Here is a 120,802-nt window from a genome sequence, read left to right as displayed (position 1 = left end):
CTATATAACTATATAGCCGAAGCTACGTAACTCCTCCCTATCGATTATCTCCTAGGAAACTATACTAACCTACTATAGGAGAGGGTAGGAAGTATTTCCTTTATTCGTATAGTAGATAGATTTTCTCTTTTCTTTTCTCTCCTTAGCTTTAGAATCCTCGTTATACGATAGTTAGACGAATTATTCTAAATTCCTAGCTAAACCCTTATATATAACTTCTACTACTTCTTAGTAGATATCGTCTACTAGTTTTATCGCTACTTAAAGTTAATTTATTACTATTATTAATTTTCTATTAAATAAATATCTACTAGAAAATATTAGTATCGCGTATAGTACTTTCTTTCTTTCTTCTACTATTTCTAGCTTTAAGAATTAAGTTATACGATACTAGAGTCGATCGTTATCCTCGTCCTTTAGTAAGTTCTATTCGCGTCGGAAAAGAATATCTACTCGCTCGTTATTCGTCTCTTTAACGTACGAGATCTTAAAGTTATATCGAGAAAGAATAAGTAACTATTATATCTATTATTTCGTTAGCTTTCGTATAATTATAAAGTATTCGAGATTCTTATAGTTAGATCGAATTTCGAATTTCTTTACGCTTTATAGTTTAGTATTCTATTTTTCTAGATATTATATAATTATTAGTATTTTCTTATTATAGATCTCGTAGTTATATTCCGCGGATAAGTTCTTCTTCGAGAAGAAGGCGTAGAGTTATACGACTCCTTCGTCGTTAACTTAGTATAGTATATCGTTAATATACTACTTTAATATATCTACTTCTACTATTATTTCTCTTTTAGTATCGAATAATACGAGTATTAATACTATCGTAAATATCTTCTTTAGTTATATAAAGGCTAGGTTAGCCTCTTCGTTCTATTAAAAAGTAATATCCTTTCGTATAAGCTTTATAATTAGTAAGATAATTATCGAGAACTCTTTTATAAACTTCTAATAGAAATTCGCGAAGCTAATAAAACTTTATACTTCTTTAACTATACGAAGAGCTTTCTATTCTAGAATTACCGATATCTTTATAAAGTCTATTTATACGTCTATTTCTACTTCGATAATAAACTTAAAATACTTAGTAGACTTTACTTTAAACTCGTATTTTAAAATATTAATTTAGAGACTCGCTTCTCGTAATTATTAAAGGATTTACTATATATAATTTCGATATTCTTCTTAAGATCCGAAAGAATAGATAAAAATATCGTTTACGTATATTAAATAGAAGATATCTAGATAGTCGCGAAGAACCTAGTTAATATACTTCTAGAACGTACTAGATATATTCGCGAGCCTAAAAGAAGTAACTATTTATTCGAAGAGGTCGTATTTCGTACGAAATATCGTTATTTATTCGTCGCCTTTCGTAATTCGAATCTTATAAAAAGTCGCTATAACGTCGAGTTTCGTATACTATTTTACGCGTTTAATATTCTATAAAGTCTCGTAGATTAATAGTAGAGAATAATAATTTTTTTTCGTAATCTTATTAAGATCGCGATAGTTAATATAAAATCTTAAACTATCTCTCGATTTTCGTACGAAGAGTATAGAAACTATTGTAGACGACGAACTTACCTTAATAAAGCTTTTATTAAGTAGTTTCGTAAGAGTCTTTTATAGGACGAGTAGCTCGTCTCGGAATATACTATATAGAGGCTCCTAAGGAACTTCGAGCGTCTTTTTATTTTCTATTACTAGTTCGATACTATAGTTAATTAAATACGTTAAGATATTTATAGAAGTATTTAGGTAACTTTATACGAGGATTAATCGAGACTTTTATCGTTAATACTTTCTTAATATTCGCTAGACTAGTAGCGAATACTTTAATTTCTTTCTACTTTCGTTTTCGTTAGTATTATATTAGTATAGCGAAGGCTAGTACCGAAATCGATATAAAGTCTAGCTTAATACGTTATTCTTATTATATATTTAGGATTTAAATACTAGAACGATCGATATAGAGATATTCCTTTCGTAGACTAATCTAAATATTATTCTTCTTTATTTAAGGAAGACCGAGAATTATATCGTATAATATATCGAGAATTATATAAAGAAAGATATCCTCTTTATAATCGTTAAGATTAATTTCTAACTTAATAACGTTCGTAATTTCTAACTTTATATTCGTACTAAAACTAATAATTAGGCGAAGAATAATTAAGATATACTAAAGATTATTATAGAAGACGAAACGAATAAAATAAATAATTTATATCTATTAATACTAATATAAAAACTTCTTAATTTATTCGTATAGATACTAAAAACGATAGACTATCTATTAACTTCTTAAAGTCGCTCTACTTCTACTTCGTCTTCTTCGTATACTTCTAACGACGATTTTTATTAGAAGCTATTCTTTTAACTACTCCGTCTCGTCTAACGCTAATTCTATATTTCTAGTAGTAGTTATCGTCGTTATCGTTATCTACTTTCGTAGTCGCTAGGCCGACCTAAGCTTATACTTCTAGATAAAGTAGCCTAGTCGATCGTAGCGTAGATACTATCCTTTTTTTCGACGTTAGTCGAGAGTCGCTTAGACTACCTAGGCCGCTCGTTAACGAAGTCTTATAGCCGCTACTTAAGTTATTATCTACGATTCTTAGTCTATTATATCCTCCGCCGAGAAGGATCCTTTTATTTCGTATATAGATATTATAGCTCGCGTCTTCCTTCTATAGAGAACTTCTAGATTCGTACTAATACTATAGAGAAGCGTATAGTATTCTCGATACGACGCCGAAGTTAACGCCGCTATAATCGCGTTTTATAGCTCGTACGAGATATAGTTCGCGAGGAATATCTTCTTAACTTAATCTATCTAGTTAAGACCTTCTACGTCGAGGAGCGTACGATCGAATTTAGCGAGGAAGGTACTAAAAGCTTTCGATCCTTATCGTAGTATTAAGAGTTTCCTCGATACTCTCTCTATAGACTTATTATTATTATATATAGCCTTTAGTTAGCTAATAAGGCTCTTAATAGTTATCTATAGCGTTAACTATACGAAGTTAATCTATAATAATAGTTAAGAGAGTACGTCTTCCCTTAATCGACTATAAAGGTACTAAAACTATACGACTTTATTCTTATCTACTCGATTAACTACGAGCTTTACTCGCGCTTACGTTAACTATAGGCGGAATATCGTCCTCGTTCTATTAAATTCGAATAGCTTCGGAAGCTTATTCTTTCGTCGTACGACTACGATTTCCGTAATAATATCCGCTACGACTATCGATAGTATTATCGCCCTTAATAGAATAGTAATATTCTAACTATTATTTCGCTACTAGAGCTACTACTCTAGTACTACTATACGTTAATTCTATATATTAAGACTAAGCGATACCCTATTAACGCCTAGTTACGTAATTAGGCTTATATAAGCTAGGATTACGTAGTATCCATTAGGTAAGGCTATACTTAAGCCTTACGGAAGATTCTATAAAACGCTATTCTATTCTATAGGATTAGAAATTACTCAACTTAATATTACGAGCTAGGTCACTTGAAAGGTTGCCAAGGGAATCAAGGCACCTACCTAAGGAAGGAGGTTAGCCGATGGAGAACGAAGCTAAGTTAGGTGACTAGGCTAGGCTGGATCCCCTAGATCCCTTCGATCTTATAGGATCTCGAGAGATCCGGGGGGAGCCATAAGATCTAGGAGAGCCACTAGCATTATATATATACGCTTATTACCCTAGATAGGACTATTATAGTTAACTTCGTTAGTAATCCTATACCTATATTTTAGGATATAGTCCGACGAATAAGTATTTCCTTTATTATCCTAGTCAGCACTCTAATACCTATTCTATTAAGGAACCCTACCTTAGTTAGAACTACTTATAGCTCGGATTATAATACTTTAACTACTACTTAATTAATATTAGATATCTAACGTAGGATTATCTCGACTTAGATCCCTACTACCTAGCGTACGTCCACTCGTAGCCTTAAATAATTCTTTAAAGACTAATATCGTTTAAGATAGTAGTTCCGACGAAGACTCCGACGTAGATATAGTTAACGTACTAGGACTTACTAATATATCTCGGGATAGTATTAAGGTAGAGCTATTCTATAGGAATAGGGAGAAGCTAGGATACTTCCTTATATAACTTAAGACTACCTTTAAGCTTAATCTAGCTAAGTATACTAGGGTAGAGGATAAGGTTATATTCGCGATAATACATCTTAAAGGGGTAGCGTTCTATTAGTTTAAACTAGTATAGAACGACTACCTCGAGTCCTCCGACCCCGACAATAAGACTAAGGTATACTTTAGGAACTTTACGTAGTTCGAAGTAATAATTAAATAGATCTATAGTACGGTTAACGAGGCTATAGTAGCCTCTCGTACTATCTATACCCTTAAATAAATAGGATCTATAGCTAACTACTACTCGGAATTTAAGAAATTAGTAAAGAAACTAGAGTATATAGACGATAATGTCTTTAAAGATACGTTTTATAATAGATTAAAGAAGGAAGTTAGGAAGGAAATAATAGAGCGCCCGGAAACCTATAAAGATATAGTAGATAAGGCTATTAAACTTAATAATCGACTATACGAATTATATATAGAAGATAATTAAGGAAGGGGCTTAGGAAAACGAGGGTATCGGAGATATCGATATTCTCCTCGAGCTAATACGGAACGCCTACGAGACTACGGAGACCCTATAGACCTAGACGCTATAGAACGTTATAACGCCCGACGAATAGGCCTAGGTAGAGGCCGGAATATAGGGCGAAAGGTTATAGGAGGACGAGATCGAGAGAAGAAAAGATAAAGAAAGGAAAACCTATACTACGAATATAGTAAGCCCGGATACTATATACGCGATTACCTAGAAAAGAAAAGCGCTCGAGGACTATATATAATAAATATATAGAGCGATAGTATAGACGGCTTAATAGCGAAAAAGGCCGATACTATTAAAGAAGCCTAAAGATCTACCGAGGGTAAGGGTAAAATAGTATAGAAGGACTACCGAGAATCGGATAACCCCCGAGGGTTAGGTAAGTTAAATACTAAGTAATTAGAAGAAGAATTCTAGTTAAAATATTAGACTAAGAAACCTAAAGGACCTAAGTATAAGACTTAGAAGAGAGAAAAGTTCGACGAACTCCTAAAGGAAGAATAGTAGAGCGAAGTAATATATAATACGAGGAGAAATACCGTAAGATACGCTTAAGAATTATAGTATTTCTACTACGAGAATAACTACTAACTCTATTTAGCTTTAAAGACCGAAAAATAGTAGTTTCTATATAAGGATAGAGGAAGTATAAAGCCTCGAAAATAGAAATAGAGGGTCTAGGAAACCCTAGCTATAATAATAGCCGATTTCGAAAAAGAAACGGTACTTATAAATATAGATAATTACACGATAATTAGAATAAGATTCTAGAAGATAGTTAACGAAGTTATAGTATTAGATAGAAGAGTAACGTAGAAAACGTTTAGGACGGCGTTAATCTATAAGTACCGAACCCGAGAATACTAATAATATAGATATATCTATACGTATACGGAGGATAGAGAACTATATTAACTAAAAATTTAGCGAGAAGAAGACGAATAGGTACCGATAGACGAGATATTACGATAATATAAGAACTCTATAGAATTCTATATATATTTCTAGGATAGAAGGGAAGGAGAAACCCTATACCGTTATAACCTAGGCGCTATTCCTAGAAGAGAATAAAAATATATATAGATCTAGAAATACGACGACTAGAAATACCTCTTACTAGCCGAATATACGTACGATACGTATAACGGGAAAGCTTACTTTACGACCTTTAAAGGACTAGGTAAAGGAGTAACCTATACGGAAGGATAGTTAGTCCAGCTTAAGTAAGGACTATTTAGTTTTAGGACGGTAACGCTACTACCGCCTTATTATAATATATCTATAATGGAAAAAGGACCCGCGGATAAGATTATACTAAATAAGCCCGACCTAGTAATTATCCGAATCTACTACTAGGTAGTAGGGCCAGCGGAAAACCCCGGGATATAGTATAATCCCCGGGGATAACCGAAAAAAGAAAGAATCTATATAATAATCTATAAATATACCTAGGATAAATACGAGGATAAAGAAAATAGCTATACGTACGATTACGTAGACTACGTATTTCCTTTCCTATTTAGAGAAGGAGAAAACGATAACTAATTAGAAGAATTATAATGGTAGTTAAATAAATACGAAAGGACGAGACTATAGAGGATAACGTATACTTATCCCGACGATATAGTACTAATAGAGGAAAAGAATAAGGTAATAGTATCGGAATATTATCTTATAGTATTTATTACTAACTACTACTAGGTAAGTATTAAAGACGGTATTAAAAAATTAATATTCTACCCTAGTAGACTAAGATAATTAACTCGAAGGATAGTTAACCTAAATAGATACTACGACCTAGAATGCCTAGCGGTAGCTTCTTACTATTTATATAATATAGTAGGGGGCTAAGTAGTACGATACGATCTACTAGTATAAATAATTAAAGGAGTATAAGTACGATTAGTATACCTAGATAATAGAGAAGAAGAATAGAAGGAAGTAAACGCTAAAGAATTAGATAAAGACTCCGAAACATCGTTAGAAGAAGAGGAAAAATATTATATAGCTAAGGTTATAAGGAACTAGATTAAGATTATAATAAAATACTAGAAATATAGCGAATATACGGAATATAATAGCGAGGCTAGAAGATACCTCTACGTCTATTATAATCCTAGAATAAAACTATAAGAATAATAGAACGAAATTAATATATTATTCTACTAGGATTACGGATGTAATTAAGCGCTAATAGTATATACCTACGTATAGGGACTAACCTACGAACGGATTATAGTTAACCTCGAATAGAAAGATATAAAGAAAATCTAGGGAACGGAAGCTCTAACGATACGGAATTTATATATAACATAGAAAGATAAGAAAGAGGATATACCTTATATTAATAGACGAGTAAACCCGACGTACCTATTCGGTTACTTTAGCTACGCGGGAAGAAGCTACTAGTAGTATTTTAAGCTATATTAATACCTATAGAATATAAGCCCGGACCGACTCCGGATCCCGATTAATAAGATAGTATATCGATCGATAAACGAATACGACGAACGTACTTATATAGTAGAACTAAGACTATATATATATTTAAAAAACGAGGAAGGAATAACCTACTAAGGCTAGGTCACCTACGGTAATAGCCTTAGACTCTATATAAGCTAGATAGGGAAAAAATAGAATATATAGTCCTTACGGCCGTTCTATAAAATCTTCCTATACGACTTATAATAGACTCCGGAGTAAACGGAAATTACGTCTTATACTACGTAGTATAAAGGTTAAAAGACTACGTAAAGGTAAAGATAGAACTATACCGACTTATAATAGTAGACGAGTCGCTAATAGAATTTAAGAACGAATAGATAAGAAGAGAACTACGATAAGTCGAACTAATAATAGAAACTTATTAAGAAAGAATAACCCTAGATATAATAGCGATAAAATATAACGCTATACTAGAAATAGAGTAGCTAGAAAAATATAACCCCTAAATAAACTAGAAAATAAGAGAACTCGAATTTCCGGATTATAGTTACGGAATAAAAATAAAAGACCGATTATCTTTAAAGGTTTCCGTCGTAAAGGCGATATAGGTACGACCGAGAGGTAGGATATTAGCTTAGACTAATATCGAAGAGCTATTCCCGGAATATATAAAATATAAAGAACTATTTATAGAAAAGGAAGATAAGGTAGCGCTTCTAGAATATTAGCCTTAGGATTATCGGATACCTATAAAAGAAGGGGAGGTACTTAACTATAAGGAATAGTTAAAATTATTCTTAAAGAAAGAAGAAGACTTCCTAAAAGATTATATCGAGAAACTAGAAGTAAAGGGCTCCGTTAGAAGAAGCTAACTAAAGGTAGGAAAGTATAGATCTATATCCTATAGTATACTCTTCGTAATAAAGAAGGATAGATTACTACGACTATATATTAACTATAGACTACTTAATAATAAAACTATTAAGGACTATTATCCTATTCTCCGATAGAATAAACTATAGGATCGCCTCTTAAGCGTAGTATAGTTTACCGCGTTAGATACTAGGGACGCCTATTACCTAATTAGAATAGCTAACGGAGAAGAATAGAAAACGGTATTCCGAATAAGATAGGGGGTCTACGAATTCCTAGTTATACTTTTTAGACTTACTAATATACTATTAACGTTCTAAGAATTTATAAATAACGCTCTAAGAGAATATTTAGATACATTCGTTATTATCTACCTCGACGATATCCTAATCTTCTTAAAGACTTACGAGGAATACGTAGAGTATATAAGGAAAGTAATGGAAAAGCTAAAGGAAAATAAAATCCTACTTAAGCTATCTAAATACGAATTCTATAAGAATAGTATTAGATTCCTAGGCTATATTATATCTTCGGAAGAACTCGTACCGAACTAGGAAAAGGTCCGAGCTATTAATAAATAGCTAGAACTAACGATAGTTAAGAAAGTATAGGCGTTTTATAGATTAATTAACTATTACCGAAAGTTTATTAAGGATTTCTTAAAAATCGTAGTACTAGTTACTAACTTAACTAAGAAGGAAATAATCTTTAATTTTAGGGGAAGATATAAGAGTACCTTTAAAGAGCTAAAGCGACGAATAACGTCCGCGCTAATCTTATATATTTTCGACTTAGAAAAGGAAGTAACCGTAGAAATAGACGCCTTAGATAAAGCAATAGGAGGCTACCTTAAATAAAGAGACGAATAAGGGAAGCTCTATCTAGTAGTATATTATTTAAGGAAGCTAAGCGGACCCGAGGTAAATTACGATATCTACGACAAAGAACTACTCGTAGTAGTAGAATACCTAAAAATATAGAGAGTATACCTAGAGGGAGCTAAATACCTAGTATAGATATACTTAGACTATAAGAATCTAACGTATTAAACGAATTAAACGATAGAATAGTATTTACGATGCTATATAGATTACTAGTAAAGGAATTAGGTCGAGCTATTACTAATAGCTTAATTCGCTTTCAACAATAATACATCGGTAACCGGGATATTACTATTCTTTACGAATTACGGGAGATACCTAGACTTTAAGAAAGAACCATTAGGCGATAGACCTATAGTAGAAAAGGTAAGGATAAAAGTCGAAGACTTATATAAGTTATACTTTCTACTAAAGATAAAATTAGATAAAATATTAAAAATAACTATAAAAGTAGTAAATAAGAAAAGATCTAAGGAACTAGACTTCCGAGAGGAGGAGATAGTTTACGTTAATATAAAAAATATAAAAATATAGAGACTAAGTAAGAAACTAGATTATACTAAAATTAGACTATATATAATTAGGAAGATATTAGAACTAGTCTCTTATAAACTATACTTACTAGGAGGACTAAATATATACTCGGTATTCTATAAATCGCTATTAGAAAAGGTACTAGACGGAGCTAGACTAGAACTAGTATATATCGACGAAGAAACCTAAGAACTCTATTACGATATAGAAACTATACTCTAGTATAGGCAAGAGAATAATTAAATAAAATATCTAATTAAATAGTTAGGATACCTAGAGGAGGAAAATACGTAGGAACTAGAGATAAACCTTAACCCGAGACTTATAGTCTAGTATTATCGGACTATTAGATAATCTAAGGGGATGGGACCTAAGAAGTAGGCTAGGGAACCCGGCGATAAATTAAAGATATCTTTAAGCTAGGCGTTATCTATACCTACTAGAACGGTAGAGGAAGCTTAGGGTAGGGGATCGACGTAATCTAGTATATCTAGGGCGTAGGCCTCCTAGATGACTATTTTCTTTTATTTCTTAAGTAGCTACTCGGCTTCCTTTTCGAGGCGCTTACGCTTAATATTAGCCTAAGTAATAGAAGAAAGTAGACGCTATATCTCTTCACTTTTTTAACGGATTTCTTCGCCTTTCTAGCGAGCGGCCTCGGCTAAACGGCTACGCTTAGCTAATAGAGCCTCGAACTTAGTATTAGAAAACACTCTATTATAATCTTTTCGGTTATTACGTATATAGTTATTACATCGCGTATAACTATCTAACATAAAATAGACGATATTTACATTCTAGTAAGGAGTACAGCGACCTATACTTTCGTATTTTCTTCCGAGAGTTTTAATTTTAAGCGCGGTGCGCTAACGACGAACAGTAGAGGATTTAGAACGCTTAATAACACCTATAAGTAATATAGTTAGCTATAGGAAGAGGAGAAAACGAAAGTATAGGAGGGACTCACCTTAAGTACGTTAGGGATAACGACTAGAAGGAGGGGAGGATAGTATTACGAGCTAGGTTACTTAAAAGGTTGCTAAGGGAATTAAGGCACCTACCTAAGGAAGGAGGTTAGCCGATGGAGAACGAAGCTAAGTTAGGTGACTAGGCTAGGCTGGATCCCCTGGATCCCTTAGATCTTATGGGATCTCGAGAGATCCGGGGGGAGCTATAAGATCCAGGAGAGCTACTAGCATTATATATACACGCTTATTACCCTAGATAGGACTATTATAGTTAACTTCGTTAGTAATCCTATACCTACATTTTAGGATACAGTCCGACGAATAAGTATTCCCTTTATTATCCTAGTCAGTACTCTAATACCCATTCTATTAAGGAACCCTACCTTGGTTAGAACTACTTGTAGCTCGGATTATAACACTTAATTTCTAAGTATTCTAGGAGTTAACTCGTATTTACGAATACTCGGCAATTACTCTCGTACTTACGAGATATTATAACGGAGCCTACGCCTATATAAAATAGGCCTATACTCCTTTACTTAGATAGATCTTAAGTTATTTAATAAGATAGAAAGCGACTATAGATTCTACTCTTTCTTTCTACGGTCTTCGGCTACTTCCACTATAGATCCTAAAACTTATCCCCCGGATACTATATAACTATCTATTCGTTCTATATTTAAATTATTTAAAATAATTATACTACCTACTATAAGAGAGCTTTCGTTAGTACTATCGATATATCTATCTTATACGATAAAAACTCTTTTTCTTAACTATATAATAGAAAGCTTAACGTAATATAAGAGTTTTAATAGGAGCTTATTTAACTACTATAGGACCTATTTAATAAGGACGTTAAGCTCAAGGAAAGAAAGAAAGAAGTCCTACCGCTATCTATAGAAAAATATAATCTCCTAGGGTAGGTCGCCCGGTATCCTAGGTAACTATTAGTATTATATAATATCGTCCGGCTATATAACTATACGATCGAATCTAGGTATCGCTAGTTTAGTCTTAGCGTCGCTCGCTAAGATATCCATTAATATTACGTAATATCGTTCGGCTATATAACTATACGGTCGAATCTAGACGTCGCTAGTTCTTACTAAGATATCCTACGGGTTTAACCCGTAATACTTATATACTAGAATCTCGGCGTTCGCTTAGCGGCGCTTATCCGTTCCTAATACTATTGATTTTAATATTTCTATCTTTATAACTATAGTAAGTCTATATACCTTACACTAGTCGTATACTAACTATTTCTTAAAATAATCTTTCTATCTTTCGCTAGACTAAAGAGCGATTTTCTTCGAAAGAGAATAATAATAATAATTTCGGTAGTAAGTAGCGTATTACTCGTATATAACCTATATATAGATAGTTAGTTAAGATATAGATTAGTATTATCGCTAAGTCGCTTATATTTCGCTTACGTCGATTTCGATCCATTCTTAGTTAGTTAGTTAAGAAGAAAGAATAGCTTAAAGCTAGTCTCTATTTACTCGCGCGCTAGTTATAGCTAAGTCGTAGTCGATTCTTATATCGTACTTATAGTTCGGAGTCTAATACTATATTATAGTTAAATCGATATATATTCTCGCCTATCCTATAGGTTAGATAAAGGGGTAGGGCTACGTTCCTAGGAGTTCTCTTTCTTCTAGGATCGTAGAATAAGAACTAACCGATACTAAAACGAATACTATAGTAGCTATAACTAGAATAATACTCTTTACTTACCTATATTAGCGAGGGAATAGTAACGCTAAAGATCTCTATAGTCTTAAGCTCGCTAAAGGACTATACTTTTAAGACTTCTCGTAATAGATATATATAAAGCTATAATAGCCTTATTCGTAAAGGTTACTACTACTAAAACTTAGGCTATATAGTTATATAGCCGAACTCGTAGAAGGAAAATACTCTTATTTCTATAAACTATACTCTTATGACTACTATTTAATACTTAACGTACGCTCTCGTACGTAACGTTGCTTATCTCCTTGTCCTCGTCGCTTAGATTCTCTACTTTTTTCCTTACTTACTTGTTCTTCCATACTAAGGCTCCTTCTCTCTTCTTTCATGACTAAGCGCCTCGAGCCCTAATATAATAGTATAGTATAATATAGACTTAGTTATTATTATATCCTCTAATAGCGATAATAGCTATTAGTATAATAGAGCTACTTAGCTATCTAGTTTTCTAGCTTCTAATCTCTAGAGTACCTAGGTCCTTAATCTAAAGACTTTAACCTTCGTATCGTATATTATTATTCGTAATAGTAACTATAGGCGGGTTCTAAGAATATAGGCCCTAGCCTAGATGTAGGCAAGATTAATCCGTTGCTTAGGCCGAACTATACTATGCTTAGTTACGTACAGGAGCATCTTAGGTTAAAGCGGCGAGGCTTAGGGCCACGCTCAGGTCTAAAGATGGAAATGGAAAGTACCTACGTCGAGATTCCGACGTCGAACTCTGTATTTCACGAACCAGACATTCTCCGTTTCCAGTTCCTTGCCAGGACTGGTGAGCTTGAAGTCGAACCTTCGAACGAACTCGGCCACCAGCTTTGAAATTCCAGGAGGCGATGCAAGTTCGAGAACCAAACCTGAACTATACTAGTCTCAGCCCGCACGTCCGAGGTATTCCGGCAGAAGAAGAAATGTTCGTAACCGTCATAAATTACTTCTCCATTTTAGAAGCCCGTTTGGCACTTTCAAGCCAGCGCTCTGGACGGTAGGTGTCCGCGTCCGCTCCGAACACATCCTTATTGCGGTGAGCTACCCAAGAGTTTACTCCAACTATCGCCTACAAGAAGAACTTACCATCTTTGATCCATCGTGTGGCAGATGTTGGACGGTATACTCACCCCTTCCAGGAAGTATCTACCACAGAGATACACGCCTCCTTTAGGTACAACGCGGGCAAGCGGCAGCCTTGTGACAGGCTGCATTCTTAGACCTTCTTTAATGCATACCTGCAGATACGGCATACTTTGGGCCTCCGTAAATGAAATGATGGCGTTTGGAGAGGCTTTGTCTGATATTTATGTCGATTTCCGCTCGTAACTAGCAATGTTATGTCAAGACGGGAAACACGGGGTCAGAAGTGGGACTTCGATGTCATGACGGCTAGACCAAGTACTCAGCTTCTTATATACCTCCGCATTCTTCATCAAGTGATACATAACGGCAGCCATACTGATGGAGGTGGTATCTGAGACGGCGCCAATATTGGTGAAACACGACATCAAGACGTGATAGATGGTGAACTTGACGGGATCCCCAGAATGCAGTGTGAGAAGCTTGGCTAAGAAATCATCATCTTGTCTTGTTACTCTAGTCTCAAATTTCGTGGCGTCAAGCCTCTCTGTGATGTGCTTCTGGCAGAAATCGACCATATACTGCATCATGGGTATTCCGAGCAGAACCTTGATGTATGAGATGATCGGGTGCCATTCGCTGTAGATGCCGACGTTGGCGGAGTGCACAAGGTAGATATGAATGGCCCTCATCAACCCCATCTAATCGCAGCTGGAGTCGAGGAAGCCAAATCTCTTCCCAACTTTAAAGTGTGTTAGAAACACGATAGCAGTGAGGAAGGCTTATAACTCAGACCTACCGTGATTAAACCAATAGTATCAAATGCCCAATATTGGCACTATTCTTGCAGGTTGATATCGCACTTGGTTTGAGAGAACTCCTCGAACTTTATGATCATCCTCCGAGCGCAGCCGTTGACGTCCTCTTCCATCTGGACCAGCGATGTCATGGAGTACAAGTTTGCCACTCTTCGGTCTCCACGTGCCGTTTAGGGTCAGGGTGACTGCTGGCGTAATAACAAGGTGCCTAAAGATCAAAAATTACATTTTCAAGTCGGTCTGATGCGATGAACAGCACACCTTAACGAACCGAGAGCCGTGTCCGTATATTACTTTGACAGCATTCGCATCATCGAGACTGTACTCATTTGGAGCAATCCGGACGACGGGGCCTTTAGACATCTGTTATAAGGCTGCTTCGTCTGGCTTGAAAGTCCTTTTCCCTACCGAATTGTTCGTGTAATCTGCTGTTGACTTTCTCGAAGTTGCCCCGCCAGACGTCTCGGAGATACCACAGCCGAGAGAATCTGGCGAAAAAGGGTCCCGGTGTTCCTCTCAGGGGCGTCCCGTACGCCCTCCATAGTCGATGGAAACCAAATCCGAAGAGCAAAATTAGCACGATCGAAGCAAAACCATACCGTTTGAGCTCGGAGTCGAACGTGCTCATCTTGAGGATATGTGGGTCCGTGGCCACTCAGGAGGAGGGGAGAGGAAAACACCGACACTTGACGAGGATATCAATAAAAGGATGGATAGAATTGCCTGAGAAGAATTTCCCGGTTGCTCAGCCGCTCTGCATACCTTCCTTTCCCTTATGCGGCTCCATCTCGCAAGTTCTGAAATCTGCGAGGATGCTTGCTTAACAACTCAAGGTGGGGATGAGGCGAGCGGGATCGAGAAAATCCAAGGAGTGTTTCCCCACACGCCTCTCCGTCTCTGCAGAGCTCCAGTACCCTCCCACATAATTTCCCCACCAAATTAGGGGTACATCCCGTGCTGGTTGTGTTAATTAACACCGCATCGCCGTTGCAGCAGCTGGAGGAGTTCGCGAACATTGATGGAGGGTGGTGAGCAGACTGAGAAATAACCAAAGGAGCGCTGCTTGACACATGACCCGTTCAGGCTTTGCCAGCTCTTCGAAATGACGGCTGCATCTCCCAATGTACCCAATGCATTTCGGGAAAGATGCCATTTAGCAAACCTCCATCCTCAGCCCTTTGCTCTACGAGTGTCTCGTGCAGCAGCCTCTCCCGTTTTGCCTGCGTGTAACCTGGAAAGTAGGACCAAAACCTGCTGGACAATTGAGCTTTCCGCAAGTGGTTCAAGGTGTGGGGATGTCAAGATAGGGCGCGTACGAAAGCGTCGAAACCACCCAGTATCGCAGGACAAACAAATTTTTGATATGGATAGTCATGAGGATTCAATTCGCCCACAGAGGGGCAATTTGTGCATTGGTACTTCTTCTATAATTTTCGGTCCATCTCCTTCGTTCGCCCGCTTCTAAACTTAAGACGCCGCCACAGCTCATGAAGAACAACAAGGAGAAAGAAATCGAAAAACGAGTCTTCCTGGTATCTCGTGAGCCATAGAAGGAATAGATATGATGGTGGACATGTATGCTTTTCCAAACAATGGGGCAAAAAGCGCAAACAGGACAGCCTATCTATGCACTCAACCAATCGAGGAACTCGGGCGTGAAGTAGCTGATGACAATTCCCGCACCGGCTCGCAAGATGCCTTCGGTGCTCTCGAAGGCCATTTGCTTCAAATCAAAGACTCCTGCCTTGGCACCGGCATGGAGCATTGCGTATTCACCTGACACCTGGTATGCGGCAATGGGCATGTCTTTGGCGATTTCTTTCGCGTCGGAGATGATGTCCAGGTAGGAGCTCGCGGGCTTGACCATGATAATGTCGGCGCCTTCTTGGATGTCTCGGGCTATGGCTCTTCGAGCCAACCCTCGTCCTCCCGGTGGCAGTTGGTAACACTTCCGGTCGCCGAAACTGGGGCACGAGCCCGCCGCATCGCGGAATGGGCCGTACAGGCACCCAGAGAACTTGGCGGCGTAACTCATCAGGTTGACTTGATGGGAAAGGCCGGCCTCAATAAGTTTTAATTTTATGGCCCGGATTCGTCCGTCGTTCATGTCTGAGGGAGCTACACAGTGGGCTCCGGCCTGGGCGTACGCCATGGCCACGTCAGAGATCCTCTCAACGGACATAGCATTATTGAGACTCCCATCATCGCGCAGGATACCACAGTGGCCGTGCGACGTGTACTCGCAGAGACACACGTCAGCGACGATGAAGAGCTGGGGGAAGTTTCGGCGAAGCAGCTGGATGGCTTGGATGACCGGACCTTCTGGATCGTCCGCCGCAGTGCCTAGTGCATCTTTGGCAGTGGGAGCCAAGGGCACGCCAAAAAGGATGACAGACCGTAAGCCCTTTTGCACCAGTGGTGTGATGAAAGAGATTAATTTATTGAGGCCCAGGCGATTCTGGTTCGGTAGAGAGGGGATGGGGGTGAATTCATCAGGATTATCGGTAATGAAAAGGGGGTAAATGAGCATCGACTGGAGTCCTGTCAGCATTACAGAGTATAGCTTGAATAGCTTTGTCTTATTGTACCTTCGTCAATTGTCTTTCAGCTTGCCATGCTCTTGACAGAGGATGGCTGTACCCCGCATGCAGTTGACTAGAGATATCGCCTGCGATGCTCACACTGGTAGCAGCAGTGGATGCATACGAACGAGCTTGCGACCTGCGCGAGATGGTGGATTGATCATCAATATTGCTATTAATCGTACTGCCACTAGCACGAGGATTCTGTAGCGAGGGGTCGCGGAATGCGATGTCTTGTACAAGAGATGAAAACGACATGTTTAGAGTGAGGATAGGTGGAGTGTGATTTCAAGTTAAGGGCAACGGTCAGTTCAGACGATGTGCTGTCGTGGAGACAATGAACGGTGTGGATGAGGAACTGCGAGGGAACAAAGACGAAGAAGCGGCGAAGTTCCACAGTCGCCTTTTGCTTCCAATTGCAGCGAAAAAGTCGCAGCATACGAAAGAAAATGGGGTAATCGTTATTGGCCAACCAAGAAACGATGACCCTTCCGAAACACGCTATTCGGGGGAAGTTTGAGGGGGCGCGGCGGATAAACGATGTTCCAGCATTCCAGTATCTAATCTGATCTCCGTGGAGAAGTCGTCCCCCTCAGAGGGGTTCCCGCATGCCTCCGTCCTCATGTTCCGAGTACTCTGTACATGGAGTCCTTCCTGCAATTCTAGCGATAACCACAGTAGTATTCAATGCGTGATGTTCCCGTGATCCAGTGAATATTTGCCCCTCAACGCCGTCGCCATGCATTGCCAGACAACCAAAGATTTACAATTGAATGTCATTGTTCAAGAGGCGCACCTCCTCGCCAGGCTTGAAAGCTGGGAGCCCGATATATGGACATCCGTCGCAGCGGAAGGCATCTAGTACGCGAAGCGTTAATATAGAGCATGTTCTGTGGGACTGAAACACTTACCCCCTAGACTGCAGTTTCCACAACTGCCGACCTTGCCTTGGACTGTGAAATCAACCTCGGCAAGATCATCCGCTTGTAGTTTCAACGCGTTGAGTGTTTTGTCTGCGTTCTCCCTTTTCGCGCGATCCTCGGCCTCTAACTTTTCTGCCAGTCCACATGAGCAATCTTTGCACGCTCGTCGCCTCTTGGCCTTGGGTTGACACTCGGTTGCTGGTAGGGGTTAGCTTTTTCAGTGTTGAAGTTGTGCATCAAACTCACGAATCTTGATCGGTCGTTGGAAGTCCTCGTCTTCCATCAACTCATCTTCATCGATTAGCTCATCATCTGAGCCGTTGTTTCCGTCGTCGAAGCCCACACCCGCTGGAACTTCTTCTTCAACCTTCCGCTTTCCACTCAAGGGCAGAGAGACATGGTCCACATTTCCATTGCGAAGTCCACCTGCTGCTTGAGAGGCATTCTTCCTTCCAAATTTCAATGGGACAGTCTCCTGCGCGCAAGCCTTGGGCTTGACGAATCCCACTCCAGATTCGAAGGACAGTCCAGCAAGAATGCCTTCATTTTTCTCAGCAATATCATATTCCCCAAGTTGCCCATCCTGGCTGCGGAGTTGTCCACCGTCCTTCAATGCTGCAACCAGCAGAGAAAACACCGCCCGACCGAGGAGAGGTTGGCTTTCGCGGCGAGATCCATCCGCATCGGAAAGGATCAGAATGAGGTCATAGGTTGAGGAAGGGAGCGAAACCAGCCCCACTGACAGCCTATCCAGCATCTGCAAGTCCGTGACTGATCTATCATAGCTTTGTAAGACGCTGGTCAATTTCTCTTGGTGGGATGATATTGAAGGTGGCGAAAGCAGCAGTGTTCGTTTGAGGGTTTGAGGGACTTTGGATGTGGGCATGACGAAGTCGTCGGAAGTGTCCATGAGGATAGAGGGCGACATGATGGTGGATTTGTCCTACAGGCTCGTGGTAGTAGTGCTATGGTGAATGATTGTGATCGACCTTTGCTGGGGAGAAGGGGAAAAAGAATCAGGGCGCACGGCCTAGATTAGAAATCGGAAAAGAACGCTAAGATAAAGCGGCCGGATTGATACTGAAGTCTGTACCGGGCTCGAATTATGACGCGCCCCTGCATGTCCCACTGGCTTTTATTGCCTGGAAAGGGTTAAGCAAACCACGCAGGATTTTGATCTACCACGTGAACAGCAGTGAGCTGCTTGGGGCCATATAAATCAAGATGATCAACATAGTTGATATTCTGAAGCTCGCAGCCCGGGGACAAAGTTGAGGTTCATCACGTGAGGTGTTTGTTCGGGAGAAGCCGTGGTCACACCACCTGACGGGTGATCAGTGACCACCACCGAGCCGCCGACCGCATCGCCGCCATTCCATAAAGGCAGTCGGTCGGTGAGAGACTTTCAAGCAGTACTCCATTTTATTGCTGCAAACACCCACTGTGAGATGGACTCACTTTTGCGACATTTGCATCCGCAGCTTGTCAGTTCACAATTCCCCCTCGGATTGACAGCATCCGTGTGGCCTTTCCAGCACAGGAGGCCAAGAGGAAGAGGAATCTTGTTCCTGCATGACAACCGAGCCATACGCTGGCATGCGATATACTATGTTTGTGTTGTGACAGTGTTGGGAGCTATGGAGCTGTGGAGCTATGGATGTTGCTGGAAACAGACACCTTTCCTTTCCATTCTACAGCTATCCGTACCTGGATTGCGTGTTGGTGTGCCGGAGGCGTGGATTCGCGCTTCTGAGGGAGTGGAGACGTTAGTGCCCAGCCAAGCGTTGAAAACCCCGCGCTAGTTGCGTTAGTACGGCAGGTTGAATCCGGGGAAGGTGTCACTTGAGCATCGATCACGATGGAAGGCAGGCGCCCCCCATCGGTATCGGGAGTGCCATCAGTGATCACCCATCGCTGGCAGCCATGATGCCTCATGCCTCATGCCTCATGCCTCGCCCGTCCACCGCGTCGCCATCCCAATTAGAAGGTCATGCGAGCAAATGGCCTCAATCTTATCCCTGACTAACGAAAGTAGCCACCCCGTTTAAACTCACTGGTATCCCTCCCACCAAACACTCATCTGCCTTCACTTCCGGTCCCCATCCTCTTAAGCGTCTCCAATCACCAACCCAGTCTCGTAGAACGAACCCCAAAACTCAAGCATCACTTCATTCACTCTCATCTTCCTTCTCTTTGTCCTCGTCTTCAGCTACTGTGTCAATAACATCAATCTGCATCTCGAAAACGTGAGTTACTTCACTGAATCCCGAGTGGTCTTGCACCTCGTTGCCAGTTGGCCCAAGCTTCGTCCCTCCCTTCCTCTTTCTGCAGGGTCGCGTGTCTGCCCATCTCAGGTCCAACCTCCGCTCATCCCCTTCTGACTCTTTCTTTCAGCAACAATCAACCACAATAGAGACTTGTGAACCACCAAAACACTTTCACTTGTCCTCAGCCAACCCCTTCGACACTCTCACCCAATCAGTAAGTCATCCCGGCCTCTTCCATCAACATGCGCTGACCCAAATGCAGTGACTCGCACCAACAAGGGCAACGACCGCAACCACAGTGCCTTGGCTGATGGCACAGCTCTTCCTGAAGACCGCCTTCCACGCTACTTCGCCAAACATGGTCACGTTGATGCTGATCCAAAGGGTGTCAAGAAGCAAGGAGGCGGCAAAGGCAACTGGTAAGACATCCTCGCTGCTCATGAGATTGGAGCTGACATGGTGCAAGGGGCCGTGATGGCGAAGAAGCCCAAGACTATGGCTACTCCTTCAACAATCAACGCCGTCGCTCCAACAGTTCCACTCAAGTCCTAGGTGACTTTAAGACCAAGTTCGAAGCCATGGATGCCGACCCGGTCTTCGAGGAGAGCCTTCATGGTCCCACCGACGATGACATGGAGGAAGCAAGTAATCTCTCCAAGGAAGAATCCACAGACAGCAGCACTTTGGGAGGCAGTATTGATGATGATGACAAGAAATTGTAATACTACACACAAGCATGTATCGAGATTGACTGCTCTACAATCAGGGTCAGATCAATTCTCTCATATGGCGCCAGGATGGTGCTTCACAATATGTATACTGTGACATCAGCAGTATTTGTTTCACAACCAAATATGTCCGATGGTGCTGGAGCGAGTCGAGGAGCGACAGAGTTAGCCATAGTGTACTAGCAGAAGACGATTCCAGTCGCTCTGTCCCACCCAAGACATTGCAGCTGTTTTCTATAATCATTCTCAATTGCTAGTTGTCGTAACGTGAAATCCTGCAGGAGATGCCTGTACTGTAGTAGCAGCGGACGATGCGACGGAAGAATAGTTATCCAAACCCGAGAAAGCCTGGCAATTCGACACCTCAGCTAGGCCATCGAGTGCCACCAAAACCTGAGGCCTGAGGCACACTTGCTTCACGTTACCCGCACCGAATAAAGCTTGGCAATTCCCGGTACGCTATATACTATTTCTTAATAATCATAGTCATGTAGTGACTCCCAGATTCCCATCAACTTGATTCTTTCGTAAGAGAAAATATCAGCGGATAGGTCTGACCTCTGTATCAGCACCTACAGGTAGGATTGCTATGGGAATTTGCCACTCAGGGCGATGATTATTAGTTCTCCTTCCCTTTTCAGATATTGCTTGACACACTTGGATTTATCTCCTCGAGCGTTTCAACAAACTCTCTCCATAATCTTTTCTGGACCTCATGGCCGCCACTGCTTGTCACGAAGTCCGATGGGCTATGTTGTACAGATCAGCTCAGCTAAGCTGAAAGATGGAAGGACAGATGTCCGCATAGACTTACGCTGCGATTGCACAAGCGTCCAAGTATTGTCCATGCGTCTCCTTCCCGCCAGCTGCACCGTGCAAGAGGGTCCTTGACCCCTTTTCAGCCGACCGACCAATGAGGGCCCTCCAGGGCGGAAACAGTATTTTGAGCACGATTCCGGCGTTTCTCATGATAGATGTCTTTACGAACCCTGGGTTCACAACTGACACTGTGATGTCACCCGGCGACGAGGATTCAGTGATTTGGGCAGCTAATTCTCGAACCACGAGGAGCTACACCAGTTTCGAAACGTAGTATCTGTTGTGGAATCAATAGATGCTCTATCTTCTTGGAAAAGGTAGGTAATGATACTGACCTATTGGCCATGTCTGCATTCTCCTGAATGGCCAAATCTTTAAGAATATTCTCCTTCTGCTCTGGGAAATCCGTCATGAAGTGAGTGAAGGACCCGGTGAATGTGAGAACTACCTCTTTTTGGAACTGGACCGAAGTTTCCCGCAGCTTGGGAAGCAGCAATAGACTCAATAGCATTGCGCTCAGCACATTGACCGTGATGGTGGACTCATTATCTTCAACAAGTTTAAAGTCACGGGTCAGAATACCTGCATTGTTGATGACAATATCAAGGCGCTCGAGAGTTGAAGCGCGTTGTGCAAACGCCTTGACGCTTGAATGTGGGCTAAGATCCAGTTCCCAGACCTCAGCGACACCCCCTCGACCCGTTGATTCATGGATGGATTTGGCCGCTGCCTCTCCTTTACTCCTGCTTCGAACCGCGACAATGACCTTCTGCGCACCCAGTCGGACAAAATGGCGGGCTGCCTCCAAGCGCAGACCCACGTTGGCGCCGGTGACAACAACGGTCTGTCCGCTGTACGATTTCGTTAGATATGGCAGTGCTACGAACTGAGCGCCAAGCCAGCCATAAACCATCAAGGCCGACCGCCATAATGTGCAATACAATCTGAAGCTAGATCTAGGCTCGGAGGCTGTGCTGAGGACAAGTCGAGCCTGCGCAGCTTGATAAGGATTCTGCTGCTATGATGGCCGCTGGGTAATGGCAAAGCGGATGGGGCGGATGCTCGGTGGGGAAATGTCTTGCGTGGAAACTGTCTGCTGCCATTTTGTGGCAGACTGCTCTCCTTTTATTGTTTTCGTACGTCCTCATGTTCAAACGCTCTCCAGGCAAAGCAGGGGCCATCATCAAGAACTAGCGACCAAGTAGCTCAGAACTAACTACGTAGTCTATATGTCTCAATCGTCGATGAACGAATTCGGCCCCTCTACCTGTAGTAACTGGTAAGTGATCTTTGAAGGCCCTCGGGTAGTAGAGATGTTCTCGTTGTCTCATTGGATGGCATGCTAGGCGGTATTTGAATGCACTAACTTTCTTGAGTTAAGCGATGAAAGCAGGTTGCATATTTTAGTGTGGATGCAGGTTAACGACAGGATCGAATTGGATACACTTGATCTATCACTGACCACAACCCTTGCCTTGGACGAAGGCAACCCTTTCATTATACCTTTGGAGCGGCATGAAAGCATATTGCAGATTATAAGGGATTTCAGTTTCCTCAAGTCGGAGCTCGGAAAGAGTTGACCTGATCAACTTGCTTATCACAACGAAGTCCACAAAACACAATGGAGACCCCTGGACGTCTGCGGCTGGGGTATATGGACCAATTAGCCGAAGCGCATTGTGATGATGACAACTGGACTGGATTGAAGGATCCAAAAGAGAGACGAAAACGCCAAGTCCGGTTAAGTTTAAGGGCACATCGTGCGTTTCCCCTGCTTCTTTGTTGAGTCATTGCAGAATGAAAACAGTCTTCGAGGTATTCTGGTAGACGTGGTAGATTAATGCTGACTCAGAGCTAGGCAAGCGGAAAGCAGCACAACTTGCGGAACGGGAAATGCCTTTGCACCCAAATATTGAGGCAGAATCCGGTACTCGACATGTTATCTACCCTCCAAGCGACAACCAGGCTGTTCGCACAACGCCTAATCTCTTCATCCCTGCTGCTCTCGACCAGAGGGGCTCCTTTGTTCCCATGCGAAATCTATATCCAATGTCGCGCGATCATTTATTACCGCTGGTTCAGTACAACGCATGGAGAGCAACCTTGACCAATGTCCTCATCTTAGGCCACCTCCACCTCATAAGCCAACAAACCTGCCGCTTCGGCAGTTGCACTACTATCTTTCCCAATCCCTATCAACGCAAAAGTTTACCAGAATCTCTAAAGCCGACTGAACTTCAGCGAAGTACTTCATACCCGGATTGGATCGATATCATGCCTTCCCCAAGGATGCGAGACAACGCAACCAGAACTCAGCGCCTGATCTCGAATGCCGAGCTATGCGCTGATCTTATGGGCGGAATCTCCGGTAAGCAGCATAATATTGAGTCCGCGATTATCGTATGGTCGGACCCTTGGGAACCTCGTGGTTGGGAACTCAGTCAAGGTTTCATCCGCAGGTGGTGGTTTTTGGTTGAGGGCTGCAATGATTTGTTCGAAGCTACCAATCGCTGGCGAGATCTGCGAGGAGATGATCCTTTAGTCTTTGAGCGACCATGAGGGAGTGCGAGCGTAGCTATTTGGACAGACAGCTGGCATGGTTGAGTGAATCCAAAATTTAGCAGTGTTAATAATTTTGACCTTGCAAGTAGGCCTTTTTAGACCCGTTCTCGCAGAAATACCACCTCCTATTACAACGACGACTTTTTGTCAAATCTGATTGATCGTTGGTGAAGCGCAAGGCTAGAGTACAGCCTTATCACGTAGTAGCTTCGGAGAAACAAGGCAGCGTCACTTCCCATCTCTTTTCGGACTAGGTTGCCCTGCTGGGAACGACGCGTCAGGAACGGGGATTGTCAAATTCCTAGCTTTATTTGCGACTGCTCCCAAACATTCCATTCATCCACACTGCTGCACCCTCTTCTGCTGCCCGAGGCATCTTCAGCATGTTTTCTCCAGATGCCTCCAGAGCCCAGTCATTAAGACCCAAGAGAAACCGACAGACGGTAGGCACGGATGACACAATAAAACTACCCCAGGCGAAGCGAAAACGATCAGCTCTACGTCGAGATACCTTCGAGCCCTTGGCTGAAGCGAGCCTGAATGAGGTTGCCGGGCGAGAAACTACTGAAGAGAAAAGCAATGGACACGCAACAGCCCCTCCCGAGTCTCGAGAAGTTACCATCCGAGGAAAGAAGCCTGAGAAACGATCTGAACGTGCGACAGGTTCGGCGGCATTAACTCTTTCCAACAATGATTTCTATACAATCGTCCAACTGCCAGCCCTACCTGAGCAAATCCGAAATCATCCAGACATCCCATATTCATGCGTGATATCCCCTGAATATGGTTACGCACTCGCCTTGACACATTCTGATGCTTTGACCTGGCCTTTCAATTCCAGTGCGTCTACACCTTCGTCCAGAGACGTCATAAACTTCAAACTGCCATTCCCTCCTTCATCTGCCGAAGATCCTCTGCCCCTGGCCACCTTCACAGCCAGATCTGCAAGTGGTGAACCTGGGCTTCTCGTGGTTTCATCAAGATGGGGGAAAGTCGTCTTTTGGGAGACCATCTCGAGTGCATCATCATTTCTCCCGGGTCAGACATCAAGCGGGGTGCAAGGTTCAATTGTAGGACTGATGAGCGGCGAATTTGTTGAGGAGTTGGTCAATGCAGAGCCTTCTGGCTTCATGCTAGCTTTCAAATATGGCCGAGTCGCTCATTTGACCATTCGTGACCAGATGGGCAGACCTAATATTGGGGTGCAACATCTTCGAAAATATACGAATGCATCCGGTATCTTTGGCAGCATTCGTAACGTATTCAACGGAGATAAACGAAAAGGAACACCTATTATCAAGGCTGGAGGGTCCAGGAAGGGCCAACGTGATGTTGTTGTCGCGACTGAGGATGCAGAGCTTGAATTTTGGAATACCAATCTCAGCGTCGGAAACTCGCTGGAGACATCCTTTAGTTTCAAAGAAGCTATCTTGGACGCACTCAAACCAACCGTCTCTGAGACAACACTCCAATTCAAAATCCTAGATGTCGAGCTTTCCGCTGGTCCAAGCACCGCGTTGTCTCGACGGGACAGTCATGGCGCGCCCATGATGGTACTGGCCTCACTGTCTACCGACATTGAAACAAGTTACCACATCGTCGAAATGGTGGTGGATCAAGATGCAAAGGTCAAGGTGGTCCATCCGATCAAATGTTATACGACACCGCTCAAAGAGCAACATTCCTGGAGACCGCGTTTGTGTATGTCCAAATCCCAGCCCATGGTATTTATTCTGTTTGAGACTGCAGTCGTTCTCTTTTCACTGGCGAAAGTGTCAGAATCTCCATCGTCACAATTGTTAATGGAACGGCACGCACTTCCCGAACCATTTCAGGACTGCATTCGATTTCAAGAGGGTACTATCTTCAAAGTTATTGGTCACGCTTTGGAAATGTCTGACAAACAATCCTCTATTGTGTTCGGGGTGCAAGGCTTTGGGATAGTCAAAGCTACCTCACACTTACGAGAACAACAAGAATTCGATGTGGAAGCGGATGACTTGCAAAATCAAATTTCCGCAAAGACCAAGATTGAACAAGCAGTTTTCTTTGGTACCATCAAGCAAAATCCTTTCGATCTCCAAAGTACTACCAATTTGTTCTCTGCAGCGGAGGTCCAATCAGCGGCACTTGAGATCAGCTCAGAGATCCTCTCTTCATCTTCCAAGCACCTTCCAAAAACCGCTCCACAGATTGATACTCAAATGCGACTCCGAGCAAAAGCGTTGAATGACTTGGCACAACATTTGATTGAACATTATTCTGCACAAGTTTCTCGACAGGTTCGGTTTGAGTTACTGTTGAATGCTGAAAAACTAGCTGCTGCGCAGGCTATCTGGAAGGTGCAAGAAGAAATCCAACGAAACTATCCACAGAGCGACCGGGAAATGACGTATCTTGAATTCACATTGCGTGCACTACACGAGAGTCGCCAGAAATATCCCGACCCTGAGAAGGGAGAAAAAGATCGCGTTAGACACTGGCTTGCCAACAGTCCTGGTCAGGTCAATCATCTCCTGAGCGAACTCGTCAGTTGTATCCGAGAGTTTGAAAAAATGGATGTAACAGATCCGGTCGTTATCGCCGACTATCTGAAGGAGGCTGTTGATCTTTGGGTTGCAACATATACGGCAGCGCTCAAATTTCGAGAAGATAATGCGCCGCTCCACGGTCTTGGAGATGAGGTTTTCGAAGATGGAATTCTGAAAGCCGGTTTCCCGACAGATATCCCCCATCCTTGGACTTCAGTTTATGAAACATTCGGTTTCAGTCAAACGTTGATTTACGACGTTTGTAAATTCCTTGTGGAGTGGTGGCAGGTCAATCAAACTGACAAAAAGGAGAAGAAAATGCCCACCAATATTGATGGAAAGCCTCATGAAGCCCCCAAAATGGCGGCTCTCAAGGAATTAGCAGCACGTTTGCCGACAGAGGTGGAGCTATTCTCACGCCTTGTCAAGGAAGAGGCCATTCAGACAGAATTACTTCATAAGGAACGACAAAAGGACCCAGATGCGTTGAGGGATGAAATCCGCAATCTTGCAATTGAAAGACTACGCCGCCTAAGGAAAATTTTGCTTCTTATCTCCAAGTTCAACATGCTGGGTGCAATTCACCTCGCAGAAAAGCTCCAAGATTTTGCCTTATTGGTACAACTAACCTATATGTATGACAAACAAATCCGGGAGGAGGCTCTTGCTAATCCTTCACTTGTCGAGATCAACGAAAGAAAGCTAGGAGAATTACAAGCGCGCGTCGAAACATATTTCGAGCGATTCGGCAAAGGCTGGGCGTACGCTAACTTCAGTCAATTGATTATTGACGGAGAATTGGGAACCTTGCTTTCAAAAGGGCAAGAGGACGACAACAAACGAAAGGCAATCCAATGGTTTTTCAGAAAAGCTCAAGACTATGGCCAGCAACTTGGAAAGCTCAGCTGGATTACGGATGTGCTCATCTCCGAAAACTTTTCTCGTGCCGAAAAAGCTCTCGCCCAAGTATCTACAGAAGAAACTGTGGATATTTGGAACAAGAAGACTGAGCTCGCGCTTGCTAAATTGACACATCTGGCCGCCGGAGGAGAGGACACAGCAAAATACAACACAGACATAGCGTTGATCGAGATTCAAGAAATGGTACATCTGCACGTTACGACAGCTGTAGGTCCAACTGTTGATGACAAAGCCGCCAACGACCTCGCTGCAGAGATCTTCGCCACCAGAGTTGTTACAAAAGCTCCAGCTTTGAAGAGACTGTTGAAAAATGGACTGAAATCGTTACTCAGTCGGTCTCCACTATCACCTGAAGAATTGATCGATGTTTTGACGTTGATGGATCCTACCGCTTGGATAGGAGACGAGCAAGATGATCCTCATATCCTCGGAAATGAGTTCAACTTAGCTTTACGGGCTGTAAGAATCTCAGCTGCGCTGTCTACGACATTCAAGGATGACCTGCGAGCCGTTATCTGGAGGCGAGCAATGATCAGAGATGATTGGCTTGCTCTCAACGACACAGCTGGGAAGGATGACACAAAGGTCGAACATGAACAGACCTCGACAAGTCTATTCAAAACTCTGTATGCCTCCTTTATCGCGGACCAAGCGGACGGCGAAGAACTTCAACTTTTAGCCCCATCTGAAATCCTTGCTCGAGAAGTTGTCTCTGGTGCCATTCGCCATAGATTTGTTGAGAACGAATTAGAAGGAATTCGCAAGGACTTGGACAAGGAACAAGCCAAGCTGAAGTCATTCGTGGATAAAGGCAGGCTTGAGGATCATTATGCCGGATTGCTTTCTTACGCCGAGCGCGTTGCCCGAGATCAGGCTGATCAGCAAGGGGAGATGATGGCGCAGGAAGTTAGCACCAACAACGATCACGATGACGACGACGACGACGACGACGACAACAACAACAACAACAACAACAACAACAACAACAACGAGGCTTGACTGTAACATCACTTAGGATTGATTTTGTGTGTGTATGCGTGCAATGCTTAGGCCTCACGCAGCTAAGGTGATGGGACCAGGAAAGGGAAAGTGAGGTTCTAGAGTAAAAGTACCCTGAATCAAGGAGTCTTACTGGATAAACAATCCATTATCATATTTAATTCATTATGTCTTCACATTCAGTTCTATGGCCTATCCCTCATTCTTTTGACGATTAACGCTACTTGGTGACTCAAAATCTCGATTCTTAAACCAGATAGCTGCCGCTTCTTCTTTCAGCCACTCCTTCTGTTAAACACCGTCTTCTCGTCTTTACTGGATATTTCACTTCTACAAGTCTAAGACCAAATCAAGACGGCGATTATCAATCATTTTGAGGCCCACGTCATAATCGACGGGAAAGTAGCTGAAGAGTACGATGACGACGAGGTTGACGAACTCGTCAACTCTCGATCTCCTTGCAGTGTCTCGAAATACGTCGAAGGTGTCTCCGGCGCTTTCGTTGAGTCCCGTGTCCGCGTCAAAGAACGCAACATCGCTAAAGAGGACGAGGACTTTATAGAAGCCATCCTTTGGGTAGATGGGGGATGTTGCAGGCACAAAATTCATTTCTATTAAGAAGCGTCCAGGACCAGCTTCCCAGGGGATCCGTTTCGAAGCCAAGGAAACCATTTTAGAGGTTAAAACCCCGGATAATCACAAGCGCGCTACGTTGAAGATGTAATTTGCTGACCTGGAATTGAGTTCGCTATCCTACAATCGCTGGCCAGAGCATGAATCGAATAGTCAGCTAGAAGGAGAGGGAATGGATCGGCCCACACAGCCGCTCGGACAGCCCGAAGACCTCCGGACGTTCGATCAAGCAATGTGCCTGTACTGAATACGAGGACGACCGGGCTAGTATTGTCCAAACAGTGCCAGAAAACGCTTTGAGAGGGTCTCTGCCTGATCTTACTATACGGTGAGCACTCATGCCGTGCTTCACTCAAAAGAAATGACTGCTGATTCTTATAGATTTATCCCAGATCCAAAGACTAAGTAACTGGGCCCCTCGGACTATGAAGAGATGATCCTGATCCGATTGCGATTTTCCGCTTCAAGTATAGAGGTCATCGTACGTCGCAGAAAGTCTCCAGTCTGTAGATATCCCACTAATTCTTGACCAATGTGGCAGGAGTGCTACAAAAGCTCTTCTTGATCCCGATGCCGCTCGAAGACGAACCACTCGAGGATCTCTCCCAGGACGAGACGCTCGAACTCCTCAGACGGTATCATCAACGGTTACAGGTCAGACATGAGGAGTCAACACCAACGATTTCCACACGAAAGCGAGAACACAGCCCTCAGAAGATATCCTCGCTCAGGTTCAGCAAGGGTGTTTATGGAGAGCAGATTCACCACGTGGGTTCAGATTCGGAGGCGGAGGGCTAGATCAAGCCATAGGCCGAGATTATTAGATGTAGGAGGGAAAGGGAAAGGCGTGTCCAGCAGGCGACATTAATGCACTGGAGGACCAGGCTCATGGAGTCATATTTGATAGAAAGCAGGCTACTATCGCTTTGACGAAGGGAATTAAGGGGTTTGACGGTTGGCTTTGGCCACTATTTTAGCATCTGTGGGATATCAAGTCCAGAGAGGCTCGAAGACTGAAAATCAGCCAACTTGTTCATCATATCATGGCTTTGCATGCCAAAGAGCTCGAGTCGTAACTACGCAAACCTCCCAATTCCCGGTTTCCTTCATAGCTGAGTGTGCAAACCAAGAGCGTCTGTAGTCATACCATTGATCCACGCCGCTAATCTCCTGCCCGCCTTTCCAACCAAGTCATCTATAATCGTGACGGCGCCATCGTAATATGTCCCATTCAGATCCTGGTCCTTGTACCCATCAGCCATGACATACGAACAAATGAAAGAATTCGCCTCCCGCGCCCACTCGAGTGCACACCGGGAAGCATCACCCAGATACTCCTCTTTGACTGCCATGCCCTTGTCCTTACTATACAAGCGCGTAGCCCAGGCCCAAGCAAAGGCCATTTCAACCTCAGCACCACCAGCCGCTCCACCGGCATGCTTCTTGGGAATCAGCGTATCCCATGCACTATGTAAATTCGTATGTACGCCATCAAATACCACGGGAATATCATTGCCACCCCGGCCCTCCGCCTCCGTGTGCAGCGGCTGATGGACATCACCAAAAAAGTGCATCATGAAGCGCAGACTCTGTCCCCGGTAGAACCTGGGCAGGTCCGCGTCTGCCACGCGCGCCGTGTGGTTCGCGATCGCGCTGACCACGCATCCGCCCTCGTCCATGATGCAGTCGCGTGTCATGTTGATGCCGCACGTCTTGGGCGGGGAGTCCCGGGCGTCGATGAAGTGCCATCCGGCCGAGTACGAGAACTGTGGCATGTGCCGTACTTTGTCCGGGAAGAGCGCTGCCTCTGAGATGTCTTGCCCGTTGAGCAGCGTGTTGGTGAATATGTTGGACTGCGTGCTGAAGTGCATGCTGGCGAGATACGCTACTGTGCGGTGGCCCAAGCTGCCCCATGCCGTGGCCAGGGGAATGAGGAATGGTATGGTGAGAAGTATGGTGGTTGTCGTGATATGCATTTTCATTTATTGTAGATAATGGATGATGATAATTGATGGGGCTGATAGAAGGGGGAAAGGATGATGAGGCGAGAGATGGGACAGAAGAGTAAAGAGTGTTGTCTGTGGTGTATGTTTTATTTACATGGTCGCGGATGCGGTCAACTGACGTCGTTGCTGGCGGTGGAGGTGCCCAGCTCGCCTCCATTGCGAGGCTGGGAAACAAGGGTCTTAACGGGAGCCCATCGATCAGCCTCCTGACCTGAAACGCCAAACGCGTGCGGATCGGCGTCCCTCTGCCCAAGCGCAGCTGCGGAGGACGCGGCACCTCGGAGTGGTGATTAACTAACCATCAGAGATAAATACCACTATCCTCAAGCGGCGAATATTGGTACTTGACCTCTTTAAATCCCGTATCTATGCCCACGCATGAGCACCTTGCCGCTTTTCCTGAGCTCTGACAAAGCAATATTGAGCTGTGGCTGTACAATCCTGAGCGCTGCTTGCCGGGTCCCAAAGTGTGCCTCTAGCAGCCTGAGCAAGGCCCCCCGTGACATGTGTGAATGTCTCCATAATGTCGTTAACGAACAGCAGCTTGCCGCCGGCAATGTAATTCTTATTCTTGGTCTTCTCGACACCGAGAGCGAAGATCCCTGGGCATGTGTCAGCTCCATTCCAAGCCAGTGCCGCAATGGATGCTCACTGGCAACGAATAGTCCGGTATCGCGGCCACCGTCGAGCCACTGCGTTCTCTTGTCTGCTCCGATGGGGTCACATAATCGCACCGAGCCGTCCGCTAGGAGACTTCATTAGTCGCAAGCGCCAGTCTGCCAGTTGGGAAAAGGAGAGCTCACGCTGAAGCCGAGTGTACATAGGCCAGTGTAAATTGGTGAAGAAGTTACCTTCCAAAGTCAGAGCCGTGTCAATGCCTCTGTGGAGTTCTCCTACCAGGAATGATGCCAGTATAGCCATCAAGCTCCCTCCGCGCAAGTTTCTCAATCTCCACTTTGTTGTTCATGATTATCGCACCCTTGAACTTGTTGTTGCTGCCCTTGATGATATCGGGCAGGCTGCTGAACACAAAGTGCTTCACTCCATTCTTCTTGGCGGCATTGATCATGTTCTTGCCAGCCACAATATCGTGCTTCATATCCTCCTCGGTCATGAGCAGCTCGCCAGGCTCTTTCTGGTTGGCAGTCATGCCAAACACTGCATGTGCGCCAGCAAAAGTTGCGTCCAAGCTGCCGGTATCGTGAACGTTGGCGACAGCCAGCTCAGACGGTTGTCGCAAGTCTGGAGTTGAGACAGCAGCTCTTTTGACTTGGGAGAGCTCGTGTCTCGGGTGAGCGCTCGCACAGCCCTGCTGTTATCCTTGTCGGCAAGCAGCTGCTCGACGACGCCACGGCCCTGAACATCGGTAGCTCCGACAACAACGATAAGGCGCTGTTCTGACATTGTGAAACGAGTTTGGTGCATATTTTGCACGAGCGACAGCGATAAGGCAAAGGCTTTTGACCAGGACAAAGTGTTTAATCCATCAAGCAGCCGACGGTGGATTGTCCAGGCATTAAATACGCACTGCAGTCAATAACATCCGAAGACTACCCGGCTGCGAGCAGCGAGCTTACGAATACATTTTTCCATAGACTGCTCTACAGTCCAACATCGATGGGAACTGCACAATTTCAACTCGCAATATTCTGCTGACGAATTGAGTCCAGAACTCCAATTGCCACGCAAAGCGCAGTCGAGGATTAGGACCAAATTCCTCAGGCTGAACCTCGCAAAACCGCGCTTCCCCGATGCACATTCTTTTTGCGGAGCTTCTGTTGTATGTGTGGGGCCGACGGATCTGGGGTCGTCGCTCTCCACCAGCCTGTATTGGTATTTGGAGCGTGACGAGAAGGTTGCTTTCGCGTCTTCGGGCTCTTCTCCCGTTATCGTCTTCTAAATCATTGACGCTATCAATGCGGCTTCAACGCCCAACTTGGGTTCTTTGTAGTATGGACATTGGTATTTCTTCAAATCTTACGACGCAAAGGGTGTTCTTTGAAGATCGGGTACGTTCATTCCTCCTGATATCTTCTCATGTCCACTCAGTTTATCGGAGCTACTGCTCATTGTAGGCAGATATTACGTTTGGCATACCTCTAACCAAATATTTGCCATACACGAGGTCTTTTCACCTTCCGCTGCGAGATACCTGAAGATGTCAGAACTGCACATCCTCATCGAAAACACTCATGAGCTGGTTACCGTAGTACCAATCGACGGCACCAAACAAGTCTGCAACATCAAGTCCTTCTCCTCCCAGAATACCAATGTCAAAGTCGAGAGATTGTGATTGACTGAAGTCATTCAGCCCCAGGCTGGAGTCAATGTACATCCTGGCAGACTGACATAGGAGTTCGTACAACCGTGAGTGGGTGTCTGTGCCCGCTGAAGCCTTCAAAGATGCAGCGCATTCGTCAAGTCGGAAAAGATCTTCGCGAGCAAGTAGCTGGACTGCGCGCGTATACAGAATTGTGAATGGCACAAATGGTGTGAAAAATTATGGACCTGATAGTGATCAGGCTCCAGGCCACTAGTTCCAGGTCGGCAGCTTAACTCACCAAGTGATATATTTAATCATCAGGAAGGGATTATTACAGTCTTGGACACAGTCCATGCAATCTCGGTGCAGTTCTAGAGTATCTCGAGCGGCCGTTGTGCAGTCGTCATTACCGGCACCGGAGACTACGGGAAAAGCCCGCAGAATGAGGACTAAGAGAGAGGAGTGGCACACCATGTCAGCACGAAGGTAAAGAGTCCTCAGAGGGTCAGTTTCCGCGTGTTCTAGGCTTGGAGACTCCTACACTGGTTAGCTCAACCTTCATTGAAGGCAGGACGGGACGTACAGAAATCTCGGCGCGAGTTTTGTTGATCAGTTCCCAAAGCTCCTCCGACAATTCCTAAGCCCAGCGAATGCGGTCCTCGGTCGGCTCACTGATGCTTGCTGCGCTGTACAGATGTTCGTAAGCTTTCCGCTGTATCCTTGAGACCTTGACGGACCGTGGCTCGGCCGGGTCAGCCAACAGAGTAATTTCAGAATCGCAGATGCCAGATCGCCTTCCAAATCTCAGAGACAGTCCACTCTCGTAGCTGAAGACGGTCCAGGACAGGCGCTCCTGAGCCTCTCGAATCGGGTATCTCCACGGACCGGATGAGACTCTTCAAAGAAGCTGTCACCTCATTTGACTCAGATGGGTTGGGGTCTCCATCGACAACAGCCTTGACAAATTCAATGACATGAGCCGAATGATCTCGCTGGCGAATGGTTCTGTGGCCTGGACGCTTGGCCTCAGGGATCACCTCTCGTCCTGAGGATTGGGCAATGGACTGGAACTCTTTCCCAGGCGGGTCGATCTTTGCAGAAGGTGCTTGATGTCGTCAATGTCACGTGCAACATCGTCGAGTTTTTGTTCACTAAGAAACGGTAAGTTAGAAGATGAATTGAAGCCTGAACGTACTATTGTGTCCAGATGAGCAGCCTCGGCTTGGGCGCTGCGCGCGGAGCGACTGTACTATGAGTGCAGTCCATCCTTGCCGATACACAATTTGAACAAAGAGAAGCACTATCACGGTCTATCTGCGCAATGTCAGCCACAGATTCGAGCTCATGATAGAATGGGTCACCTTGCGGCTGCAACACTGGTCACACGGCTGTCTGCCTTGTCACCAAATGGGACTCATCCGTACCGATCGACGGGCGATGGGAGGGCGACCGAGTGGCACATTTCCCTGATTCCCACGAACTTCCATCCTGCGGTCTGCCTGATTGTCAAGTGATGAAAGTGAAATTCAACGGGCGAGACGTTGAATGCGATGGGTCGTCGCAGGAAACGCGCAGAATTCTGAGCACTAGCTAATTCTGGCATTGGGCTTTTGCATGTTTCGTTAATCGGAGTGTAGGTGGGTCATCCTGTCAGGTATCTGACTCCCTGTCAATGGGGCACAGTGGGTGATAGGCCAAGCGTATCAGCTCTTGACGAGTCAGCCCCATCTGTGGCCTGCCGTGTGAAGCTCGATAGACAGCTCGGCCGAGTTATTTGTCAGAAATCGACACCGAGCAACGTCCGGGTTTTTGGGGTCCTTGGTGAAGTGTTGTTGCATAAATGTTAGTCCATATGAAAGGGCATAGCCTCTGCTGGCAGCTTACAAACGTGTCGACTGGAATGGAAGGGGCGTGCTATCTGTGCGGCGTCTTTGTCAAACGTTCGCGTTGTGCATATTTTGCCGCAAATAGAATTCGAGTGCTGACTTGAAAATGAGGGCCGCGGCGTAGTTCATCGCTCTGACAGTCATGTACAAAGGGACAATAGACGGGGGGTGTTAACAGTCGCTTCAACCTCGGTATTCACAGTTTCATCCAACCATCGCTTGAAGTCATGTCTCCCGCCATCCTCATAGCTGGTTCTACCAGCAATACCGGCACAACTGTCGTCGAGACGCTCTCACAGCTTGTGGACACCAACAAGGCCTTCGCTGGTTATAAGATCCTCGCACTGACTCGCAATAAGAATGGCGCTACGCCGCGACGCTTTGCCAAGCTTCTACACGTCCAAGTCGTGGAGAAAAGCTACACAGAGGTCACGGCGGACTGGCTTCGTCAACACGAGGTCAAGAGGTCCTTTATCGCATCACAAGCCCCCCCACATCAGTTCAGCGAGGAGTCCGAGTTCAATGTTGCCCTCCTCAAGGCCGGCGTGGAATACCACGTGCAAATTGCGACGGCACCGATGAATATGCGCAGAGACAACTCGGCCTACTACGCACGGTCGCATTGGGCTGTCGAGCAGCAGCTCAACGCCCCTGAGTTCGAGAAGCTGAAATGGACCTCAATCCGCCCGAATCTGTTCATGACTGATTATCTAAAGAACGCAGTTGAGTTTGTCAAGAAGTTCCGCGAGACCGGGGAGCAGGGCATGCTGAGACTGGCGATTGCCGAAGACATGCTGTTCCCCGTCATCCACCCCGGTGACGTCGGCGTGGTTGCGGCGCATCTCCTGATGACCGAAAACCCTGCCTTTTACAACAGGGGCCAGTACACGCTGAATGGACCGGAGAACACTAATGGGGCGGAGACATTGGAACTGGTCGGGCAGGCTATTGGCACCAAAGTGAAAGATGTCCGCTATAAGGATATCTCCTCCCTGTTTCATTCCACTATTGAATCGGCAGTCTCGTTTGGTTTCCCGAGGAAGCTCATGTCCACTATATACACGAGCTTTGATGGAGCATGGCAAGGAGAATGGAATGACTGGCCTACCAGCGAACCGCTTGTCGAGCTGGGCATACCTCTGTAAAAAGTCGCAGACGTCTTCGGCGTTCTCATCAATTTCTAGAGAACTACCCTTGCTGAAATATCTGCTTGGTTGGATCCATCTGTGTAGCTTTTCATAGCACAGCTACCAAGAAAAAAAAGATCCTGTTCTTTCAGAAGTATGCACCATAAACTCCCAGGGGCGTTAAAAATAACCGCTAAGTGATTATCTAGACATAAAGTTAGCCATACACCGAGACTGGAGGTACTCCGCAATATTCTGCACCCCTGAAACTGCCATCTAAGCTTCGGCAGACTGCTCCCCAGCTACTGGGAGACTTCACTTAAAGAGAGTATCGTTGTAGGTGGTCCTTGCCCCTTAGTCTCCTTGGCCACGATCTGAGCCCCTGCAACCGTCTCTCGTCCTACGAGTACAACTTTGCCTCAAGGATCAACGTTGAAGGTAAAGGCTCCACGTAGACTTTGGTGCCTCGGAGTGTGTTGACATCGAGGTGAGAAATTCCGCCGAGCCGCTTGCTGCTTGCATATATGTTATGGCGAATATTGAAGAGATTAGGAGAAATAGTGGAGAAATAGTGGAAACATGTTGGCAAGGAAGATGAATATTGGAGATCTGTGCCCTTAAAATACATTGTTTCTAAGAGATGAAACGCCAGACACTAGACGATAACTTTGTGGGAATAGATCCATGTGTGCTGTAACATTAAAGGTCAGAAGGAGCATGACCATCGCAGTCCAGTTATATAGAGCAAGAGGCTAATGACCGTGTAGCCAACTATAGCTGTGCACATTATGAACATCCGTGACGTGAGAGTATTACTCTTCTGTTTCAGCCTCATCAGGCGTCCACACTTTATCGTTTATGTTCCATGTTGATTGGCTCTCTGCTTCGGGGACTTTCATATCCCACGCTGCGTAAGGCCTGGAGGGATATATGCGTCTAGGAGGAATTGTGGTGAAAAGCGTGGATATAGTAAGCATCTTGTCGTTCATTCGGGCCTGGGATTGGGTCGTCGTTTGGACTCCCATAAATGTGTGGATGTGAGCGTCGATCTGCTCTTCGCACTAGCCCAGGTAGATACTCTATTGATGTATATAATCTGTGGCTGTTCCTGTTGCACAATAGAGAGGCGGTATTGACATCAAACGTCTTCACATTTACTGCTAATTAAAAAGAGCGACTATCGCGCCCGCCACCGAATAATCGCCCCTCACTACTCACAACAATGTCTACAAGCAGAACTAACGGCAACGCCTTCCACCCGAAGAAATACACCCCCAACACACCTGAGGTTCTCTGCGAGCTTTGCCATCCTGCCACCGCCGAAGTCGCGAAACACTTCCTGCCCACGATCACAGAGACTCAAACAACACCCGCCGAGTCCTGGATCGTCCACGACAATGCCTGCGGCTACGGCGAGGTCAGTCGCATGATTCTAGAAATGGACCCGGCGCCAGCGAAGAAGATCGATATCGTCGGTACTGACAGTAGTGACGCGATGATCCAGACTTATCTGAAGCTCAAGGATAAATTTGCGTCGAGGCTGGACGGTCAGGGTGTCTCGATCCGTGCGGAGGTGCAGAGAGCGGAGAACCTTGCGGCGTTGTCTGACGAGTCCTTCTCGCATTCAATTACGAATTTCTTGGTCAACTCTGGTCCAAACCCGGACCTAAATGTCCCCATTGTCAAAGAGGTATACCGTACGCTGAAGCCTGGAGGCACGGCGGTGATTACAAACTGGAACCAAATCGCGCATGCAGATGCGGTAATCGCTGCACACGAAGGCACCAGAGGCAAGGATGCCAGCCCATTGCTATATGGGATGGGAAAAGAGCTCCTAAACCCAGACCATCTCATCTCGTCGGTTGTGGGAGGTGGATTTGATAAGGCGAAGCTGAAGATCCTCTCGAAGCCGGTGGCGGCTGGCGCTTCGTGGAAAACCCGTGAATCGAGGAGGCGTTATTGCGGCTTGATGTGGAGTGTGTTGGGACCGACGCTCAAAGGGTGGCAGCTGGAGGACGAAGAGAAGTGGGAGCAGGCCTTGGATATCCTGGAAGACATGCTGCCGAAACTGCCCGGTGTGACAGTTTCAGACGAGGGTCTGTTGAGTATTACGCTGACGGCGACGATTGCTATAGTGCAGAAGTAGGCCTTTCATCTACTACATGGTGAAAATGTGGATTTCTCGTTGCGAGCCCGAGCGTCTGAGAGAGCCTGCACCATCCAGGTGGTGTTTTTATTGAGCTGTTCGTAAAGAGGCGTAATGTATTCGTGGATGAATTTCCGGCTGATGGCATATGGCTGGCTATTGCATGGTGGTGACTTTTCGCGGTAATGTTTCAACAGTCTGTTTCCACCATCTAGATGTCCCAGAAATGCATGCAGTCTTAGACGACAGACTTCGATTATGATTAAACATAGGGCGCTGCAGATGACTATTGTGATGTCGACACTAGTGTCTTGAGACGATAGAAATCGTAGGGTCCTCCCATAGTGTTCGAGGAAGAACGTCTCGTTATCGTCCGGAGTATTAGGTAAGGGCACGAAAGCTGACGCGTCTGGATTGCCAACGTTATGAGCAGCTGAGACTGCCAGAAGCAAGTGCTTGAATACTGGTTGATGATGCATCAGAGGAAGATACAGATCGGTCCAGACATTACGGCACAGCCCATAGGGTTCGCCACACGGCGCATTATTATACCAACAAAGGTGATTGTCCTCGAAAAGTCGGAAGAAACGCCATTCACTCTGTTGAGAGAATGGTGTGATGGCACTTAGATGTAACCCTGGAGGTGACGGTGTGAATGTGTGACTCTGGACAACGAAAATATCCAAGTAGACACAATTATAGTCTAGTCGGACGCATCTTTTGCAATAGGGGCGTTGCTCGTCGCATTTGACTCGCCTCTCTCTAGAATGAACATAGTATCAGCATGAAGCCTCCCTCCTAAGTCTGGAATTTATGATAGCCTGACTCACCTACACGTCCGGCATCCGGTTCTTGTTTTGTGGTGAAATGATCTCTTGCGAGGTGGAACATTTCTTGCATAGTGACTGTAAGTATGGTTTGCCATGTTCAACTTTCCGAAACGTTGTAGTAGTGGTTAGAAGATGAAAACAGCCGGGCTAGCATCATTTAGGGAGGGTGAAAACTGAGACTGGTTGCCTCAGGACGCCTGAATCCAGGTTTAAGATCAGGCCTTCAAGGCAACCTCTTGTATTGTAGACTCGTTCGTCCCTACATCAGGTAGAATCAAATTTGCCTCCAGAAGAGCTACAGTAGAAACCGGCAGACCTTCAGAGCAGAGAGAAGAGATCACCGCTGAGTAGGTCGTGCAAGAGGCACATCAGTGTTTCGATGGAAGATGGGGTCTACGGTCAAGTGAAGCATCACGCGAGAATCAAAATGGCTTGGCAACAAAGGACAAGTAAACGTGTACATATCGCTGTTGGCCTTTGGCGCTGTGAGGACTAGGGTCGGAAGTGTATATGTGTGCATGTAGCTAACTAGGAGTTGTAGAGCCGGAGCTCGGCTAAGAACAGGAGCAACAACTCTCTACTTCCTACGTAGATACCATACCGCATACCACTACGCCACACTCACTCTTCTTTTCCTGCATAAGGCCTCTATTTTCTCTTTCCTTACGAACGGACACACATCGCTCATATACGACTTATCCAAGCTAAGCCCCTTTCAACACCACCTTGAACCACTTGAACTTCTCCCCCACGTACGGCGCTAACCAGAGGATCTAAACCTACCAACTGTTCCTTTTTTCATATATCACTACTAGAGTACAATTGTTGTGCAATGGGCCCGCTTTCTAACGACATCGACCGTCCTCTCTGTTGAGTCCTCTGCACTTGTGGCTTGAAACCCCCAGCCACAGACATCGCCTTGCCATGCCCCCAAAGTCCCTCAAAGCCCCTTCCCTTCCAGCCCTTGTTGCTGAGCCCGATCAGTTAAACTAGCCTTTCATGGTGACTTTGCCTATAACTCTAACAGCGATGGCATTACCTAGCTCGGGGGCTTCCTCACGCAAAACAGGTTGATGTCAGGATAGATGCAATTACTTTATTTCTCATTCAACTTTATATAGCACATCTTTCTTGAACTGCCTAGTACTCCCGACAAGAATCCCCGAAGTTGAAAGTCAAAGAGTGATCGAGGCAAAAATTCCGTTCTCGTACCTTAAGGCGTGCTCTTGCTGTCTTAAACGGACGCGATCCTCAACGCTCTGAACACTCGTACCGAGGGGCTAGGAAGCGAGTTCGGTACGCCAGTATAGAGACATTTACCTAGCATATATCTATATAGACTAGAACAGACACCATAGTTGTGACAGAAAACAGAGACCTCATACATCCTGAACTACCCCCCAAGGTTGCCTCAAAAAGGGCCTAGCTCAGTTCGCCCACAATCTCTCCCTCGTGGGTTTCGACATATGGAAGGAGGTTCGGTGGCCTAGTAAGCTCTGAACCTTCCTTTGCCTCCTGTCTCCTCTACCTCGGATAAATAATCTGCTTCCTCTGATCGGGTGGAGAATTGACGAACTGTGACGCACGACGAATTTTCAGAGATTTGCGACCACTTTGCTTTGCTAGTGTCCTTGCCCTTCTCTCCCTTCTATAAGAGGCGACTATGGCGACCGTTATGCTAGAAGTTGAAAGCTTACGGACTCTGGTGATGATTTTTTTGAGAAGGGCGCGGTCTTTAGTATTGGTCATGTTCCGAAGGCTATCGGTCTTGGGGGTTTTATGGTGATTAATATAATGGTTGACAATTTTCACAGTATCAGGCAAATCCGATAAAATGGTAACTTTTCACGGCTGAAGTGCTCTCGGGTATCTCTTGATCGTCCGAGAAGCCAAACCCAGAGCATGTATTATGGCGAGCATGTGAGCTCTTGTTTTGGTCTTGATGTTATTCACCACAAGATGATGGTGTGGGTAGCTATGTTTCCTGCTCTTGGCTAGGGATTCGATCGTTTCGGATAGCACCCGTTGATGGGCACTCGGCTCGCTGTACCGCGCCCATACCGCCGCCACGCAGAGCTATAGTCCACGGAGGTATGTATGACCAGGTCAAGCTGTATATATGGTGAATTTACCTTAGCCATTGCTGACGAGTCGCACGGATGAGGATTTGTTGGTTTTGGCTCACGCGGGGGGAATGCAAGCTGTAAAGTACGCTTGCCGCAATTTTTCTACGAAGTAATTACAGTCGCCGCGCTCCAAGGAAGCCTAGAAGGGGCTAGACTCTCAGCTATGTTCTACACAGCCCGAACGTTAGGGATCTGGATGGGCTTCCCGTTCGTTCAACCGTACTTAAGTTACATGCCGGTCAGTCAGGACTAAAGTTGATGACTATTTGGGAATCCTGGCTGTTGATTGTTTTTGTCTTTTCTTAATCTGCCATGAAGAGCCCATTCGAGCCAAGAAACTGAATGCTCATGGCTAGTATCTGTTTTGATCCTGGTTGGCAAACGAGTCTGTTTATGTGTATTCACTGGCGATATGGGACTATGGATGATATATTAATGGTAGCGACAACTGAGTTGTTAAGAGTAATAATGTCGAGATCTTGTGTTTTTGCTGTCACGAGAGTATTGATACTATATTTCCATTCAATATTCCGAACTCTTTTTGTTGTTGCCAGGGGACCTTCCACTCTGTTTGGCTCCACAATTTCCTGCTTAACTCGGATTCTCTTTTAATCTGGCTGGAGAGACGGAATCTTTAATGATTCATAAGTAGAGCATGTAAAGGCTCAATGATTAAGACACTACCGCTATATAGGACAGATACAAGTTCTCACTTCTTGCAATTTAGGGCTATTCCTGCTCATGATCGTGCAGCAAGCAATTTTTACCCTGCTCTATCCAAGTGCCTTAGCAACACGTTCCTTCAAATATTCCTCAGTCAACTCCTTTATGCCAAGAAGTTGATTGTCATTCTCGTCATAGGCAGTCCCGTAAGCTTCGCCACCGAAGGCTGTTGAGTAAATTAGCTTCATAACGGTCGGCTGGCTGAAATTGCCAGCCTTAATTTCTTCCAAACTCTGCTGCAGCAAAACACTTGTTTGGACCTCACTGATTTCCCACTTCACAGTCGGTTTCAGCTCCTGCGCGATTTTCAATAACCCGTTCTGTGTGAGAATCACTTGTGATACCCGCAAAATCTTGTTTTTGGTCTCCTCATAAATTCGGAAAATTCCAACAATGGCCTTGCCAATGTCGTCCATGGAGGTCGAACTGATCCTATTGTCACCTTTGTCATATAAAGTGACCTTGTGGTTGGCGAAATCCAGCAGTACAGGATATGCGAAGACCATATCTATGAATGCACCACATGCAAGCACAGTCCAAGTCAGCTTTCCTGCGGTAGCTTGTTCTTCTAGGTAGCGTTTGATCTTGAACATCGAGGAATACATTGGCAAGTCTGCGACTTTAGGGCTGATCGTACAGGATCCGAATTCAGAGGGGATAACACGTTTCACTCCAGCGGCAATAGCAGCATCGATCAGAATGGTCTGGTTCTCGATGGCTGTAGCTGTCACAGTGGACACAAGTCCGTCGATACCTTGAAGTGCCGCAGTCAATGACTCCACGGATGTGAAGTCCACTTCGACAGCTTTAACGCTGGAGTCGTAAGTGCCTGGTTTCTTGGACCGTGTGAGAACAGTGACTTGCAATCCTGCAGTAACAAGTGCTTTGACGATATGAGGGCCAAGGTTGCCAGAGGCCTAGTGAAGCTGTCAGCAATTGCCCCTCCAGCAGCTTTAGAAATTTCACCCCTGCGACTGCGACTGATTTCACTACAGACATACTGGAGAAATTGGGGCAGTTTGGGTACTCGTTTAGTGATCTTTCTTAGCACTGAGGGGATAATATGGGCAGGCCACAGATGACAATTTTAAGGCTGTTTTTCTCAACAGAAAGACCTCGTTGTTTTATATTCGCCCAGATGTCTGTACATCAATGCCATTACTTGATTGTGAACAGGGGTCCTCGCAGACAATACTTCAAGTAAGTTATCTCCATTGCCCAGGTTGTCCAGGCCTGGACCGCATGTACCAATCGTGTTTCCGCATATCCCGCACCTGCATATGCTCGGTGCGGGACCCACCCCGATCTTGACATTCGTCACGACGATTTAAAATCCCGAGAGAGTCCGCACCCTCGTTCCACTAACACTACCTCAGATATTACCTTCTCGCTGTGTACCAATGGCTAAAAAGGCCTGTACTCGATGCAGCACCCAGAAAAGGCGATGCGACAAAGTCACACCTGTCTGCGGACTTTGCGCAAGGTACCTTCACGAGCCTCTAGCGCATAACGTTAGTGACACAAATATTTAGGCTTCACCAAAAATGCGAGTACGGCATCCCTCGCGTTTCATCCTTGAGCTCCAGTGCCTCATTATCACCGTGCACTGAAGTATTTCTCGGGCCAGGTGTTTGTAATCCAGACAGTCTCAAGGATGCTATCATACAGAAATTCGGGCCCCACATAGTCGAAGACAGCCTTTCCACCTACCGCCGAGAGGTCGAGCCATGGTTCCCTATTATTTCGGTCCCTCGGCTACAGAGCCAACTCGCACAAACGGGGCAGGATCTCTCTTTAGAAGTTGCAATACTCTGCCTCTCGATCACCCTTCTCACGACGCGTCCCCCACCATTTCCAGGGAATGAAAGTGATCTCAGCGATTGTAAATCCCTTTACTTTTATGTAAAATGCTTGCTATCCTCAAGCGAGGCGTTTGGTCTCAATTCTTTTCACATCATCCAATCAAGGATTCTGGTAACTCTCTACGAAGTTGCGCACGGACTCTATCCGACAGCTTATATATCGATTGGAACTGCCATCAGCGCGGTAGATGCACTTGAACTTCACCCATCAGGACGCACTCACTCTCCTCATATCATAGGCGCCGAGACCACGGGAGAAGATACTGTGTTGATCTGGTGTGGAATTCTAGTCTTGGATAGGTACACCATTCCTGTTTTGACTGCCCACGTTCGACCATTCCAACATAATCTAGTATACTGATTTTCTCCTAGGTACATGGCTGTAGAGTCAGGACCTCATCCATCTCTGACTCGTTCAAGAACTTTGATACTCCAGGATCTCCTCAAGCCAGCTTTGTGTCCAACACACTTTCATCAGGATCCAACAAATCCTATCTTCCCCCTCGCTCGTCTCGTCGAAGCCTCTAATCTTCTCGACAAAATCCATACCACTATTAATAGCCCCACTGCAGAGAGCACATTCAACATAGAAGAATATATTCTGACCATTCAAACGATCATAAACCTCCAAACCATTTTGAACACGGAGATCGAGAACAGAATCCACCTCTATTCGGGTGGACTAGGTCTGTGTAATCTGTGAGTTGCCGACATTTACAAATTCAGGTTTGGAATGGCTGCACCCTTGCTGACAATCACGTAGTGCCCTCCTAATAGCATTCGAAAACGGTGCTGATGCCCCGCCCATCGCCACTGTCAACAAGAACTGCAAATACAGTGCCACAGAATCTCTGAACTCGGTCCTTTCCACGATCATGAGTACGGTTGAACTCTCCACGTCAGGGGCGAGATCCATTGATTTCAACCTGCTTCCGCCATTCACCACATTTTTGGTATACAAAGCAGCGGCGATTTTGACGAAGGGACTCCTGATGGATCCTAGAAGTAGAGATTGGAGTGAGAGACTGAATAATTTGAGACTTTCAAGAAACTTCCTAAGGATCGTGTCAGCGCGGTGGTTGGCTTGCGGTGAGTTGCGCAGAATGTTCGCAACTCAGCTAGACTAACCGACCACTGACTTAGAGCGTTACCTCAATCTTCTTGATGAAGACACAACACCACGCATCCTCAAGGCTCTAGAGGAAGGAGGATAGAAATTCTTACAGTATGGGACTTTGTAAATCGTTGGCCCAGGCTGATAGCAGGCCCAGTTCGTCCTTGGCTTAAAAGAGGACTATGCCGGCTAGTTAGGGTCAATACTGAGATTACTCAAGCCAACCTCACTTGCAGCCCGATACTAGTTCAAGCCGGGCCCAGGCATAGCGGTAGGCTAACGAACTGTCGTGGGACATATTAGTAGTAGCTACCTAGAGAGGGAGTGAGTATTGCCTGGGATCATTGACAAGATCAGAGCAAGACGTGGGCTCTGGGTCAGAAGTTTCAAGTAGTGATATATTACTTGGTATCACACTATGTATAGATTGTGATTCAGGCTGTAGAATCACAGCATTTCCTTACTAGTGGTATCCCCCCGAGCTCGTATTCGCGGGCCGTATATGTATTAAGCGATGGGAACAGGGACCATTAGAGCGGCTGGGCAGCCTAAAAGGGTACTGGTCCATTGCACGCCAATACCGTTGTACTGTTGATTTGAATGAGCGGGAACGCTATCGTGGTAATTAGAGCGATGCGGTTGAGCTTACTATGTAAGAAGCAAAAAGCGGAAAGACACTCGCAAGCAAGGAGCTTAAGAAGGTGTGGGCGGCTACGGCGGAAGCCGGTCTATTTCCAAGGCTTGTTAATCTCTAGCATGCGCGGAAGAGACGGAATGAGTAAGGGGTTTACTCACCTTTCAGACCGAGCCTGGACGAGATAAGAAATAGAAGGAATGAACGTGGCCAAAAGGCCGAAGCCCGTCAACACTCCTGACAAAGTCGGCACGATCCAGTGGATGTCTCGCCTGTAGCCAGTCCACCCGTACCAGAAAAGTCCCGCAGAGAAGGCCACGGCACCAGGTACAGCAACTGGAAGTTGCCATTCAGGCATCATGACACCTCTGTTTTGCTTGGCTTTGTTCATGATCCAAGGTTGTGTTAAAAGAATCGCCAACACGGCGAAGACATCCCCCACAATCAAGCCGAGGTATGGTAAGCCACCGTCGCCCGGTTTCATTCCGTGAATCTTTTGAAAGACCACAGGATAGCCGACCAAGAACAAGTATAGCAGACCACAGACGAATGAATCAAAAAGACTCATCAGGAGAACTATAGGATCTGATACCAGCATCTTCAGTGGAAGCGCAGTATAGTCGATAAGAATTATTCGCAGAGAAAGAGAGATCTCAGTATGTTGAGAGGTAATTGAGTCGTTACCAGTTTCCTGGAGCATCCTGGAGGCCTTCTTTGAAAGAATAACAGGTGCGTAGGTCTCCTGCAAGACGAAGATCAAAGGAATCAAGGCTGCGGCGCCGAGAATGCCACAGGTATATTGAGTCCATTCCCAGCCTAGGTCGTGGTTTTCAACAATGAATCCTCCAGTAGGCTGGGCAATGATAGGCCCCATGACACAGTGAATGAAAAGAACACCATTGATGTACCAAGGGATTTCCCAACAAACATATCAGCATTCAGAGGCCCGGCTAGAGTCAAAGGCCCGGCGCCGAAGAATCCCCAAAACCATCGACAAACGAGGATCGATGTGAGATTTTTTGGTATGGCGGTGCCGAATGAAAAGACCACGAAGCCAACCATCGAGAGAATGAAAGGAGGATAGCGACCTTTCAGTTCGGAGAACGATGCCCGAACGACCGGCCCTATGGCAAAGCCCAGCACGTAGAGAGACACGCCGAGCGTAACCACTTCTCGATCGACGCCGTGGATGCGGACAAGTGAGGGGATAATCGTCGCGAATATGGCACTGGCAAACGTGACTACCATCATGGAGAAAGCAGTTAGTGCACATATCCAGACCCTAATAAAGTGTTAGTTAGTGTATGGGTCAGGAAATATGTCACCTGGAATTGGGACTCAGACCTCTTGCTTAACGGCCACTGGCGTGGATTCAGTGAATCCTCAGCCGTGAATTCGTCATATTGCTTTGAGATTGACCGTAGTGATATTGCATCGGGAGAGATTCCAGCCACGGCGGCTGCCTCCTCTAACTTTTTCTGCCTTTCCATTTTTCGGTCCCTCTAGACTGCTTGGCCTTTCACAATCGGAGTTGGACTTGGAGAAAATTGGAATAACTCGATCGGACTTTCAACTTAGGAACGAAGTAGTGGAATAGGCGAATATGTGCGGTGCGTCCATCTCTTCTCTACAGGGTGGCAATCTTAAGTAAATGGTCCACAACATATGAGGGCAAAAGATGTCTCTGGGCTAGGGTGCTATCGTCACTAATGGACATCGCCTGCCATGACTAAGCGCTGCAGCTTGGTAGATGCTCCGAATGGGAGGTCAGGTCGCAGCGAGAATATGAAAGATTAACTATGGAGTTGTGTTGCAGTGCTGGTAAACAGTATCGTGATTAAAGTGAAACGTGAGGCAGAAGACATAGCACTACGGGCATAACTCGCCGAGAATACGATATTTGCACTTCTCGGCCGCAGTTGACCCGCCAAGTCGCCAGAGGGGCCCCAAATAGCTCGCAGGGCGGCCGGCTAAGACGACCAAATTCTTGAATAAAACTGCCTAGCCAGGCATTGGAACAAGGTAAACCCCTTTTCAGCAAAGTAAACAAATAGGTTGGGCGTTTTCTCCGCGATCACTAGAAGGAAGACTATTATAATCAGATTCGAGCCTTTCGCCCGTATCCATAGCGCTGCATAGATTGATTCTGGGGTGCCTGCTCCGGAGTTGTTTGCTATTTAGGCTCCCCCATGAGCAGTTTGCTGGAGTTGCTCTGAGCGTAGGACCAGGTTAGTGGTTCTAAGTCCACCGAACCATCATCGCCAGCAACAAAAAGAACGCGTGCGTATTCAGCGCTGCCTAGCTGCTTAGAAATACATGAACCCTGTTTTCATTGTGTTTGTTTATTGGGCAGAGTTCAAATTTTGATTCAAGTCTTTGCTCGAAATAGGCAACCATCGTAGCTGGGGCTTTTGCAGCACGATCATGCTCTGATTTCGAAGCTTTTGTTGGCGAGTCGATGTGGGAACCGCGGGAGTCAGGGGAACTCCTTGTATATATCTGACTGCTCCCCCAGAGACTATTTCACTCATGGTGTCGTTTCATAATGTACGTTAGGTAAATTGCAACTTGTTAGTTATTGATTCTTAAAGCATTAATCCGGTAGATATGAGGTCTTTCTTCAAAAGTTTCTCGGCTGGGACCAAGTCAGGGAACACTCCTTAAGACATCCCTTCACACGTAACCCGAACTCGAATTACGATTCAGGTCTGACTGGATTCTCCCTGTTAAGGATAAGAATCGGGCTCGGAACGGATGACTTTTGAGCTAGTAGCACTGGCGTTGTTGACCGTTGCTTGTAGAGAACGGCATCTCCGTCGAACCGATATGAAGGTGCTGCTGCTGCGCTTGCAGGTAAAGAAACATTAGCTAGAGCCGCGAGAAACGAAAAAGTCAGACCTAGCCTCGTCTGCACAGCGTGAATGACGGTGGTTCGCGGAACGATGAACGCGAGGGCGGCTGGAAGCAAGGCCAGGGAAACTTCTTTTAAGCCCTGCGAACGGCTGCTCATGAGACTCATTTCCGTCTCAGATGGGTACTCCAACCAGATTGTTGTGGACAGAGCTGTTGATATGCCAGAACACGTGCACTAATAGGAACCCACGCAGGCCCAGGCCCAGATCGCACACAACAGCCTCCCCCCAAAACTTGCAACGGCGCGCCGTATGCTCATCAGTCGTGTTCTTGTTATGCCTTGAAACTACCGCCAGGACAGTCCAGACAGGCTTGATAGTTTCCCCATCTGAAATGTGACCCGACACAAGATGAGGCTCTAGGGATTGATGCAATCATATGACCGTTTTGTCGACCTAGCATAGAAACATTTGTTCTCATTGGTGTTTTGTCTTCTAAGCCCCATCATATCAGCAGGACTTGTAGATCGGGGTGACTGAAGATCTTCGGTAAGAGGTACTTCTGTCCTTCCATGCCACCGGCCCACCGGCTGTCCCAAATAGTCGTCAGCTCTGGCGGTGCAGTCGATCCGTGCAGCCCTTCTATGGCTGAAGGTGTTCGATGGTGCGGACGCCCGATGTCATAGTTTTCTCCAGGCGGCTGACAGAGCCCCGCTGTGGGACTGGAACAAGAAGTAGTAAGACTGAATTAGTCAGACTTGGGCTAGATATAATTATTGCACTGAGTACAGTACGGAGCTGTATGACTTTGGCATATGGAGAAGACTCTGATGGGTGGCTGTGGACAGTGTTCAGGTCTCGCGCCAAGTCCAATTCCGCTATGCGCCACGTATTCCACCGGCACGCCGTCAGCTTTCATCTTAGGCAATCTAACCAAGGTCAGGGCCTATGTGCCGCTGAGCCCCTCGTGTTCGTATCGCTACCTAAAGAAATATAGTGCACGGCCTTGGGCCGGAGAACCTTGACATACGAACGTTCCGCGAGCAATCGCCTCAGGACTGCACATGGCTCATTTATCAAGGGAGGCCTAAGATTTGTCGATCCATTATCTTCCACTTTCGGGATGATTTCTATGGAGGTCGGGCAAAAACAAGGTCCCAGAATGTTTGATGAATTGCAACCTTCCTCATCTCTTCGCTCCCACTTGCCGCCTTGGCAGCTTCAGACAGACTGATGATGAGGTTGCTTGCTGGGGGAGATCTCTCCCTTTCCCTTCCTATCTCTTGATAATCAATGAAAGAATGACGCAAACTTTGCCGTCAACGCTCCGAAGAACGCTCCGAATGGGCCTTGGAAGAAATCTGCCATGGTGTTGACAACGTCAAGAGCAGGTGGATACAATCCACCAAGTACACTTGATGATGCTCTCAAAACCAGCGGTCACTCCCATAATTTTGATACAGGCACAAAAGGTAGTACTCGAGTACGTTGTTGAGCGCAAAACTCTCCCAGTCTGCTTCTATTATTAATTCAGCATGCGCTCTCTATGGATAGCTGTCGCGCTTCAGCTGGCGTTGTTCCTGTCGCCTGCGATATCCCAGAACTCCTCTAGCCTGTCCGTCACTATCGATTCTGGTCCCATCGTGGGCAGAAGAACTCAACATCTTGATTCCACAACCACAGTGAAGCAATTCCTAGGCATTCCGTTCGCCCAGCCGCCCATAGATGACCTGCGCTTTTTGCCTCCCGACCCGCCACACTCCTGGACTGAAGTCTACAATGCGACTTCACAGCCGATGGCATGCATCCAATATTCGGGCCCTGCGGGCCCTGCTAGGGACTTGGGAAAGCTCCTTTTCAACACACCGGGCCCACCTGGGGAAAGCGAGGATTGTCTCTACTTGAACGTCTATGTCCCCGAGGGCGGAGTGGAGGACAAAGCTGTCTTGTTCTGGATATATGGCGGTTCAAACAGGGCCGGCGCTGCGTCGGAGCCTCTCTATGACGGAACTAGCCTTGCAGCGAACCATGATATCATTGTTGTGGCAATAAATTATCGGTTGAATGGTAGGTTAGTCTTTAGATCTCGTGTGACTACTGCTAATTTCACCTCGCAGTCTTTGGTTTCCCCAGAGCCCCTCAACTCCCTCCTGCAGAGCGAAACTTGGGGACTCTAGACCAGAGGCTAGCTCTTGATTGGGTTCAGCGGAATATTCACGCCTTTGGAGGCGATCCAACCAAGGGTGAGTTTATGTCATCCACGAGGAACATCAGATTCGGGTCGTGCTAACGCACTCTATAGTGACGGTTATGGGAGAATCAGCCGGCGCTATGGCTGTAGGGAACTTCATTAATACATATCCTGATGACCCACCATTCCGGGCAGGAGTACTTCAGTCTGGAAGTAGCGTGGTCAAAGTCCCTCCTGGAACACCGAACAACGATACCACATTCTGGACAAACCTGATTGAGTACCTCAACTGCGCCGGTACTTCGGAAAGTGGAATCCTTGACTGCGCGCGTGCAGTGCCCGCCGATACACTTAGGACAATAATAGACAATAATGCAATGGCATTTGGCGATCCGTTCATGGACAACGTCACTGTTCTTGAATACCCAGCCACAGTCTGGGCAACGGGTGACGTTGCAAAGGTCCCTATCCTCATCGGCTCGACTGCGGACGATGGTAGTGTTTTCACCTTAGGGATTGGCGACAACAACGTCACCGCGTTCATTGAAGCAAGCTTTGGGGTTGGCAGTACCCTAAGTCAAATAATCAACCAACTCTATACCACCGACCCGACAACGACAGTTGGTCTCACCACTGGTCAGCAAATAATCTCCCAGATCGCGACTGACGCCACGTTTCGATGTACCAGCGGCTTCGTCGCCAATCTCACCTCGACGCTGCTTGACGTGCCGGTTTGGCAATATGTATTCGACGCTTTGGTTCCTAGCAATACGTGGGAGGCATATCCTGAACTTGGGGTCTACCACGCGTCAGAGATAGCGCTTATTTTCGGCACCTACCCGAGGGAGAACTCTACCGAGACGGAAGCTAGATTGAGCCGATCCATGCAGAAGCAGTTTGCTGACTTTGTGAAGGACCCCGTACAGGGCCCAGGCTGGAACCAGTGGCCTGATGTGGCCGTGCTAAGCGTGAGTGAGGATGATGCTGTAACAACGGTCGAGAACGTGCGTGAATTGGACGAGGTTTGTATAGCATGGGACAGCCTGTACACCGCGGCATTGTCATCCACATCTGGGACCACCACCAACTCTGCCACTTCCTCCGGTTCTACTGGCACGGACTCAATTGGCACCAACAACGCTGGACCTACACTGACAGGTAGTCTCGGTACGGTTGGTGTGGCTCTCCTTGGTCTTGCAGCCCTGCTGTGAGGCAATGAGATCAGCGGCTACCGCTAATGCGTTGCCATAAGCACATGCCCACATAAGCAGATTAGGCGGATAGGCTTTCAGAAAGCATCTTTCTCTGTAGACACATATCCAATGAAGAACCATTCACTAGACCTTACAAATGCAAGCAAGAGAATCCCTTTTCCGCAGTAGGTTCCAATCGCAGTAGAGCATTTAACCGACTCTACAGTACAACGCGATACCACAACTTGGATGTCGGTAACCAAGATGCGGCCCTGTGACCCAGTGCCGTGTGGGGCTAGCATATAAATCGTCCATAGGCCGGAATACTCCGTCCGCGTTACCGAACAGGCGACTGTCATCCGAGCGAATCAACAGATCCACGAAAGGTGACGATCCCTCGTCAGGGTGAGCCCAACCATGTGGAAACCATCTATTCACTAGGCGGTCTGGATGTCTTGGGAATAGATTCCCTCGCTTCAAAAGCCGAGACCAGATTGAGTTTTGTATAGAATAGTGAGTATTTGGTGATAGGCGTTGGAGGGAGTCCAGGAACAAAGACAAACATGATTGACATCGTAGATGAACAGTTCTTTGTTCAATATGCATATGGACTACAGCTCCATGTCAGTGGACCAGATCACTACAGTTATGTGTCAACATATTGCCTCTCTTCAGGACAGGCAGATCAAAACACCACAACAACGAATGCTCGTTGCGCTGGCGGGGGTTCCGGCGCCAGGGAAATCTACAATCTTCTCTGCTCTGATGCAGAAAATTTCTGGACATGACGTAAAGTACATCACTGTTGTACCTATGGTACGTACCAATGCTTGGCTGTAGTCAGAGTAAAGCACAGACTCAGATCTCCTGGATGGCTTCGACTCTCCAAGGCTACCTTGGCGACATCTCCTTATCCTGGTCTGGCCCCTCGTCGAAGAGTCACGTTCGATGCGGCTGCCTTCGTGCAACTTGTGGTGAGACTCAAGAAGGAGACCGTCACCCTCGCCCACGACCATGAAAGTTGGATAGGCGCACCTAGCTTGAACCACGAGATGCAGGACCCGGTTGCAGATGATATTAAGATCTCTTTCAAGAGGTAAACTTGTCATCATTGAAGATGATTATAATCTTGAAGAACCACCATGGGATCGGGTCGGACAACTAGTGAACGAAAGGTGCGTTTCCAGTGATCTTGAGCGGGTTACAGGCTAAGTGTTCTTGAACGGTGGTTCGTCGATGTCTCAACTGAGGTGGAGAAAGAGCGCCTGATAAATCGACATCTTCGGGGTGGGATCGAGACATTTCGAAGATTGGCCCTGATTCGAGTCGAAGATAACGACCTGGCTAATGCAGATTATATTAGAAGTCATCTGAGTCAGCCGGAGTTGACCATTGTCGTTTGTTGAGCAGGTTCAGGGGCTCAGGAGGCAAATGGATTCAAAAGTCCGTGCTCACATCGTCCCACCCAAATGATGTGAAGAATATGTCTGGATCCATTGGAAAGTCAGAGGTTCCTCCCATCCAAGCTGTGGGAATATCCTCAAGGTTGAGAGGTCTGTCCAAAGTATTACCAGGCTGCAAGCGATCAATGATATCTGCACATTGAGCGGCCAGAGGGTTGCCAGCGAGGACTTGCTGAAAGAGGTTGCGGGCTGTGTGAATGTCTGCCATCCGAGCATCGATTTCTTGGGAATCAGTACCTGCCAACACCGGTATCAAAGCGGCCAATGCAGCGTGGAAGAGAAAGTACCTAGAACAGATAAGCATGAAACCTTCCTCAGAGTGTACTTTTTGGGGTTGTTTACGTTGAGTACCAGAGTACCAGCTTACTCAATTCTGAGTGGCGGAGATAACTGTCGATGGAAGTGATGGTGAGGTGCGCTGCATCTATACAAATGCGACTGCACCGTTCCGCTTCCGAGTTTGCTGCAGGGAGCAAAGCCTCTCTGTGACCTATCCTAACTTGACGCATCAGGATTTGACGAAGCAAAATGATCTTGAAGTTCCACAATCGCCAATAAAGACGAGCCCGAGAAAAGAGGTACCAATACTCGGCATGTTGAGGATCTTGACTGAGCTGAAAATATCCAGGTAAGCTGTTAGCCCAATTGTCTAGGATGTCATTCATTAGCAGAGCGTCTCCCGCAGGAACAAAGCCGTGCAACAGCAGGCGATTTGAGATATGATTTGAATCCATATGAAATGCTGCTTGTGCCTTCATGCTAGAATAGATTGTTGGATTTGGCGACTCCAATGGCCGGTTAGGGGTTTTCGGAGTAAGGTCCTTCAAAATATTAGTAATATTTCATTATTTGAGATGGTGCAGAATTACTTCGTCGTCAATGTTCAGGATATGGCACGTATCCATAGAATTCTGATCGGGAAGCAGGATCGGACGACCGAATGTCGTCGATGCACCGCTATCAAATAAGAAGAGACCCCACCAGACTCTCCGGCGCATTTCCTGGTGCAAGATACCGACGTTCCAGCTAGGATGTTCACGGTGTAAACCTAAACTCAGAGCCATGCGAGTAGCGAGCCCTAGCATATTCCATCCAGTATTCGGCCTATTCCTTTTCTGGGCAAGGTTGCTCAACAGAACGAGTGCTTGGATTGTAGTGAGATTGGCCACCTCGAAGATTGACTCATCTTCGCCCAATGAGATTGAGCGGCGGTAAAGCTGTTCATCAAGCTCTGTTTGAGTTTGTCCAGATGACCAAGATCCTAGTGCAAGGACAGTAGAAAGGAGGAGCTTCCACGACGCGCTTACCGGTCTTGGGAGGATTTCATGATATTGTGCTCTGAATGTTGGCTCATGGACAAAGGGGTAGACGGGATGATAGTTTTCAAAGTAGGCGTCAATGAGCTTGGTCTCAATCTGGCGTGAAAGCGCAGTAGCAGGATATCTCGAGGAGGGGGTCAGCGTCGCTGGCGATTCGTCCACCAAATCAGCAGCTCGGAAGTGGCTTTCACTCAGAAGTCTAGGGTTTCCCAACCACAATAGTAGTGACCGCAGGAAAGCAACCCCGGACGTCGAACCTGGACACGGGCTTCAGATTTGACACGTAGCTTATTGCTCAGGAACGCACCAAGGTAGCCAGCACCAGTTGGCTCGACACGCAACGCAGCCATTCCATCAGCTAGCAGATCCAGTGTTGTGTCTTCGGTCCAGTCATAGCCCTGTGCACCGCTTGGAGCTGTGTCGGGCATTGTTTCTAAACCACTCTCAGCCTCGGAGGACGGATTTGGAAGCACTTCAAAGAGTGGTTGAGAAATTATTGAGGGCGCAGTGGCAGATGCATCATATGCTGAGGACAAAGCTGTTTCAATGTCGACATTAGGTAGTAATATAGCGAAGAGAGATTCGAGATCACGAACGCGTCGCTCAACCTTTGAGAGATACCTGGCACTTTGAGCAGATAGTACATCGGGGGATATCCAGAGCAACACACACGCGAGTCAGCGGTGACCGGACAGTTTTACCGCTATAGTGGCATTCTGATCCACTCTGAACGCATGCATAGCAGACCGGTCGTTCTCGTGAACACTGATGTTGGTCAGGTTCGATCCTGGGGCGGCACAACACCAAGCACTAACCTTTGTCTTTTTGAATCGGCAGGCATCACACTGGAAAAGCACGATCAGTCTCACCAAAACTCACAGAGGAGGGAAAACTTGCTGCTGCATTGACGGTCAGTTGTTGCCGACGGGCATCCATAGGGACATTGAGGCGCCCGTTGGTGATGTTGGAAGTCTTGGATCAACAATCCCCTAGTTTGGCAACACGTTGTAACGTCATGTGGGGTCTCAGACCTTGGCACTAGTGCGTGAGGCTAAACTCGATAAAGGCATGTGCAAACATAGCAAACATCTGCCTTCCACTTGCCGAGGCATAAACCAGGAGTTCACCTACCCGAACGCCCTGGATATCGGTTCCATCTTTTTCCCCCATACACCGGCGATAGTGAGCGGGAAGTATTCTTCCAGGTCGATCATTTTGTTTGATTGCACACCGTGATTTCATTTCTTTTGATTTTAAAGTACAGTCGGCACAGAAGGCCAGAAGGCCACACTTGCTCCCAGACGGGCAACCAGAAATCACTCGGCTTGAGGTAAAACCCATTCCTCACAAACACGGACCAATAACGACGATATATCAATCCACAACACCTCCCACCGCTGCCATGGAGAATCACCAAGACTTCAACGTCCCATGGTGTCAAAATTTACTCGCTTCGGATATTTCCATTGTCGAAATTCCGACTGAGCCTTCCTTTACAAGTAATGATGCTGACGGCGCCACAAAGGATGAAGCCGTCTCTAACAGCATGTTCAAGCAAACCCTCTACACGCCAGATGCTATTCGTGCTCAGCTATGCTTCAAACGGCCGACCTCCGAGGCTGACTCCATCATCCCCTGGGAATACTGCTATGTACTGTCGCTCGGCTCTGGAATCGACGGCAAGGCAGGTCGGGCGCACGGCGGCTTCAACGCTTTGATTTTAGACCAGATGACAGGCACTGTGGCATCGATGGTGTCAGGGAGTGCTGCGCCAGCTACAGCGACGATGACTGTGGACTACAAAGCACCAATTGAGACGCCTGGCGTCGTCCTGTGTCGTGGATGGGCGGTGGAGCGACAGGGGAGGAAAACATGGGTGAAAGCCACAGTTGAGGACGGCCAAGGGAAGTTGCTGGCCAGCGCTAAGGCTCTGTTCATCGACCCAAGACCGACGAAGATATAAGCTCACCTTTTTTGCAAAATCTCAGGGACATCACTTTTGCCTCGGAGACCGCGTAGTAGGGGACTTCTGCACCAATCTTTGTGAATGCCATGTATCATCACCTAAGACAAAGATAGACCTTGATGAGAGGGTCACCACAAGATAGAAATATTGGCTGTAATCGATACTTTGTTCCCATTTGAATTTCTCAAGTGAGAGGATTCGAGACGATGCGAGACTTCTTTGAGTTGCAAGAGGCTCGCTCAGTCAGGGGTAGGTACTTCAGCAAAGGGCGGCATGATATCAGCGCCCGAAAAGTGTGATATTACTTGCCTTTTGACGACCTTGGCAACTCAGACAGGGAAGGTATGCAAGGTGGAAAGGTCGCAGGTGCACATGCGATTCACGACCTCGGCCCTTCAACCATCACGACCTCATAACTTCTACATGCTCGTTTACAAGGAATACTTAGCTTCGATATTCGAATATCTGAAAACACGGCGGATTTACAGACTTACCTCTTCATAGCCGTCTTTTGGTCTCGTCGTTTCCCCCGGTTCCCGCGCATCGGTGGCAGCAGGCGTTTCTCACTAGAGATGGAGGTTAGTGCTTCTGCTACATTCAACTCAATATAGAATCGCTCTCCAGTGCACCTCCCATGTTCTAATCCCCATATAACTGATGCAAAGTATAGTCACCCGTACGCTCTCTATCCCGCTCTTCATCCTTTGCTCCGGGCCCGCACCGTCGGTCACACCCCAACCTGCACCACTTGTCCCTCGCACCGTTGACACCCAAGTATCCCATTGATCCAGCGGACTACGACGCGTACTTTGACCCGTCAACGTCTGAGCTCCACACCTCCGCCTCTATAAGCCAGATCTCCGGCCTGCCATCGCCGGGCGGGATATTAACAAGCCATTCCGCAGCACACTCCCGGGCCAGCTCACGCACTAGATTGAAGAGGAAGACGAAGTCGAGTGTTTCCGTGCACGGATCCGCGGCTACTGCAGGCTCACAGCCGCACCAAGCTCACCTTGAAGCTCCTTCGGGTGCCTTGACAAGCGAAGGGTTCGGACACAGGAAGGCGAATCGCGTCAGCTCTGGTCTCCGCATCCACATGTCCGACTCCTCATGGCTGATCCAAACAGGCCTCGCGTTGACTGAAGGATCTCGCGAAAGTAAGGGCCAGTCATGGATTGTCAAGCGAGACTCTTCGACATCACTCGCCTCGCCTTCGTACGTCCCGACCGAAGAACGTGCGACCCACAGTTCAACGCACCCGAGTAGATCAGCCCGTGCCACTCCCAGCATCAGCCGTAGGAGCAGCTTCAAACGCGGTAGCCGACGCTCCCTTGCAATAACCCCAGCATTGCACACTCCACTGTCACTTGGCCTCGACGAGCCAGACTCAAACTCAATGCCCGACTGGGCGGATGATCGCACCCAGGCAGAAATCGCCGCTCAAGTTGGGAACGACTTGGCCGAGGAGTTCGACTACGACGGAGATCCGTACGGTGTTCTAGATTTCGAAGGTCAATTTGACAGTGATGAAGATAATGATAGTGACGAAGAGGAAGTACGCCGGGAAATTCTGGCTTCTGGGTTTCATATGGGAAGCTGGGTGGATGGAATTGTGGATGTATTCTTGCGACTGGAAGATCCACCCGATTCTTCCTCGGAACAAAACCTGGATCTGGAGACTGGGAGTCGATTTCCGTCTAGAGAGATGCCCGCAAATATTGATGCAGCTCAACTACCATCTAGCGGGGCGGAAAATGGAGAACCCAAACCAACCCACTTCGAATCTGATAACTCTGTGGAACCTCCACCTGTCCAGCAACAAGGAGGGCTATGGAATGATGTCGCTTGGTTCGGACGCCTCGTGGCAAGAACAGTCAGGTCTTAAAGCAGCCTTTAAGTCGTAATCCGAGAGATTCTGCTCTGCAATGTCTCTAGCCCGCTGGGTCCTTTTCTTTCCAACGCAAATGTATCAAGCTTCTCTTCATATCATCTCTTCTCGAGTATCGATTCTGATGTGGATAGAATGCCGCCCAAAGAGCTCCATCGCCTTCTTCCAATGCACGCATGTGTTCACTTGCTCGCAATTCTTCCCTGACGTGAAGCCTGCATTATGGGGGAGAAATGGTCAGCATCTAGGTGCCTGCTTTTGGAAGAAGGCCATGCTTGTTTCTGACCAAGGAGACTGTTAAAAGGGGGTAGTGGGACGCAAACCTGAAAGCGGCGGGCCAGTTCCAGAAGCTCGTCGCGGGATAGACCTCGTGGGTCCCGCTCCTCTAAGGGAATGGGAATGATACCGATGGTCTTGAGGGCATCTAATATGATGGTCAGTACATTTGCACAAAGCATATCCTGAGCGCTGGGGAAGTCAGTGCTCCGTTGTGCATATCGCTTACTTTCCGAGCGATACTTGAAGATGAATTCAGTGATTGGGGAAGCGTCCACTCGTCTCGAAGCCCATGGGTTTGGTGGCTTGCTCATTACGTGGTGTTGTCCAGCCCTATCCAACATCAGCGTTCATTCGTTCGCCCCTGCAAATACAGATGGTCAAGTGGTGGTGGATCCTTACTGAGTAACGATATCAATTCTCTGCCCTTTGATCGCTCTCTCGGGGATGGGACGTGTAGCAGGCATGTCTTCCAGAGCCCTCGCGGCAGGAATGTTCCCATCACGGTATTCAATCTCACGCCAGACCTCAACTCGGACGATGCCGACCTCCCCATATCGTCGCTTCAACTCGGCCTCGTTCAAGCCCTTGGACTCCTCAGCTAACGGACGGTCAGTATCAAAAGGTATTCTGCAAGATTCAGCCAGCCGTGTAGTATCTCACTTGTCACCAGATTCTCCACGAAAAGGCGAGTCTGCGCCAGCCAACGTCCGATGAGACTTGCATGCCCTTGATGACATGATGGAATCCAGAGCGCCTCTCGCTAACGGCCTTCGAGATATGTTTTCTGCGCACTCTATCGCCGTCAATGTAGACACAGAAGCTCAAGCAGTTCGCCCGCGGGCCGAAGTCGAAGCCTTTGCGTACGGCAACGCGGATAAAGTACTCTTTGAGTGGTTTGGCTTGGAGGCATCGCGTCACGGTCTTGGTGGCATCGCTTGTTAGGTCGAGGCGGTTGTCTGGGCCAGTGCCGGTGGCTAGGTCGTCGTATTCTTTGAGTTTGTGTCCATTGCATAGGACGTTGACGCGGACTTTGTCGAGCACGACCATTGTAAAGTGAAGAGTTGGCAAACGCCAGATGCCAGAATGGAAAGGATGGGGGCTATAATGAAAATTGTCTAGAGGAGGAAGTGATGTAGAGAAGAGGAGCAGCAGCAATGTTTGATCCGTATATTCACTTCGCTCCTTCCCTAACATCACTTCACTGTCCCTGACCCCCTGCAACAGGGCGCCTCCCCAGGGTCCAAATATCACCTGCTGCACTACTACTAGCATATATACTCGTCTGCTGCCATGTTTCGCGCGCTCTTCAGTCTTCTCAAGCAAGCAGATCTCCCTGACACTCATAATGAAACTCGAAGCTAACATGTCATGGGCGGCATCCGGGTTACGTGATGTAGTCTCGTTCTCCATCAGCCATCCAAGTGTCCCTAGTACAACCAGCCAATAGACCGTAGCCAATTCTTAGCGACTCTTCAAGTGACCTGGCTCGCAAGGAAACATCTCAGTTAGACACATGGTAACTTTGCAGTCTGGAGTATCATACAGTTCCAATGTTGAGATATTAGTAGTTTCACTGTTTATAGGTGTCAAGGCTCGAGACGAAAGGAACATCCACTGGTACCCATCCACCAGCCGGGATACCTGAGAGGCTACGTTGTCTTATACACGATTTTGTCGGGCGCCTCGATCACAATCCTAAAATAGTACTTTACCGCGAGTATATCAATTTTCTGAAGACTTTCAGTACCCAAGTAGAAGGACATGATCGGGATGGACCTCCTAGAGATTATTGCAGCCATGAAAGAAAAGTAATGTTTAATATAAGCAGCTTTTCTTCCCTTCCAGGAGGCGAATCGACCGCACTTATCAGAGTCGGACTAGTACTAATTAAAACACACGTCGAGCCCTAATTTGTGCGAGCAGCATGAGTTCAACAGCAAGAAGATGGACGTAGTCACAGTGAACATAACACCGCAGCAGAACTCTCGCCACGATACGGTTGATCATAGCAAACTGCAATGGACATGGATGAGGATGTGGACGATAATATTCTCGGCCCTAGTCCTGAGTTTGGCTCCAGTTGCCCTTCTGTATTGCGGTACTCGAATTCGCGCAAGAAGCAAGTTTCTCAGGAAAGGAGCTCTGTATACTGCTGGTATACCTAGTAATCTAGATAGAAGCGAACAATAATTTCTTCATGGACTTAGCCTGTACTGTAATACTTTTTATAGCATCTGAGAAATGACTCATCCTATAAGGAGGACTGATCTATTCCGTAGCCAGTTCTGTGATGATAGAGGATAATTTGGCCGCTCTTCTGCATCTACTTTAGCCCAGGATAGAATTAGATCCCTACTAAAGGCGCTGTAATGGTCAAAATACAGAGTCTGATGTAGTGAATCCAATTTAGAAAGTAGGAAGGCTCGGTTTGATGAACTCCTAAGCTCAGGGCCAATAATCCCTAAAGGCAGAAGTAGTGCGGTGTTATAGCGAGTGTTTTCAGCTAGCGTTCGGAGAAGGTCCATTGCATGTGATGCGAGGGTATCAATCTGGTTTTGGGCAGCTCGAGGTGGAACCCCAACAGTCGTTGAAGCGTAAGGACCTGACCAGCGATCTCTGACTTGTTGGAGATAGTAAATTCTTCCAGCTGCACGATAGATTTCTTGAATAGTAAAATCTTCATCCAGGTCAGGATATTCGTTCATAGGTTGCGGGAGAGGCGATGAGTCTGACCGGCCGGAATTCATACTATAGCTAGGAATGAAGTCGAGATTTCCGTCCCACTCATCGAATTCCGCAAAAGAGACTTCCTCAACCATCTCGATAGTCCGCGAGAGCAAGGTGAGGAATGTTTTCTGCGGACGTGTGGATTGATCGGAAGATGGCTGGACGCGTAGCGGCATTTTTCCTGTCTCTAATAAAGGCTTCCTCATCACCAAGCGCACCAGCATTTCATTATAGCTGACGAGACTATGCAGAAACACATACAGCGGCGTCTGTGATATCGACTTAAGGTCCGATCCAAACGTTTCTTCGAAGACAAAGTACTCCCGCGCGAAATCCATATGAGATCTAATCGACTCGTAGGGTGCGCCTGAAAGCTTAGCAAAGAGAATCATAAGAGCTGCAATGGTAACTAAAAACAGCTTTTCACTCCTGCCTAGCAACAGCATAGCCCCAGAAAACCCGAAATGCGTGTTTGTATTTGGGAACTGAGTATCACCGGCCAACAACTGTGATCCACTTGCACTCTGCGAAACGTTCTGGCAAGCTTCAAGAGCATTCCGTCGCAGTCGATGCATCTCCTGTTCGATCGTTCCGTAAAATACATGTTTGGCTTGTAGTGCAGCCAAGGCAAGTAATATTTGACGGACTGGGGGATATTGGAATGCAATAGGAATGAGGCAGGAGAGGAAAGGATTGTTGGCGTCTGAGCAGGTGGGATACGACCTTGAAAAGACATTGACATAGTAGTCCCAAAGCAAATGTTCCACCGGAGACAACACGTTGTTATTGGGTGACTTGAACAACTTCGGAGGGGCGACCACCACAGGCAGGTCAGTCGTGCAGGAGGTCTCTATGCGAGATGGGACTGATATCGTGAATGATTCAAAGGTATCTGGACTCGAGACCGAATACGGTAAATCTGTCTCAAGGGTATCGAACAATGTGTGAAAGTCCTCATGTTGTGGTTCCGTGGTTAGAGTGCGGGCAAGATAATTACGATCGCATGTTGAGCCCTCGACAGAGGCATAAATTTCGTCAATGCACGACTTGTGGGCATGGCTGATAGCGCTAGTGAACTCTGACCGCCGTTGCTGTGACTTTCGTGGTCCCCGTCGCTTGATGCCGTGTCTCACCGGATCGTCCTCCCACAGAACGCGTTGTTTATACCCTGCGCATTCAAGTCCCAGATGGCTGCAATTGTCACATTTTGGCTTTCGTAGATCGCACTTCTTCTTCCTATTAGTTGTCTACCCTTAGTCAAAGCCCTTTACAGATGAAAGTTCTCTATAAAGACAAGCTTACCTCTTCTTGCATGTTAAGCAGCCATCTCTGCTTCGTTGGAAGGCGCACATCGATTGTGGATGTACGCCTTGAAGGCGTAGCGACAGGTCACCGTACTATCGGTAGTAGGAATTGCGATGCCCACATGCAAGTAAGAGCTTACACTGGCCCTCTCATTATCGGCTGACACGACCTCCCAGTGCCGAGTAAAGTCTTATATAAGTTATCACAGCCCTCGAGGAGCGAAAACCCTTCCTAACTAGTCTCTGATACTTTGGGACACGATTGACACAGGCAGTCTAATCTGCGATTTGTAGGCCTAATCAACGAATGCTCACAACGCTTTTCAGGAGATTAGTATGTTAGGGAATGATAAGGATAGGTTGCTTCACAGGTTGAGGAATGAATGATAGGGACGGCTGATGATATGGAGATATACTTGGCGCCAAGGCTAGAATGCGCCACTCAAACTCAGCGGCAAGTATAGCACGAATGGGGCAATTTTATCCATATCCCTGGTTATCGTCATCGAGCTACCATGCCGTGGGCGCAAGTTGTTCAAGGATTAGGGATAATTTGTATATCTTCAAAACCATCGATTGACTACGGTTCCATGTTCACGCATCCAAGACACCCAAGGACTACTTAGGGCCTAGAAGAGGAGTTATTGGCCTGCAAATACATACAAGTCTGCGTAAATGCAGTTGTTCGTGCACGTAGAATCAACCTTGAAGGCTCTCGAAATCAACCAACATACCTGACTCTCTCAATACCAGCCGCCGAGACATTGCGCTTTAAGAGTACCTCGACACCATGAATTGTCTGGCCCACCTATGGTACCTGGATTATTCGTACTGTTACCAGATCTTATGCAAGCTTTACGAGCAGGCCGTCACAACCTTTGGCAGCCTTGATGTCGACCGCAACTGGAAGATATCCTTCATGGTTTGTGATGTTAATGTGGGATGAAATCTGGCCAACTGGATAGACAAGGTCAGGCACCTCTGCATATATGCTCAGATAACCTCCCAGATACGCTCCTGCTCCTCCTGCGGATCGGTAAATGGTCTCCGACCATCGCGGACACGTATTATATGTTAGTCACTTGTAGCTTCCATATAACTGGTCTGATGTGCATACGTGCGTAGTCTGCAAAAAAATGGGTCTCTGACAAGTTCTGCTTGCTGCTTCGCAATTAGGACGGGGTAAGTAGTGTTGATAAACTCGGACAAGGTCGTGTTTCTCTGATCAGATGGGCCACTCAAATCCCACATACTTGTTAAGTTTACAGTGCTTTTACTTGCCGAGAGAAACGATGCTTATTTCTTGGTAACGGTCTCATCTAGAGCACCAAATTGGCCGTCCTGAAATTCGCAAGTCAGGATCTTGTTTGGATACAGCGTCATATTCGAGGCCGAAAAGGACATGTAATTTGACTCGTAAATGACCGAACATTTTCATCCCAAAGAAAGGGACCCCTTGTCACAAAACCAAGCGTATCGAGTACGGGAGATAGAGGTATAACATGATCGAGGCTCACGAGGTTGTAGGTGGGTCGATTACCAAACACCCCTTGCGCTCCAGCAGGTCCCCGTATAGAACCACCGGTGTCGCTCCCAACAGCAATATCAACCCAGGAATACGATCCAATAGAGGATCCCGCTCCAGCAGAAGAAGAAGAAGATGGATTCTGGTATCCGTCACCACGCCGATTGAATGGTGCGTGGTGGTCAACGCAGTCAGCTGTAGCTTCTTCCCCGTTAGCGAATTGAGAAAGCTATTGGTGGCCGACGATGACCGCACCAGCATCGATTAGACGCTGCACCGCGGTACCAGTCACATTAGCTGGCGGGTAAAGGTTATACCATGCTCTATTTCAGCAGGACGTCTTGACTCCAGCAAGATCAGCCAAATCCTTGATGGCGATGCGGACTCCAGCAACGGTTTGCTCTTTAGTGGGGGTATAGTATAGCCGAGAGAGCACTCCAATGGTCAGGGTGCTTGATGCTGCAATTTGTGAAGATAACGTCTGAAAAGTGCCTCCAGGAGCTTGCAGTAAAGAGGCTGCGAAAGCGCCAGCGAAGTCGTCATACAGACTGTAGGCTGGACATAAGCATCCACCGGTTGCGTCCAAGAAGTATGGTCCTGGTGCAACCGTAAAAGGATCAATTGGAAGCGCAAGGACTGATTGACCATCGACGGACAGCGATTCGCGCATCGACAGTGCTAAAACGAACACGATATTTGCGAACGCATCTTGGAAAACATCGTCCTTAGCTTTCCACTCAGCCACCAAGCAGGAGACACCAGTGACACCAACACGATCATGCAAGACTGCCACAGGATACAACGGATGGACTGATTGATATTGTACCAGATCTTGGGGATTTTCCGAGATGTTACCGCTTGGATATGGAGAGGCAAAATAGTCAATGCTATTCAGTTGTAGAGAAAACCCCTTTGAAACAAGTGGACCCGAAGTTGTAAATGGTTGTATCCATGACAAGACGATTGACAGCTTAAGGCATCCGCCACTTTGAAAATGGATGTAGTTCACCATGTTTGCATAAGGCTCAGATACCAAGTCAAGCTCGAGGACGGTGTCATTCACGGACAGGATTGAGGTTTGGATGGATATTTAACATGCATGTACTATGAACTCCTGGATACAACTTGTCTAACTGTAGACAGCCGTCCATTCTTAGTATTTGACCAAAAACTAATACGATGTGAGTGTGTTATGTTACACTGCTATATTTGCCGAAGTAGCGCTCCCACACCTCAGCTAAACGAAGCACAAAGGAGATGCCGAACACAAGCTTACTATTGTGTCATCCGGAATGACTCGTTGGAAAACGAACATTGCATAAGGTTTGTCACCTAATTACGTTTTATGGAGTCGCTCTAGCCGTAATTAACACATATCAACCGCGCGGATAGAATGAAGTGTCACATTCCAAGCTGAATTCATCATATCCGATGCGCATTGTAAGTTCTTGAGAATACAAAGTCGAGCACGATGGCTGTGCTTTAGGCGATATTAGTACTCAATGTTGCCCTCTATCCTTATCCTGAACGGGGAAGTTGTTGAAAATGAATCCAGAGAGCTATCAGTGCTCCCCAACCGAGATGGTGCCCAACAGCCGCTTCCCTGTGCTGGTCTACCGTGATGTGCTCCAGAAGCCATACAATGAGGAAATTATTTGCAGCCAGATCGAGCAGAACGCATGGATACACCGCGTAGGCTATCTCTTACCCCTTCAGAAATTGATAATGTGGTGGACAGTACTACTGACACTCCCTCTTGGCGCGATCAGCGCACATGGGGTGGAATACCTCGCCACCACTTCCACCCGAACACTAACGAGGTATACGGTAAGTAAAAGGAAGCTAGAGGCATTATAGAGCAGAGTACGGAGTTTGCTGATGCTTTATCTCCATCAAAAGCTGTTTGTGCAGGATCGTCAACGCTATCTTTAGGGGCATACCCAGGCCAGGACGCAACCTTGACGGTGAAACTCATTGCGGGGATTCTTATAGTCCTTCCCGCAGGAGTATCACACTGTTCCCTGGAATGGTCAAATGACTATCGCTACCTTAGATTCTACCCCGTGGTACGTTGGCTATATGCTTACAATCTCCTCGCACTCATAGTTGTCGCCTAACCCTGCAATAATTCATAGGATTCACCTCGATGGAAGAACGAGCATTGCTCCTCCCCAGATAGGCTGGTTGACCTCTCTGCGAAAGCAACGGCGGTCCCCGTGCCGACGAAGGATCCATTTAATGGATGTCGTGGAGGCCTGTTAACTATCTGGGGCTCCGCTGTATCGTTGTGATCTTCATGTCAACGCTCTTTGGGTTGGAAAATTTCGAAATCCTGACATTAACATGTGGTGTAGAATTTAATGGCAAAATTTGTTTAGCCACTACAGATTTAGCAATTCATTGATTAGCTGCAATGATGCCTGATAGATAAATATAGTCGTGACCTGAAAACAATAAGCTGTTCAAAGTCTCAGAGCCAATCCATATACTCAAGGTCTTCAAGCGAAGAGCTCGGTTGCACCTTAATTAATCAATTCACTAAGATGCGGACTTACCCCTGGTCTCATAGGGGAGCACCAAAAAGATCACACCAGCCGCGACAAAGAGAGCTGCGGAGATCCACATTGGTGTGCTCGTCTCGATGCCAATATATGCCGCAATAATTGGCGCCATCAAACCGCTAAGGCGATTGCACAACATGACCAGCCCGTTCCCTGTACCTCTTATAGGAGCTGGAAACAGTTCTGGAGTATAGCTGTACAACAATCCATACACCAGGTTCTGAAAGAATGCAACTGCGCAGCTAAACCCTAGGACCGCTGCGGGGGTACTAGCCCGAGTGAATAAGAAGAGGAAGAGCCCCGTACAGATACAGGCGAGAGACCCGGTCCCTTTGCGGCCAACCCTTTTGAGATTCACAGTATAGCCTCCCAGCACAGATGCTGGAATGCCGCACACTGCTTGAATGGCATAATTCCTGTAGACAATATTAACGCTTGAGGCTCCAGATTTCACACCGCGGTTCTCGAGGTAGATAGGAATGAATGAGTTGTAGAGTGGGTAGGCCATGCCTATCGACATCCACAAGAGCAACATTAAACTGGTTGACCAAGCCATCCGCGGAGTCGAGAAGAGGGCAGATATTTTTGCGAATGTGAACTTGCTCAGAGTGCGCCTGACAATGTCTATTGCTGAGGTATTCAGAGCGGTACTGGCGGTTGTAGTGGTTCCAATTGTAGTGGATTGTGCGAGGCGAGCGTCCACCCTTTCAAAAGGATCTAAACTTAGCCATGTCGTCCTTCCATCTCGAGCTGCAACCTGATGAATAACATTTACAGCTGCTTCATCTTTGCCTTGCCCAAGGAGGTACTTGGGTGTTTCGTAGATGCGAAAGAGAAATCGCAAAAGGAACAGAGTCAGTGTGATGGCGCCGAAAGTCCAATAGACATAACGCCAACCAAGGTTTGTCTGAAAACTGCATGGGCCCGTTTCCGGGCAGCTATGGTTCGCAATCAGAGGCCTGTACCGGAAAATGCCAGTTAACAACGATGTCAAAAAGAGAAATTTCAACATTGCTGACTTACCAAGCAATAAGAGCTGCGATAGCCTGACCAAGAGACAAGAATGCGGATTGCACAGTCAGGAGATTCTGGTGGGTGGCTGGGATAAACTCGAGGAAGATAGCGCTGTCCACGGGTTGGTTACCTCCGGTGCCGAACCCAATGAAAGCACAGCAAGCTGCAATGGCGACAAAGTTGGGAGCTCCTGCACCAACCAGCGCCGCCATGGAAGATATAGCCAAAGTGATGTTGAAAGCAGGACGGCGGCCGATGAAATCGGCAGTCATCGGCCAAAGAGTTGATCCCACTACGAGGCCAGCGTACTTGGCTACGGTCAGGAAGGCGATACGCTTGACACCGAACTCGCGCTTAACAGGCGGAGAAATGATGGTGATAGCTTGCAACCAAAACTTAGGGAGGCAATCAGTATGCGGCTACCTCCATTTATTTGAGGGCAGCAGGTTCTTACATTGTCCACAAACCAGCCAAAGCCTGTGGTGGCAAATATCTTCCACTGAAATGGGCCCATACCAATATCGAGAATTGCCTCGTTCATAATGGTCACCTTAGCTTCGTAGGCGCCATCAGCGCCAGGCATGACAACTGTGGTATCACTGCAGGTACATAGTTTTAGCAACCTTCACCTGTAGTAGTAGCCTATGTTCGAGCGATTGAAACGTAGCAGGAGGAGGGCTCGGGTACCAGGGGCAATGATAGCAGAACACTTCAAGATGGCACTATGACTTTTGTTGGCTTGTCATAGTCCATTTTATCAGATCCAACTTCGCAGAGGGTAGAATACTCACATGCCATGATAATCACGATGGCCGCCAGTCTTGGCATTGTCGCTCAAGGAACCGGTCTCGACGCTCTCGTCGCAAGCTATATCCTTTGTTGGTAGAGTGCTATCCACGGCTTGGAGTTTCGAAGATATCTTGTCCATAGTCTGAGCCTACTTTCAATCTAGCCAAAAAGGCGTTCTTGACCGAAATCTTTGGGAGGACAGAACAAAGAGTGAAAACTACTTGGGAGTTTGATGAGTTTTATAAACTCTGTGATAATGTATCTACGCCGAGTTTCCCTTATCCCTCCCTCGACCCGTGTAGGTGATAAAGTTCAATCATGACTTTCCCTCAAGAGTTAGTCTCACGGGGTGCCCTGGAGAAACCTGGGGGTATATCAAGGTTTGGTCATGCGGAAATCCCCTGGCGTAATGATAACGTTGCGCGCGCAACGAATACACTGAATTGGGTATAGCATGGTGTGCGACTGCGGGGCCACGCAAATGGTGGCAACACTAAAGGGAGTACACGAACGAAGTTGCTCGACTCGAGTCCCCCGAGTTATTGACATATCGCAAGGCAAAGTCACAATCAAACTAGCTCTATTTTTCATGGGGCCTCCGCGTTTCGAATTGCTATATACGGTCATTTGCCATTCTTGCTGCGATCTATTGCATAATCTTGCAGCTCGGCAGCCTTAGGCCCTTAGCTTTTGGATATATAAACCCCTAGCATAGCGGGACCCAACACAAAGCGTGAGATCTCCCTACATCCACGAATAAGCTCTTGTTTCGTTATCATTACAAACCTCGTCTTTTCTCTATAATCACACTAGATATGGCTCCTCCGGTCGCCATCGACTCATTTCCATCGTCGTGCCTCCCCGGCCGAGACATACCGGCTCCTTTGCCGCAAAGAACTTCACCTGTCACTTTTGATCCAAAGAAACATCTCAAATATGTTCCACCCACCAAAAATCTACAAATGAGCGATATTGGGCTCGAACCCAGCTCCATCTCTAGTTTTGCAGCAAGTGAACCTTTCCCTTTATTGTCCCGAGATGCGATTCTCGAGATGCGCCGCGAGATTTTTTCAAAGCCGGTTCTGGACAATTGTCTGCATCACACACGACCCGGTAGTGTGCAGCTTCGTGGTATGGCACCACGTTATGCTCCTTTCATTCATTCCTTTTGGCATTCCCCAGAAGTTCTTCGCATCGTGTCAGAGAATGCTGGAGTAGAACTTATTCCGGCAATGGACTATGAAATCTGTCACGTCAATGTTCAGCTGGGTCCGGGCGGCGTGGAAGCAGCCAAAAACACACCCATTGAGCCGCCTGTAGCCACAGAGGAGGCAATTACCGAATTTGAAGCTGCAAAGGCCCTAAAACAGCAAGTCACTGACCAAGCAAAGCCTATTATTGAGTGGCACAAGGATTCACACCCCTTCGTGTGTGTGGTCATGCTGTCTGATGCACAGCATATGGTTGGGGGCGAGACCGAAGTGATGGGGTTCACCAATACGACTCTTAAGGTCAAGGCACCTCAAATGGGCTGTGCCGCAATCCTGCAAGGGCGCTACATCACCCATACAGCTGCGCCGGCGGCCAATATGCCAGAGCGTATCACAATTGTCACCAGTTTCAGACCCAAGGATCCGACACTTTTGGACGAGACGACAAATGCCAACGTGAGGAACAAATCTGTCTTGACCGAGTTGTATTATCAGTGGACAACATACCGCTTGGACGTTCTTGCACAGAGGGCATTGATTGCTAAGAAGGAGCTCGAAGACAGATATAAGAAGAATGTTGAGATGAGTGATCCCGACGGTAAACCAGGTATGTGCCGAAAGGAGACTGTCAATGTCGAAGAGGTGCAGAAATGGGGAATGGAGCAGATTGAGTATATTCGCCAGACTTTGCACGAGATGAGACCGCTGGAGGAGAAGAACGGTCGCACTTGGTAGCATACCACCAGGGAGTCATTACGTAAGATAAGAATTTTAAGAAACGACAATACTATTTGATGGCTCATTAATCTACTAACTTCCTATCAGTCAGTAGACATTTTGCTTGGGCCTGACTTACACCCATAATATCTTACCTCACATGCGCCCTTACCTATCCTTAATCCCATCCGGTTCCGGCCTTGCTATAGTATGCTCTATACCTAGTTTAAATAAGGAAGTTACAGCCAGTGTCGGCACAAGGCCTTGGCAACAATGCTCGAAGCTTTGTCCTTTTGTTGAAGCCGTTGAATGCGGAATGTCTATCCATGCTTCCGAGCAGGGGCTCTCTGTAGAGGGGATCCTCTATGCACGAGCCATTGTGATTAGTACTAGGGCGTTTTCTTGATTTTATGAAATAGACAGACAGTGAATGCAGCAGAAGTCAACTAGCGTTTAACGAAGGTTTGTTTCAGTAATAGTGTAATATTGTGGTTATCGTTTTACAACACGGTTTCGTGGATCTAGCAATAACAAACTTGCCCTAGTCAGCGAGAATAACCCGACCTGCAGTTGTGCCAAGAAAAATGAAGTCTGAGCTCGATGAGACTCAATCAGTTCAATCTTGTCCTTCTATAAAATGCTTAAAAATGAGGAGCGTTGAGGAAGAGGCCCATGGTGATACCACCAATGAGACCGGCAATGGGAATGGTCATGATCCAAGAGAAGAACAAGAGACCAACTCGCTGCCAGTTGACGGCCTTATAGGTACCATTGCAAAGACCAACGCCGACGGTGGCACCGGTGATACACATGGAAGTCGAGACTGGGAGCTTATATTGAGAGAAAATGAGGATGGTGATTGCAGCACCCATCTCCATGGAAGAACCACGAGAAGGAGAGTGATAGGTGATCTTGTTGCCCATGACTATAGAGATACGAATTAGCATTTGTAGCGTGGCAAACTGGTGATACCGGGAAATTGGAACTTACCCTTCATGATGTTATAACCATAGGTGATGAAACCAATGCAAATAGTCAAGGCAGTGACTGCAATTTGCCAGAGAGGAACATCAGCCTTAGCGGCGGTGGCGGTGGATGTAGACCAAGCAGCATACATGGCGGCCCAGACACCAACAGCGTTGCCAACGTCGTTGGCACCGTGAGCGAAGGAAGCAGTGCAGGCGGTGATGATCTGGACGAAGGAGTACAAATATTCGACCTCGTTAGGATACTTGGTGGCATGTGCATAAACACGGTCCATACGGCGACCTTCTGGAGTACCCATAACGCCGACTTGAGACTTGTGGATATCGTAGTAGAGACCGTAGAAGGCGGCAACAACGGGGTAGGCGGGCAGGCGTTTGAGGAGAGCGATCACGTTGTGTCGTTCGTAGACGGAGCCGGCTCCGGGAGGGTTGTTGTGCAGGGTGCGCATGGCCCAGCCAATAGGACCACGAGTCTTTCGAAGATCAGAATGATGGCGCTCGAGAGCCCGGCGGAGTTGTGCCTTGTAAACTGCTTGGGCGTTGACAGGAACGGCGTTCTCCTCCTCAGCAAGAGTCTTGGCTGGACCCGATACTAGGTGGGCGGCAGGAGTGATGGCGTCGCCCTTGGGACCATTCTTCTCTGCCTCCACATCGTCCTGAATTTTGGTAACGCTATTGTCAGATGCAGAATCGTCATCATCCGCACCAGCGTGGTGGATAACGGCATAGTTGGGGACCTTAGCGAACTCGGCATCCGCGGGGGCGGGGCGCTTGAGCAGGAGGGGTCCGAGGAAAATATGGTACAACTTGAGGGTGTAATCCTTCTTGACGACCTTGCCGTGAACGTAGGGAACGAAGAAAATAGCGGCCAGGAAGAACAGACCAAAACCGGTACCGAGGGAGACGGCGACAATGTACCAGGCTGGCTTGTTGCTCAAGCCAAGTTTTGGAGATCCCTTGTAGACAATCGAGAGAGTGCAGATTGTACCAGCGATCAGGAAGAAGAAGGGCGATGTCCAGACAGCCCATGGAACGGGATTGGAGCGGAGATGGACAACCAGCTTAATCAGCATGAAGATGCAGGCACCGAAACCGCCTGCAATGAGAGGAGCCATCGCCAATCCAGAGAAGATGGCACCCAGACCTTGGCCTTTGTTCCAGCCCCACTGTACACCGCTTGCACCCACAGTCGCAACGCCGACACCTGCAATCGAGGAGACGAGGGAGTACGTGGAAGAGACGTGAGCGTTGTGTCGTGTACACCACATAACCCAGGTGGCTGCACCAGCAGACGCGCAAGTAAAGGCGAGGAGCTGAACACCGGCGTTGTTTTCGAAGGCAGAAATTGGGATAATACCGTTTTTGATGGTGGAGGCGGTCCTGGCTCCGACAGCGAGGGCGCCGGTCATTTCGAAAATTAGACACAGAAGCATAGCCTGGCGGTAGGTGACGGAACGCGATGACACGCTCGTGGCCCAGGCATTGGCAACATCATCTAGATATGTGATTTAATACCGTGCCCTTCACTTTTCTGAGCGGGCTCAACTTACTGGCACCGTTATTATATGCCTCGAGCAGGGCAAAGAACGTGCCAATGGCAAAAACGTAGGTGTACTCTTCAAGAATCGGCATCTTGGCGATGTAAGGGACAAGCAGCGACTAGGTTGGGAAGATGTGTTAAGCTATGCTTGGTAGAAGCTTGGAGTTTTCGGGTGGAAGAAATTGCATGGCAGCAATTGCTACCCGCAATATATATGCGCCATGAAGTCAACATGGTGGTAGCTTGGATTGAAAATCTTCGATATACTCAGATTCCCCTTTGACAACTGACAATCGAGTATCGACGCACGTGGGCTTCGGAATGTCAGAAGCAAAGTTGTATCAGGTGAAATCGGATGGCACCGCCCAGACGCCAAGTGCCAAGAAAGGCCGGAAGTGGCATTGAATGGAGTCGGGGGGCCACCTGCTCGGGACAGGGTTCCAGATAAAAGATAGCGTGGGATTCGCCAGGGACAACCGCAAAACCTCTAGAATAATGTTATACCCGTACATGCCTGGCACTCGGTGAATTGGTGAGATTGGTACAGTCCATCCGACAACCGAGGCGTTTTCTCCATCATCATACCTCGTACTACTCGTGAGCAGCACGTTGCAAGCGCTCCACGGGGTCATGCTGTCAGGCTGTCGAAACTGCGATCCTTGCAGAAAGGCCACCAATGTATCCAGCACACTTTTGCCATTCCATATAATTGGCTGCCAGAATGACGCCTTCGGAGCAAATTGAAATAATTGGAATCTCGACCCGGCCACAGCGTAGCCTATCGATTAAGTGAAGACTCATGTCTGCAAACACACAAGGGCATTCACCCGCCAGGTATTACTGGAAGTCACAGAAGTAGGCTTTTTCGAAGAACTCAGACGGCGGCTTGGCGGAGCCTTGGCGGCGGACTGGCGGGCTTCAACCAACCATCGCCAAGGAGCGCTTTGCCCAATAAGGTCGCCAAGGCCTTCTTCCGGCCTTGGCGGAGCCTTTGCATTGTCTTCGCCAGGCTTGATGGATCCAGAGTCCGTTTAGACCCTGTGTGGCTTGCAGGGGTGTAGGCACAGTTGCATTCTCGACCAGGATTTTCATGGACCTAGATCTGAGCCATGCACGGTTCCACGGTGCCACAATCGTTTTGAGAAACCTCCTCGCCCCGGCCCTGGTCTCAAAAAAGAACCTTTTGACTGATTGCATTGTTAATTTGCATTGACTATATTTTTGACAGAGTATGAGGCCACAGCGAAATAGGAGGAACCGTATTACCGAAGAAAGAACTGCATTATGCCACCCGTGCGGACCGTAAATTGAACCCCACAATCTCAGCTAGGTAGGTCGTCATGGCGGTTCTCGTACAAAGTAACATACCTGGAGAGTGTGTCTGCATTTCGTATCGATAGCGATTCGACGATATCTCCCAATCTTCGTTTGCATAGGTTTTCATCATGTTCGCCAAAAGACATGTTCTCATTATTGCGTCGGCCTGGATGCGATCGCTGAGATCGAGCATTTCGATCGTCCATGGGCGGAGGGAGTCTGCCAGGACTTGGCATCCAGGCTACGTCTCAAGAAGCATCGACATGCACTTTTCAAGAAGCTTATTGAAGGATACGAAAATGCACGGTCTAGCCAAGCGACACTTGGGGAGCACCCTCCATCGTGATGAAGAATTTCTAAAGCATCGCCGGCCAGATAATGGTCAGGCTTATGGGAATTGGTGGAGTCTCTCTGCCTTGTTAGAGTTTGATATCTCATTGTCCTGTAATGCATAGACTCCACAAGTGGCTGTAGCGTGCATTGAGATTGGGATAATGGGAAAGTCACTCTGCACCCGCACTGCATAATCTCGCTAAAACGCGGCGGGGCCTTGTATGTAACTCGTATAGACGATGACGCTTCCCTAGGAGTTGCGGACAGCTGTGTGTAGAAGATTAAGTTGCCTCTGCAGATCTTCATAACGATTCCAGGCCCTCGGATTGGCGCGTTGCTGAAGCATAATTGGTCCCATCGCCATAAATTTCCCGCTGAGAGGACGTGCCAGACTCAACACAAAAGGATATCATCCAGCCAAGGACGAATGCGAGGTATTCCTTTTGGAGATTACATCGATTGAGATGTGTCACCAAATCCGGGAGGCCCCATATCTGTTTGGGAGGTTCCATGCGGAATCTCATTTTCAGACAGAAACCCAAGTCAGTAGCTCGGGAGCCGTCAGCTTCACGCGTTTCGCTTGTTCTCCAAACATGTGCTCAGTAACCATTAAGGGGCTGGGGCTTTGTGGACCAACTGGCGTGTAAAAGTGCAAGAGTCATTTATGACAGAATGCAACATTGGGTCTCTTTGAGTAAAGAAAATATGTTTCGAGGATCGAAACCCTTAGGCTTTCTCCATCTCCATGTGTTCGCCTTGGTGGAGGATTTCCTGCTGGCAGTCCTTAATTCTGAGATCAGCAGACATGGTGGCAAGGCAGAATGTTTGACCTTGGAAGGTGCAGATGACGGCCTCATCGTATTATGTACCATGGTAAACGACTTTGTTTGGTGAGCTCTCGTAAGACTTCAGCTTGAATCACTCCTGGCGCAAACGAAGTACGGCGGTACGCCACTTGTGAGAAACAAGCCAGGCATGTTTACCTGGTACAGTAGTATTCTCGTCGCCTACTGCAACGCTATGGCCCATAAAGGCCGACCCGATCTCATCCTTGGAACACCCTGGTGTTCAGTTCCTTCTTTCAGGCTTCTAGAACAATAGACGAGCGTCCGCCCGGGACTAGGGCATCACCGACGCCAAGTGGGACAGCGGGAATCTCTCTTCCAGGGCAGGCCAACAATAGATCTTGGGGTTTCGACCAACAAGGTGATGGTGAGAACACGCTGTGCCGACGAAATCCTCGCAAAGAAGTGTGGTGGAAAGTGGGCGCACGTGTATCGAGTACGAGTCTCCCATTGGCCAGTATGACCACAGGGCAACGATGGAGCCACTGCCACGGCCAACCTGTGTTCTCAACCCGATCTCCGAACGGCACGAACTGCTCGATTCCGAGTAGCTCTTCGTCTCCAGGCCGATCCAGGCCAGCTTGACTCGGTTCATCCGAAGTTGCATCAGAGGCGTGGGATGCATGACTGCGGGTAAGCATTTACCGAAGAAGCAACCCAAGTTGAGATAAACCTTCTTGAGGGTGGACACCATACACCATTGCTGATCCCAAATAATAGTAGTAGTCCGTACCCGGTACAGAAGCAAGACTCCCAATCTTCTTGAAGAGAACAAATTCTTTGCCTAATGATAGTGGAGGCACCGGCATGGAAGCATCCTTTGAATGTATAAACGCCAAGACGTGAGCTCGACAATGACTCGGTCGATGATCAACAGACTCAAGCACACAATGGCAGTGGCAAGTACTGTCAGGGAAGCTAAGAGAAAGGTAGTAGTTATTTGCATGGCCGAATCCCATCTTCAGGAATTCAACACTGTTTGAGCTGGTATGCTAATCAAGCGTTTGTGGTCACCTTTTGTCTTTAGGTCTAGTCTAGTCCGTAACTCTCCTTCCCAACAAGAGGTCACTCTCGATATCGAAGTGCTTACAGTCTAACCAGATCGCTCTGGAACGGCACCTTCAACCTTTGTTGCAGTGGCGCCATGCGATACACGTCGAAAAACCGGCCCGACAACATGTCTCCTAATTGTTCCAGGCCTGACAAAGAAGGCCTCCATCGCAGAAATGGCAGCGAACAGCCTGTTTTGCGCTTCAGGGAAAACCAGAGACCGTCCGCCGTAAAATACCTCATCATCAACTTCCTCCTGATGCCGAGGTAAGCAATGCAAGAACTGCCAGTTAGTGGAAGCTCCCCCTCGGCGGGCCAGGTCCTCTGTAACTGTGTAACCTGCAAATGCGGCCAAGCGTTTTGCCTTTTCCTCTTCCTGGCCCATAGATATCCAGGTGTCCGTTATGATAAAATCTGCCCCCTTGACCGCTTCCTCCGGCACAGTCGTCTCGAATAGTTCCCCATCACCAGCCGCATTGATCTCGTCCTTGATCTTTTGAGACAGCCCGTAGCCTTCCGGAGTAGCCACGGCCACGTCCACACCCAATTTCCTTGCTCCAATGCAAAGGTCATGTAGAACATTATTTGCATCTCCCACCCAGGCGATCTTCTTTCCCCGTAGACCCTTGGCCATTTGGCTTTGAGGAAGGGTTTGGGCCATTGTCGCAAAGTCTGCAATGGCTTGCAAGGGATGATATGTGTCACATAGTCCACTGATCACCGGAACAGATGAGTCTTTGGCCAGTGCCGCAATATCAGCGTGTGGACCGACCCGAGCGACGATGCCTGACACCATGCTTGAGATAACCACCGATGTGTCGTAGAGACTCTCATTCACGCCTAGCTGGATGTCATTCTTGCCCAAGAACATGGGGTGCCCGCCCATTGCGACAATAGCGCCTTCGGATGACACACGCGTACGAGTTGACAGCTTGGAAAACATAAGCGCTATTGTCTGACCGGATAGGGCACTCCGTAATGGCCATGATCTACTTTTATAGTGTCCCTTGATTATGGTGGCATTATCAACGAGATGCGCAAACTCCTTATCTGTCAGATCTGAGATGGAGAGAAGATGGCGAGGTGGCTGGGAAGACCATGAAGAAGTGCGGCGAATGGGAGACTGCCGATCGGACAAGGAAGTGGAGGTAGAAGTAGAACTCGAGGCAAGGCGACGGACTTGATGGTTAGGAGATCGTAAGAGTGGCCGAAGAGCTGGCATCTTGCTTGAGTTGGGACCTCAGAGATTGTTGGGAATAGGGCACCAGATGTGTGTTCAGATCATGGCCAAGTCAACTTGACTGTGTGGGGCACACAAAGGAGAGTAAACAGTTTGCTTCTTGTCCCTCTCTAGTTCTCTGAGTCACAATGGCGACATTTGGATAGGGTGCAGGTATTCTCCGCATGGGAGAAGAGGATTTTTCGAACTCGAGCTCCCAAAACAAGCTTTCTTTAGCTGTCGATCTCCCGAACTCCGTCGGCGAATCATAAAATACCAACCGGGGATTTTATTTAAACCCAGATCAGCCTCGTCCCTAAAATTTTAGACCCATCGAAGCGAAGATTCGACCCCGTCAGTCCCTAGGCCCTTGCAAACTACTGCGGATACCTCTAGAGATGGATCTGCTGGGGAAAACGGTGTTACTCCTGGACGGAGGCTTAGGCACTACCCTCGAAGATGAACATCATGTTAAATTCTCTACGCAAACTCCTCTCTGGTCTTCCCACCTCCTCGTGGAAAACACCTCCATACTTCGCAGATTGCAGAGAGATTATGCCAATGTGGGCGTAGATGTTATTTTGACGGCCACGTATCAGACAAGTTTTCCAGGCTTCGCAAACACAAAGATCAATCGAGATGATGGGATTGGCAGGGATGAAGCGAAACGACTGATGCTGTCGGCAGTGCAGATTGCCCGAGAAGCATTTCAAAATCGCCAAGGACTAGTAGCCCTCAGTCTGGGCGCCTATGGTGCAACAATGGTCCCTAGCACCGAGTATAGCGGAATCTATGGAGGTATGGTAGAAGACGAGCTCTATGAGTTCCACCGGGAACGGATCAACGTGTTCGCCGATAGCCGGGAATGGAAAGATGTTGACCTTGTCGCGTTTGAGACACTTCCTCGAGTGGACGAAGTGAGGGCAGCGAGACGTGTTATGCAAGAGATCACAGGCAAAAAGTACTGGATTTCATGCGTCTTTCCAAACGATGACGCAAAACTGCCCGACGGAACGGACACGGAACATCTGGTTCGAACTATGTTGGACGGGGAGAGCCCGCCGTTCGCGATCGGGATCAACTGCACCAAAATACACAAGATCTCAATGCTGGTAGCAGACTTCGAAAGGGCTGCAATGTTGCAAGGCTTCAATCTACCCAGACTTGTTATTTATCCTGATGGCGCCGGTGGAAAGGTGTATGACACAGAGATACAGCAGTGGATAGGAGACAGTCAAGACGGAGCGCCTTGGGACGAACAATTATTCAAGATTGTTACAGAGATAAGGGAAAGATCTACGTGGAATGGCATTATAGTCGGGGGCTGCTGCAAAGCCAACCCTGAAAATATAGCGAACCTAAAACGTCGGCTTGAACACTACTGAACTCGAGGCAACGAAATCCGCCTGGCCGCTACAATGCTCAACATCAGAACCAGTTTATGATTCATGCCAGAGAAAACCGCTATCTCTTGTTCGTGGACTGTCCGAGCGAATAAATCGGAAATAAGGTAACGATGATGGGGATGAAGTTGTCCCTTATGTCTCCACTGGAAAAGGAGTACTCTGCCACTCGCTAGCTAACCCATCGCCCCTGGGTATCGAAGTGGCATCACTGGTAGCGGCGCGCTCCAGCTATGAGACTGGGGCTGAGTGACTGAGGGGCTTCTTGTGTGGGCGACATCTGTGTTTGATTTGTCGTAAAGTAGAGCTGTAAACGAAACATGAGGAAGCGAGTTAATATGGGTTTTCGCCAACTTCCCGAGCCTTATGAAGGGTCTGCACCACACCAGGATTGAAGTCAGGTTGCTACACTCCGTACGTACTGCGTGCAGCCTTCGAGTTCTCGGTAGTACAGCATTGTTTCTGAAGCAGTCCAAAGAGCCTTACGTACGAGTTATTCTACCACTGCACACGCCCTTGGATCTCCCGATTAATTAGCATTTTCCGCCATCACAAGGTGGCATTATAAGCCACCAACCCCTGACCGGTATGCTCCACGTCAAGGAGACCCCGCCTGGACAATAGTCAATAGCAAGCTCACACCAGGTAGTCACACCCGAATACAGGAGTCAACAGTGGCGACCTCAGCCAGATCCGGTATTGGTTCGATGATGTCCAGTATATCTCAATGATGTGGCCGCGGCGGAAGTTTCTCAGGAGATTTTGAAGAGCATCTTTTCAGCGGACCTCTTTACCGGCGTTTGCTTACCACCAAGCTCTGTGAGCAGCCTGTGAGATGGCAAGGAGCACGTCACGACCTTCGCATATCGACTCAGCATGGAAACGCAAGGATAGAAATGGTTTGAGGCCAAGCCATTCATGACAACAATACTCTCGCGCTTGAGCTGCGACAGCAAGGTATCTTCAGTCAGAGCTACCACGAAGTCTACCTAGAGTTCATGGCTTGTCATCGACCAAGGAAACAGGAACGGCGACACATGCCACTTGCTCCAACCTATGTCAAGAGGCCAGAGACAACAACGAAGAGGCTCGCATTGACAACGAATTCTGCAAAGCAGTAGAGCGGGGGGGGGGGGGGGTTCTCAGTCGCGTGGCTGACGCTCTTGATCAAGGAACTGACATCAATTGTCGTTGCAATAACCTGACAGCACTACAGTACTGTGTATAGAGCTGGCCGTGGGACAAGGGGAGTACACCAGATCTGCCTAGCTCAGACACAACTATCGCAGAGTTCTTGATGCTGTACAAGGAAACACAAATTCCGTACTATTTCTACGCCGGGGTCTCAATTCTGCATATTTATATGCATCTTGGTGCGACAGCCGAATTTCTGCGGCCCTTTGTTTAAGTTGAGGACACCACAAACGCTCTCAAGCAGCGTGATCAATGTGGAAGGCCTGTTCTGCACAGCGCAGTTCTCTCGTCTACTGTAGGTCTGCTTTGCCTTCGGCAGCTCAGACAGTTGTTTGGAAACGGGACCCTCCAAACCAACGACATCCGCGATAACAATGGCCACAATGTGCATCGGTTTGCGATATTAGAGAAGGCGGTCGACAACATTGCCATTCTGGACAAGCTGGGGAACAACCAAGGGCCACTGTTCCTCCCTGCCGGCAGTGGAAAGGCGCCATTCAGACAGACGTCACATGAAGGCTGGAATATGTCTCAACTCTCCATGATAACAGGGTTTTACATGAAAGATGATGAATCCAATTCTGCACTCAAAGTGGCCAATTTCAGTGAGCAGGAGCGCAGCGAAACTTCTGTTCCGTTGTCTGATGACTAGCTTGTGCGTTTGCTGAATCACCGTCCGCTCTGAGACGGTGAGGTCGCCAACGCACAGAGTGCATCTGATACAGTTGGCACTTGAGGAATGCTTACTTAAAGTCTGCTGGCGATTAGTACAGTTATAGCATGGTAATGAAAGTCAATAGATGGCACGTCCGATGGGCACATGTGCGATTCCGGCCCCCCTGGGCTATTGGCCGCCATAATTGGGGGGTGCCTAAAGGCCCGTCCCTAAAACCAGAAATAACGGGTGGCTTGGGCCGCGGCCTGAGTGGTACTGGGACCTCGGTCATAACTGATGGCATCCCTAACAAACCAGCTGAGTTAACTAAACATCTTAGTTAAGATGTTGATTCCTGGGAAGGTGGCACACCTTCCAGCCTAGTTAAAGCGCCCCCCCACAACTGGGCTGGGCAGGCGCCAGTTGGAGTGCAGCACGTGTTTTGTACCTGCATGGATTCCCCCCCGAGGTTGACTTTGTTTCATCCTCGTCACGACTGCGAGTCTCACCACTTGACTGATCACCCGGATTCTTACCTAAGACACTGCCAACGCTCTGACTATCTTTCCCTACGTCAATACCGATGCCTTAACTACATCCCACGAGCGGTCGATATTCTGCTCGACGTCCCATCATGTCGCTTCGAGAGCCCTCACCGCAGTCATCCGAGAGGACTCCACTCATCTCTCGACCGGAGTATGCGCCCTCCGACCGTCCATCGTCTGTATCAGACTCACTCGATGCTACACAGACCAAGGGGCGAAAGAGATGGCCCACTATCGCAGCTCTGACCATCCTGTGTGCTGCTGTGCTTGCAATATGCTTTGGTCTTGCCCTTCCCTCGGTCATCGAAGAGTATGCAAAGGAGGGCATCGTTTTCGAATCCACTAAGCTCTCTATTGATTCCTTCACTTCGTTCGGTGTTCGTGCGAGGATACAGGGGGACCTGTACATGGATGCTTCAAGAGTCGAGCACAAAGCAACACGAGATCTTGGGAGGTTTGGCACATGGGTCGCCAGGGAAATTAAAAGTGGAAAATCGAAGGTAGATGTCTTCCTACCGGACTACGACGATATCAAGCTGGGTTCTGCCACAATTCCTCCCATAAAGCTCAATATACGAAATCACCATCACAACAAGGTCGACTTCTTTGCAGATCTTGAGCCCGGCGATGTCGATGGGATTCGAAGAATTGCGAGAGATTTTCTCGACCGGAAAATTAAAAGTTTGAATGTCAAAGCGATTGCACGAGTTTCGGTACGAAGTGGGCTCATCAACGCGGGCAAACAGACTATCACCCACTTCTTGCAACTTCAGGGAAATGATGTTCCAACAGTGCCTGCCTTTGACATTCAGAAATTGCAATTCGCCGAACACGGAATGCCAGGACATCCAGATGGCCTCAAAGCCATGGCCGTGATTTCAATAGCCAACGCATATCCAGTGAACTTCGATATTCCTGGCCTGGCATTTGAAGTGCTACTTCCCGATTGCTCCAACGACTATCTTGTTCTGGGGAGGGCCAAAACAAACGTCATACACATTACCCCCGAACAGAACATTACCGCTGAAGTCACCGGCATCGTCCAGCAATTGCCAACATCTCTCACTTCGGCTTGCCCAGGGTCCAGAAACTCTCCATTGGATAGCTTCGTTGCCGACTACCTAGGGGGACGACAGACCGTTATCCACATCCGTGGTGGTGACCAAGACGAAAGTACACCAGAATGGATTGGAAATCTCTTGAAAGACACAATCCTACCATTCCCACTTCCAGAACATCAGTTTGACAATTTAATCAAGAATTTCTCCCTAGCAGATACTCATTTCTCGCTCCCCGATCCCGGAACTGAAACATATCCCAAGATTTCGGCTGTTGTCAAGGTCCTGGTTGGCCTCCCTGCTGAAATGAATGTCAACATGGATGTGGATAGAGTTCGAGCAGAAGCCCAGGTTTTCTACAAAGGTGATCTGCTGGGAAACCTCGATTTGCATAAATGGCAATCTGCAAAAGCAACCAAGTTCGATCAGGATTTGTTGGTAGAATCGATTGTCAAGAATGCTCCACTTATCATCTCTGATGACTCCGTCTTCACGAGCGTTGTTCATGAACTGCTATTTGGTGATGGTGTCTCTCTTTCGGTCCATGCCAAAGTGGACGTCAACACAAACACTGCGCTTGGGGAATTTGTGGTGCGAAATATTCCCGCAAAGGGGGACATATTCATCAAGCCTCTTCGAGGGGAGTTTAAGATGCCGGAAATCAAGGGTATGGAAATCGTCGATACGTCCGAACATGCATTGACTCTACAGGCAAGGGTTAATGTGACAAATCCGACCGAGTATTCCGCATCCGTCCCCTACTGCAATGTCAGCATTCTCGTCAATCACACTCGAGTTGGCTATGCCTGGACATCCGCGGATATCGTACCTGGTCCCAACGAGGTCACCATAAGGACATCCTGGGAGGTTGGAACTGTCGGTAGAGAGTGGTTATCACAATTTGTGTCTGGCTACAACACCTCCTTGACAGTGAAAACCCACGCCGGGTCCATTCCGAAATTTCCCGACGTTGGACTTGAATTGACCATACCAACTCCCAGACTGTTTGGCCATTTCTTAAAGGAAACTACGGTATGAACATGTGATCATGCTGTCACATCTGGCTAATGATACAGATGCACATCTTGTCGTCAACGGCAACATTCGTCCTAGTCTCCCCATTCGCATTGTTTATCACCGATATTGCAGCTGCGGCATATTACAACGGCTCGGAGGTTGGTACTATCAACTGGGAATATCCTTTCGCCATCGAGGTGGGTGAAAATGTCACACCCAAACTGCCAGTTGAATGGGGCGGAAATGCTCTCGGGACGATCCGAGATGCACTTGGTGGCACCCTGAAAGTGGACGCTGACGCAGATGTCGGGGTGAGAATCGGCCAATGGCGGGAACGCCTCTGGTATAAAGGAAAGGGCCTCGGTGCGAAGATACGACTATAGACGATAGAAGTTACACGCAACAACTTTTCACCGCGAGAATCATATGCACCTGAGATGGCAATGTCTAAGCGAAAGAAATTCACTGAAACAAAAACCACCGTTCCTACGTCTATTGAATCACAGGTCCATCAATGTCAGTACGCCCCGCTGAAAATAGATAGCGATGAAGATCTTGAATCGAATCCTCATTACATAGAGCGTTCAGAGCAGTCTACCGGTAGATATGTGCTACGACCGTTTGGGATCTGGGAATATTACCGGCGACGCAACAGTCACTTGACGGCTTTGATGGCTCCTTGCAACGCCTGTATGATGGACATCAATCGGCGTCGACGCGAGTTCGGATGCGCTGATGGAAGTACGTCATTGGAAAGAGAGCTCAGCCTTGCCCTGAAGGAGATTGTTCAATTGGCATTCGCCTGTGATTGTTAAAATATGGTGGTCTGAGGGACATTTGCCACCTTTCCGCGAAATGAGAATCACGCGGCGGAAATTCGGAGGCTTCGAGAAATCTTTTCGAGGCGGGCACCCTACCGGTCACGTGCTTTGGCCAATCGCTTACATACAAGACAACACAGATATTTAGTTCTCCCTCTCCCTTTTGTCCGTTCTTCGTGGTTCGACCTATCCGAAAGTATCCTCCTCTGGCACTGAAAATTTACAAACGCTACAAGGTGCTCGCTACATAATGAAAACACATAAGTCAGGAACTAAATCATCAACCCTGCTCACCACACAACTCAGGAAGAAAGGCCTGGAGTTGGTGCCGGAGTCCGTGGATCCGGCGCTGGGGCTGGGACCTGTGTTCACGGTCAACCCACTGAAATCTGGCACGAGCAACAGCGATGTGGCGTATCGTCTGTACTACGCCGGCGAGTCATCCAAGTACAGCGCCAGCCATCGGAATGCGGTGATCAAGGCGGCGGCCAAGAAGCAGCGCGAGACTCTTGCTGGTGCTAGAGCTGGTGCTGTTGTTGCGAAGAAGGGGTTAAAGCTTGAAGTCGTTGATGATCTAAGATGTGGGGACACATGTAGCGAAGCTGGGAGTGATGTGACCAGTGCGAGCTCAGCGACCTCTGTTAGTGAGTGAACGAGTGGAGGGGAAGCTATCCGAGACATCAGCATATGGCTGTGACAATTACGAAACGCAAATCAACAAACATGCTGTGGCGCACGAAGCACTCCAGGCCATGTGCATACCGCGTCAAGTCACGCCTCTCCTCCCCGAGCTTCGTTCGATAGAGATCCACACCCTGGAGTTCAGAATCGTGCTTCACTTCCAATTTACCGACATTCTCACGCAATCCACCCATACCCCGACCCCTTCTGGACTTGCTATGGTCCCTACCACGGGAGAGGTCCTTGGCATGGGTACAAGCAGGGAAGTCGCATCTAGCGACTGAGACGCGAACGTGGACAGGCACAAAATACTGAGCTCTCCAGAAATCTTACGAGGTCTTTGCGTGTATGGCTCTGAGTCAGTATCGACAGGAGAGCTGATGTATAGCAGAGAATCGCTTTTTGCTTGGAACAAGTGGCACTCGGGTCAGCAGGGGAGCCCCCCATATTTGAAAAGCAGGGTGGATAGACCGGCAAGGTGGTCCAAGAGCGCTGCTGACCGGGAGGTGCGTGAGAGCGGCGAATCTTGCCCCTAGTTAAGAAGAGCGAAGTGAGGTGGCTAGTTCTTAAGGTCGGCTAGGTGCAATCCCCGATGTGCAGTTTCGACACAGCGAAAACCTGTTAGTGGCGGTACTCACTCAAACAAAATACAAAGTTCATGTATCATTTGGCCAGATGGGTAGGTATCTTGATCACAACAATCTGGCGAGAGACCAACTAATTTCTATCTCCTTTACTTGTCCGTATGCACATTCTGCACCACGTAACTCTGCTTTTTCATCTGTTCCTTCCCAGCTCCGAGCTCAACCGCCAGGCGGAGAGCGTTCTTGATCGGACGACAGAGAGCCGTCACCAAACGACCTGACCTGTGTAGTCGATCCTATCTGATCATCTCCTCCTTTAAATCTGTTCCATGCGGAGCCACGTTGTTCGTATACGTGGCCATTTTATGATAGGCCGGTTGTCTCGGCACCAACAGTGGCGACGACTGCGGTTATCTGATCTAGATGTACATATGACATCAAAGGGATTGCCCACATCTTTGCGAGGTCTCTGATGCGTGACATACATAGACAGGCCTTGTTCAGGTAATTCCATCGGCTCTGGATGGGCGTTCTCTCGTGGCTTTCGATGCATCGAGTGCATGCCAATTGCGGTTGCGTCGGATGTCTGGTCGGATGTTACCAGAATGGCGAGAGTACTCTCCGCCGCAAAGTTGAGGTATTGCGTATGTGTCCGAGATTGAAAAGATGGCGGATAGACGATAGGCAATCGGCTCAATCATTGGCAATACGCGATGGAGGAGCACTATCATCGAAACGGAATGTGGGATGCAGCATTCATCGCTTCGATCACCTCTTAACTGCAGGAGCCAGACCTGGGACATTGCTGTATCTCTCGTCTCGCTCCGTCTTGAAGAGAACCTGGCACCAGAATTCTTTGGCGTCGGCATCCCACCAAGTCCAGTATCTACCTTCTCGCCGATCCACCTCCCGGCTCTGCAACTTGAAAGCACACGTCTCATAGGGCTCTGCAGCGACGAGCAAGTACTGGTAATCCCTGTCGGGCGGGTCTTCAACTTTCTGCTCAAATGCGCTCATGAAGCGTACCCTGGGCTCCACCCCTGTAGAGATTTCAGGGTAGAGAAGTTGGAAAAGCAAGCCGACCTGTCGTGTCAACGGGTCGCGAATCTTGGTGATCTTGTAACCGGGTCGACCAATCTTGACCATGTTCTTTCGCACCTGCACGCCCATCATGCCTGCACCGAGCATTTGGCCATCCTTCTGTAGTTCCTTCTGTTCTCTGGCGGCTCGCCTCGCGAGATTAGTCTGATGCTTTCTACCCTGAGTGTGTGCGAGATAAGAGCCATCATTTTGATGCACGGTGAGACACAGGCGGCATTCGAATGAGCCGACATGGTTCTTGAAGAAGTAGGGGTCTTTGTCAAGGTCGATGGTTTCGAGCGCGAGCTTTCGTAGTCGTTCTCGACGGTCTGCATTAGTCGCTGAATGTGAGGCGACGCCGCCGCCGCCAAACTTTGAGCCTGCTCGGTTTTGGTAGTCCATTGGACGGGTGGTCTGTCGAGAGAAAGTTGAGGGGGGGTTGGAAGCGCAGGTAGCACTTCAGGTAGGCTCTGAAGAGGTGGTGCAGGGACGATGTTTCGTTCAAAATCAAGAGAGACGCGGAAGAAAGTAAATCCCAAGGCAAATTATATACCCTGTCTGACGGGGATTTGTCCTTCGAGGTTTTGCTGGGAGGAAGCCGTCAGACAAGACATTTAAGTCATGCCTCCAGCCTGCCACGTGCAACATGTTCGTCCTGCCTCAGTTGAAATCCTTCAACACCACCCACCCAACTTGAACGTTCTTGACTTTCTGGTATTTAATGGCAGAGGCATTCTATGGCTCATCGTCGCTGGGCGGTGTCTCTACTGGGTCACCACTGCCCGCATCGCCCATGACCTCAGCACCACCCCCTCCTCCACCGCCGAAGCCAGTCTCTCAAAGTGCTGATCCAAGCAGGAGTGGCACTCCCAACCACGGTGTTAGTGCAGGTCCTTCTCCATTTCCTCCTCCTGGCTCTGCGGTTACAAATTCTCCTCGTCCTCAACCGCCAATTCCGTCCTCGACACCATCATCCTCGACCCCAATACCACAAGCTACCTATCAGGCCCAGCAACACACACCAATCCCGCCTCCTACACTCCACGACCGGTGGATCCCAACGCAGATAGCAGATAAACCCATAAACGAGCTACAAACCCTCGCCAATAACCAATCATTGATCGCCTCGTTGGCCGCCACACATCCATCTTATGCCTCATCTCTTGTTCCCCTACAAAATGCAATACAAGCCAACATCCAGCTGGCTCAGCAAGTCTCTCAAATGGAGGCTCAGCTACGAAAGCTCAGAGACGAGACAGCCCAGCTGTTGTTGAATCACACCTCTTTACAGACCCAGTGGAGAAGGAAACAGAGCGAGATGGATGACGCTCTATCGCCGTGGGGACCACGACAAATGTATCAACGTTTGCTTTCTAGTATCACCGAGCAGGAATCGGTTCTTAAAGCCATGCAGGAAAGTTTCTTGGAAAGCTCCAGCCCCGACGACGGCTACTATGGAGGGGCTGATGGCAAGGCGAGCGAGAAAGAGGTCATCGAGTGGGTGAGGCGAATAAGGGAGGGTGCTACGACGTTGGAGAAGAGGAGAGAAATGAGAGCACGATGGGATGAAGGGAGAGTTGGTGGCTGGAGATGATGTGACGAACTCAATGACATTGCACATGTACGAATATATATGATGAGCGAGCCCTGTAGATATACAAATCCTATTGAGATTCCCACAAATGCGTTCCCATGCATTAGACACAAGAAATATCGAGTTCAACTTCCACACACACCCACAGCCTCACTTGCGGGGTTGACATATATGTTGTACGCACCACCCCGACACCGCACCCAGGCAAGACATCACATCTTGTCTCTGTTTGCTCGTCACAATCCTTTATTGTAGATTACTCATGGTCCTTAGCGGGAAGGAACGACACCAAATCCTTGTTGCATGGGAGAGGTCAGCAAGGCCACTGTTGTGATTGTGCAGGTAGTACACGACGTCTAGGCAGCCTAGTTTACGACACTCTGTGTATTCCTTTGAGATCGCTAGAAGGATGGCAGACTCAAGCTCCTCCGCAGGCGCGACCTCCAGTATCGCTGATTATCCGTCCTTGAAGCCCGCATTGCATCTGCGAGTTGCGATCGGAAACGCCACGCAGGTTGGCAGTCTATCACGCGGAACACCACTTACAGTTGTACCACTCGTTTCCGCGTCACTGGACTCAGAACCTGGGTTCCCGATCTCAGTCCATGCTCGAAATCGCGGCCATGGAGGGGTCGACTACGTCCGCAACGACCCTGATGGGAAACGGATGAGGCTGACTAGTGACTTGGTGGTTGGGTAGGTATGGCTTCTTTAACTACGTTTTTTCTTACCTGCAACCACGATATCTTTTCCCGGGGCGTTGCTGATTGAAGTGCAGGGAAGGGATCGAGGGCAATCGCGAGGTATGTGGATTTCATATACTCCTCACAACGGCTAGCATTAAGAAGTGCATCAGACCATCCAAATCCACTACACCGGCATAGTGGATATCAACAGCGAGATGAGAAGCATCCTCGGACGTAGTCCGAATGCTGCATCCACCAATTTCGGGGGTTCATGTTGGTCATCGTCTTCTGCGTGAAAAAGCGATAGTCAGGCTAACGATTTTGAAGTCATACATGTCACATTTGAAACTGGAGTTCCGCGGTTCAAGGCCCTGGAGCAAGCAATATTTGTCGGATCTGGTAGATTTATTCTTGATGGCAACGGCCTGAGCGCTGAGTACCGCATAAGTCAGGTGTGCAAGGGTGAAGGGATTGCAGCTGAGGCTGCCACGCAAGAAAACCCTAGCGAGGAGACTGAATCGGTCTCAGCATGAAGTTTCTCAATGGCATGCATCAGCACTATTGGCTAAGCGCAGAGCAAGCAAGCCATGCAGCTTAGGTTCTCTCTCGTGAAATCGTAATGACTGTGCAGTGTTGAATGCTTGGAGGCATGTTCTCAGGCGAGTAACGGCGCCCGTTCGTTGTGTACATCTTCATTCGAGTCAGATGTCCCGTGCCCTCTCGTCTCTGGTGACCCAGCTTTGCGGCGTGTTCTCAACCACTGTGGAGTCCAAGAACCAACTCGCCACCACCCTTCCCCGCGACGTCTCCATTTCCTTCCCATCAGGAGACCCAGCCTAAAGGCCGTGAGGATGAGGGAAAGCCCAATCAGCGTCGAAAGCACAGCAACCACAACGCTGATGAAAGCCATGCTTGAACACCGGCAACTGAATGGTCGAGCTCTCATCTCCCATCTCTCTCGCCATGCCAACGGACAGATCTCGGAAGACTTTATTGGTGATAGTATGCCAAATGGATATCCATAAATTGTGTTGGGAACACATGTCTGAGACACCGCGCACCATGAACATGGATACTGGTTTGAGGGTGAAAGACATTGTGGACAGTCCGGTTTGACCCAGCAGTGAAAGAAGATGTCGAGGTCGTCGTCTTGCGTGACTGCAGTGATGTTTGTGGATTCGAGATACGTGAGAATATTTGGTGGGAGGACCGATAGATCGTAGTCTATCGCCATTTTGAATTCACAAAAGGAACTGTGAGCTTTATAGATACTAGCCCCTAAGACAGGATAAATTCTTGTCTTTGATCTCGATGCTGGATTATGACTTGTTCGGAGCAGGGCGGCGGTTGCTAATAGGCGAGGCTGCGCTTCTGTGCTAATGAGAACTAATGTCAGTCGCTTCTTCTTTCATTGGTTGCCCCGCCGCCTTGTAGCTAAGGCCTTTATCCAATACCAACAGTGCCACTCCAGTACCCGGAAAGGCTGGACGTCAAACAATGTAGCATTTAGGTTCCTGTAGTCCCCAAGCCAGGGAGAATCGAACAGTCAGATCGTGCCATTTCTCAACAAAAATGATGGACTCCAAACAAAGATTGGTCCGGATTAATTTAAATCACGTGATACTAAGCCTAAATCTTGCCTGAGACGTCTTGTTTGTTTCAGGCCAGCTCTCCCTCTTCTCACTTTGTTGCAGGGACTAGATACACAGACACTTTTGAGCCGGGGCTTCCTGCGCCATAGTATAAGATATCCGCGAGTACATTGTCAAGCCATGGCAATGTTACAGACATACAAGGACCGCATTTTCTTGGATCGTGGGCCGCGGTCCTGAGAACTTGTGGTTCATCTTTCATCCAAGATGACGAGAGCCTGCGACTTTGTGCAGAGCTTGTGCACACTTGGACCGCCCATTGCCCCATCCTGGTCCGAAGAGACCTCATGTTAACCAGAGGCGCTTCGAAACAGTTCCCCTGAGGAAGTTGGTGATACCTACCCCATGGAGCAGGAAGACATGAACTTGGGGCTCTGAGCCAAAGGGCCGACAGTTCTCTTCGGAAAATACAAGCCTGGAATATGTGCCGGATAAATCAAACTCAGAAGAATGACACTGTTTGAACCTTGCATGTTCACATACCGTGGGCCCAAAAGTATTAACCTACACCATGGAGCTCCGCTTCAAAGATAAAGTTGTGTGTCCCAGACCTAACAAACTAACAGTACATGCCAAAAGCACGACAATAGGAAGCCCAGCAGCCTCCTAGTACTGAACCTTCGGTCTTTGCACCACGACAGTGAATGGTACGTCGTTCGTAAGCAAGGGTCCATCGCTGTTCCATCGGACTGGGACCGGCAATGACAATTGCAATGGCCATGCACCCAGCCTGCCAAGCAAGCTGAGGCATGACTTTTCCGCCACTGGACACTCAATATACGGACTCAATTGCAATGGCATTGCTCCCAGCCAACAGACAATCGATAACGCTTCAGCCTTCAAACCAGGCAAGTTGAGTGTGCCTCTCGAGCAACTCGGGTCGTTAGTCGGTGGCAACGGAGCCGGCCACCACGACCAGCAGCCACAGCCACAGGAACCAGCGGTCGGATCGCATAGTACAGGTAGTTTTCCAGTCGGCCCTGCACCTGTGAAATTGCATCCCCTGAAGAAGTCAAGTTTCCCACCACCGCCACCGGGGCTCAAGAGAAATGCGGCCTTTGGATTCAATTAGTAGCATTGCTCGGTAAAGACAATGGTTTGGCCTAAAGAGGGAATGGGTGATGGGGAGTACTATTGCAATGGGGGCATTTTGGGAAGCTGAATTAGGAAGCACCAGAAGCACGAGGATCGCAGCAAACCGGAATGCTCAAGTACGGGGAGAAGGGCAACCTGATCGCGTGCAGCTCGCAGAACAGGATGTCTAATGACAATGATATCAAAGAATAATAAGCGCGGGAAGATCGCAGCGAAGACACATTGACACGGAAAGGTGGCAGGAACGACCGGGGGGGGGGGGTTGTTCAATCCTACGGGAGTCATCATTCAGCATGGAGTTTATCGGAGCCAGTCGGCATTGGAATTGGAATTGGGCATTGCAGGAAGGGATAGAAAAGGAGTCAACCATTGTCATATTATGGCGCAGGAAACACGGCCCAAGATACCCCACTGTACGATTACATGGGAGAAAGAATCCGTTGAGGCGTGTTTTCCTTACTGGAAGGAATCAGTCTGATGGCAATGAACTGAGACAGAGATGTTCAGGCTACATGATTATCCTTCGCACAGTCGAACAGAGACATTAATGAATGATGGCAGCCACAGTCAGTGTTGCACGATGAGCTGCTGAGAACAAGAAGTAGATAAGACAGTTCCGAGAGATAGAACTTGGAATCCACCCCAACCATCGAATTCGGTTTCGATCATGTTCGCCATGCGAGCAGGTAGTATGTACTCCGTACCGCAATGCCTCCTATGTCGCTCAAGTGGTACCATATATGTAGTCCCCGATTTCGACCAGTTCTAAGGCCCCGATGAACATGACGTCGGAAGAAAGATACATAGTAGTCATGTATTCGCGAGGCAGACTACACTTTGTCCGCCTAGGCTATGTACAAGCACCTCAAGGCTTTCTCATCACGCCCATATGTTCAAAAAGTTCAGTCCAGCCAGTCTAAGTACGCGGATGACCCAGCCGTGCTGGAAAAGGAAGGCCGACAGACCCGCATTTCGGTTGGGGGCGATATTTCTGCCGCTCTCAAGTTTCCAACTATCTAACTCCCTTGAGCCTGAGACATATGAAGCATAACTCCTAACTAGGCTCCAGCGAAACCTGCCTTCCGGGGAGATCAGCGCGAAAGGGAGCTCTCGTTTGATAATTACTGAAAGGGAGATTTGGTATCTTTCTATTGGTTTGCCTTGGGCGTCTCGAGTTTGGTAACGCGCAGAGAACACCAGCGCAAGAACAGTACATCGTACCTGACGCGGAGAAAGAAAGGCCTCTGGCTTGGAAAGCAACCTCGCTGACAAGAGATCTTTGGATCTTTCTTCCCTTGGATCGCCCTTGCTTTGGTTCCTCCCTAAAGTGTAACGATGGCAGACTCGGGAGAAGAACGAGAGAGAAGCGCCATCCTATCCAAAGTCACACGACCAATAAAAGCATTCTCCCAAGAAATTGGGCTCGTCGCGCTCTTCCACGCACCAGCAGACACACAAATCCTGATACTGCAGCGCTTCGTGCGCTTGTTTGCATATGGAGGGTCGACGCTGATCCTCGCGTCCTATCTCTCAGCGCTGGGCAATCCAAACGCGAGGATCGGCTTGTTCATGACCTTGACACTCGCGGGCGATGTGTTCCTCAGTTTCCTCCTGACGCTGGTTGCAGACGGGCTGGGCAGGCGGGCGATCCTGGTGCTGGGCGCGGCGTTGATGAGTGTCAGTGGCGTTGTGTTTGCCTCGAGTGGGAATTTTTGGGTGCTGCTCGCTGCGGCGATTGTGGGCGTCATTAGTCCCAGGTATGTACGACCATCAACTGTGCGAGACTGAAGGTCGAGAGGAAGGAAATAGAGATCCTTATTTCCAATCTTCCTGTTGAGTCGACATGTTATGGCAAACAACTGACTCTCCTGATCAGTGGCAACGAGATAGGCCCGTTCCGCGCAATCGAAGAGTCGACCATAGCACATCTGACAGCCAGTGGGGATCGAAGTGACATCTACGCCTGGTACTCGCTGATCGGCACCGCTGGGACGGCATTGGGGTTCGTCGGATGCGGATGGATCATCACCGTCTTGACGCACGAGAAACACTTCTCATCCATTGGTGCCTACCGTGTTATTTTCTGCATCTACGCTGTTGTCGGACTGGTCAAACTATCCCTTGCTTTGCTGCTGAGCAAGGCTTGCGAGGTCGATGGCACGCCGAAATCTACCGCAGCTGCAGCCGCTGCTTCTTCTGCTCCCACAGAAACGGCTCCGCTGCTTGGGAATGGGAGCGTGAATGCAAATGGGACAGTGGAGCAAGACGACAACGACAGTGGCAATGACAACGATATCAAGAAGGACAAAAAGCGCTTCCGTCTGCTACCCAACATCAGCGAGGAAAGTCAAGTCGTGCTTCTGCAACTATGCATACTATTTGCATTTGATAATTTCGCGTCAGGCCTGGCCCCATTGTAAGTCGACGTCTTCTGCTCGAGCATGGCTCATCTTCGAAAGGGGCCCTTGCTAACTGTCACGTCTTTTTGCTTTCAGATCATGGGTGACGTTTTTCTTCAAGCAGAAGTTCGGGCTCACGGAAGGGAAACTGGGATCCATCTTCTCCATCACGGGAATCATATCGGCGGTCTCAATGTTGGTGGCATCGTCCATTGCCAAACGAATCGGGAATGTCAAGGTAAGTCATACTCCGTGCAGACCGCGCGGCTAAGAACAACCCAGCGAGCTCTTATCCCTTCATTCTATCCAGCTTCATGGGCCTGACACCACTTCCATTCTCTAGACCATGGTATTCACACACCTACCATCAGCGATCTGCCTGGCCTTGATCCCCGTGCCGTCGACACTCACAGGCGCGCTAGTCTTCCTGGTCGGCCGCGCATGCACACAAGTCATGGACACGGCGCCGCGGTCGGCATTCCTGGCCGCCATCGTCCTCCCACATGAACGCACGGCTGTCATGGGCACCATTAACCTGGTCAAGACGTTCTCCCAGAGCTTGGGTCCTCTCATTACTGGTGTCCTCGGAACAAACAACCACTTCTGGGTGGCATTCGTTGCCGCGGGCTGCTTGAAGGCGACTTATGACTTGGGCTTATTGGCTGTGTTTGCTGGGTCCAAGAGTCGCGGGCGTGGACGTGAGCATGAGCAGAGAGGCGAGGTTCGGAACGACGAAGAGACTACTGCTCCGGCACCGGTGCGGACGACATCATCGAACTAGGAGTTAGAGAGTTGGGTCCTCGAGCGCCTTATGCAGAGCGGTCTATATCAGGCTGCAGTGGGAGACTGAGATGGCAAGAGCAGTAGTTAGAACTGCCTAAGCTTCACAGGGAGGGATAAGCGTCGAGTCGAAAATACTTGTTCAGTACGTACAATCTTTCCAAGGTCTACACAGCAGTCTCTTCCATCCAGGGCAATTGGATGTTCTTCTGGTTCGGGTCAAGAAACCAGCTCAAGGTTCAGCATAAGCTAGATATACATACATATATATATATATATATAATCCCCGAACTGTCGTCCTTCACCACTTTTTCGCTGACTCATCACCCGCCGCTTTGCTCTCCCGCTAACCACTATTTAGTCGATTCGCTCCCTCGTCCGCTCCCTCCTGCTCCCTCACGGCTCTGGCCCGCTCCTGCCGTACGCCCTCACGTGCCGGCGAGGCTCCCGTTCGGGCTCTAGTCTCGCAGGCGCCAACGTCGCGCACGCCTAGCCTGGAGGTAACTTTACTCGATTATATCTATAAAGGGCCTGTTTCGGCCCTAATAAAAGGTAGGATTCCTAAGAGGATACTTATTGTACTGGGGATGTGAAGGTGTGGCGAGGCTGGCGAGGCACGTGCCTGTACATTGTACAGGCATCTATTCTGCTCTTTAATTGGTGAGATTTTAGCGCGAGGCTGCGAGTTTACTTTTATCTTCTTTACTTTGGAGGATTGCAACATAGATCAGAGAGAAAATCAATTAATCAATCGAGTTTTCCGGACTGTATTCCTGCGCGATAGAGAGGCCAACTGACTATGTGAACGCGTTCCGTAGGCGCCCTGTCTCTCCGCATGGCCCTCGTAGTCCTGGCTAGTCCTTGCAAGTTGCATAGATTAGTAGATTGGTGTGTGGGTTACGTGTGAGAGGCAGAGACTGCCGGGCGCAGGATGCCAACCCAATGGCCTTACAGCCGCGCCCCAGTTTATTATCACGGCGCAACTCTAGAAGGGCTAGATAGCTTAACTAGATAGCCTCGCTCTTATAAGCTATAACTAGGAAACTCGCACCGTAATATAATTAGCTAGATATCTCTATATAATATATAGAGATAACGTGTATGATAAGCGAGTGGGCCAGACAAGCGAGTGGGCCACCTCCCCCCGACCACCACAACATTTCTTGGGTGCACTCAACCACAACACATTGAATTGTTTGTAACTACTCGGAATCCTCTTCCTCAGATGAAGAGACAACTATTTGACAGGTTCTTGAGTTGTGTCCGGCGTTGTGGCAGACACCACACCTCTGTGGACGCGTTTCGGCCCTCCGCCTCTGACTACTATTACGCTGCGTTTCCTGCTTTATCACCACCTCTATGCGACTGCGAGACTTAAGAAGCTGTCCTTCCTCTAGGGTCATACTCCCTCCATTACGGAGATGTTTCTTTTTAGCGCGGCGACGGCGGCTCAGTAGTGCATTGTCCTCTCGAAGCGTCTGGACCTTAGACTTCAAAAGCGCGATTTGGCGCATGATTCCCGTCGCACTCTTCGTAAACTGGTCAATAGCCTTAAGGTTCGGTGTCGGAGAGCTTCCTTGATGTAAAGAGACTCGATTCTTAATGAATGCAGACTGCGAGCCGGCTTCGGTGGGGTTGTTGGGCGTTTTTGAGACCTAAGCCTGAGTCGCGACAGGACCCTGTATCTCAGGTGTTGGCGTCCGTAACTTTACATCCAATCGTACAATTACACTTTCCGAGTCATAGGGAACAAGCCCGGCCCCTCTGAATCCTGCCTGAACATTGCTAACTGTCATCGCGGTCTGAAATACGGCCAGAAACGCGGAAAAGAAGTCCTCCTTAGAAATATAGGTGGTACCAGCTCGGACTCTCTTCTCAATTTGACTACCATACGCTTGCTTCAACGGACCAAAACAACCCACGTCAAGAGGCTGAAGGATGTAAGATGAGTGGGCAGGCATACAGAGAGTGATGATATCGTTTTCCTTGCATTAGAGCTCGAAATCGGTGGAGTGGTGACTTTCGTGCCCATCTAGGACGAGAAGATAATAACGACCGGTAGTTCGTGGCTTTGTGTACCGGTTAAAGTGCTAAATCCATTCCAGACCTCTCTCGTTTATAGTCCAGCCGCTGGAAGATGTGGCGATGATCCAGTCGCGTGGGAGAGCGCTGTCTTGGTACCAGGTGGAGAGATGATATTTGCCCGAAATAATAATGTATGGAGGGACCGTCCAGCCCTGCGCGTTGACACCTTGAATGACTGTCACCCATTCCCAATTGCCTGGCTGGACCAGCTTAGCATTAGAACGCCGTTCGACGCTCGTCATGACCATGCCTATTAAGATAATGCCCATCATAAACTCAGTCTCGTCAAAATTGTAGATGTCCGTGTCCACCACGCCATATTTGGCGATTACGTTCTTCACCAGCGCGAACCACGCACGAATTGTCTCGGGATCCTCGCATTGAGCTCTCTTATAGTCGTACCGACGAAGGAAACGTGTCCGGAGCTCTGGTTGTCGCTTAACAAAGTTGGATGCCCAGCGCTTCCTAACGGGTGGCGCGTCGCGCTCCGCGAGCAATCGATTGGCCATATCTTCCACACCAGTGAGTCGGGGAGGGTATAGTCGCGCATCCAGGTCGAGGATATACTGAACAATTGTTTCCTCTTCTAGGGAGGTTAGGTTTCGTGAGTTGGGCATGCTGTCGCGTCGAGACTGAGTGCCGTCCAGTCTGCGGGGTAGGGTTACGCGACTAACTTTATAGATCTTAGCAGCGGCTCGAGTGCTGAGATCTGGGTCTTTTCTAATAGCCTCGACAGCAAGGACCATTCGACTTTCTTTGCTAGGTGTGCTCATGTCGTTGGGTTGAGATATTCGCGATGGAAGATAGGTGGTCGGGAATTTCTGGGGAGGTGGCCTACTCGCTTGTCTGGCCCACTCGCTTATCATGCACGTTACTACGCGCAATATAATTAGCTGGTGGCCTCGCCGAATATGGTCCAGCGTACTCGGTTATATAGACCGCCAATATAAATATCTTCTTTGTGATGGGTTGAACCTATAAGAGGACTTAGTGTCTTGTAGAGACACCTGTATTTCCGTGGCAACGGGTTGTGTATAGGTAGCTTGACAGAGCTCGCTCTATCCTTCTCTCCTTCTTTCCTTCTCCTCAGATTTCTCCTCCTTGTTACTAGGTAGCATAGCTAGTTGCAGAACTCTTTGCCAAACCCTTACACAAAGTCGATTATATTGAGCCTGTCTACAGCTGGGAGATTCCTTGCCGTTTCACCATACTTGAATACGTTCCGCAGTTAGCCACTTGTTAGTCTTGGAGTGGTCGAACGCGTTAAGTGTTTACCTCACCCACTAAAATTTAGCTAAAGGTCATAACGCAAAACAAATACAAAGTGTAATGAATGCCAAGCAAGCCTAGACAGATTGTATTTAGACCCGACTCCTCGCATGCGAGAAGTTACCTTCTCTCGTGCTTCGAGTCGTGTACTGACTCGAGGTCAAGGAATACCTAACTACTGTTTGAACCTATCTACGTATCGTTGCACTCTGCCTATTCACTCTAGGCCTTCCTTACACAAAGGCGCAGTGTCTTGACTTGTCTATTAGACTAGTCCGGCCCCTCCGCGGCGCTTAGTGTTGACGTTTACTACCCGGAGGAGTATATAAGATGGAATCGGAATCCTTTATTTAGTTCTTCTCTATAAAGTTCATTTTACATTATGTATATTAGAACTAGCTTCTTGTTGCCGATTATATTAAACTAGAACTACTGTAGCCGCAAGAATATTCACCTAACTCTAAGAGAATTTAAACGATGCACTAAAAAACCGAATAGCTATCTTTCGTGCTATTATTACAAACCTCCCACTTAGCGCCTCTACCCTTGCGAACAACAAAATATGACGTACGTCGTCGAGCAAGTCCATCCTGCCTCATCTACGGTGAGGCAGGGAAACTGTCCTAACCATCGGTCGGAAGACTACTGGTATTTCAATGGGAAATAGTTCACAAAACCGAAGACTGGTGGTGGGGGAGTAGGGGGGCGGGACCATCTAACATTACGGTTAAGTAACGGCTGTAGGTTCTTTAATAGATGCTGATGGCGAAACGCCACGCAGCTGCCGATGCCGGGCAGGATATGGAGGGGCTTGCAAAACCTGAGGACACGGATCTCTATATAGAGATATATCCGAGAAGAACACGGCGGAGCTGCCCCATTGTCTACGACAACTATGCATAATATGTAGTGAAATCCTGGTGTACCTAAAGAATAGTCGGTTATTCTCTCTTCCAACCCGCTTTCCCAAGCAAATGAAGGGGAAACTGGGATGTCCTCGTCTTGGTCTGCCGCTTGGTTGCAGCGGCCTCCCTTAAAACTCCTGGCGGCTATACCTCTTCCCGAACAGCTCCTCATATTGCCGCGGTAGTTCTTCACCAACAAGGTTCTCCATCGCGATCAACGATAGCTTCCGTGTGACAAGGTATTGGATGGAACCATCCTCTCCTAGATAGACATCCTCAATGCCTGCCACCTTTTCAACCACTTTGCCCCTGCCGGGACTAGTGCCAGTAGAGTGAGCCTTTTGCTTCCGGTATAGGCTCAACAATGTTTGAGACGGTTTGGCCTCGAACTTCTCCCGTGCCTCTCTGGCCGCTCTTACCTTCCACGTCTCCTTTGTTGCGCGGCGAGGCCATTTGCAAGGAGCGCCGTCGTCGGAGAGAACAGTGGGTTGGATAGGTGGCCGGGTTCGTTTTCGATTCGGTGCTCCTTGGGAGTCAGCGCCAAGATGAGTGAAAAGAGCTCACGCCTCACCCCGGATTGGGGCGAGGGTGACGCCGCCCTGTGCTCACCTTGGCGGCCACAACAGGGTTCATACATTTCTCAGCTGCCAGGCGCAAGCCATGAGACTGCAACCTAGAGACGACATGCTAGCGGTAAGGAGGTGCTCAAGAGTCCAGCATTTTGAGGCTTCAGATGTTCGTCCTCGTGCTACCATTTTCATCACCATGAAACTCACATCTCGCATGCAGCCTCAGTACGTGCACTTGATCACCCAACAACCTTGACTTCGACTCCCTCCTCCTTTCCATGCTCGACATGAACTGGGATGGCCTTCTCATCTTCCACGATATTTGCCGAGTACACAGCCACTTCATCCGCGTCACCAAACAACGCAGCGATTTCTTCAAGCGGCAGACCTTTCGTCTCAGGAAAGACAAAGTATATCCAGAAGCAACCGACCACAGAGGCGCAAATGAAGAGGAGATAATATTTCCAGCCGACGTGCTCGAGAGCCGTAGGGCCGACTTCGGTATAGATCTGTCCGTGGTTTCGGTTAGCCCGGACCTTGCAAAAGGACCTTGTCTTTGAGGAAACCTACCAGCGTAGTGCAAGTTGTCATTGCCAAGGTCATGCTGTAACCTTTGGACCTGAGATGATTCGGAAAGACCTCATTGATGAATGGTGTACCCACCACATCCAGAGTCGCACCAAAGAACATCATAATCATGTATCTGGAAGCACAATGTCAACTTGAAAGTTGTGAAGATACTTTGTCCCACTTACAAAGCTGCGACAGCTATGCCTAGAGCCGCCTTGTTTGGATGGGCGAGCTTCTCCGGAGTTACATAGGTGGCCACCATTGCAGCTTCCAGAGACAGACTGATTGCGCAACCAGCGAGGCCTATGATGAACAATGGCTTTCGGCCCCAGCGATCCGAGAGCCACGCACCTGGCGAGATTTGTTAGCCAACCAGACACGATTGAAAACCAAGCAAAAACTGCCTACCAAGAAAATTAAATGGCACTGCCGTTAAGATCCATCCGACCTGGAAACAAAGTACATCCCTCGCATTGAACCCAAGGCTCTTGTATATGAGGGTCCCATAGCTGCCGATGACAAGAATTCCCGTACTCTGGTTGAAGAACGCGAACGTCAAAGCAATGATGGACCGTTTCCTGTAGGAAGGCCTTCTGAACATTTCCAACCACGACGACTTCATGGTTCTGTCGATCTCGATCTGTTGGTGCATCTGGAAGAACTCTCGCTCTGCAAAGGTGTGCCTTTGGTCTTTAGGGCTTTTGTGGATGTCGAAGACGATGGCCTTCGCTTCCGCATCGCGGCCAACCATGAGAAGCCATCGAGGCGACTCGGGAAGCAGAGGGAGGATGCACAGCATGAAGACCAGAAATACGAGACCCAAACCCAATGGAACGCGCCACTGAGCCTGGAGATCATGGATGTAAAAGCCGGCCAGTCCCATCAACGAAGCGATCGAGTAGCCAATCACTAGACCGCCGCCGACCATGCCTACGAAGAGGCCTCGCAGTGCAGGTGGCGCAAGCTCGGAAGCGAACTGTAGGCTTCATTAGCCGCTGAAAGATATTCGCCAGATGCTGACAGGGCTCAGATGGTCTCACCACTCCGGTAACGCCCAAGAATGCGTTCGTCCCAACTCCGCAGAAGAAACGGAAGACGATGAACATGGCCACGTTCTGAGCGACTGTGACCCCTACGGTGCCAATGATTCCAATGACCGCAGCATATATCACGCCTGCCTTCCGTCCCCATTTGTCCATCACCCAACTGCCAATGAGGAGACCACAGCAGGAGCCTGCCTGTGAGAAATTCAGCTTCTTCTCCCAAGCACGCCGGAAATACACCTACGTAGAATGTGCCTGTTATGGCACCCACAAGGCCAGCAGAATTTGGGGTTGTTTCTCGAGTCTTAGGATCGACCAGACCCATATAGAGCAGAAAACCAGGTTCACCAAGAGTGGTGCCAATGATGGATACTCCATACCCGAAGGCACAGGCCCCCATCGAGACAAGAATCACCAAGCGCAGATTGCGCCAGCTGAATTGATGCTCGTTAGTGAAGCCGCCACGGGCGAGTCTTTGATCAGCCATGGTTTGGTTCGGAAAGGGTGAAGAACGAGAGAATTGGACATGCACCGTTTTGGGATGTGCGAAGAAAGCTGGACTTTAGACACTTTTACTATCTATCACTGCGGGTTTCCGAGCACATATAAGTACAGCAGAACCGGTAAGTCGTTGTCCGCCATCAGGATTTCAGCGGGGACGGTTCAGCGGAAACGGACTTTGTCGAGCTGGCTTTAGAAGTTAGCAGCTTACTGGATAGTAGTCAAGTCCTCTCGGTCTACAACAGGTGAAGAGAGTTTTCAGCTTTTGATCACGCGCCCCTTCTATGTGCCCCGGAAACTATTGGCGTTGTGGTAGAAGCCGTATTTGTGGGAAGATCCTGGAGACAGATTTGGGCAATGGTCACAGCTTCGAGTCGGAAACAGGAGCAGTTTCCACCGGGAAGTCTGGAAAAGACCTCCCACTCTCTCGCGGGAAGTTACCGCCGGTCTCTGAACTCCCTGCCATAGCTACGGCCTACCGCTCAATGGCGACCGACCAACCCACCTTGCAAGAGATCGGAAGTTGCGAGAATGGGAAGATCGTCTCAGGAAGTCCCCGCCGGAGTACGCTGCGTAGTTGCTGCTCTGAGATGGCACCCTGAACTAGGTTCTAGACTGAGTCGACTCTGTGAACCAGCTTGACAAGCAAGGGCATAATTATACCATCAATCTTGGACGCGTAATCGCTGATACGGTGCGACTGTTTAGTGGATGGCCTCTCGATATCTTCCTTAAAAACGAGATTCTAGAGTTCTAGCCGTGGACAGCTCCAAAGCCAACCGCAGCAGTCATGGAGACCGCCTTCGAACAAGCTTGTGAGAAGGAAGAAATTCGAGGAGCTGTGCTCGTGGCTGCATCCTCTGACGGTACGAAACACATCCCGCCTTCCAGTTTTGAGGGAGGCCCGCTCTCTGGGAAACTCGCTGACGAGAGAGAAACAGGTAGGTTCGAATATGAGAAAGCGTTCGGTAAGGCCTCGCCAGACGAGCCTATGCTACTCGACTCGACATTTCGAATCGCCTCATGTTCAAAGCTCCTCACATCTATCGCTGCCCTGCAGTGTGTGGAAAGGGGGCAGATTACTCTCGACGAGGACGTCACTCCCATTCTACCCGAATTAGCGCAGCTTCCGATCCTCGAAGGATTTGAGAAGGAGTCGGGTCAGCCACTTCTTCGTCAGAGGAAGACGACAAAACTCACTCTCAGGTACGTGAACCCTCCTCAACCCCCTCTTCTGGACTCACAGGTTGAATGCTAGCCAGACAACTCTTGACGCACACCGCCGGTATGAGCCACGATTTCGCAAATCCAATGTTGATGCAGTGGCGCGAATACCACAAACAAAGAGTTGGCATTCCAGCCACGAGTTTTACGACCAATTGCCGCCTACCCTTAGTCTATGAGCCTGGAGCTGGGTGGGAATACGGTGCAGGAATCGAATGGGTGGGTTTCCTCATCGCAAGACTAAACGACAGCAGTTTACAAGCGTACATGCAAGATCATATCTGGAAACCTCTCGGTATCACAGACATGACATTCCATCTTGAAGAACGACCGGACGTGCGCGCGAAGCTCCCCCAGACAAGCAAACGCATGCAGAACGGCAAGATTGAATGGCTCGAGGAGGTGGTTATACCCGATCCCATCCAAGATGATCTCGGCGGTTGTGGAATCATATCAACGGCACAGGATTTTCTCAAGGTCCTGAAATCGGTTCTTGTCAATGACGGAAAGCTACTGCAGCCGGCAACCATTGATACACTGTTTCAACCGCAACTCAAATCGACAGCAAGGGATGCTTTGCGTACAATAATGAAGACAGCAGAAAGGAGTACAGGATTTGGTCTGCCAGCGAATACAACCGTTGATCATGGCCTGGCAGGGATGCTCATTATGGAAGATATACACACAGGAAGAAAAGGAGGTAGTTTGAGCTGGGGAGGCTACCCAAACTTGAAATGGTGGATCGACAGAGAGACAGGTGTCTGCGGGCTGTATGCGAGCCAACTTCATCCCCCTGGCGACCCTATGTCTGTCAAGATGTATGAAATTTTCCAGGCAGAGGTGTACAATCGCCTTGGACAGATCAATACCTGATTACCATGCAGAAGGATGCTACAAGACGCATTAGGGATGCACAGGTCGAAGATTGAGTGGAAAGATGGAAGGAAGAAGAAGAACATTCGAGATCAAAGTTTGCAGGATCGTCCTGCTCGAGCTCTTCGTGTCAAGGATTCCACCGGAAATCGGAAACTCTGCTCGTACCGAAGACTCCTCACGCATCTCTCCCGCCGGAAAGACAGGACACTAGTGTTTTCAGAAAAATTGTCTTCGTGGCCAATGAAGGGAAGAGATCTTGCCAACGATCTGGGGTTCCAGGCCCATCTTTACACGTGGTGGTACTACGTGGGAAGCAAGACTTTATAGCGCAGGGTGCATCAGGTAGTGCGTTTTCTGTGGACGGTCCAGGGAATCTTCTGGGTGGGGTCCCCCAAACTGTTAGGGTCCCCAAGCCCCTAGCGCGCTAATGATGGAGACAACGCCTGGGGGAAGCTTACCCCGACCATGGTCTTTAGGCCGTAGGGCACTACCACTGACTACCTACAGAGATGATTCTGAAGGGCGGGGTTATAGAGCTTGGCGCCGAATATTGCCGACCTCGGTCTGGCGTTCGAGAACTTCTATGGCCGACGTTGCTTGAAGTCATGAATCTTTCGCAAGAACTTTTGCAATACCAAGTTTAGCACCAGATGGAGAGATCGACATCGAAACCGAAAAAGAGGACAGTGCCTAGGGCGCGCTTTGCGTGTTTTAGGTGCCGCCGTCAGAAGCTCAAGGTACGGCGTGGCTATGCTTTCCCGGGCCAACTGGCGTACCTTGACAACGGTTTCAGAGCTCACGTCCAGAGTTTGATAGTGCGATAATGAAAGGCCTTGCGCGCTTTGTGTTCGCTCGGATGTGGACTGCGAAGAAGGAGAAGGCCCAACGAGGTACCTAATGCCTTTGTCCACGCGGTTTTCAGCACGCTGTCAGAGTTCTAATCAGTGGCTGCAGGAAACGTTTACGCATGGGACTCGGTCCAAAAAGTCCATTAACGAATTTGGAAATCGGCATGTTGAGGCCGACCGATGAGCTCAACAAACGGCAGTTGGAAGAAATGCAGAGTCCTGGGCGTTTACGGTCCCTGAACCAAGAGAGACCCTCCACGTATGGACTTGTTGATCAGGTGAGTGATATACTTCGCTTCATATCTAACATCTGCTAATTCTAGGCTTGGCTTATAGCTCCTCCAGGGGTTTGACTCGCAGAACTCAGCTCTGCCGAGCACGGAAGCGATCCCAGATGCAACCCCTGATCATTTTTCCACGGTAGCAATCGGTGAGACGTCAATTCCTATAGCACAACTTATCGGCACCGATCTACCCTCGGCTGTTGTTACCGAGATGCTCTTCGAAACCTTCATCAAGTCTGTGCACTGGTTCATGCTCATTTTCCATGAACCTTCTTTGCGGGAAGAGATGAATTCAGCACTGACCACTGGGCGGGTGGGAGAGCGCAATCTTTCCAACATCGTCCTCATCCTGGTGGTCTTATTGATTGCTACCAAATATGTTGCCGAGGAGGATGTCATCTCTACCCGTACACCAATCGACATCGACCATCTCCAAGCAAAGCTTCTCAGGACTGTCGAAAGTAAGTTTCTTGCCGTTCTAGACCAGGACAACGTGGGCGCGGTCCAGGTCTGCGTTTTGCTTAGTTCGTTCTATTTCTATCATGGTCGACCAAATCGTTGCCTGGCGATCAATAGTGCGGCTATCAGAATGGCACAAAATCTCAAGTTCAACCGTGAAAGATCATGGCAGGCAGTAGACACCATCGAGAGAGAGCAGCGGCGGAGAGTATGGTGGGCTCTTTACGTTCTTGACGGGTACACATATCCACAATCCCCCAGGTCACCACCATAAATTTGTTGACATCTGCCTAGTTATGGTTCCATCACCTACGGAACTACCACAATCATCAAGGGCTCACAATGCCTCGTGAATCTACCTCAAAATATTGACGACACGTCGGCTCGTTGCCCAGGTTTCGATTCGATCGAGAAACTGGAGGATGGGACTACCCAGCCAGTCACAACTCTGTCATATCAGCGGTATAAGTTCAGGCTGTACCGCATTGCAGAACCAATCATGGGAGAGATATACTTCCACGATGGTCGGCCTATACCCGAGCTTGTCAAGAAAGTCCAAGAAATCAACAGGCAGCTGGTGAAGTGGGAAGAAACTGTGCCACTAGAGTTGAGGCCGAAGTCGTTTAGTTCATTGGACCCAGAAACATCGTCGGATCCGCTGACAAGGACATTTCAACTCCAAGCCCTCGCTCTCCAACTCTCCTATGACAACATTCAACTGGTTCTTCACCGCCCGCTGCTCGTGTATAACGGCGTTCTCTCCTTAGGTCACCATGTCCGAGTTCCAAAGGCGCCCGCCTCGGGCAGCGACTTCTGGGAAATGAGCAAAGACCTCTGCTGGAAGTCTGCCCACCGTACAGCTTGTGTCGACGAATATCTCGCCGTCCTCAGACCGGTTCAGAATTTCTACACTAGCAGTTACATTGGCATCCAGACGTTCACGGCCGGGGTCATGCTCGGCATCTTTGCGCTGTCCAAGCCATTTGAGGCACAGGCGCAAGAAGCAAAGAGAAGTATTGGGCGACTTGTCAAGATGCCGAAGCTGCTTGGATATCGTACCATGATCTCAGATCAGACTGGGAGTGTGCTGCAAAGATTACTCCGCCTCATCTTGGATGAAGAGTTGAAGCTGTTGACTTCTGACGATGCCCCGCCGATTGTTGCAAACAAGCCGACTCCCATCATCAAGAGCGGTCTCGACAACTCTCCAATACCGAACAATGTACCTACGAACGCATTTTCCGGACTCGAGGGTATCTCCAATTCCAACCAGACCTCGAACAGGGCTAACGAGGATCAAATCCCCCTTCAAAGCCAAATTCACTCCCACGTAGAAGTCCTCTCTCCAGGCTTCCAGCCGATTTCTAAACGGTCGACTGGACCCGATATCAGCACGACTGTCCAAGCCGCTGGCTTAGATGACGATGATATCGAAACCATCCTTGCGAACCCAGCTGTGGGTACATATCCCTTCGACAGCAGTTTTCTCAGCGAGCTGGATGATGTTGGGCAGGGGTGGATGTGGGAAGACTGTCATCAGTTTGGTTGATGGCAGGTGCCGATGACGGGAAGATGATGAGATGGTGGCTGGCGTCAATATCGGGCTTTACTGTAGGTCATGAACAAGCGGTGTTACGGCGGGTTTGGATCAAGCCCGTCTCTGAGATGCGGATTAGCTCTATTCTCTGATTGCCTCCCGTTCACTCGTCTCGGCCTGACCAATGATCTTTCGCGCACAATCCACTCTTAGAAATTGTGGCAGATTCCTTGGCCATTTGGCTTGATCTGTCTCAGCCGTTACATAGCTAGCTACAAGTCCTTACTTCCAGGCTAGCCTCCACTATCAGCGAGCCCACACCGGCCGGACAGCAAACGGATTCGATACCCCTCTCTCTTCAATGTCTGCCCCCTTCTCCTCTTCAACTGAACTTTCGCCCTACATCTTCAACATTCGCTGCGGTAGCGAATTCTTTCTCCTCTCGTTCTTCCACAGCCATCATAACCACCTCATTTTCCTTGCCTGCTAGCGCTCCCACGCCTTCAGCACCCATTCTTTCGATCCTGAGTGGCTTTTTCGTACTCTCACGCACACCTTGTGTAAATCCGCTCCATCCTTGGCCCTTCCCCGCAAAAATATGGCCGATCTCCTCAAGGCTACGGCCTCCTGTTTCAGGAAAGAGGAAATACACGATTGGGAAGAAGGAGGCGTTGATGACGGCCCCTGTATGACAATTTGTCTCGTGTGAGCCCATCTCCATTGGTCATGCGACGCAGATTTCCGTGTTTGCGGGATAACTTACAGACGATGTAAAACTTCCAGCCTAGGTTTCGGAGACCGATGGGCGTGACTGTTACAATGATGCCGTTGACTAGAGGGTGATCAGCGGACACTCGGACACGGCATGAACGACGTCTGTTTGTTTGGGGGTTTTCTTACGGAGCCAGTTGCAAGTCGAGGCCAGGGCCATACCTTGTGACCTCATTTTCAGAGAGTTGATTTCCTGAGTCTTGCGGTTAGTAAACGTCTTAAGCGAGACGCTGTGCCAGGCTCGCGCCACTCACCGGAGCATACATCCAGGGGACGTTCAGATACCTACGGCAAGCTCAGTGTCAGCCGCTATCGCAAACGAAAAAGGATTTTGATAGACTTACGTCGTGGTGAAGGCGTCGTAAAAGACGAAGTACATTATCGTTACCATGATCGCACCGCCGTGGGTGTGAATGTTGAACCCGATACAAATCAAGATCATGGTGACCGACATGGCGGCGGCACCAAACAGCAAGCACTTTCTACGACCAACCTTCTCGATGAAAAGAACTGGTGTGAAAGAGAAGCAGAGGCACTGAGTCGAGCCAGCCGCTGCAGCAATGTGTGCAACAACGTTGCTCAAGCCAACGTACTCCTTTAGGATGACTGGGACATAATAGGCGACGGAGCTGCCACGATAGCAGTCAGTAAGGCGTTGAACAAGACCTTGAGGGGCTTTGATGGGGACGGCACGCAAAACATACTTGATGCCTGTCAACTGCTGCATGCTGAGTGCCGCCACTCCCAGCAACATGCGTCGAAGATTCTGTTGCCCGCCATTCATGAACAGATCCCAGAAGGAGCCGGACTTTTCGGCTTCCATGGCCATCTCAATCTCGTACCTCGTTCGCATGACGTCTTCATGATCCTCAGGGAGATCCCAGATGCGCGCAATCACCTGAGTGGCCTCAGCCAGCGAACGGTGACGTGCAATCCATCGAGGAGACTCAACGAGGTACGGAACTGTAGCCAACAAATATATTGGGAAGATGACCTGCAAGGCGATTGGGAAGATCCATTGAAATTGGCTGCGGGTGACATACGCAGTGCCGAAGGTGATCCAGGTAGATAATACAAATCCAGAATTAATGTTGGCGCTTTGGATGGTTAGAAGGATGCCTCGATTGGTGGGCTGGGATATCTCTGATTGCCACTATAGAAGAGGGAGGCTGTTAGTCGAAATGATTTTGGAGGGAGGGATGCCGGCTTACGATTGGGACGTTAGCTGTCATGATGCCGACACCGAGACCCGTGACTATTCTGGCGACGATTATCTGAGCTATCTTCTTTGACGTGGCCTGAAGGATGGCACCGATCAAGGAGACCAGTGCACCGGCAAGCTTCGAATGCATTGTTAGCAGGGGTTTTGCGCTCAACTTCGATATGTCCCCACAATTGATCGCTTTCTGCCCAGTCGCTCACTCAGCAGGAACGCGAGTAGCGACCCGAGGAGGCATCCGACATTGTACAAGCCAGTAATAATGCCTTGTTTCAACGCCTCATACAGGTCAGAACGGTTGAAAATGCCGTTGAAACGGCTGCTCACTGACTGAAGGATTGTTGAACTGCTTGATGAATGGCTCTCCACCTAGAACGCCGCCCATGACGCCTTGATCATCTGTGCGGACTTGCGTCAGTGTGGCAAAGTCTCTGCTGGAAGGAGACCCATACATCCGAACAGAACGAAGGCGATACTGCAGGTGACAGTAACAAGAACTCTCAGCGATTTGCCGCGGAGTTGGAACGACATCTTTGCGACTCGCCGGGTGGTTGTACAACTTGGAAGTAATATCGCGAGATTGATATCACTTTGAATTCGAGTAGATCTCTACAGTGATGATTTCTCTTGGGGTGCTCCTTCTCAAGACCCATTGAGGATGATATAGCTCGCAACGGTCATTGCGTCCAAGGCTCGAGATTGTGTCGAGATTCCACCGGTTTAACAGCTCAAGATTTCCGACAACTCGAACCCAGCTTTACCCCAGACCCCAGACTGCCGGCGATTACGCTCATGGTGGCCAATTGGTATTCATTGAAGTGGCTGTGGCCAGCAACCCAATCGGCAGAGATCATGCGATATGCCGCGGCTGCAAGCCACTCGTTTCTATGGGTATTAATACGTGTGAAGTGATCAGGCTCTGGAGTTTGGTGTATGCAGGACCTTGGTCTAGATCAGATCGACTGGTAAAGAAAGTAGGTTGACGGATGGGGTGGACACAACAAGGAGGAGACGCGGGATCTGGCGGGGCCAAGAAAAGGAAATATCTATACGCGATTTTATCACGGAACCTACGCAACCTGCTCACCACTGTACCCATCAGACACCCGTTCGACTTGCACGGAATAAGCCATTGAATGAAGCTCGAAAGTTTGATCAGCTGTCGCCCACTGAATGACCATGAAACCTTCGCGATCCGGTGGGAAGGTGAAGGAGCAGTCAGTCACCTTTCCGGTGGGAAATCCGGAAAGACACTTCCACAGTTGCATCGAACCCGACTTTCCGATACTTCACACGCGTCGACGTATGCGGATATCTGTCAGACAAACAATACCTTGTTGCCGCGCGAGTCTCAAGCGGACAAGCGGCAGTACGTCGTCCGTTCGGACATGTCAACTGATTGTCGACGGATTAATGGGCTTCGTTCGACTCTTCCAAGTGGAAAGGGGGGGAATGGCTGAAACGACCGAAGACGACCGTCCGCTTGAAGTCATTTTTTTAAATTTTTTTTTAGAAAGCGATTCAAAGGCAGCTTGCAACCCCTTTCGAAAGCGTGAGAAGGAGAAAATTACCGTAGCACCATGGCCGTTCAAACCACAAAGCAATGGATTCTACGAGACAAACCTTTCGGCACCCCCGTCATGTCCGGAGAGGCATCCACCTTCGAGTTGACGACGGCATCCCTTCCCACGCTTGAGGAAGGCCAAGTCTTGCTCAAGACCGTATACATCAGCAACGACCCTGCGCAGCGATCATGGATATCTCCTCTTAGTGAACCGCAGCGATCCTACCTTCCACCGCTCGAACCAGGCGATCCAATGCGCGCCCTGGGACTTGGGCGGGTAGTGGAGTCGAGAAGCGCCGACTTGATTCTCGACACTCTGGTTCTAGCGAGAACAGGATGGTCGGAATTTTCGGTCCACAACGCCCGGGATCTGACGCCGATAAAACCTCCCGCCGGGCTCCGAGAGACTCATTTCCTCGGAGCACTGGGTTTGCCTGGTTTCACGGCGTATTACGCGCTCACGCAGATCGTACACCTTGAAAAATCCCATGTTCTTGTCGTCAGCGCTGCGGCAGGCGCTGTTGGCAGCATGGTGGTCCAGATTGCTAAAAGAGTTCTCGGCTGTGCAAAGGTAAGGTTGCCGACAGTGCCTTTTCTGTTTTGGCCCATGGACCCTTTTTGTTCACCATACCATACACGCAGATAATCGGCTTCGCAGGCACAGATGAAAAATGCAAATGGGTGGAAAGTCTAGGAGCAGATCTGTGCCTGAACTACAAGACCGCAACGTTTTGGGACGATCTCGTTCAGGCTACACCTCAGTTCGTGGACGTTTTCTTCGGTACGTTTCTCCTGGGAATACTGATATTCCTCCTGGCTGATAAGTCCGCCAAGACAATGTGGGCGGAACGATCCTGGACTTGATGCTGAAGCGAATGAACAAATTCGGCCGCATCGCCGCCTGTGGTACCATCTCAAACTACAACCGAGATGCCGACATCGTCGGCCTAAAGAACTTTTATGTGAGCGTCACCATATTTTGCGAACCTGAGGGAAGACTGACAGGTGCAATCCAGGAGGTCATCATGATGCGGGTCAAGATCCTGGGCTTCATCAACGTGGATTGGCTCGACCACCTGCCAGAAGTCCAGGGCATTCTGGTGGACGAATGGAAGAAAGGCAACCTCATAATTCAGGACGGCAATGAGACTGTCATCGATACGCGATTCGCGGATATACCACAGACGTGGATGAAGTTATTCGAAGGTGGGAATACTGGGAAGCTGATTACTAGATTGATAGATTCGTAGTTTTTCATTCGAAACTTATAACATGAGAGTACCATCCCCACGACTTGGATCCTGAGCTTTGGCGCAATTCAGCTTTAAGATCGCTGACTGATGCTTGCAGAGACTTCCGAATAGAAAATCTCTCCACTTTCAAGCCGATCAAAGGTATCCCACAAACGCCGCTCCTCACGCAAGTTCCCAAAGCAATTTTACTTTCCTTCTACTCTGCTATAACCTCCCCGGGTCCTTCCTCCCCATAACTCGAGCAACCTGTTCCGGATCCCTCACCCTCGCAGCATCCCAAGCTGCCCTAAACACCTCATACCCCTGGGAAAACAGTGGCTTCTCGTCCCTCCAGCCCAAATCCTCCCTAATCTTCTGCGACCCGACCCACTGCGAAAAGTTGAACAGCGCCGTCACGTACAGACCAAATGTTTCGTCATCCGAGGGCCTCCGGGCGCGGTATGTAACGGTGATGCCGTGGGATTTTTCGATGGCGCGAGCAATTTGGGCGAGTGTTTCGTACTGGTGGGCGGAGATGTTGAACGTCTGGCCGGCTACCAGATGGCGCGGTGCCGTGGCTAGAGCGAGGTAGGCGGCAGCGACGTCATCGACGTGAGTTCCATGAAGAATAGAATTCGGGTTCGCGGGGAGATCCAGGACGCCGCCCCATTCCTGCTTGGCCTGCTCGGCCAGCGAGAAAAAATACGTGTAATGACTGCCCGAGCGGCCGTAGAGGGTTGTTGGGCGAGTCACCACACAGTCAAAGTCCCCGGTGTGGTTGATGAGCATGTCCAGTGCGGCTTCTGTTCGTGGACGCAGGAGATCGGGTGGATTGAGCGGGCTCGTCTCGGTATGTGCCTCTAGATCGGCTTCTCCGTGCAAAGGCGTGGTGCCGTAGTCTTTGCACCCACTGCTAAATATGACGAGTGGTTTTGCACCGCCCCTTTGGGCCATGGAGTGCTTGCAAAGCTGTTTGGTCATGGAGAGCCGAGCTTGGTGGTGGGCGATGTAGTTGGAGAGATCTTCGTCGCAGGTGATGATAACGTCGATCGCAGGGAGAATTGACATGAAGGAGGCAACATCGCCTGCGGTGCCGATGATGGGGATGACTTCGTCTCTTCTGAGGTCCATGGCGCTGCGGTCGCTGCGCATCAGTCCGTATGTCAGCCATCCTCGCTGGGAGAAGGCTTTGGCGACAGTGCTGCCGATGAAGCCGTTGGCGCCGGTGATGAAGGCTGTTTTACGCGACATTTTCCGTCAACAAAAAGATTCTAGGCCACTATCGGTGGTGCGTCCGTTTCAGCATGACGGGGTCGTCACAAGAGCTAGTCATGGTATATGTTGGTTCGTCCTGATGAGGTTCATGCTGAAAACAATTCGTGCTTAGAAATCAGGTTCCGGTGGGAATTTCCGAGTGTTCTTATTGATGCTGTGATATACCTGCAGGCTCGGAACTGGTCAAATTTGAAATCTTCACTGAGAAAAAAGGCTCTTGAAGACTGTGTTGGCAACATCGCATGGCCGTAGGTACCGCATAGTATTGTGGATAGATAGATGGTAGCAGGACGCCCCCAGATACGCTGGTTGAACAATCGCCGTCAGTTCACTTCCGATCATTTCCAGAAAGACTGCCTTGCAGTCCAACGTACTGTGTATACCGAGGGTTGCCATTCAAGAGAACTGTTGAACGCCACATACGCCACTGTCTCAGTCATTTCATCCTCGCCGTCGCCTATACAAAGTCAGCCTTGCACAGCCTCGCCCGATACGGTTAGATATCGCCAGAGAACGCCTTGGACAGCTAGACAGCGCTGTTGCCTGTGTGTCTGCCTGTTGTTGGGGCCATTTGCGGCGCTATCGGCGGTGCTATCGCCGGCCTGAGATTGTATATAGCGATAGTCAAGTCGCCAACTCTGTTGGTGGCACACAATACACATTCTTACATGTCTGACAACTGCTCAATTCAACAAGAACCCTCATTTTTCTCCCGCCTCCAGGTTCAACGCCCTGACCGGGAGAGCCAACTCCTAAAGCTGCGTCTTGAGCTGCTTGATCTCGACCACAGAGGCATCCTCTCAGCTATGCCTAGAAGTTAGTCCTGAAGCCTATTGAGGCGGCCAATGCGATAGTTCTGTTTGGCGTACTATGGATTCTGGGTCCTTCGTTGGCGCTGCATGCGGTGGAGGATGAAGGGTGAGGAAGAAGGTGAGCGAGGTGAACGAGGCGTGTGAGATCAGTGCGAAGGTGAGAGGGAAGCTGAGTCGCTGTAAGAGCGGCGTGGTCGGGGCGAGGCGCACGTGAGCCCCGAGCACTTTTTACTCATCTTGATAAGCCAAGGTCAGGTCGAGTAGCGTCATGCGTGACCATGGGAGGCGGTGATGGCCGAGGTTCTGTGAAGGCACTAGCATTTTCTGTGATTCAATATGTCAGAACCAGGATGAGACTCAACAGCGCCGATATAGAACTCACTCGAGTGATAGTCACTAGCCAAGGGGGGAACGCACTGGGACCTAGCATCTATGCCCGCGGCGCTGTCGTCCGCAGCTGACCGAGGCTCTCCCTGAATAACAGGGCCTGGGATAGAGCCTGCTGTCACATCACGATCTGCGCAGTCACGCAGAGTCGCAACCACCGTCTTCTGCTTCCGCCCAGTCACGCTGAAGTTCTCCTCAAATTCGGCAAAGACGTCGTGGATTTGGCCAACAGATGCTGGTGTATCTGAACCTATGCCATTGTCACTGCACTCGTCACTGCCATCGCCTCTGGGAGAGTACGAGTGTGGAAAACGTCGTCCTTGTGTGATATGTTGCTTCCTCCTTCTTTCTCGTCGCCTACAGGGTCATGCGTGTTGTACTTCGCCAGGCCCTCTGGAGTATCCTTTCCATCCTCTGTGTCTGGCTCGGTAAATCCTTTAGACAAAGCCGGAGAGAGACTGATGGCAGGAGTCGGGTCCGTGACTTCGAGGGTGGTTTTTTTGTCGTCAGAGGCAGCAGCGTCGGGGATATTAACTGGGTGGTCTTTGTCCAGCACAATCGGGTTGTCTGGAGAAATACGTCAGTATGTATCGTTCATGGTATGCGTACGACATGAGATCTCTATTACTCACCTTGGCTGGCTCCGGGCTGAGTGCCCGCGGCAGCCGTCGCCCTCGTAATAATAATCCTTGCCACCTGCTAGCGGAGCGGGTAATGCTGAGCAGTAGCAGCATTATTGCCTTCAGTAATTAAAGAGTAAACGATTCGTGCGGCGGTCAAAACAATCATTCTCCACTCAGTCCTATGCGGATCAAAGGTGGTCGGCCGCCATTCCTGGGCAGGATCCGGACGAGTGGCCTCATTTATTTATGATTCTTTGGATCGCGAAGAAGTCTTAACTATATAGAGTGCTTATAAAGCTACACTTAATTACGAATTATATAATGTTAAGTCTGGCTTGAGTATAGCTTGCAACGTATGTAAAGCCCGCTTCTTAGTATCTCCATGTCTATAAAACCTTTTCTCCACCTTGCACCGACAGTCTGCAAGACCTCCGAAAACTTTAAGAGCAGGTAAGGGGCTTAGTGATTCCCCGTACCCACACGTGACAACACCCTTTCGACCCTACCTTGCTATAATTTTCTAACCGCGCTCCACTAAATATATGGTTATATCCGATCCGTGAAACGACAGCGGCTAACATAAGCGAGGAAACTGTGCCTTCGTAACCCGCTGCCATTGCCTCGTTAAGAGAATGGCTAGCCTTGGAGGGAACGAATTTCAGGAGGGTCAACAAAAGGCTTCAGGTTTGCGTGGATAATAAACAATATAACATACTAAAGCCGCTTTGCGAGACCCTTGTCTGCTTGATCTCACCTACGCTCCCGACGAAGTTACTAATCTGTGTGGTAGGGCTGGGATGCTTATCGGGCAGTTATCTTCCGGGTAGACGAGGGACGAATCAGACTGACGAAAAATGCGCCCCGAGGCCAGTTCCTCCCGATACAGTTCAACGGCTCCGCGATTCCCACCAGATCGGATTTAGAGTCTGAGACGGGACAGCCTTTGAACATCGGCAAAGTGGAAATGTTTGATCAACCTGTTTGGGTCGGATCTTCTTTGGACCTAGTAATATATTCTATTAATGAGGGGGAACCGCCATCCCATCCGCCGGAAACTAAATAAAGTCGTCGATATTAACATCCTACAAGGGTAGATCCTATCCATTAAGGTGATTGATGTTGAAAGAGTTAGGGCTGTTAAGAATAGGATAATGAATTCCTTATATACCGGACACTAGAATTATTAGTATATAATAATAATAATGATACTTATGCTAGAGAATTTACCTTGGGCCGCAGCCTGCTATAGCGGGCTTTTATTTAATTAATGAGATATATTTACCCTTTAAATTCTCGGGCGTACTCGACTGCCACCCTGCTCGTCTTTACACCCGCGCTTTTCTTCTCCTGGTCGAGTCTCGTCTTAAGGTGAGGCGCCAACTTCCGAGTCGTCCGGGCTTTGAATCGAGACCGAGCGGGAGGTAGAAGTCTCGCCAGAATTCTTAGAATCACCCGTGACCGATGAAGATCGAGAATTATCTAGTATTAGTATCAGATCCGGGATTGTAAGATGAATCCTCACCGACTGGAATAAATCTAGAGTTGTCTGGTCTATAGACGGGGGCGCTAGAAATAACTAGTGGATATTATACAGTAGTATATAGAGTTTCTCTCGAAACTCTTCGAAACTGTGTTTTCGTTAGTGACGTCTAAACCTGGAAACTCGAAAAACAATAATCGGTCTTACACTCTTCCGCTGATCTGGCTCGCCGCGAATACCGGATCGTATATAACTTTAACTTTCGTCGCCTCGTATATAGACTCTTCGGGCCAGGTAACCTTCTCAGCAATCCTCCGCCCGAATTCCTTCTATTTCTCTATCGGCGCTTCTACTAGAAGAGATATGCCAAGTTCGATCCCTTTTCCACCTTAGTGTTCGCTATATAGGAAGGAGCAGTCCAGGGTTCACTTACGGATCGCGGCCTCATAGATTCGGAAGGCACTCCGCCCCCGTTGCGGTATCAGAGCGGCGACGGCCGAGTTCAAGATAGACGATCGGCCCTCCCAACGCCTCAGCTGAGGCCGGCATCCCGTTTCGATGTCGACGACCTCTTCCGCAGTTAAGGCCTTTCCTTCCCACCGAGGGTGGAAATGGTGAATGGTCCCTGCTGTGAGTTTAAGGCTATACTTCAACCGCTTGGACAGATCCCCTAATAGTTCCGCACGCTGATATAAGAGATTGGCGCATTAGTAGAGCTTGACCGCGTCAGGGAACGGGTCGGACACTTTGGAAGGCTCGAGTAGTGCTGTATTCTCCTTCAAACTCTCCGAGATTCTGTTCGCCGTTCTAACAATGTCCACCTCACGGCAATCGACAGCAGGCGGCGAGTCCGGTTCAGAAGACGAGGACGACGACTCCGGTTAAGACGACTGCGGCGGCTGGGGGGGGTTAGGGGGTTTAGAGGGTTTGGGGGGCTGAGCACGGCAAGGTATCTATCGAGAACCCGCAACCTCGGTGAAACTGAATTAATCGTCAACACCTATTAGGAATAGACCTAGGTGAATAGGTAGAGTGTAGCGATTCAATAATAGCCAGGGATTAGGCCATTCCTTGACTATTCGTCCTAACTAAGTAGACTCGAAGTATAAGAGAAGGAAGAGTCTCTTATGCGGGAAGTATACAAGAGATAAGCTCCTCGCACCTAATAGGCTTAGCGGGAAGTATTAGGTATCTATATAGTAGTGTACTTAGCTATTTATAATAATTATCTCCCCCCCCCCCCTAAGCTTCTTATCCTTAAGAAGCGTTAAGGTAGTTAGTAGTTATACTATAGGTATTTAGTATACTAACCTTTAGCGGAGAGTATATAATACCTTTTAGCTTACTAGTTCCCTAAGCTTCCTTAGAAAATAATCTATAGTATATCGCCTTTAAGTATTTAAAGTTACTATATGTCCGGGGGACAAGGTTTAGGATCTATTGTGGAAGTAGCTAAAGACCGTAGAAAGAAGGAGTAGAATATATAGTCGCTTCCTATCTTATTGAATGACTTAAGATCTATCTAAGTAAAGGAGTATAGGCCTGTTTTATATAGGCGTAGGCTCCGTCATAATATCTCGTAAGTACGAGAGTAATTGCCGAGCATTCGTAAATACGAGTTAACTCCTAGGATGCTTAGAAATCAAGTTGAGTGATTTCTAATCCTATAGAATAGAATGGCGTTTTATAGAATCTTCCGTAAGGCTTAAGTATAGCCTTGCCTAATGGATACCACGTGATCCTAGCTTATATAAGCCTAATTACGTAACTAGGCGTTAATAGGGTATCGCTTAGTCTTAACACTATAGTAGCCGGTTTATATATAAACCCTATATAGTCTACTTCTAGTAGACCTAATATTTAGAGTAATATAACTTATAACGTAATCCATAAGCTAGTAGAACACACAAGTATTACGAACTAGGTCACTTAAAGGGTTACCAAGGGAATTAAGGCACCCGCCCAAGGAAGGAAGTTAGTCGATGGAGAACGAGGCTAAGTTAGGTGACTAGGTAAGGCTAGATCCCTTAGATCTCGTAGGATCTCGGGAGATCTAGGGGGAGCTATAAGATCTAGAGGAGCCACTAATATTATATATATACGCTTATTACCCTAGATAGGACTATTCGTAGTTAACTTCGTTAGTAATCCTATACCTATATTTTAGGATATAGTCCGACGAATAAGTATTTCCTTTATTATCTTAGTTAATACTTTAATACCTACTCTATTAAGGAACCCTACCTTAGTTAGAACTACTTATAGCTCGGATTATAATACTTTAACTACTACTTAATTAGTATTAAATATCTAATATAGGATTATCTCGAATTAGATGTAAGGGTTTCAATAGGAGCTTATTTAACTACTATAGGACCTATCTAACAAGGACGTTAAGCTAAAGGGAAGAGAGAAAGAAGTCCTGCCGCTGTCTATAGGGAGATATAATCTCCTAAGGTGGGTCGCCCGATATCCTAAGTAACTATTAGTATTACGTAATATCGTCCGGCTATATAACTATACGGTCGAATCTAGGCATCGCTAGTTTAGTCTTAGCGTCGCTCGCCAAGATATCTATTAATATTACGTAATATCGTTCGGCTATATAACTATACGGTCGAATCTAGACGTCGCTAGTTCTTACTAAGATATCCTATAGGTTTAACCCGTAATATTACCCCTCTCCCCTCGTCCGAAGCTATTCTCGTTTAGCGTAGAAGCTTCGTATAACTCTAAAGCGGTTATATCCTTAAGGGCCGAGCGCGGTTCCTATATTAGCTATACGTACCCTAACTATTTAACTAGTACTTTAGTTCGAGTGCCTCGGCTACGACGTATCGTACGTTCGTCTAGGATTCTCTCGACGCCGAACTTATCCTCTTTATTTACGCGAATTAGTTCCGGTTACTCGTCGTCTCGTATTTACGACTCTAGAGGGTCCGTCGCGGCCGTACGTAGAAGGTCGGCGTAGAAGACGTTATAGATATTCGGTAGAGTATCTAGCCGATAGCTATAAGTACCGATAGGTTCTAATACTATATACTTAGCGTTCTTCTAGTCTAGTTTCTTTAACTATCGAGTCGTACGTATATTTTAGAGATTAAGCTAAACCTTATCGCTAATCCGAAACTATACTACTTATTACCTCGTACGGTTTATAGCTTCTTCTTACTCCTACTAGGTAACTACTATTAATATTTAGGCCTATTCCCTCGTCTTCTATAGCCGTTGTACGATCTCTTCTCCTTATTCGATAGGGCTCCTAGGGGTAGTAATTAGTCGTATAACGTCCGTTAGCTAAATCGTCTCGATATAGTATTCGTAACTAAGGAAGAAGGGGCTTACTCTCGTTAACTAAGCGTCGCGGTTATTAATCGCTAGCTCGGCTATTAGGAGTACTCCTACCTAATTATCCTATACTCTTCTAATATACGTACGTAGGTACGTCTCGACTATCTAGTTTATACGTTCCGTTAATTCGTCTATCTATAGGTAAAAAGCTATCGATAACCGTCGTATAATACCTAATAGTTTATAAAATCGTATCTAAAGGGCTCCTATAAACTAGGAGCCTCGATTCGTAACGATCGCCGCTAGTAGACCGTATTACCGATAGAACGTACGAAAGAGTACCCTTACTACGTCCTCTACCTTAATTAAGCGTAGGCTGCGCAACGAGTTAGGCTAAACCTAGTTGAAAACCCGGAACCCAACCCAATAGGGTTAAATTAATTAGGTTTTTAAAATAGCTAAAAACCTAATGGGTTTTTAATCGGGTTAAAAAATAAGAAGATAGGGTCTAAAACCTAATAGGGCTATAAATAAAAGATAGAATATTATAATGTATATAAAATATTATAATGACGGGTAACTTTAACCCTTAATATTAGTACTCTAGTTAGTCTATAGTAATCTAGTATAATATAGAAAATAGTAAATATTAAGTTAGTATAGAAGGAGAAAATTTATCTTACTTTTAGTACTTAGAAGTTAGTCTTTAAATAAGCTTAGCTATAAAGTATTAATTTTC

At 48.0% G+C, this 120,802-nt stretch overlaps 41 protein-coding genes across 41 annotated transcripts; 21 read left to right on the top strand and 20 right to left on the bottom strand.

Annotated features, from left to right (window-relative positions):
• Positions 1-13,066: 13,066 nt before the first annotated feature.
• A1O9_07469 (uncharacterized protein) lies at positions 13,067-13,907 on the bottom strand (the record flags this gene model as incomplete). Its single annotated transcript, XM_013403025.1, has 2 exons — positions 13,067-13,192; positions 13,545-13,907. 2 exons carry the CDS (start codon positions 13,905-13,907, stop codon positions 13,067-13,069), a joined length of 489 nt encoding a protein of 162 aa, XP_013258479.1.
• Positions 13,908-15,648: 1,741 nt separating this feature from the next.
• A1O9_07468 (delta-aminolevulinic acid dehydratase) lies at positions 15,649-16,864 on the bottom strand (the record flags this gene model as incomplete). Its single annotated transcript, XM_013403024.1, has 2 exons — positions 15,649-16,557; positions 16,613-16,864. 2 exons carry the CDS (start codon positions 16,862-16,864, stop codon positions 15,649-15,651), a joined length of 1,161 nt encoding a protein of 386 aa, XP_013258478.1.
• Positions 16,865-17,369: 505 nt separating this feature from the next.
• Positions 17,370-18,457, bottom strand: A1O9_07467 (uncharacterized protein; the record flags this gene model as incomplete). The annotated part of the gene is made up of 3 exons (XM_013403023.1): positions 17,370-17,464; positions 17,518-17,727; positions 17,776-18,457. 3 exons carry the CDS (start codon positions 18,455-18,457, stop codon positions 17,370-17,372), a joined length of 987 nt encoding a protein of 328 aa, XP_013258477.1.
• Positions 18,458-20,057: 1,600 nt separating this feature from the next.
• A1O9_07466 (uncharacterized protein) lies at positions 20,058-20,518 on the top strand. Its single transcript, XM_013403022.1, has 2 exons — positions 20,058-20,215; positions 20,263-20,518. Exons 1-2 carry the CDS (start codon positions 20,107-20,109, stop codon positions 20,346-20,348), a joined length of 195 nt encoding a protein of 64 aa, XP_013258476.1. The 5' UTR covers positions 20,058-20,106; the 3' UTR covers positions 20,349-20,518.
• Positions 20,519-21,161: 643 nt separating this feature from the next.
• Positions 21,162-22,256, bottom strand: A1O9_07465 (uncharacterized protein; the record flags this gene model as incomplete). Its single annotated transcript, XM_013403021.1, has 3 exons — positions 21,162-21,273; positions 21,339-21,595; positions 21,675-22,256. 3 exons carry the CDS (start codon positions 22,254-22,256, stop codon positions 21,162-21,164), a joined length of 951 nt encoding a protein of 316 aa, XP_013258475.1.
• Positions 22,257-22,964: 708 nt separating this feature from the next.
• Positions 22,965-23,902, top strand: A1O9_07464 (uncharacterized protein; the record flags this gene model as incomplete). The annotated part of the gene is made up of 2 exons (XM_013403020.1): positions 22,965-23,103; positions 23,202-23,902. 2 exons carry the CDS (start codon positions 22,965-22,967, stop codon positions 23,900-23,902), a joined length of 840 nt encoding a protein of 279 aa, XP_013258474.1.
• A 386-nt stretch (positions 23,903-24,288) lies between these two features.
• Positions 24,289-28,356, top strand: A1O9_07463 (uncharacterized protein; the record flags this gene model as incomplete). The annotated part of the gene is made up of 1 exon (XM_013403019.1): positions 24,289-28,356. The coding sequence occupies one exon, from the start codon at positions 24,289-24,291 to the stop codon at positions 28,354-28,356; it is 4,068 nt and encodes a 1,355-aa protein (XP_013258473.1).
• Positions 28,357-30,095: 1,739 nt separating this feature from the next.
• Positions 30,096-30,965, bottom strand: A1O9_07462 (uncharacterized protein; the record flags this gene model as incomplete). The annotated part of the gene is made up of 1 exon (XM_013403018.1): positions 30,096-30,965. One exon carries the CDS (start codon positions 30,963-30,965, stop codon positions 30,096-30,098), a length of 870 nt encoding a protein of 289 aa, XP_013258472.1.
• A 396-nt stretch (positions 30,966-31,361) lies between these two features.
• On the bottom strand, positions 31,362-32,399 carry A1O9_07461 (uncharacterized protein; the record flags this gene model as incomplete). Its single annotated transcript, XM_013403017.1, has 5 exons — positions 31,362-31,597; positions 31,648-31,740; positions 31,799-31,846; positions 31,893-32,307; positions 32,358-32,399. The coding sequence occupies 5 exons, from the start codon at positions 32,397-32,399 to the stop codon at positions 31,362-31,364; spliced, it is 834 nt and encodes a 277-aa protein (XP_013258471.1).
• Positions 32,400-35,371: 2,972 nt separating this feature from the next.
• On the top strand, positions 35,372-36,289 carry A1O9_07460 (uncharacterized protein; the record flags this gene model as incomplete). The annotated part of the gene is made up of 1 exon (XM_013403016.1): positions 35,372-36,289. The coding sequence occupies one exon, from the start codon at positions 35,372-35,374 to the stop codon at positions 36,287-36,289; it is 918 nt and encodes a 305-aa protein (XP_013258470.1).
• Positions 36,290-37,493: 1,204 nt separating this feature from the next.
• A1O9_07459 (uncharacterized protein) lies at positions 37,494-38,417 on the top strand (the record flags this gene model as incomplete). Its single annotated transcript, XM_013403015.1, has 1 exon — positions 37,494-38,417. The coding sequence occupies one exon, from the start codon at positions 37,494-37,496 to the stop codon at positions 38,415-38,417; it is 924 nt and encodes a 307-aa protein (XP_013258469.1).
• A 3,729-nt stretch (positions 38,418-42,146) lies between these two features.
• A1O9_07458 (uncharacterized protein) lies at positions 42,147-43,095 on the bottom strand (the record flags this gene model as incomplete). The annotated part of the gene is made up of 2 exons (XM_013403014.1): positions 42,147-43,013; positions 43,063-43,095. 2 exons carry the CDS (start codon positions 43,093-43,095, stop codon positions 42,147-42,149), a joined length of 900 nt encoding a protein of 299 aa, XP_013258468.1.
• A 1,239-nt stretch (positions 43,096-44,334) lies between these two features.
• On the top strand, positions 44,335-45,172 carry A1O9_07457 (uncharacterized protein; the record flags this gene model as incomplete). The annotated part of the gene is made up of 3 exons (XM_013403013.1): positions 44,335-44,657; positions 44,722-45,047; positions 45,102-45,172. 3 exons carry the CDS (start codon positions 44,335-44,337, stop codon positions 45,170-45,172), a joined length of 720 nt encoding a protein of 239 aa, XP_013258467.1.
• A 691-nt stretch (positions 45,173-45,863) lies between these two features.
• On the bottom strand, positions 45,864-47,196 carry A1O9_07456 (uncharacterized protein; the record flags this gene model as incomplete). Its single annotated transcript, XM_013403012.1, has 3 exons — positions 45,864-46,559; positions 46,604-46,988; positions 47,051-47,196. The coding sequence occupies 3 exons, from the start codon at positions 47,194-47,196 to the stop codon at positions 45,864-45,866; spliced, it is 1,227 nt and encodes a 408-aa protein (XP_013258466.1).
• Positions 47,197-50,093: 2,897 nt separating this feature from the next.
• On the top strand, positions 50,094-51,960 carry A1O9_07455 (uncharacterized protein; the record flags this gene model as incomplete). The annotated part of the gene is made up of 3 exons (XM_013403011.1): positions 50,094-50,625; positions 50,676-50,801; positions 50,861-51,960. The coding sequence occupies 3 exons, from the start codon at positions 50,094-50,096 to the stop codon at positions 51,958-51,960; spliced, it is 1,758 nt and encodes a 585-aa protein (XP_013258465.1).
• A 582-nt stretch (positions 51,961-52,542) lies between these two features.
• Positions 52,543-53,042, top strand: A1O9_07454 (uncharacterized protein; the record flags this gene model as incomplete). Its single annotated transcript, XM_013403010.1, has 2 exons — positions 52,543-52,758; positions 52,833-53,042. The coding sequence occupies 2 exons, from the start codon at positions 52,543-52,545 to the stop codon at positions 53,040-53,042; spliced, it is 426 nt and encodes a 141-aa protein (XP_013258464.1).
• A 1,208-nt stretch (positions 53,043-54,250) lies between these two features.
• Positions 54,251-55,152, bottom strand: A1O9_07453 (uncharacterized protein; the record flags this gene model as incomplete). Its single annotated transcript, XM_013403009.1, has 2 exons — positions 54,251-54,820; positions 54,982-55,152. The coding sequence occupies 2 exons, from the start codon at positions 55,150-55,152 to the stop codon at positions 54,251-54,253; spliced, it is 741 nt and encodes a 246-aa protein (XP_013258463.1).
• Positions 55,153-56,126: 974 nt separating this feature from the next.
• Positions 56,127-56,687, top strand: A1O9_07452 (uncharacterized protein; the record flags this gene model as incomplete). The annotated part of the gene is made up of 1 exon (XM_013403008.1): positions 56,127-56,687. One exon carries the CDS (start codon positions 56,127-56,129, stop codon positions 56,685-56,687), a length of 561 nt encoding a protein of 186 aa, XP_013258462.1.
• Positions 56,688-57,262: 575 nt separating this feature from the next.
• A1O9_07451 (uncharacterized protein) lies at positions 57,263-58,575 on the top strand (the record flags this gene model as incomplete). The annotated part of the gene is made up of 2 exons (XM_013403007.1): positions 57,263-57,268; positions 57,361-58,575. The coding sequence occupies 2 exons, from the start codon at positions 57,263-57,265 to the stop codon at positions 58,573-58,575; spliced, it is 1,221 nt and encodes a 406-aa protein (XP_013258461.1).
• A 185-nt stretch (positions 58,576-58,760) lies between these two features.
• A1O9_07450 (uncharacterized protein) lies at positions 58,761-59,904 on the bottom strand (the record flags this gene model as incomplete). The annotated part of the gene is made up of 4 exons (XM_013403006.1): positions 58,761-59,002; positions 59,084-59,187; positions 59,257-59,484; positions 59,537-59,904. 4 exons carry the CDS (start codon positions 59,902-59,904, stop codon positions 58,761-58,763), a joined length of 942 nt encoding a protein of 313 aa, XP_013258460.1.
• Positions 59,905-61,103: 1,199 nt separating this feature from the next.
• Positions 61,104-62,898, bottom strand: A1O9_07449 (uncharacterized protein; the record flags this gene model as incomplete). The annotated part of the gene is made up of 2 exons (XM_013403005.1): positions 61,104-62,831; positions 62,887-62,898. 2 exons carry the CDS (start codon positions 62,896-62,898, stop codon positions 61,104-61,106), a joined length of 1,740 nt encoding a protein of 579 aa, XP_013258459.1.
• Positions 62,899-64,741: 1,843 nt separating this feature from the next.
• Positions 64,742-65,425, bottom strand: A1O9_07448 (uncharacterized protein; the record flags this gene model as incomplete). The annotated part of the gene is made up of 1 exon (XM_013403004.1): positions 64,742-65,425. One exon carries the CDS (start codon positions 65,423-65,425, stop codon positions 64,742-64,744), a length of 684 nt encoding a protein of 227 aa, XP_013258458.1.
• A 524-nt stretch (positions 65,426-65,949) lies between these two features.
• Positions 65,950-66,704, top strand: A1O9_07447 (uncharacterized protein; the record flags this gene model as incomplete). The annotated part of the gene is made up of 4 exons (XM_013403003.1): positions 65,950-66,105; positions 66,183-66,240; positions 66,313-66,479; positions 66,549-66,704. Exons 1-4 carry the CDS (start codon positions 65,959-65,961, stop codon positions 66,702-66,704), a joined length of 528 nt encoding a protein of 175 aa, XP_013258457.1. The 5' UTR covers positions 65,950-65,958.
• Positions 66,705-66,951: 247 nt separating this feature from the next.
• Positions 66,952-68,571, bottom strand: A1O9_07446 (uncharacterized protein; the record flags this gene model as incomplete). The annotated part of the gene is made up of 3 exons (XM_013403002.1): positions 66,952-67,933; positions 67,998-68,383; positions 68,443-68,571. The coding sequence occupies 3 exons, from the start codon at positions 68,569-68,571 to the stop codon at positions 66,952-66,954; spliced, it is 1,497 nt and encodes a 498-aa protein (XP_013258456.1).
• A 1,021-nt stretch (positions 68,572-69,592) lies between these two features.
• On the top strand, positions 69,593-70,723 carry A1O9_07445 (uncharacterized protein; the record flags this gene model as incomplete). The annotated part of the gene is made up of 1 exon (XM_013403001.1): positions 69,593-70,723. The coding sequence occupies one exon, from the start codon at positions 69,593-69,595 to the stop codon at positions 70,721-70,723; it is 1,131 nt and encodes a 376-aa protein (XP_013258455.1).
• Positions 70,724-71,346: 623 nt separating this feature from the next.
• Positions 71,347-73,323, bottom strand: A1O9_07444 (uncharacterized protein; the record flags this gene model as incomplete). Its single annotated transcript, XM_013403000.1, has 3 exons — positions 71,347-71,630; positions 71,696-73,186; positions 73,242-73,323. The coding sequence occupies 3 exons, from the start codon at positions 73,321-73,323 to the stop codon at positions 71,347-71,349; spliced, it is 1,857 nt and encodes a 618-aa protein (XP_013258454.1).
• A 3,496-nt stretch (positions 73,324-76,819) lies between these two features.
• A1O9_07443 (ornithine carbamoyltransferase) lies at positions 76,820-77,998 on the bottom strand (the record flags this gene model as incomplete). The annotated part of the gene is made up of 1 exon (XM_013402999.1): positions 76,820-77,998. One exon carries the CDS (start codon positions 77,996-77,998, stop codon positions 76,820-76,822), a length of 1,179 nt encoding a protein of 392 aa, XP_013258453.1.
• Positions 77,999-78,393: 395 nt separating this feature from the next.
• On the top strand, positions 78,394-79,380 carry A1O9_07442 (uncharacterized protein; the record flags this gene model as incomplete). Its single annotated transcript, XM_013402998.1, has 1 exon — positions 78,394-79,380. The coding sequence occupies one exon, from the start codon at positions 78,394-78,396 to the stop codon at positions 79,378-79,380; it is 987 nt and encodes a 328-aa protein (XP_013258452.1).
• Positions 79,381-81,881: 2,501 nt separating this feature from the next.
• A1O9_07441 (uncharacterized protein) lies at positions 81,882-84,250 on the top strand (the record flags this gene model as incomplete). The annotated part of the gene is made up of 2 exons (XM_013402997.1): positions 81,882-83,882; positions 83,927-84,250. The coding sequence occupies 2 exons, from the start codon at positions 81,882-81,884 to the stop codon at positions 84,248-84,250; spliced, it is 2,325 nt and encodes a 774-aa protein (XP_013258451.1).
• Positions 84,251-84,938: 688 nt separating this feature from the next.
• A1O9_07440 (uncharacterized protein) lies at positions 84,939-85,653 on the top strand (the record flags this gene model as incomplete). Its single annotated transcript, XM_013402996.1, has 2 exons — positions 84,939-85,281; positions 85,334-85,653. The coding sequence occupies 2 exons, from the start codon at positions 84,939-84,941 to the stop codon at positions 85,651-85,653; spliced, it is 663 nt and encodes a 220-aa protein (XP_013258450.1).
• Positions 85,654-86,721: 1,068 nt separating this feature from the next.
• A1O9_07439 (uncharacterized protein) lies at positions 86,722-87,435 on the bottom strand (the record flags this gene model as incomplete). Its single annotated transcript, XM_013402995.1, has 1 exon — positions 86,722-87,435. The coding sequence occupies one exon, from the start codon at positions 87,433-87,435 to the stop codon at positions 86,722-86,724; it is 714 nt and encodes a 237-aa protein (XP_013258449.1).
• A 391-nt stretch (positions 87,436-87,826) lies between these two features.
• Positions 87,827-88,627, top strand: A1O9_07438 (uncharacterized protein; the record flags this gene model as incomplete). Its single annotated transcript, XM_013402994.1, has 1 exon — positions 87,827-88,627. The coding sequence occupies one exon, from the start codon at positions 87,827-87,829 to the stop codon at positions 88,625-88,627; it is 801 nt and encodes a 266-aa protein (XP_013258448.1).
• A 409-nt stretch (positions 88,628-89,036) lies between these two features.
• On the top strand, positions 89,037-89,846 carry A1O9_07437 (uncharacterized protein; the record flags this gene model as incomplete). Its single annotated transcript, XM_013402993.1, has 4 exons — positions 89,037-89,323; positions 89,406-89,430; positions 89,484-89,586; positions 89,641-89,846. 4 exons carry the CDS (start codon positions 89,037-89,039, stop codon positions 89,844-89,846), a joined length of 621 nt encoding a protein of 206 aa, XP_013258447.1.
• Positions 89,847-90,112: 266 nt separating this feature from the next.
• Positions 90,113-90,460, bottom strand: A1O9_07436 (uncharacterized protein). Its single transcript, XM_013402992.1, has one exon. It carries the CDS (start codon positions 90,408-90,410, stop codon positions 90,150-90,152), a length of 261 nt encoding a protein of 86 aa, XP_013258446.1. The 5' UTR covers positions 90,411-90,460; the 3' UTR covers positions 90,113-90,149.
• Positions 90,461-93,395: 2,935 nt separating this feature from the next.
• Positions 93,396-95,240, top strand: A1O9_07435 (uncharacterized protein; the record flags this gene model as incomplete). Its single annotated transcript, XM_013402991.1, has 4 exons — positions 93,396-93,817; positions 93,937-94,476; positions 94,556-94,697; positions 94,803-95,240. The coding sequence occupies 4 exons, from the start codon at positions 93,396-93,398 to the stop codon at positions 95,238-95,240; spliced, it is 1,542 nt and encodes a 513-aa protein (XP_013258445.1).
• A 5,066-nt stretch (positions 95,241-100,306) lies between these two features.
• Positions 100,307-102,167, bottom strand: A1O9_07434 (uncharacterized protein; the record flags this gene model as incomplete). Its single annotated transcript, XM_013402990.1, has 6 exons — positions 100,307-100,576; positions 100,638-100,770; positions 100,823-100,988; positions 101,046-101,613; positions 101,678-101,875; positions 101,925-102,167. 6 exons carry the CDS (start codon positions 102,165-102,167, stop codon positions 100,307-100,309), a joined length of 1,578 nt encoding a protein of 525 aa, XP_013258444.1.
• Positions 102,168-102,971: 804 nt separating this feature from the next.
• A1O9_07433 (beta-lactamase) lies at positions 102,972-104,278 on the top strand (the record flags this gene model as incomplete). The annotated part of the gene is made up of 3 exons (XM_013402989.1): positions 102,972-103,047; positions 103,123-103,387; positions 103,444-104,278. 3 exons carry the CDS (start codon positions 102,972-102,974, stop codon positions 104,276-104,278), a joined length of 1,176 nt encoding a protein of 391 aa, XP_013258443.1.
• Positions 104,279-105,293: 1,015 nt separating this feature from the next.
• On the top strand, positions 105,294-107,421 carry A1O9_07432 (uncharacterized protein; the record flags this gene model as incomplete). Its single annotated transcript, XM_013402988.1, has 3 exons — positions 105,294-105,407; positions 105,475-106,109; positions 106,167-107,421. 3 exons carry the CDS (start codon positions 105,294-105,296, stop codon positions 107,419-107,421), a joined length of 2,004 nt encoding a protein of 667 aa, XP_013258442.1.
• A 370-nt stretch (positions 107,422-107,791) lies between these two features.
• On the bottom strand, positions 107,792-109,532 carry A1O9_07431 (uncharacterized protein; the record flags this gene model as incomplete). Its single annotated transcript, XM_013402987.1, has 7 exons — positions 107,792-108,093; positions 108,173-108,241; positions 108,310-108,373; positions 108,435-108,465; positions 108,525-108,809; positions 108,885-109,333; positions 109,392-109,532. 7 exons carry the CDS (start codon positions 109,530-109,532, stop codon positions 107,792-107,794), a joined length of 1,341 nt encoding a protein of 446 aa, XP_013258441.1.
• Positions 109,533-110,979: 1,447 nt separating this feature from the next.
• On the top strand, positions 110,980-112,213 carry A1O9_07430 (uncharacterized protein; the record flags this gene model as incomplete). Its single annotated transcript, XM_013402986.1, has 3 exons — positions 110,980-111,534; positions 111,606-111,744; positions 111,798-112,213. The coding sequence occupies 3 exons, from the start codon at positions 110,980-110,982 to the stop codon at positions 112,211-112,213; spliced, it is 1,110 nt and encodes a 369-aa protein (XP_013258440.1).
• A 207-nt stretch (positions 112,214-112,420) lies between these two features.
• A1O9_07429 (uncharacterized protein) lies at positions 112,421-113,446 on the bottom strand (the record flags this gene model as incomplete). Its single annotated transcript, XM_013402985.1, has 1 exon — positions 112,421-113,446. The coding sequence occupies one exon, from the start codon at positions 113,444-113,446 to the stop codon at positions 112,421-112,423; it is 1,026 nt and encodes a 341-aa protein (XP_013258439.1).
• Positions 113,447-120,802: the final 7,356 nt, after the last annotated feature.

This window comes from Exophiala aquamarina (assembly GCF_000709125.1).
Source record: "Exophiala aquamarina CBS 119918 chromosome Unknown aczIA-supercont1.6, whole genome shotgun sequence".
Classification (NCBI taxonomy): Eukaryota; Fungi; Ascomycota; class Eurotiomycetes; order Chaetothyriales; family Herpotrichiellaceae; genus Exophiala; species Exophiala aquamarina.
The sequence above is the reverse complement of the archived record's forward strand: the minus strand, read 5'-3'. Positions and strand labels throughout refer to the sequence as shown.

Bases quoted from the DNA above. Each gene is read 5' to 3' on its own strand.
- A1O9_07466 (XM_013403022.1), top strand. From the start codon at position 20,107: ATGGCACAGCTCTTCCTGAAGACCGCCTTCCACGCTACTTCGCCAAAC. The intron at 20,216-20,262 runs GTAAGACATCCT...ACATGGTGCAAG, and splicing joins GGAGGCGGCAAAGGCAACTG to GGGCCGTGATGGCGAAGAAG.
- A1O9_07436 (XM_013402992.1), bottom strand. From the start codon at position 90,410: ATGTCTTTCACCCTCAAACCAGTATCCATGTTCATGGTGCGCGGTGTC.